Source organism: Lathamus discolor, chromosome 4 (assembly GCF_037157495.1).
Source record: "Lathamus discolor isolate bLatDis1 chromosome 4, bLatDis1.hap1, whole genome shotgun sequence".
In the NCBI taxonomy this organism is placed as follows: domain Eukaryota; kingdom Metazoa; phylum Chordata; class Aves; order Psittaciformes; family Psittacidae; genus Lathamus; species Lathamus discolor.
In genome coordinates, this window is record NC_088887.1 from 92416628 (window position 1) to 92560806 (window position 144179).

At 36.6% G+C, this 144179-nt stretch overlaps 1 protein-coding gene across 1 annotated transcript; it reads right to left on the reverse strand.

The window, feature by feature from the left end:
• Positions 1-21206: 21206 nt before the first annotated feature.
• Positions 21207-111779, reverse strand: PCDH17 (protocadherin 17). Its single transcript, XM_065678162.1, has 6 exons — positions 111206-111779; positions 106439-109498; positions 82183-82241; positions 81815-81987; positions 31969-32043; positions 21207-23480 (listed from the first exon to the last, which is right to left on the reverse strand). Exons 2-6 carry the CDS (start codon positions 109061-109063, stop codon positions 22798-22800), a joined length of 3615 nt encoding a protein of 1204 aa, XP_065534234.1. The 5' UTR covers positions 109064-109498; positions 111206-111779; the 3' UTR covers positions 21207-22797.
• Between the last annotated feature and the right edge of the window lie 32400 nt (positions 111780-144179).

Here is a 144179-nt window from a genome sequence, read left to right on the forward strand (position 1 = left end):
AACAGAAATAATGGTTGAATAATCCTGTTATCATTATTATTTTGCATTATAATTTTAACACTGTATGCTTAATGCTCACTGAATGCTTCCACTGAATGCACATTATGAGTACAAATTTTCAAAAGTGACTGATTGTTTTGTAATCCTAGATGTTATTTATTTAGGGAAATCTGTACCATTTAAATTTTTACACAAAAAATTTTGAGAAGCTAATCCATCTCCCCAAAATTATTTTTAAAATTACATATTTCTGCAGTCTGCAATACCATCTGTCAGAATTGAAGATACCTTCATGAAAGAAGGTGAAAACATCCCATATGTATCTAAGACTTCGGTCAGAAATCTGAAAGAAAGGACCAAAAGGTAGTCTGTGTCTGATAAAGCCTATGCTGAAAGATTGCTCTTCATCTGCTGACAGGATATACTCCAGAAGTATTAGACAAAATGAGTGCACATGTGCTCAATGCACATTGAATTTTTGGAAATAAAATTTATTTTGTTCACAGTCCATTTCTATATGTAGTAAGGTGTTAAATGATTCTGTTCATCCACACTGCATATCAGGCCCTGTATAGTTTCATACAAAGGCATTAATATGTTCTTTTTCTGGATATTTGCATCAGGACCAAATATTACCCTGTAGGAACCTACGAAGTTTATAAATATCCCCATTCTAGATCTAGTACTAGCCTGGAAGTGATTTAATACACAAGAGAGAGACTACAGAAAGGGGGAAACGAACACTGTATTTCATAGCAGCTGCTTCCCTTTATGGACAAAGAGCAAAACACAGACAGAGGATGGAAGAATATAGCTAAAAATTCTAAAAAGTTAATAAAAAGTTGCTGAAGGTTTTCTAGCGTTTGCATACAGAAAAAAATTAATGATAATGAGTAAGTAGTTGTCGAATTTGTAAGCACTTGAACCCCTGAATGTAGTTGTACAACTGAAGAAGACCTTCTACATAATTAATACAAATAACACATTTTCAAAATATGACACTTTCTCCTTCTCTCTTTTTTTTTTTTTTTTTTTTTTTTTATTTTAAGAAATAACTTATTCCCTGCAAAAAAAATAGTCTGTCAATCTGGAACATCTTTTTTACCATAATGTTAGAACATCTTTTTTTTGACAGTTTATTAAAGTTTTGAGAAGCAGTCATGTAGATTAGCCTAAATATCTTATTTTGCCTTACCACCAGATTTCTGCTGAAACAGAACAAATCATTACATTCATTCATCATCATTTGGCTGTGAGGTTTCAGGATGCCGAAAATAGTAAACACTTGTGGAATCTATAATAATTGAGAGCAACAGAAAATTACATTTTAAGTGCTCATCAAGGTGAGAACGAAGCACTTCATGACTCTTCGTACATCCTTGTTAGGAATTTTGCCAAACAAGAATACAGAGGTTCATATAGAAGTTGCTAGCTCTGACCTTCCTATGAAGGTGTTTGTGCTATACAAACCCAGAATTTTTTTAGAGATACCTAACCTAGTTAAAAAAAAAAAAAAGAAATAAAAAGCAAATCGCCTTGGATGCAGAATTGTGCTAAAACCTCTAATATATGCTGCTTTTGTACTCCAGTTTGATAATTTAAAATGCAGTGTGGATACCTGCTTCATTTCCTTTAGGGTTCAGGCAGGATGAGATGTTGTATTTAACTGTAGTTTGCTACAAGAAAAGTTCCCTCTGTAAGGCGCAGCATCAATGTCTTAACATTGAATATTGCCAATAAAGCAGCTGTTGCTTAGTTTGTCAACATATGCATATGTTACATGGCTAGTAAAAAAACATCATGGGACAACTGTCTGCGTTAGAAGTTTCACTTTCTTCCCAGTTCTGCCCTTATGCAATGCGGTTCAAGGAGCTGCAAAAGTTTCCCTTTGGCATTAACAAGACACATTAGCAAGGTACAGGTTTTGGATTCTCCTTTAGCTGGAACACCATCCCTTGGTCTTGTAAAATTCAGTTATGATTCTAGCTGTAAAATCTACTTATCTCCCTTTCTCATAATAAAGATATGAACTTATTCACGGTAAATGACCTGTGTATTGCTCCTTTGCATATCCACTGCAAGTTTTACAAGCATGTCACTATTCCTGAAGCCAGATAATTTTGGCCAGTGAAGTCCCATGGGGTCAAAGGTGCATCTTCTCTGTCCGTTAGTATAGTAAACAAGATGGGAAGGGCTTGATCACTCATGACTACCCTCCAGTTCCTTCTTTATTGTTCTTGGAACATAAAGAATGAGAGGTAGAGACCCTGTTTATAAAAACTCTTGTTCTTACAGAAAGAAGTACCTCTTTAGGGTTTTTTGTCTCCTGATTGTTCATCTATGTATTCTGCTATAGGTGGCTCCAAATCAGTACAGCTGAGTGGGGCTAAGAAACAGATGGTAATAATTACAGAAAGACTTTATATAGGAGGCATCCAGAGAAATCACATACGTTAGAATGCAATGATTTGTAAAAATATGTATGGAACTCTGTTTTACACTGAATAGAAATTGCATTTCTAAGTTGCACAGATCCTTGTTGAATGTGGTCATATATTACTAGTGGCTTAGATAATTCTTGGAAAAGCATAATAGACAGAGATCTACTTTGAGATACTCTGAGTGGAAATTGCTTCCCCTTTCATTCTCTCAGCGAAGGAGATAAATGGCTTTAGAAAAAAATTTGAAAGGTTTTGTCCCGTATAGATAAAAATTCAAGGTCTCCCACATATCTTGTTTCTTCTCTTTGCTGTTGGCATGGTTGGGTAAATTATTAAGTTGACTGAGTTCTGAAATTATTGAAACTAGAATTATCAGGCAGAAATTTTACCACAATATATTCTGGGGAAAGAAAATTTGGTATTGTGTCTCCCTGGAACCTCCAATCATTCTTATTATTGTCTTAAAAAAACTGATGGACACTACATTGGGAGAAAAAAAAGACAGGAAAATGTAACCATGAGACAATGCTACAGGATATCTGAAGCAGTGCTGGATAATCATTCATATTTAATTAAATCCATAGGTTTCTAAACATCAAGTGCATTCACTGAGACCTATTAGTGGAAACCAGAGTGTATGCTCAGAGTTCTGTCTTAGCAAAGGTAACATTCATGTCCTGGAAAACACAGCTAAGCATCAAAAAAATTAAATTCAGACATGCTAACCATCTAGCTGATCTAATGAAAAAAAATGTTGAGAAAGATGACAATGTAAAACAGAAATAAGTATGTTTATTCATTTCAGGTTTAGAATAAATTTTTATGTCTAATTTTTGTCTGAGTTTTGTTTTGGAGCAGAATTGGAAAGATCAGGAATTTTCTGCTAGCAGCTATTCTCTCTTTTTTGATGGTAAGACTCTAATACTGTTGTCCCCAGTTTACATGCATTGGCTTTTGAAAATTGTATCTGTGACCAAGAAAAAAGGTTGTTATAAAGAAGTACAACAGCAGAAATAAACCCAGTAGCTGTTTATTTGTTATGATTGAGATAAATTGCTATGAATTTGTACAAACATTTCCCACAGAGACACAGGAGAGGGAAGACAGATCCAAAGGCTGTCAACAGTCTTGTCAAACATAATGTTACAAGACAGTGATTTTTATGAGAAGTAGGTAGGAGGTATACTACTCTTTTGAGCTTTTTCATGTGTCTGAGATAGATCCTAAGAGCACTGTGTCCCACTGAGGCATCAGGATGCCCAGGGGCTGACAGGGCAGCCCATCACCAAACATCACCCTGCCCCCACCAGATGCAAAACTTAGGGTGATCCCCAGGCCAATACCTGCCCATACACCTCTAGTCCCAGTTCTAGCTCACAAGTTTTTCTGGACTCACTTTAACAACACTCACATTTCAGCCAGCTCCTCTGTAATGTACAGGGAGTTTCATAGAAATATAGAAATGTTGGTTGGAGAAGACCTCAAGTGGCCATGTAGTTCAACCCATTCCTTGGTGCAGAACTATCACCAATATTAGGCCAATTGGCCTTCATACTTTCAACGTAAGTCTTGAGCACCTCCATGGGCACAAATTTTACAACTTCCTTGAGCAACCTCGCTGAGCGCGGTGCTACCCTGCTCCGGAATTTTTTCTTCATGTACAATTTTATCTTCCTAAGCTACAACTTGTGGCCATTATCCCCTCTTATGTCGTCTGGCACTACCCCAGGAGATTTTGACTGTATACCCCATGCATCAATCTTCAAATAAATATAAGCAGAAACCATTAGTTTTGTCTTCACCAAGCTGTATAACTTCAGTTTCCCCAAGTGCCATTCATGGTGAATATTCTGTGGCCCTGATCATCTCTGTAGCCTTCCATTGGATCCTCACCAATTTCTTTTTATCACTCTTAAACTGTGAAGTCCCAAACTGAGTGTGGTATTTTACATACAGCATTACCAGTGCTAAGTAGAGAAGAATAACTTCCCTTGGTCTTGTGGCCAAAGTCTCTTAACACAGTTCAATACGTAGTTTGCCTTATTCTAAAAGACAGAGCACTGGTGGCTTATCTCCATCCTTGTGCACACCATCATCCTCAAGCTCTTTTCATCGGGGCTTTAACTCAGTCCCTCCCTAGCCTGTGTTAATGCACGGAATCATGTCTCCCTAGGTCCAGAACTTTTCGCTTTTTCTTATGGAATCTCATAAGCTTTCTCCTGGTCTAGTTCTAAAGCTTATCACAGTCTCTTTGGGTATAGCTGTATCATTTGTCATAGCCACAATTACACCTTCCAGTTCTGCAAATGTTCTAAGTGCAGTTTGTGCTATTATCCAGGTCATTGAACATGTTGAACATTATAAGAGAGTAAATTCAGTCTAGATATAAGGAAGATTTTTTTTATGATGAGGATGGTGAAACACTGGAACAGGTTACCCATTCCTGGGTAATCATCAGGTTGGATAGGGCTCTGAGCAACCTGATATAGTTGAAGATGTCCCTACTCATTGCAGGGAGGTTGGACTAGATGACTTTTAAAGGTCCCTTCCAACACAAACCATTCTATGATTCTATGATTTAATCCTGAGCTGTCTTTCAAAACTGCCTCTTCAAAAATCCAGAACAGTTAGCTATCGCTGACTTCTCCATGGGAGCTTTCCAAAGTGTCCCAGTGCAACATCCTGAGTAAAATTAAATATTCAATTGTAAAATCCTGAATCAAAAATCTGCTGCTTACCTTCGCATTTCACCTCTAAATCCTTAACTTAGTCATCTCAGATACACTGTAACCAAGTCGCCCTAGAAGACACCCATGAGGTCTTCCCTGTTTGTGAATAGGGCACTAACCCTCATCATCCCCTCCAGCACTCGCATTAGGAGATTGCTACCAGACTTCTTTTTTTTTTTTTTTTTTTTTTTTTTTTTTATCAATAGTAGAAGTACAATTATGCCATTATTGGAGAGCTTCAACTTTTCCCTGGGGATATGAAATCTTTCCTTGGCTAACATAATAATTGCATTGCACATAATAAGAATGCATGGTTAATGGGAGACAAAATTTTACATGGTTATAAACTACTCTTATTCTCTATTACCAGAGTTCCTAGGAGTACATTTCATGCCCAAATACAAGAAAATTTTTTACCTACCAATTACGCCTGAGACATGCAAGTGTGTGCATCACAGCAATTTTAGGAAATTCTGTGCCTGCTTTGTAATATTCTGTAAATAACTTTTATTCATATAATAACTGCACAAGTATTAGTTATAATGAAGCTATCTGCATGGACAGAATCAGTAATTTTTGCTATTATCATTTAATTCTGCATTCAACTATCTGACTTTTTTCTTTTTCTTTTTTTTTAACAACGGTGAAAGTACAATTCTATTCCCGGGGAGCTACAATTTTCCCCAAGGATAATATAATAAAGCAAACTAAAATCTGGTCCAAAAATCCCCATAAGTAGATGTAGTTTATCTGCAAAAAAAAAATGCTACTGAGCCATTGATAATCAATGTCATGTTTTTCAATTACAATTCAAAAAGAAGAAGCTCAAGGCAAGATAAGTTCTGCATTCTTCCCAAAACCAGGATGGCAGTAGAAATGTGGCTTCAGACAACCCTCTTGGACCACCAGTTTCAGCTTCTGCTACCTTTAACACCCATGTAATAGATGTTCAGGGCCATGGAATACCACAGGTAACAGAACATTTGGAAATGGTTTGTATAAACTTTTAACAAAATTTTCAGTTTATCATAGGATAAGAAAGAGAAGAATGAGAGCAGAGTTCCTGACATAACCTCTAAAAGGTAGGGAATTTATCAAGCAAAATAAGCCAAATTAGTACTAATTAATGTTGTCTTAGAAGAAAAGGACAATTTCACCTGGTGAACAGTCCAGTTTATTTAGTAAATCTCACTAAGTTTTCCTTGGGAATGTCCCAAGATTTGGCTAGGAAGATCTCCACTTAGCTGGTTGTATCCGGCAGAGATATAATTTGTACAAAAACAGGTTTTGTGTGCACTGAATATTCAGGTTTTATCTAAACTGTGAAGCTCTTGTGGTCACGTATAATTTATGAATTTTCGGTCTATCATTAAAGAAATTATAGACCCTTAAAGAAAGTAATCTTGCATTTTATCTGCCTGCGAATGTCAGGAAAGCTCTAAGAATGTAATGTGTAAAAATAATTTACAAATTAAATTGATTTAATAACATGGAAAAAGTCACGGAGTTTTCTGTTATGCAGAAGTGCTGATTATAATCCAGTCTTTATATCTGGTTAAGAAAGGGGCATTCTAAATACTTATGTAGATTTTGAAAGTAGCTCTTTACCAACCTGCACCACAAGAAGATTATCATCATCCCCACACTACCACTGGCGAGTCAGAGCTTAAGTCAGTTCAGCTATCTGGGAAGCATTATTTCCTAGGATGCCACTATCAACAAAGAAATAGATAACAGAATAGCAAAGGCATGTAGAGCCTTCGGAAAACTCCATAAAAGAGTCGGGGCAATAAACACCTGAAGAAAAGTACAAAGATTAGTGTCTACAGAGTCATTGTACTGTCTACTCTTTTATATGGGTCTGAATCACGGGTTATCTACCGCCATCACGTGTGACTCCTCGAACACTTTCATCAGCGCTGCCCCCGTACAATTCTAAACATCCATTGGACTGACTATGTGTCAAATGTTACTGTCCTTGAACAGGCAGGGGTCACCAGTATCGAGGCCATATTGTTGCAATCACAGCTGTACTGGGCAGGGTACATCTCCAGGATGGAGGATTACTGCCTCCCTATGATTGCGTTTTACTTTTTTACATTTGTGGTGCCACTGGCTGCCACAAGAGAAGTGCCCCAAAGAGGGCATATAAGGACTCCCTGGAACAATACCTTAGCCTTGGCCATATTTACTACCATCAGCGGTCCGCCTTGGCCTCCAATCAGGAGACTTGGAGACACACCATACATAATGCTGTTGTCTCTTTGAGAACACATGCAGAATTAGTCTCAAGGAGAAAAGACAACGTAGAAAGAATCATGCCCCGCCTATACCACCCAAGAAGACCTTTCACTGTGCTTTTTGCAACCGAATTTGCCTATCCCACATTGGCCTTTTCAGTCATCAGCGTGATTGTAGTAAGTGTGGGTAAAGCCCTTCCCAAATCTTCGTTCGTGAAGTCATCAATCAATCATTTATAATTTAATGTACTGTCCAAAATGAGATTACAGATTCGCATAAGAATAGGAAACTTTTAATTATCTAACTGTGAAGTAAGATAGAATTACTCTTTTGTTTTAAATAAATATGTCAAAGTAAAAGGTTTGTCTTTAAATGTATTTTAGCTGAATCTGTGTAGCTCAGTTTTAAATCTTTTACTTTTCCGCGATTCTTATCCTTGTGTGTGTGATTGCTAGACTCTAAATTTTAATTTTGTATTCCATTGAAAGATAGGCACTTTTTTCATGATGCCAATTTCCTTACTTGCTTAGAAACCCAGAAGGGATAATATTCCCCATTATTATTTGAAACAACTTAAAAAACATGGTTCCTTTGGGGACTTCACAGTGACACTCATTCACCTTCTACCATGAGTGTCAGGTGTTAGTTTTGGTATGCAGCATGAAATAAAAATGAAGCATAATCAAATGGCTTTTGTACAGCTTTTTCATGCAACACAATTATAAATGATCTTGAACATTACACATGGAAAGGACAATTCATTATCCTAAATCAAGACTGGTAGTTAGTGTGATATACTACCTATTTATCTAAAATTCTATTTTAAAAAAAATCTCTTTCTGCCAGAAAATTTAACTTTGAAAACTCCATAGTTTAAGCAACTATCTGAATCATATAACAAGATTCAATTACACCAGGTGGTATAGACTGATATATTTGGTAACGTAACAAAGATGCCAAACTTGACAAAATTTGTTAGTTTGACAATAGGGCAAAATGCCATTTTATTTCAAAGCTAATGAAAAATATTGCTTACACAATGATGAGACCCATCAAGCAGATTTATAGCATATGACATTTGTGAGATCACAAATATTTAAAAAAAATTGGAAGGCTTATGCAATGGGTGATTTGACTATGGTTTCTGCAGTATAATAAGCACAAGAAAAAGAAGAAGGGAGAGCACTGACACTCAGACTTGCACAGCAGAGGGCTAGAAGCTTTCTGAGTTGTAAAACTACTCAAACAGAGAATGCTGCTTCTTCAGCTTATGCAGGCACTGTCATGGCTGGAATACCACCTGGATGTTTAGTTCCACAATTCAAAGAGATACTGCTTGGGGGAATTAAAAACTATGAGTCAGATTCAGTGAATCCAAATCCCAGCAGAAGTTTGGCAGAGGACTGAGTCTGTTCCTGGAATGCCAGCATTAATGGCTGAGGGCCAGGCACTAATCTCAGATGCACGGCACGTGTCGCCTCCTATCTCGATTAAGCCACGTCTGTGGTTTGCACACACAACACATAGCAGATTTTCTAAGGCATATGCTGCTTCCAGTGCCACACATCTTAGTTTAAAATCTGGTCCATAAGCTATGACTATTCCTTTTCATCTTTTTTTTTTTTTTTTTTTTTTTAAGTCGTTTGATGAAGAAATAAAAACAAAGAAAAGGAAAGTAAAAATCTGTTAACAGCACTCATCCTGTTTTACCCCTCTGACTCCTTCTTCATCTCCTACCCCCTTCTTCCAAAGGATCCAATCTCTATCACACCAAAGATGCAAAGAAATTAAAGAAATAATAGAAGCAGCACAGGAAGATCATTTTCCTTCATTCATTCTTCAGCATATGTGAAACATGACAGGATTCTATAAATTCACAAGTATTTACTCTTTAAGCTAATTCTGCAGTTGTAAAACAACGTGCAAACTGCAGGCTAGAGAGAAATAAGAGTCAGCATAGCAAAACTTGATTAGAAAGTTTAGTTTGATTATCTGTTCCTTATTTGCATCACACTGCTGTTTCACTCAGAGCTACCTGACTGGAATATTTTCACTGCAATCTGAGCATGGAAACTGAAGCTATCGGCAGAATACCAGGCTGCAGGAAGCACAGTATTTTTATGCTGGAACATTCCAGTACGTTAATTGCTGCTTTGAAAACCATACTCCAAACATTTTCTTCCTTCATTTTATCTCTTGTTTTTGATGGAAGATGTCCAGAAAAGATGTGGTTGAGCTTGGAGATGAGAAATGAGAGACCAAGGGGCTGAAAGGTACCTTATGAGTGGATTAATGCAGTGTCTTAAAGCGCTGGCCTTCAACTACATGAACTTGATGGTGAATTCAACCAGATGAAGGAGAGTGAGAAACAGTCAAGATCTGATGGCTGAAAAAGTCACAGTAAAAGGGAAGACAGTTGTATATTTATTGTCTAAGAACTACACTGAAGACTCTCATGTGCAACAATAATTAAAAATGTTCAACTAGAGAAGTTAGCTTGAAAAACAAGGAGAAAAACCACCTGACCTTTCTGTTCTTAAAAGAAAGCCCATTAGCTGAATGATTGATCTTTTGCTTAACTTTTTTATTTTTTTCTTTGTTCCTTAGCATGTAATTTTCCTCTTGGTTTCATTCTCTACATTATATGAAACACCCCAAAGTATTTTTATCCTTTGGATATTTATTCCAAATTAGGGAGGGGTGAGTGGGAGGCTAATTAAAAAGTCCAGTCAGAACAAATTCCACTTTCAGTCAGCTTTTAGCCTTTAACATTCTATCAGGACAATCACCAGAAAACAAACTGCGTTGACTATTTTTTAAATAAAAGAAATATCTGCATAGATTGCGTATTAATTTTTAAACCCATATCCGTATTTCACTGGTTTATAACAACCAAAAAAGTCATAAAAAATTGCAAGAAAAATGACATCCTTTTCTTCTGAAGTGTTGTAACAAAGAATTTTTTTACTGTCACTAGCCCTGGCTGTGCATAAGCCTCTTTCTTGAACACTGGAGTCATATATAATGTAGATTAGATTGGTAGGGCTAGAAATCTTAATTTCTTTATTGTATAAGTGTAATGCTAGAAACCTCCTGTTTTCATTACAGCAATCTAATGCCAGCCATTTCCTGTTTTCATTAGACCATTGTAATACTAGACTCCTACTGTTCTCATTAGTGCAGGACTGTGTAATGGCAACCACCTCATGTTTTCATTATAACAGAGCTGTATGGTGCCAGCTGCCACTTATTTTACTTTACAGAATAGCATTTGAATGTTGTCCATATTCATTCCAAGAGAATATATACAGAGATGTCAAGGACCTTAGAAGTCTAAGGCCCCTAAGAAGATATTGGGGAACACCTTTCCTATTTTGTTTCTGGAAGAATGGTAAGGAAATTACACAGAATACACAGAGAAGAGGTTAAACCCTGGGATTAAACTGTTGTGGAACACAGTTAAATTCTAGCAACTGCTTTTCTGATCTATAACCTACCTGGGCTTCCAGAAGAAGATAAAAAGGTAGTTGTAGTAGTTAAAGGTCTGGATTAGACTTGTAGGGAAACCCAAGTTAACTTCCTGGCTCTGGCATATATTGCTTGTGCAGACTGCAAGCTATAAATTCTCAGTCTTATTACTGCAGCTGTGACTGGTCTGGAGTTAATAAAATTTTCTCTGTCCAAAGCACTGGATTGTTTTGTTTCATTCTGCATCTATAATACTTTTGCAATACAAAATATTTCACTACTTATAAGTACTGCTTAAAAGGAAGCTGTGACTCCTTCTCTAGGGTCTTCAAATTCTATTGTGATGATATTAAATGGTAGTAAGATCTGTCTGATGGCACAAAAATCTTCAATTAAGAGATGTTAAAAATGTAACTTCTTTGAAAGCTGTAAGGGTTCTGTTGATAAGATGCAGTTAAATTGTGGTTACACTGCAAAGGGTTATGGCTATTTTAGTTGTTGTAGAAGATACTAGAATAAAAAAAAAAAAAGAACAACAAAGACACAAAAACCAACAACCCAAACAAACAAAAAACTCAGAAAACCCCAAACATCTAATTCTAAAAGAAACAAATGTGTAAGACGTGAAAATATTTTTAGTACAAAGTTTTCTAGTTTTTCTAAAAAGTTTTCATTCACTTAGGTTTCTACTGATTTCGAACTGATATAGATCTCAAAAAAAACCCAACCAATGGCATTGCTTTGTAAAGGGCTGGTACCCGGTATGTGGATGTCCTGCAATACCATTGCAAAAAAAAAAAAATCCCTGTTTTACGTAAAGGGACTGTATCTTCAATCTGTAATGAATAAATGAGCTGTGTTTTAGTCACGAGGCAAAGCCACCACATCAGCTGGCACACATACATCTGCTGTCTCTATTCTGGAGTCTTGGGAGCTTGAAACGCTCACTATCGTGACCAGAAGCACTACAGTGAAGGCCTTTATTGTCTACTTGACCAAAATTACCAGTTCTGCACTGTGACTTTGGTTTTAATTATTTGTGTGATTCCAGCTTGTCATGTTTTATGCGTTGTATGTTTTAATGATTTGTAGCTTTACTGTAGCTCAGGAGGAAAGGAAAGAAGTTCCGTGGACAGATACCATAAAAAATGTTACAGTTACTGGTTGTGGTGGGTTAACTATGACTGGACACCAGGCACCCATCAAGCTGGTTTACCACTCCCCTCCTCAGGAGGACAGGAGGGGAGAAAATAAGACAGAATCACCTCCTTGCGGGTCAATATAAAGGCAGTTTAATAAAGCAAAAGCAAAGCCCACATGTGGAAACAAAGGAAAACAAAAGATTTATACCCTGCTTCACATCAGCTGGTGTTGTCCCACCATTTCCAGGGGAAAAAACTTTCAGTACACATAGAGGTTGCTCAGGAAGACAAACAGAGTAACAAATGACCCAACAACAATCATCCTTCTCCTTTCTTTTAACTTTTATTGCTGAGCAGATGTCATATGAACATCCCTTTGGTCAGCCCTCCTGTTTATGTACCCTCCCAAGATCTTGCTCAACCCCAGGGTACTGCTGGTAGTGGGGGAATGCTGCAGGGACAGTGTTGATGCTGTGTGAGTGCTGCTCAGCAGTAGCCAAAACACTGGTGTACTATCAGCACCTTCTTAGGTACCGATACAAAGCACAGCACTATGAGGGCTACTACGGGGAAAATTAACTCCATCTAAGCCAGATCAAATACACTGGTACTTATATTCATTTATTTGGAAGAAAACCGCTCTTCAGAAGTATTTTTGTTCCATGTTTCCCCTCTTGATGGAAAAGTTGTGGTATCAAGTAAAAGAAAGTGTTCTTTGTCATTCTCAGATTACTGTATTATTAACATCAGTGAATAGGGCGACTGGCAGGTGTGTATAAGTTTTGTTAAAATGATTAAAAGCTCTGCAAATCATAACCTGTCAGTGTTCCCTGGGAAACAAAGACCTTTCCATCTGTTAGGGGACTCTCTGAATGTAATGTAATGTAATGTAATGAGTCACCTTTAAAATGACAGCTGTCACCCTTAGAATTTGAGCCTTGAAGAGAGTGCAAAAATATAATGAAATATATATAAACCTTAAAGATATCCTCAATTTGTTATTATTTTGATCACCTCACTGTAGGCAGGGTGTATAATACTGTAATTCTTAATCTTGTAATCTGGATTAGGTTCAAATCAGTAGGAAGATAGTTATGTTTTGTAATGTTAGAGTTTGATGAGGCACTATGTGCCTGCATATATCCTTGCACATTCTCTGTCACAGTCTTCACAATGAATAAAATTTTACGAGTATAGTGGCATGTGATAGCAGCACATTTGAAAATTGCTTCTCGGAGCTGTAGAAACCCTATAAAAAGGAAACTGTGGGGTGGAATTGAGGAATATGGGGGGATTGGTGCACTTTTGGTTCACCTGCAAAGATGGTACACCTGTACTCCCTTCCCCTTCAATATTTAAGCTGTTTTAGTAATGGTAAATTATTTGTCACTCCTTTGTTCATACCACTGTTTTGCCTTGCTGATGCATTATCTGAACTAAAGCAGGTGGAGTCATAACATTTTCTGTGAAATAAAATGCAAATTCTGCTATGCAAATGGACCATTAAGAACTGAATTAGATTAAGCAGTGGTGGTAAATCAGCAATTATGTTGCACTGTTTTGCTTTTTTTTTTTCTCTTTAAATAGCAAGATTCCAGCACAAATAAAATCCAACAAGTCTGCAACACATGTTGTATATAGTCATGCTATTCACCTCTAGAAGAGAAATCCTAAGGCTTCTGATGTGCTTTACTGAATCTAGTAAACATTTTACCACTGCTCTGATGCAGTCTTTAAAGCTAAGGATGCTGAGTAAAGTGCTTTGAGTCAGCTGGCAACAGAGTGTATTAATTACAGCTCATAATAGCTTTCATTTTTACATAATTGTTGCATGGTTGTGCACATTATGCCAATTCCTCAGTCTGGACAGGTGATTGTGATTAATATTTATGCTGCTGGTAAAAATGAGCATGCTTTTAGCTTCATTGATGTTGAAGATTTTCTGGGTTATTTCAAAAATGAAACAAAAATAATAATTAAATACACAAACTGAGAAACAGGTAGTTCTTCAAATACAGTTCTAACTGATTCTTCTCTGACTCCTAAAATGCATTCTGTGCTAACCAACACATGCATCGAACAAGGACTGGCTTTTCTGCAGACCATTCTTCAAGGCTTGGAAATATGGAATAGCAGATGACAGTATGCCTTACAAATATTCAGGATGAAGGAAATAAATAAAGTGACAGAGGAGAGCTGGCATTCACTTACAGGAAGCTATAGGACTCAAGATTTGGCAGCAGCACCTAGTGGCTCCTTACACTTGAGTGTTGTCATTGCCCATAGAAGCTTGAATTTCTTCCAGGCAGGAGGTGATGTGAACAGCACCTTAGACTACAGGAATTACCAGTTATCAGCAGAGCTGTCTCAGGTTTACATTCTTGATCCCACAGTAAGCTTGGCAAATCTCCATGAAAGCTTTTTCTACAAGAGTGCTTGATTCAGACATTCTCCAATTGCTACTACTTCTGCTACGGCCACAGTAATATGGTGGTTCCCTGACATTTCACCTATTTTAAAGGAACAAGAAATAATAAGAACTGAAAGTCTGCCTAAAGTGTCATATTTCTTTTGCTCCTCTATCTTTATTCTTGCCTCCAGCCACAATAACATTTGCAGCTGCAGTGGTTTTAAGATTTAGCAGTCTAGAAAAAATTATTAATAAGTGTTAATGGATCTTTTAAAAAAAAGGTTATCTCTATGAAAATCAAAACACTGAATGTACTTCTTAGCATGATGCAGGCTTTGCCCAGGTTTCTAGATCATCCATTTCTCCCTCCTATTTTAGTCCACTAGAGCAGATGTGCTTAGAAAACAATGGTGTTGGATTTCTAGTCATCAACTATAAATTATAATCAACTATAAATGTGTTATTCAAATGAGTTGTGGAAGAAAAAAGTGTCCACGAACAAGGTTATATTTATGATTTGTCCTGTGTTGTTTTGTTGAGCTTTTTGTGTGGTTCAGCTTTTGGGTTTTTTTTGTTTTGGTTTTTTTTTTCCCTTTGGGATTCTGAAGGCTACTTCTTAAAGACTGCTACTTTCTCAAAAGGTAAGTGTTCTTTTACCTTTTAAAGGATTTTTGTGTCTTGCTTTGACATGTACAAGAAGATTAAGTCAAGTAAACAAATTCACTTTTTTATCCATATTGAATCCATAAGCAAGTCAACTAAACAGACTCCTCCAAGGTCGAATTGAAGCACTGAGTGGCAAATACCAAGGAGCTTGGTTTACTTACTCACACTGGTGCATGGAGGTGCAAAAATTATTATGGAAACATAATTACTAACCTCTGGAGTCTCTTCCAGAAGAAGATATCATATAAGAAGTCCAGATTCTGGACAATGCCCATATTCTGAAGCTTTTCACTACTACAGACTTTGAATGGAAGCAAAGCCTCAATGTTTTTAAGAAGCTTACCTTATAGTCAAAGATAAAGGCTTATTGATGGTTGCTAATCTCTATTCCAAATCTCTTATAACACAATTGAACCATAATATTATTAAAAATAGTTTCACATTTATTCTTTTCTGCTGTATTTACTATATTCACTTGGTGTTATATAAATCCTCATGAAATGTAACAGCAGTGGCTTATATTCTTTTCTTTCTCAGTTTAGAATGAGACACAAGGGAATAAAAAATCATTCCTATAGCAAATACAGCACAAGGGTATTCCCAGTAAATACAATTTCACTTCCACTCTAAGACAGACCCTTAACATGTACTTATAATGAAATATATTGTTATGAATCCTATTCTGGTTAGAAGATATTTAATACATTCATTAGTTATCCAGAATATACGTACCAGATTGTTTCTCATAATGTCAGTAAAAAAAAAAAAAATCACAAAGAAAAAGGCTATTTGTTTAGTTATCAAGAAAACATCCTGATTTATAGCTAGTTTACCAAGTGTGATACGCCTTTCAACAGGATCTCCCACTGAACTCACAAGAATTAATAAATAATTTGTTCATAAGAAGATAAGTGTTTTAATTGGAAAATAGTACTTTAATATGATCAAATTTTAAAACAAGTAATTTTAAGAAAGAAATAGAGGGCTTATCTACATTTTTTTTTAAATTACATTGTATTAAGATTGAAACATCTTTGAAGACAGATGAAGAGTCTGCTCTAAATCCTCTACATAGATAAATTTGCAATGTGAAGTATTTTAAAATGGACATATGAAAAGGAAGGAGTGGTGACTAATAAAAGGGGTACTTGCAGAAATCACTATAGTCTCTAGCATCATAAAAGATGCATGTTGTAAAAGGTTTAAAAAAATAGATGCATGGAACATTTTCCTAAAGACAGTAATAACAGAAATAAATGTAATTTTTTTGATGGTCAGGCAGCTGTGATGTTCCTATTTTAATGCTGATGCCAGCACAATGATCCATTTTTCATCACTCTTAAATCAAGCTACTGAGAAGTGTTCTGTGACTGTCCCAAGAATGACAGAAAATTTGCAGCTATTATAAAATGCAAATCTGTTAAGGAATAGTTCTTCTTGCAAACATATTACAAGTGCATTTTCTCTACTGCACTAGCAATCAACTGATTTCCAGATGCAACTTCAGTGTTGGTTTTAACTAGAAAAATTTTGAAGATAATCTAGCTTTCTGTCAGTAGTTTAGTAAGTTTACTTTCATAATATTTCCAGAGAGCATTCAACTCTCTGGAACAACTGGAAGAATTGTTTCTGAAAAAAATATCTTTTCAGAAATGGAATTTTAATTATCTTTAATTATTTTAATTATTCCATTTTCTCAGTACATAAAAATCTAAATCTGTTGTTCAACACCTTATGCTTCAAGCCTTGTTTCTTTGCAAATTAAGTTGCAGAATGTTTATGAACGTTTTAGAGTTCTGTCCAAATAGAAGTTATTATCTGTAGATAAAGAACCTAAAGGAAGGTACCACATCAGAAGATTATTTTGATTTTTAAATATATATGTGTACATATTTAAAAAAATTGGTCTTCCAATCAGAGAAAAAAAATGTTTTCCCAAAACTTAGAATAAATGTTTTTGTGAGCTAGGCACTATCAGGAGCTATCAGCAATAAATAAACCAAGATACTGTACTCTCTTCCCTGAGTCATAACATATGCATTAAGGAATATATATCTCTGAAAATTCTTAGATGGCTCATTAATTCCCTGATCTATTTCTGCAGGCACTACTGATACTAAGGTGACCTTTCACAAATCAAGCTATACATACAGCAGAGAGGTGTCCCTTTTTTCTACTGAGAAAATTTCTTTTTTAGGGAAAGCATTACTAACTGAAGAAATAATCTTTCAGCTTCTTTCAAGTCTTAGACTCAACAAAGGATAAGGATAGAGTATTTATCCTGCGAGTGAACACCCTGAAGCAGTTATATGTGGTTGGCTTAAAGGAGATCTAAAAATCTCTGTTTGACACTGGCCACTTTCCAAATGAGAAATCAATGACTCTGTATTCTGAGTAAAGAAAAGTCAGCTTGGTTTATGACTTATTCTATATATACTGTGGATCCAGCCAAGCTCTGAATTACACACAGTTGAAGACAGCAAGAGCAACATCCTGTGTCCAGCGAGGCCTGCAGCAGCTTCACATTCTGGCAAGACTCTTTGCATACAGTGGCTTGCTAGATTTTGGAATTCAGTCTGTAGGAAAACAAATATATGTAGGAAGGGAACAAAACCACGGAGGGGCTCTGTGCTGAGGATAGCCAGCTAATTAGATGCAGGCTGATTCTGTTTCTGGCAAAGAGACTTACCAAAACATGCAATGGGTAAAAGGTAATTCTGCCTGCATAACCAGCATATATTTTTATTATTTCTGTCGTATTCTGAACAAGATAAAATTCTATTTAACCATGACAAGAAATGCCTACTTACTTAAATATTGTTAAAAAATGCCACAAATAAACAAAAAAACAAACAAAAAAAATCCCAAATCTCAAAAAAACCCTGCCCCAAATAATCCGGTGTGGAGACTTTACACTATTTTGTATGTTATTAATACAGTCATATGGGAACAGACAGAAGGGGCCACATATTCTGATGGCTTGATCATGATGTCCAAAAAAACAAACCAAAACAAACAAGCAAACAAACAAACAAAAATAAGAGGTTAACAAAAATGTTAAATTATAAAAGCAAAAGAGACAAAGCAACCAGACATAGAAATTAGTCATATTTTTCTTAGCATTTAGTCACATTGCTTACAGCAGTATGAAAAAAAAATATTTACCTTTATTACTCAGGCTCTTAAGAAAGACATGTTTAAGCAAACACACATATACACAAACAAAAAACCTAACCCTTTACATTCTTCACATTTTTTTTCTCCACCTCTATATTCAAGCAGTGTTCTGATTTTTCATATTGGGCTGATAGTTTTAGAGAACATACACCCTCATTTGTAATGTTTTTGGTGAACTCACACCAGTGTACTAAACCAGACTATCCTTTATTCATCTCCATGTTTCTACGAACAAATAACAGGCTGTAGGGATTCAGCACATCAGCTGCTTAAAAGATAAACCTACCCAGCTTGATGAAAACTCTTTGCCACCTTCCTGTTGAGAGAAAACGGTTACACATTTCTAATAAATGAAGCAGGAACTGTCATTTTTTTGGCAAACTGATAACTAGCTGTAACAGCCGCATTGCCACAAGTTGCTTTTCCAAAGTAATTACCATCAGGCTCCCTGTGGCATGCAGTGTTTAACACATTTCTTCTGTGTTAATGAATGCAAAAGCAGGCAACACCACTATTAGTAATTGCTTTTTATTCGTAGTCCTCATTTTCCAGATAGGTCACATTAAACACAGCCATTAAACAATAGCGGTTGAGATAATCCATACAATGTATGCTGCTTTTGTTTGGGGTTTTTTGTGTCGTTCACTGGTCATTGGTGCAACTTTGAGCCATGTGGGGAGACAGGGGCTGATAAATGAGAATGCCAACCTGTATCGCAATTGGGCCAGAGAAGGCAAAACCTGAATCAGGTTTCATTCAATTACACTTCAACAAATCCTGATAGCCAAAACTCCCATTTAAATGAATACAATAATAATAACTGTCTGACGTCAAAAGAAAGCAATTAGACAATAATGAGTGGGCTTCAGACTCCTTCTTGACCTCAGCAATTTCCTTTCCATTGGACAGCAAGCAGATTGAAAGTTTGTTTGAATGATGTATCTTGCTCCACTATGAGCAGTGTTTGACTCCTAGGTGTAATTTGAACTGGGAAACCTATATTCTGAAACAGCAAATCACATTTCAGGAGAATCTCTTTCTTCATAAATATGCTGAGGAAAAAAAACCACAACAGCAACAAAAAACAGAACAAAATAACAAACCAACCAACCAAAAAAAAAAAAAAACACACAGAAAAAATAGCCTGATTTGGAGTCCTGATTTGATTGGCCAGTTGCTACAGGAGCTCCCAGTTTCCCAGTTGCTGACTTTCATTGATAATAGAAAAACAGAATACCTTATTTACTATTCACAGTGTACAGCACAATTTTATTAGTTACTTGCCTCCTATAACTCTGCCACTGTCTTTGTAATCAAATGGCAGATATTTTCTTTTAGTCTTATAAAACATGTATGTAAGGAATGAGAACAACAGCTCATAAACTTTATCTTTCATTGCTGCCTCTTTCTTTCATTGCTGCCTCTTTCTCCAGTGGTGATAGTAGAGACACCACAGAGAAAACATACTTTCTTAATTCTTTTGTGTGCATTCCTTCCTGCACACACACAATCATGTTAATTTAGACTGAACCAACAAAACCCGCATTGCATAAGCTCTGCTGTTTGTTGGTTCGTTACATATCCCTTCTAAATCATGAAAAAGATTTCTTAATCTGGGATATCCTTATTGAAAGAAGTATGCCAGAGATCTACAGCACAAGGCAGTTGTCAGCCAAATTAAATAAAAACAAGATTTCCTAAACTCTTCTATAAAGCTGTGAGTCATGAGTTCTGAATTACCTTAGAGTGGTAAATAAATAATCACTACTAAATACAGATAATGTGTTAAACTGCTAAAGCTAGTAAATCACTAGTGACAGAGAGCCTTAAGGTAAATTCCTCTTACATTGGCACAGCCCTTTCTCAGAATATTGTGGGTTTATGTCTTCAGAAACATACAATGAATTGTACAATTGGTTACTCATTGTTAAAATAATTTATAAAATACACAAATCTCCATCACTTGACTGCATTTACATACTGGCTTAGATTTTGCTGAATAATGGATTTCACTGGCAGAGCTAAAGACTTGGTGCACAGACACAAAAGTGATAGGCACCACAGAAATATGTATAAGAGACAAATAAACAATAAGAAATCCTCTCCACTATGAAATTTCAAGCTATCAAGCTATCAAGCAAAACCAATCTCTTGTCTCCTGGCCAAGAAAAGAAAAAAATATATAACACAGACAACACTACATTTTAGATACATAAATTGTCCAAAATATGGAGAGTAGCTTGATAAAACATGTACAATATCTTTTTTTTTTTTTTAAACATGTAGCTGTAGCCTTTTTTTTAACAGCAGGAGCTAATAGCTAAGTGTCAGAATGGTTGTCTCCCAAAGACAATTCATTGTAAGATTGACTAGCTAAAATCACCATTTAACAGCAATCCCAACAGGAAAACAGACTGTTGGGTCAACTTTCTTTCTTGAACTGATAAAAGCTATGGCTTTGTGGAATTTGAGATTGCCAACATCTTATATATGTTTGTAAAGTAATATTACATTTAATAAACCAAATACACCATTTTAAAACCATGAACTAGAGTGGTATTTCCAACAGTGTATCTGAAGTATGTAAGGGACAAATCCTGAGATAAACGTTATATTATTCTGTTGCTTCTTGTTCTGTGCAAGTTCACTTTAAATGTGGGTTATTTTCAACTTTCATCTGAAAACAATTTTGAATTTTTTAAATACACTAAAAACACCCTTAAAAAACAATAATAAAAAATAGAAACTGTATCCCAAGTTATTCTGCAAATACTTTTCAGGATGAATGAAAACCATTCAATGGAAACAAAAAACCCACCCCTTCCTCCCTTCTCCCCCCCAGAAAATATAAGCAGTGTATATCTAGAACTGCAGTAAGAAATTGCACATTCCAAAGAAACAGGTAAAATCCTGCTCATGGCATATTGGCATTAATGCTTTTCATCTCTCTGACTTTAACATCAAAACTTTGGAAACAGTGGCATCTCTTAGGAAGTCAATCAAATATACTTCATTAAAGACGCTGACTGCTTGTGTTTGTTTGGAAACAAAACAAAACAGAACAAAACAAGGAAGTTCCAGATGTTGGTTCAAGTGTAATTTTTGTTATTAAACATGGGTTTGCAATAGAAGCTTCTACAAGGACTTGCACGTAACAATGACTGATGGATGTATTTGTAGGCCGTTCAGTTAGCTCCATCAGCTCACTCAAACACATTTTGAACAGATTATGTACTGCAGTACTTCGTAGACCATACATTAAACGAGAGACTTTGCTCTGAGGCGCTGCTTCCCACGATCCATGGGGAAAAGGAAGCAGGAAAAAACAAAACTCATAGAGTTCGACAGCTACTGAGGCAACACTTGCCATTTACAATATAAGCCCAAATATTTTTGCAACACAACTATATATTAATTTAATAAAATACACAATATAGCTCTTATACACTCAACAATTTGGCTCATATGCACTGAATCTGCAATAAATCAATAAAAATATGTAATTTGATGTAAACACACTGAATCTTCTTACATTTGCACATTTAAATGATCATGTGATTTTTGTGGTTGTCTAAGACATTTTCACTTTCCTGAGCTATTTTAGTGTCCACAAATGAATAAAAAAGTGTTAATAATGTTAATTTATTTTGTGTATTACCCTTAAACACAAGTTGGGTTTTTTTCAGACTTTATTTTACTCTAGTTTTTTTAAAACTTACTGCTAGCTATTTATAGTTTTGTTGGACACTAAAATGCTAAATAGATATTAAAATCTTTTTTTTTCTTTTTTATCAAGTGAATTAGATTATGTGGGTGCTGGACAAGATGGACTATATCATTTTACATTTTACCTTAATATGATATGAGGTGTTTTACTAATGATCAGGATATGTTTTGTTGAAGAATGATCTGGAATGGGTTTTTTGTTTTCTTGTTCTTTTTTTTTCTTTTTTTTTTCTTTTTTTTTTTATATATATTTGTGGCAGGTAGCTTTGTACATAAATGTTTACCACAAATGAATGTTAATGTTTGGTGTCACTTGGACTACTACAAGAACTCATTTTAGGACTTTCAGTAGAAGTCTGTGGTGACTGCTGGAAATCCACCACAGATCAGAATTGTTCAACCCTGTTTTTCTTGGGGTTTATACGTAAACAGTAAAATCAGCATCAGCTATTGAGGACAGTCTTATAATATTAGATGTATTTCCATTCCATCTTTCTCATACCTTCCTATCAGATTGTCAAAATGGCACCGTCTTTCCTTCTTTCATTTTATTCTTAGTGTACTTGACTCTGTCCTAATGAAAGTTTGGACAAAATGAAACCAGCGTCATCTGTCAAAAAGAAAGAGCAGTGAAAAGAACATACTTGTGGGCACTTCAGATGTTCACTAAAAGCCTTAAAGCAGCATTGGTCTTCCTTCATTCCTGTAAATCTGTTACAACCAGGGGATTTACTTAATAATTTACTTTTAATCAGCAGAAGTGGAACAGAACTGCCAGCCTGTCCTTATTTTTCCCCTCACTTTCTGACGGCTACAGGGTCGCTTCCCCGACAGTCCTGCAAGAGCTTGTCTATTTCTCTCACAACTTCCTCGGCATCCACCGACTCTCTGCCTAGATCCCGGGCTGAACGATCTAACTGCTCCAGAACAGAGTCCATCTCACTTGAGTCTCGGCTCACTCGGGAATGCACATCTGCAAAGGCCCTAGCCATCTGATCTGATGCAATGAAGGGAGTGTCTTTTGACTGTTTACTAGGAGAAAGATACTGACTGTCAGTTGACAAGTACTGGCCGCTTGGTTCAGCCAAGGCTCCTGATTTCACTTCACTACCATCCAGTGGTCCTTTTGTTGAGGTGCAAGGCTCAATGCATGTCTTGTTTGGGCTGCTCGATGCTGAGGGAACCTCCTGAAGCAGAGGACTCAGGGCACGTTTGGCTTTTAAGTAAGGTTTAACATTGGCAATGAGAATAGTGTGCTCTCTCTTGTCTTTCCCAAAGGTACAAAAAGTCTTCTTCCCGGTGGGATTCACAGTTTCGTATGTTTCAGTCTCAACATTAGCTTCAACTGTGGGTACAAAGAGATTTGTGCGATAATCTGCATTCTCAGCCTGACTAGCTGTGGGGAACTGTGGCATCCAACACCTGTCAGAATGACCAAGCACTCTGCATTCATCTGTGCAATTAACACATTCTTCTTGCTCTGTAAAATAAAGAAGAAAGAGAAAAAAAATCAAATTACAAGTGGATATTTTTAAACTAATGGATAGGCTATGATCAACATGTTCTGGGCTTGCTTGACATCTGGTTTCTTAATTATGGTGAAAAAAGAAGAAGCTATAATTAAAATATTTCAGAAAGATTGTATAAACCTGCTAGTTAAGACAACAGATTTATTTAACTCTGTTCTCTATGTATTAAAGCATTCACCCAGCCCAGTGGAAGTATAAAAGGGTCATTAGAGAACCATTTTCAGTGGAACTGAGTTTCATCTGTAAACTAATCTGCTGTAGAAATCTGTTAGACTTTGTTCTGTGAAACTCATCCTAGAAACAAGTGAACAGTACTTAAGGAACTCAAAAGTCATTATCAGGATTATTTTTCCAAATCAAATAACAGAGCAATGACTGCTTTTCTGGAAATACAGCACTTCATAAAATCGGCAAGCTGGCTTTTCATTTTTGTCACCTCCATTTAGTTTATAATTGTTTATAATAAAAAGGTTTTCTTGAAAAGCATACTTTTCCTGCTGAGAACAGACAACTAGAGTTTTCCATCAGTATGCATTAAGTATAAGCTTGTCAAAAATTGCATATTGCAATTTTATTAGACATGCGAATGGATCATGTAATCAGTTTTCCCCTTTTTTTGTTTTGTTGCAAGTAAGTGAAAATGGATTTGCTCAATACATACAATTTGGAAGAATGACAAACTATGACACACTATTTGAACTGATAATGTTTTCAAGTAGGTTTTCTATATTCTTATTTCCTTCAAAGAAACCATGGCAAGGGGTTTGGAACTAGATGATCTTGAGGTCCTTTCCAACCCTAACTATTCTATGATTCTATGATTCTATAATATAGATAAGTAACATTTTATTTTTATTCAGTACATTTTTAGACATAAATTTTGATACTTCCTGTTTTACAATTCAAAGAAGACCTTTTTCTTGAAAAAACTTTATCTTGCCTGTCATTTTGTAGTAATAAAATATATTTGGGCCACCATTTGCCATTTTATAATTGTACACGACTCCATCTGAATGTCAGGGATAAAGAAAATTACAGAAATACCCCTTCAATCTGGTTGTTTTGTTTTTGGGTTTTTTTAGAAAAACACAACTCTGATCCAAGTTGCTTTCTTTTTCTTCTTCTCAGTACTCTCTATTCAATACTGATAGAATAAATGCTTTTATCATCTCTATGTTTTAATTTGTTATACACTGGCCTTTAGCTGTTAAGTATTTTCTTCCACAAAATGTGGGTTCAAATATTCATTTTATTTGAAGAATTTAGAATTTATAAAATACCTGGAATTCCACTTAGACAAAAAACTGTGAGCATACCTTTAAACGTAAACATGAAACACACACAGAGACATGCCCCACAGGTCTTCAGAAAAGCAGAAGAAACTTGTTGACTCAGAGATACAAAAAGCTGAAGTGATCATCGTTTTTCTAAATTAGAAAATAAATTTCTAGTAACCTGATAATATCACCACCAGATTCTTAACAGTTGCACTGCAGAATTCTAGCACAGAAGAAACACCAAAGGGGATTTATGAAAATCCAATAGGGTGAACAGCTTTAACTGTTCTAAGAAGACATGAATAAATGTGATTTAAATTTAAACAAGAGTGTGTTATGTCATGGTAAACAGTTAAGTAGACAGGCTGAGAAAGTCGGTGCTGTTCAGCCTGGACAAGAGAAGTCCTCGTGGAGACTTCATAGCAGCCTTCCAGTATCTGAAGGAGGCTTATAAAGATGCTGCGGAGGGACTCTTCATTAGGAACTGTAGTGGTAGGACAGGGGGTAATGGGTTCAAACCAGGAGAAGTTCAGGTTAGATATAAGGAAGAAGTCTTTTACTGTGAGAGTGGTGAGTCACTGGAACAGGTTTCCTAAAAAAGTGGTAAATGGTCCATCCCTGGTGGTGTTTAAGGCCAGGCTGGACAGAGCTTTGGGTGGCATGGCTTAGTGGGAGGTGTCCCTGCCCATGGCAGGGAGACTGGAACTAGATGATCTTAAGGTCCTTTCCAGCCTTAACTATTCTATGATTCTAAGTCAGGGTGAAATAATTTAATTAGCGACAGTTCAGTGAAAAAGTATCATTCTGTATGCGTGCTCCGTACTTTGAGTTTAAAATATAAGATTGGTGTAAACCCTAAAAAAATTATCAAAAGCAAGACAGAATGAAGTACAGTGAGGAGAATACAGAGTGATTTTTGAGGAAAAGAATGTAGCAAAAAGGCTTTAAATAGAAAATTCATACAGCTGAGTCAGCCTCACCTCTGAGCCTGATCATGGAACAAATCTTCCTGGAGATATATCAAAACATATGCAAGAGAAGGAGGTAACTAGAGACAGCCAACACAGCTCTACCAAAGGCAGTTTGTGTCTGACTAATCTAGTGACCTTTTATGACAGAATGACTACCTCAGTGGAAAAGTGAAGAGCTATGGATGTCATCTACCTGGAGTTTTGTAAGGCTTTTGATAAGGTCCTGTACTATATTGTTGGTGCTAAATTGGAGAGATACAGGCTTCACGAATGGACTATTAGATAGATAAGGAACAGTCTGGATGGCCACATACGAAGATATGATTCTGATGGCACTAATCTGTGTGGTGCACTCGACATGGTGGAGAGAAGGGATGCCATTGAAGGGACCTTGACAGACTTGAGAGGTGGGCTAGTGCAAACCTCATGGAGTTCAACAAGACCAAGTGTAAGGTCCTGCATGTGAGTTGGGGAAATCACCAGTATCAATACAGACTGTGGGATGAATGGATTGAGAGCAGCTTGTGAAGAAGGACGTCGTGATACTGGTGGATGAAAAATTTGCCATGACCTGGCAATGTGCACTCATAGCCCAGAAAGTCAACTGTATCCTGGACTGCACAAATTTTAAGAGGGTAACCTTAGATTGTACATGAAGAAGAAACTCTTTAATATGAGGGTGATGAGACACTGGAACAGCTTTCCTAGGAAAGTTGTGGATGTCCCATGGCTAGAAGATTTCAAAGCCACGTTGGATGGGGCCGCAAAAAACCTGGTATAGTGAAAGTTACTCCTGCACATAGCAGAGGTGCTGGACTAGGTCTTTCAAGGTCACTTCCAACCCAAGCCATTTTATGATTCTACAACCTCCAAGGAAAAGTAGGCTGCATATTGTTTTTAGCGTACAATAGAAAATAAGAATTATTGTAGTGAAAAACGAGTAAAAAACCAACCTCATCCCAGGGACTGTAACGCAGTGACACAACGTGACACAACAGAGAAGAGTTTAAGGAAGAGATTTAAGTTTGTGGTGTTTGATTTTACTTCATTTGAATAAGATAGCATTGGTATGCATAGCTATAGTTACAACATCTGTGGTGACAATTGCTTAATGAAAAGGGAGACACACAAACAAAGGACATTGCTATACATCTCTTTCCACCCATTAGTTCACCTCCACTAAAGTTCTCTGTACCTAGTTTTCCACAGCTTCTACAGCATCAAACAGCTGCTGCTTAAAAAAGCCAAGTGAAACTGCTACTTTCGCTCTCTCTCTCTCTTGAAAAAGGAAAACATAAAACTCAAAAAACCCCAAACAAATCAACATATTTTAAAAGGCAAATGAGGCAAAAGCATAGGAAGTTTCCAAGCTTTAACACTGGATGGGCAATAGCTATACTAGCCAGGTTTGATTACATTTTTATCACAGAAATCCAACAGAAATAAACTAACAAATGCCTCAAGCCCAACTCTTTCAATGTTAATACTAAACTTTAAATTTTGCAAATGCTTGCTATTAATTAATTTTTTTTTCTCTTCCTCTTAATTGTGCAAGTAGATTTGTGACAAGGTCAGTGTTTAGCTTTAAAAGTGGACCTATACAGTAATGAGAAATAATAGCTGTTATGTTTAGGATTTTTCTCTAATCATATCTAAAATAATTTCTCTTATATAGAATTTATGACAATGCTGAGTAAAAGTTTTCTATTTCTTTTAAAGATTTCCCTAAACAATTATCAGTATCCCAGATAACATTTGTTTTGTAAACCTAACTATCCTTTCTATAAATTTTAATAACTTTGGTCCCCTTTTAACAAAAGATGGAAATAAAAACCTGCTGTATGTTAGCTACCATAAAATGCTCAGAACTACACAATTGATGGACCAGCACTTCTCTCTGCTGCTCTCTCTCTTTCCAATTATTCTATCAAGGTAGGACTTCTCTTTGCTCTTTTCTTTCCCAGACAAATAAAAAAAAAATTACTTCTTTTGAACCTTTCTAACCATATTTAATGTTTCAAGAACACAAAGATCAACAATGGACACAAATGGGAAGATTTCAATACATTACAGTCTATTTCATTAAACCATAAAAAAACTGTCTGTAGAAGGGAAACACTTCATCCCTCTCAGGCAGTAGTTCTGCGTAACTTAAAATACATTAAATAAATATTCGTATATGTGCATAATGTTTATCTACTATTTACATTTATAACATATATATATATGCAGATGAAAAGTGCAACTGGGAAATTCTATTTCAACACTGTTTCTTATTTTAAAATGTGACTGTATTTTAAACGAATCTGAACTGATATTGAAATTAACAAATTTAAGATGAAGAGTAAAGATCAAAGAAGTTCTTAGCCATTGCAAATAACTTAACTACACTAGGTATTCAGTGCTGTGCCAAAAACCTATCATTTAAGACTTTCAAGACTGATTAGATTAATTTTGTTATAATCAAGTTATGTTCTAAGATTTTAAATTGTTAGCTCTTATGCATGCTACATACACATACACTGGGCATGAGGATAACTCTTACCCAGTGTTTACATTATTAATTACTGCCAATAAAAGTACAAAGTTTTCTGGCAATATCTAAGTAAAAGAGATATACATCATATAGTATATATATGTTATATATCTTGCATGCTGTACCTTCCTTCCCTTTCTTATTTCCTGTATCTGCTAAAGTAGTTTTTATACTTGCATTCATACTCACGCTATCGACTAACTTTCTGTTTCTGCTTCCTGGGCATCCTAGCAGTGACTGAATTAAGTATGAATTGAAAAAAAGAAAAAGAAACAAATACTGAATGACCTTGGAAAAAAAAAACCACCTGCGTTGCATGAGCTTTGGTGCTCTAGTCTTGAAAATCTGTATTTCTTCACTCTTTTATGTCACATCATAGGAAACAGATTTTGAGTATTGATTATCATACATTATAAGCTGCCCATCTCACCATTAGCCCATAATTTTGACGGCTGCAGACAGTGAAGAAAATCGAACAGGCACTTTTGTACTAGCAGCAGAAACTATAACCATGAAGTGAACTATCACCACCAAGGGCTAAATTAGTATATATGAGAAAATAGAATCAATGTAAAGGGAAATATATAAATGTATATATATGTAAAATAGGTCATACACTGTGTTGTACAGCAAGATGTGCTGGTAGAGTGATATGCACCATTGGTCATTATCTCTACACTTGTCTCCCTCCTGTTGAAAATAAACCTTCAACAGTGCAAGTGTGTACAATAAACAGAAGCAGCCTAGAGGTTTTCCTAACTCTCTGGAGCTTTAAGGCTCAACAGTCCAAAGTGCTTTATGCACTTAGGGGAGAACATACACTAAAATAGAATTGTTAAATTACCAGCTGGAGAAAGAAAAAGAAACAAGCTATCTGGAAACAACAGTCACCTAGATAGGAAATGTATGGATTTTAATTTGTATTAAAATTTTAATTTTAATTAATTTCAGTCCAGTATGGATTGAAATTTAAGGTGGTATAGGATGACAGCTATGCTGGCAACATAAAATGCAGAGCAAGGTATGTATTTTGGTGCATCAAAAAGACATTTCTTACATATTTTTTCTATATTACCAGAGCATCTATATTTAACTTCTGCCTTCTGTAGCAAGCTTAATGCAAAATATACTTTTATTGTCCTATTAATTCATAAATATTGTGAACGGAATTAATTATGGGTAATGATTTCACTCTAAATATATTGTACTAGAAAGTTAATTAATTAATGCTTTAGATAGCTGGCTCCTTTCAGTGGCTAAAACTGAGATATCTTAGTTGAACTCACTAATTATATGAAATTTGCATAATGATAACAAAGAAGAAACTCAAGATATTTTTTTCTTAATAGTGATTCAAAGCAGCCAAACAGAATAAATAAACACTTCTTTTTTTTTATTTAGCTGGACTCTAATTATCTAAATCACACATACACACACAAAGCAGATAAGCAAATGAGAAGTAAACATTCCATGTACAGAGAACATCATCATACATTTTCATTAAATATTTCATATAGTGTGTTTATAAGATGAAGAAATTCATACTCTGTATCAAAGCATTCTATATAACATAATAGTAAATGTCCAGTGTTGTGTATATGGAAAATCAGACATTAAGTATATGTAAGTGTGCATATTTGTCTTTTTCTATATGTATATATGTATACACATATATATTTAAAATCTGATTTCCCTTATATGCAAGACTGAACACATACCTTGATATAGACCTAGACATTTACAATCATATTCCTCCCCAAACCTGTAAATGATGTTATCAAACTGTATCTGAAGTTACACAAGACAGAGTTCAGATCATTATAATTTATAAGATTTGACCTGGTAAATGGTCATTCAAGTGCATTCTTTTCCACAAACTTTGTACTCACAAAATATTAAAAAATGTAGCTTTGTATTGCCATATGTCCACCGATGAAGGCTAAATAAGAATACGGCTAGGTAAGTATATTAATAACTTTCACTTTTAAGCTGTCAGTAGCTTTTGTTATTTTCTTTCTTTTTTTTTTTTTTTTTTTTTTTTTTTTTGTTCTAGGAAATGCTAGCCTGTGTTTCAGGTATCTTGCTTATTTAACTCTTTTTTTTTTTTTTTCTCTTTCAATGCCTAGGCTCTACTATAATATAAACACCCCTTCAATCTGCCCTTTTCCCTCCTTCTTTCTATAAATACGGAAGCTAAAAAATAAACATAAATTGTCAGGAGTAGCTTGTTGGCTGACACGTTTGACTGGAATGGCTATCAACTAACAGCCACAAATTAAAAACACACTGGAGGACCCGTTCCAAAATGTATGCCTTGTTTTTTTTGAAGCACGCTATTCACATTGCTGATATGATCTACAGTAACTCTTGAAATGCTCTGCTATTCATTGCATTACAGAGTGAACAGTAATGCATATGTTTGCTGACTCTAGTTTCACATTACAAAGAAAACGATTTGTCTTTAAATGCATGCATGGAGTTCACACTGCTTCCCTAGGAGATTTATTCATTTCAATCTTGATGTTGTGCATTTGTCTTCATTATTGAAAACTTCCATTTAGGATATACTTAGCAATGAAACAACGTGTAAAATCCTCTGTAGCTTATATTTCTCTACTTCAACCACAAACGCTATTTAAAAATAAATAAATTAATCAGTACTTGCTTTAGACTAATAAAATAAAGCATGCTTTGCATATATTAATTCCTTGAATAGACAAAAAAGAGCTGTATTTTCTGTACATATGTGTAAACAGATGTACAATAAATGGTATCTAATGTCTAATAGAGAATATAAATCTGGCTTTCAGAACTTCAGTAACTTCTGTGATAGACCAGAAAACCGCCCAGAATTGATACGAAATGTGTCTTACTTTTTCACTTGAGACAGGCGATTGCCTTTGTTAAAGAACTGAAAAGACTATGAGGAGGTACTTATTACAGGAGAAAAATAATGGGCTGCTTTGCAATGTCCTAAACACTGGGGTTATATGACACTTCTGATGAGAACAGTCAGCTAAAGTACTACTGCTGTGGCTGGATTCCTGTTTAATTACAATTGATTTTGACATAAATGAGCAGAGGTAAACAAATACTTCTATACACATGCTTGCTGTTATTAAACAGAGCTGTCTCCAATCTGAGTATTTATATTGGCTTGTCTGTTTAAAGGCTCCTTTCAGCTAGGCAAAACAATTATGTAGCTCAGATTAGCAAAATGACTGGCAGTAAAATGAGAATGGACTGCCACTTTTTTAAATCTCTTGAATCTTGTGGGTTTTTCCTGATATTGTAACTACAAGATTCTGAGGTCTATAATACTTACATAGTTTCCCCATTGTTGGTTGTTTTTTGCTTGTTTAGTTGTTTTCTGGACACAGGATAAAGAGAGTATATTTTTATATTGATAAGGCATAAATACTTAAAAAGCAATAAAAAAAAGATGGTGGGCTTATGGATTTAATTTGTTCACATTTGTCCCAAACCATAAATATTGGACTAATATTTCAGAATTACACGGAGCACTACAGAATATTTAATATTTTTCTTCCACAAGTATGTTTTAAATTCATACCTGAAATTTAATGGCAATCACACAATTTTTTTTTTTTTTTAATTTAAACACAGAATAAGAGCAAGAAAACATTAATTTTACCTGAAAATTTTCCATCCTCACAGCGGGCTGGTCCACAGATCCCAACAATGGGTCTTTGGCCTCTGCCTTGCTGTTCTGGAGGCAAATCAGACCTGTGAGTCACAGACAGGAATAGGCTCTGCTTCCAAATTTTGCAACAATTTCAGAACTTCCACAGCAGAAAAACAATTTCTATCTATCTGTGGCCCAGGCACAGCTCACAGTCCTTAAAAATTTTCACTGTGCTTCTCAAAGGTACAAACATAGAATTTTATAGTTGGCAGTGAACTGAAGATGTCTGACTAGTAAAAATGGTGTCTCATTTCTTCCTATCAGAGGAGAAAGACGAGAGGCACATCCGGTTTTGGTTTCCAACATTTGCTTGTAAGTCAGACTGTCACCTACTCTAATTTGCAGTAAAAAGACCATATGACAGTCGTGAAAAGATATTTTGGGCTCTCCCGCATCCCACCATGAAAAATTCTCTGTAGCCTGAGGCTGCAGAGAGGAAACGTACAAGGGCTAGCTGTGCCACTCCTGCACTTAGCTGGGAAGCTACAGGGAAACTTTACTAATATGACAAATTCAAAGTTTTAATCAGTAAATCTTTTTTTGTAGAGCCCAAAAGCTGTTTCCTGGAAAAGAAGAGAAATAAAACTGCAGTAATTAACAGAAGAGAACAAGCTTGTGGATATGTTAGAAAGAACATTTTTAATATAACATATTTTCCCACTCTTGATCGAGGCAGCTCCACAGATTTAACAGCGGGATTTTTTTCAGCACTGCCGCCTAAAGTTGCAATGATTCTTAAATCTGAAACCTAACTTAATTTGTGCAATCATCTGCAACATCTGCATGATGTTCACATTATTTTTGCTAACTTTATTGGGAGATATTCATTATTATTATTATTATATCAAATTTATTAATTTCCATACCTAAATTGAAACATTTGGTAAATACTAATACTGTGTATTGTGTTTAGGAATCTAGCTGTTAACTACGTCCACCATGAAGCATCCTACGCAAATAACAATAGATTGTACTGTTAGAGACAAGAGGTAACAATGATTATGACTAGCAAAAGCAATGAATGGGAAGGAAAGACAGCATTAATGAATCTATAATCATGCTGCTGACATTTCTTGAAGATACCCCTATAAAAGCTCCATAATTTAAAGAAGCTATCCCCATCTGTCACACCGTCAAGCCACCAACAATTAGCTGCATATTACACCACTAAGTCTTCCTCACCAGTTGCCAATTATCTCAGTAGACAAATCTTCAATTAGAAAGCACCAAGCTTTTTGCTTTGTAAGCTTGTCTCATATTTGGATATGACAACTTGTTTACAGACATTGACTGATGAGGGTGCCACTGAGAAGAGAGACATGAGAGGCTTCTGAAGAAATCTGTTTCTACACCCTTTCGATGGTTCTGTTTACGTCATGACTATAGGTAGACTGTCTCCAGTGAAGTCTGTCAGGTTCTGTGTAGGAGCATGATTTTGCCTGAAACAGAATTAATGCAGTGAAGCTTTTTAAATGATATCTGTTTTCCTTTACAAAGTCTCACAAAAAATAACTAAAGGCTGTATGGGTGCTGGACCATTCAAAATCTGACCACTTCAGTGAAAGACAGTAGTTTTCTCCACATTCCTGTCAGTATGCCTGAATTTACATTCAAAATCTCCTTTACCAGACATAATGAGACAATGTCCATTTTATACTGATAGATGGAAAAGCCCACTGGGTATCAATCTCTGCTTCAAAAAGTTGATGTCATATATGGGTTATATACTTTGGACTTCATGGGAGGTACAATGCATACAATACAAGGAAGAACACTTTTGTAATGCTGCTCTCAGAAAAAAACCCTTAAGTTTTCCAGGCAAATATAACAGATTCTTGGTATTTTTCCACTGAGCTATTTTCTTGCAAAAGTAAACCAATTTTACTTATCCCTTAATATTGTACTACTTTGTTTATATCAAGCTACTGCTTTTTTACAGAACTGAAATTTTTGTCAAAGTGCTCCATTTTGAATGCCTGAAGGAACACACTGCTTCCTAAGGAATTCTCACTTGGACATACAGATGCAGAAAAGAAGCAAGTTATTTATCCTAGGAAGAAAGAAGTTATCTCAGAGCTTCAAAGATTCTCCCTTATGCTAAGTAACATATTCATTATTGTTTGATTAGATTGTGCCCTAGACTATTATTTAGTAGGTTGCTGATGTTGTGTTTTATTACCACCTTCAAAAGAGATCTGCAGGATGGGATTACCATTATTCCAATTTATGAAGCACCCACGTTCCCTTAGGAATTTGATCTTCATAATGCCATTCTACTTAGCTTTCTGCCTAGATAGCACTCCAATTAGATCAATCAGAAAGAATAATTAAGGATGCTTTCTTCGAATCTCTCTAAATATTACTGATTTTGCAGAAGGAATTGTACATGCGAACAGATTTAGTACCATATTTTCAGGTTTTCATGAACTGTAAGCGAATTTCTGCGAGACATTGAAGATGACTTGGAGTATTCACGTCTTCCTTTCCCCAAATTCTTCATCAAGAGCCTTAAGCTCCAGATCACTTTCTTACATTTCAAGGAGCGAGGAGATTATAGATAGTAACAACATTAATACAGAAAATCTAATAGTTACTTTTATCTGTAGCAGCTGAGCTCCTGAACTGAGAGTCACCTTTTTACTTGTCATCTTTGCATTTGTTATAGTTTCGACTTTTGTGTTGATGTCAGAGTACCATGATGTGACAAAACATATCCTGAAGAATTTGGGAACTATTTACAAAGATGTTGTCATTGTGTTTTCATTAGTTTCACTAATATCTTCACTTTCTAAGCCTGCTATCTTAGAGACTGTTTTCCTGTCATGAGCAACTCCTATCTAGGCCATGTTCTTATAAAAAGCCTATTTCAGTCCTGGAGGTAGACTTGAAGACTAGTTCCAAATTTCACCACCAAGTAAGGTGCAGACAGGGTAATTTCTGTTAGCTGTGACATTAGTTTATTTATCCAAACATTAGATAAATTAAGCACTGTTCAGGTAAAGCGAGTAAAACATGCAGCTGCTATCTTTAAAACTGCTGAAGGATTCAGAAATACGTCAGTGTCAATATGTTAGCTTTAAGAAAATCTTTAAAGTACTACAGCCCTAGAAATGGGGCAGTCATGCTATAAAATGCAGTAAAACTTATTCTAGACATGGATCATGCTCAGTTTTTTGGGGATATTTAAAGACCTTTTAACTACTGGAACTTATTACTATATTTACTTGATTTAGAATTTCATTACTTGATTTTAATATGTCCCCCTTCTCCTAGCTGTTTTGTTCAATTGGAAAAAAAGGCAAGAGACTTGTCCAGTTATTACTGGCCTGAATTCTTAGTATCACAGATAATGAGAAGCAGAGAAAACTGACCCTTCCTCCCCAAAATATCTTCCACATGGCTTTTGTAAAACAGCTTCTAGGTTTCCTAATAAAAATGCAGCTTTGACTTGTTTTTCTTTAGGAAAAAGAGTTGTGTAATTCCCAAGGAGACAAAAGTCATGTGTGAAGCACCATATCCAAAAGCAAAGCTCAGTGTGGCCTTGAACAAATTCTGTAAGGAGTAAAAGGTAAGAAAAAATCATCTTATGGGGGGAAAAAAAAAAAATCAAACTTTTTTTTTTTTTTAAGTCCATCTGTTACAGCACACACGTGGTATGTATCCCACTTCCCAGGTATCTAAGAAACAGTCTAGCAGAGCTCTAAACTTATTTGTAAACTCTCAAGTGACTCTGCATTTCCAGCTAAAGATGGATACAAGGCAGCTAATTTGCTACCACCAAGGGAAAATGTTATAACATAAAAACATTCCCTCCCTTAGCTTCAAAACTGTTGAGTGCCTAGGGAGCCCGACTATTTGAGGAGTTGATACTACGCATATGCTTCCTCTCTAACTGCTACATGCATACATCTGGCATCTGTCTCTGTGTTAAACAGACTTAATTGTCCCTAGTATTACTATGTAAAATACCCTCTAACCTAGATTGTTAATGCAATTGAAATAAATGAAAGGATATATGTGATTTTTGTAATCTATTTTTGCGTTATTGGCAAAATATGTAAGCTCTGTACTACAGCTACCAGCAAAATATTTTAACTCTGCCTTCTGAATAACTTTAAATAGAGATTGCATTTTTTTTCTTAGCATGACATTAGGCAGCCTTGTGCAGCCTTTTAATCAAAGTGGTCATTTAAGATAGAATTTCTTTTTCCATTTATTCTCCTTTTTTCACTTTCTTAATTGTTGATCCTCCTTCTTTATCCACATCAGACTTTAGAGCATTGAATCATTTGCTAGACATAGCTGGAATGATTCTGAAGATATATAATTTATTTTATTTTTTTTAGGTGATACTAAGGGGACTTTACCTGTTAGTACATTATTCAGGTCAGTGTTGCCAGGAAAGTCAAGACTCAGGCAAAGCACTTGATTTCAGATTTCAGTATGTTTTTAAAAGATCAAAGAGCATGGCAAATCTTATTCTTTGGTTGAGCAGACCATGCAGTACAGCAATACCCTAAAAGACTGAGGTAGCTGCATAGAACTAATATTAGAATGAAGGCTTTTTGATGTTGTTTTAACCTTTATGTCAATGTTCATCTCAAAACCACCAGCAAAGTAAATAAATAAATAAATAAATAATAATAAAAAAAGCTTCTAATTGAGATAACGCACAGAAATGAGTTCTTCCTGTAAAGTAAGGTAAAAGAAAGAGCTGGTGATTTGATGTCTGACATCATTCATGATAGCAAAAAATGAAATATGCTCAAGGTGCTTCTCTTACTAAGATTTACTTCTTTGAGCAAGATTATGAAGCGTAGTCTTTCGTAAGTCAACTGTACCTGCCTAAGTCTATTTAAGATTCAGGGAAAAGGTATTGTTACAGCTGAAGACTTCTGAAAAGACTGATTTCTTCTTACCATGTGCACTAAGTCCTAGCAAGCAGGAAGACAGGCCACAGTTTTTACACCCCTCCTGTTTAAGCTTTATTATCAAGCAACAGGTAAGCAAACCAGAGAGAGCTTTCATCTAATCTGCTATTTAAGGGAAAGTTAGGGTCATTCAATGGACTGAAAAAAAATCCAACCAACAAACAAACAAACAAACAAAAACAAAACAAAAAACACATGAAGTATACTCAGCTGTAGAATATTAGCTTCCTCAGATGCCTAAAAGCAGCTATAAGAAAGAGTAATTTCATTCAAGAAACAGAGGTACCCACATAATCTAATTTTGACAATTAAAATTAAACTAGAATTCTTATGCTGTCTCTAGAGACAATGAAGGATGGATTCAAACAATCATTCAGAATGTCAGTGACAGGCCCCCAGATCTAAAACCCTCCACAGATAGGCCCACCTATTCTCACTGAATATGCATCAAGTTGATGTCCTGAAGTTATCTACTTCTGTGTTAGGGATATATTCCCTTTCTGGGGTATATATATTTCTGGCTGTTCCCTATTAGCTAATTTCCCTATTATTTCCTATAAAGATATTAGCTTTAGTTTTTCACCACTCAGAAAATAGTCTGGTTTGATTCTAAGGGCCCAGTATTCCCTAATTTAATGTGGATAGGCCTTAGGTGTGTAACTCAGCATCATGAGACCCCTTTTCCAAGAAGTGCTCATAATGCACATTGTCTTCCCATTGGTCAGATAATTGCCCCTTTACAGACTAATAACTTACTGGTTACATGCACATATAGATTCTGGGATTTCCACAGAATATTCATTCAGTATTTAGTCAGATAAAGATTCGTGGTATTTTCCCACTGAGTGTCCTGGGTTCAGCAGTAGCAGTCATTTTTCTCCTTCTTAGTAGCTGGTGCAGCCCTGTGTTTTGAATTTTCAGCCTGGGAACAGAGCTGATAAAACAAATGTTTTAGTCTGACCAAGGACTTTCTGATCCCCATGCTCTGCCAGGGAGGAGGGAAAGCTGGGAGGAAGCAGAGACAGGACACCTGACCCAAACTGACCAAAGAGGTATTTCATACAACAGCACGTTATGCCCAGGATGTAACAGAGAGTTATCTGGAAGGGCTAGGACACTGTGGGGTTGGAGGAGGTATCGATCGGTGCTTGGTCAGGTGGGGTTGGGCGAGTTATTGGTCGGCTGGTGTTGAGGTGTTGTATTCTTTCCCCTTGTTATTTCCTTTATCATTATTATTACTGGTGGTAGCAGTAGTGATTTGTGTTATACCTTAGTTACTAAACTGTTCTTATCTCAACCCGCGGGAGTGCATTCTTTTTGATTCTCCTCTCTGTCCCTCCAGGAGTAGAAGGAGGGAAAGAAGGGGGGGAGTGAGTGGACAAGCTGTGTGACTTTGTTTAAACCACGACACTGAGCTATTTTCTTGCAAAAGTAAATCAATTTTACTTATCCCTTAATACTGTACTACCGTGTTTATACCAAGCTACCACTTTTTTACAGAATTAAAATCTGTGTCAAAAAGTACTCTATTTTGAATGTCTGAAGGAACACATTGGTATTTGCTACTCTTCATTGAGGCAAACTGTACCTTCCTTTTTGCAGCTGTAGCTCTGGCTCTAATTAAATGCTTGTCATAACTATAACAAGGTGTTGTTTGCTGATGTATACATGCTGCCACCTTAACAGAAGCAGTAAGTTTGACTTGGTGTGAAGTGGCTTTAATTTAATTTAATTTAATTTAATTTTATTTTATTTTATTTTTTCCAGAAATTTAGCAAAAGAAATTCAGATCAGCTAATCAACTATACTTTGTCTACAGAGCAAGTTGGCACCTTAGGTATGACCAGAATATCATCCTAGCTCCTGCTGGAATTCAGAAGCGGAGGCAAATGAGAGCCAAACTCCTACTTGCCAACTATTCTGTCTGGCCATACCTTGCTTTTGCAGCCCAGGCTCTGCTGGCTCACAGATCTGAATCCTAAATACAGCAGAGTAATGGATAATTTGCAAAGAAGCTACATTCTAATTTTCATTTTTAGCTGCAGTTTAAACCTACATACCTTCTGCAAATATTACCAAAGCATACCTTTAGCTTTTGCTTAGCTAGGAAAATAAAAAGAGGGGAGCTTCATGAATCGTAGCTCATATTTCTGTACCAGATTTTTCAGACCTACCTGTCTGTCCTGAGAGTACATAATTGCTAACCTTGGATTCTGGAGTCAGCCTCTAGGTTTTCTGAGATGCCCAAAACTGAATCATAATATGTCCCTTTCCAAGGACAAAATAGAATTTATTGACACAGAGCAGTACAACTGGAATTTCCACTAGTCACTAATTATCAGAAACAATTCTGATCTGAAACATTTTATTTGAAAGCTTTGAGTAGGACTGAGCTCTTCCATTCATTAAGTCTGTGGCTTTCAACGTCAACACAAATGCTCCTTCTTTAAATAAACAGTTTAAATTTGGCATGCACTTTTTGATTTGTTGAATAAGTATTTCTCAGAGAGTCAGAATGGGATGATAAACTACTGTCAACAACTTTATCGATAAAACATCAGTCACAGTCCTCTGAAAAGCTGACACACTTATCTAACAGTTAATTTTTCTTTAAACATAATCAAGTGTAAAACCAATGATGTCAATCCTATAGAATATATCTGGATTATCAAATGTTCCTGTGATATATTACCACAGCTACATTTAGCCACCACAGCCTACTGGTCTACATGATATTCAAATAAATTCAACTGCAGCTTGATGTTACAAACTGCCTTCAACATTTTTATCTGCAGTTCATTGAACCTACATCATTTCAAGAAGTATTTCAGAGGCATTACTGCACAGGCTAGTATTCACAACATACGCTGAGATAAAACATAAGGTAGATATTTTCAGTTTTAGAGCATTCTTTTTCAGTAGGAAAAAAAAACTAAGGGGTTTTAAGGGCTATTAAAAAGAAAATATTCATTAAAATTATATGAAAATAGATAAAAACAGCATGGGAAAATAAAGGGCAATTCTTTCATAGGTTAACCACTGAATAAAAAGGAGTTATTATGTAAGTCTGATTTTCAAGTCAAAGAATGAAAGGGAAGAAGTCATATGTTAAATCTAGATGTTTATGTAGAATACCTTACCTAAAATTTCCTCAGACTAATTAATTATAAATTAAACTGTTGGCAAGCCTTCTCTGAAAAAATTGTATCTGAAGTAATATATTTATTTTGCTTACTGTGAGGATCTGTTTTATAAAACAATCATTAAAAACTATTCTTGAATATAATTGCCTACTTAATTTCAAACAGGAAATCAAAGTGGAGTGAAAATACAGAATAAAGCATTTCACACAGACAGGCGTATGTATATTTCTGACACTTTTTAATTTCTACCTTTGGAAAGGAAAACACAGATGCTCCTATAAGCTTTCAGTGTCCCAGTTAGCCTGTTCTAACTATGATGACAACACGTCTCTTTGATGACATGGATGCATATATCTAAACTTCAAGTCTTCCTTCTAGCAAAACTGCAGTTCAGTACAGAAGGTCAATGATAATCTGCTTATTAAAGCCAAGTGTTTGTAAGTAGCAAGCAGCTTTTTCTTGTTAGGATTTGTCTGTCTGGTTTCCTATCTGATTTATGCAGGGACATGCATCTATTTACCATACTAAAACCTGTTGTTAATCTTTTGCATGTGGCATATTCTTTATTCGTTTCCTAGTGGCAGACAAACGGAACTGGCATTACTTTTAGCACTCTCAAAGACATGGTCAGTGCAGATCCCCTCCTGCTTATTATTTAACAGTGTCTGCCAGTAGGATTTGGGAATCCCAAACAAGTGTTGCAAGGGAAGGGTTAAATTCAGCTTGTTTAATGGCACTCTCTGTTCCTTGGATCATTCATCATATTCATGGAATCTGTTCCATGGAGGGACCTAAGGCTGCCAATTAAAATAAATTAAACGAGGTGGACAGCCATCAGAGTGCATCAGATCACTGTCATGATCTGAAGTAACTTTATTAATGGTGAGAAGATATGTTGGTACAGACAGTTCTTTTAATCTACTCCAAAGGCCCACATATTCCTTGCAAAAAGTTGTGCTTGGGAGGTATAATCTCTAGAGCTAAGCTCCCTGAGAAGTGATAATATTAAGAGAAACCTGCTGGGGTACTTGATTTAACATTAAAGTGAATTTATCAGCTACTCCCAACTTTTTGAGAGACTAATTGAATTATCAAAGGCTGCAATGGGGAATGTAAAGTCTTCTGAGAATGAATCTGTAATATATATAAAATCCTTAATTTATGCTTAAAATCTAGTAACAGCCTGGATGCTAAAACACACCTGAATTTAAGATACCTTTTGTATGTCTAAAGCCAATCTCTACCCATCAAATTTACGGGAAATGTCAAGTGTTTGGGACAGGAAAAAGACAAATTTATGTAAGACATCTTATTTATTCTGTGTCCTTTTTTCAGTGTCTTCAGGTGTGCTGAGTACTCAGTAGGGTAAGTTGTATCAAGTTTGTTATTCAGCTGTTTACAGTATTTATTTTAATATTTCACTTTTTTTTTGGCTTTCAGAAAGAACATACAATTTCCCTCATTTTTTGGTGGGATCACACATGATTAAAATAAAACATGAATGCATCATCTTCTTGAATTAAGGCATCTAATAGTGACAAAAAAGCTGCTATTAATGCAGAAATTAATTTCGTTTGTGAAAATCTAGCCTTGCCCAAAATTTTGCAAGATAAGTATCTGATAATTTTTTTTTTTTTTTTTTACTGTGTGTCTTTGACGTACATATAGGTGGCAATTTGTTATATCCCCCTGATATGTAGTTAGAGATCACCTTCATATACATACATTGTGAAAATAAATGTTCACAATGATACTGGTGAATCTGTATTATAGAGACAAAGTTGTGTCTATAATGCATACACTTTAAATTGAAAGTATGAGAGTAAAGCTTGCAAGACTTGCATGACAGAACAAAATACACAAGACCAGCTTTGACCCTGTAAGCCTCCTGTGCTGAAGTCAAGTGCAGTGACAAGCTGGAGGTGTTCATTGCATCGAGAGGTGAAAAGAGGTGATTGTGAGAAGTGTGAAGGCAATTCTATATCCATAATGTATTCATCCTAGAGTGCAAGGACACGTGTTACAATGCCTTCTCTTAACAAGCAGTTTTAGAGATACCCAGGTAAAAGCCTGTAAAGAATCACAAATAAAGGATAATTCAACATGATGTTATAAAGCATTAGAAAGGACATGCTGTAATCTTACTCTGTCATAGAAGTGTATTCTGTCACTAGAACACAAATGGTGATAATTGCAAGTAATCAATAATTATACCAAGAACCATCTGCTTCTCTCTCATGCACAGAGCAAAATCAATAGCATTCCCAAAACATGCTAGTGGTGTTTTATATTTCCCCATTCCCTTATGTAGACCTCTCAGAGGCATGCAGAAACCATTGCTCAGTGAAGTGGACCTGGAAGCAGATCAGGAGAATCTGAGGAGCTATTAGTTGCCTCTAATTTATTCTTCAAAATAGAAATTATCTGTTTAAAGAACACGAGAAGGGAAAGAAAATGTCAACTGTCCCCCCTGCATTAAATGCATGTATAGGCTTCTAGTATTTGCAAATCAAATGCCTTGCCAGCCTCTCAAGAGCCTCAGAAATCAGATTGCCTGTCCCTGATTTTCTGAGTGTTGTTTCACTGATAAATCCATCTTCTGACTTTCCATCTGCCACCAAAGGAAATGTAAACTTTTTCAAAACTCTGACCAGTTTTGCATATTCACTGGCCTTCCATCATCTTTTTTCCACTACTTTTAGGTTGTGATAGATTTGTCCTCCTGAGCTTCTCCACAGGGCTGTTAGTCTCCTTGTGCTTAATTCTGATCATTAGACCTGTTTCTGTTGCACTGTCTACAAAGTTGTTAATAACACATAGTTCCATGAGCAGTGGAAGTAATTAAAGCTTATTTTCTGCAATTTTTTTTGTATTATTGTTGACTAACACGTCTTGGAAGACACAGTCCGCTTGAAGCTTTCTCAGTAACTAAGGCACTGTTAATGACTTTCTCCAGTAAAGAGTCTTCAGTGTCTAAGAATGTATGACATTAGTTTTTCACTTATATTGGGCACTTCTATACTCCATTACAGTTGTCTACATCCACAAAATTTGTGGAAATTTATTTTTGAGGCCTGTGGCTTTGGATAGATACTGTTTCAAAAATTACAGGTAACGGGGGAAACACGCAGACACAGATTGCAATTTCATGTAGTTATTTCTAAAAAATCACTGAAAATTTATCTTTCCCATAACTATTGTTAAAAATTATCTCCCTACATAGAAGTTGCTTTTTTTTTCTCAAATATATGGAAGACAGGTAGGAGATCATGTATGCTGCCAGAAGATACTTATTGACTAGTTTTTTCAAATGTTACTTGCTAGCCAAATATATGCAAAATATATTTAAATGACTTCTTGTTGAGAACCAGATTAGCCTGAATAAAGACATTCACTAATGTTTCCACACTGATTCTGACACTGGACTAACTCAGACACACTCAGCACGCCATACTGCTTTGTGCTGTTCACACAGATAGGGACATACATTTACTCCTAAGGAATGTGTTGGAACATAGCCCAAAATTCTGACACTTGTATGCCTCCAAGGAAGGTGTCCATATGCCAGATAGGTGCCTAACTTCCCATTATAGTACACGGAGTCCTACTTAAAAGACTCAATACCATGCACACACTACTGTAGATATTTGCAGTTGATCTGAATCCAGTTGCTAATTGGGTGTATGAACATGGACTAAAATTGCACTCCAAATGTCTAAATATAGATGTAGGTTACCATCTTAAGCAGAAGTACTGGAAAACACTTGGTTCCTTACCCCAAACACAGTCTTCTATAATAAGACACTTGCACAGAATTTTGGCAGTGATTACAATCAGGGATGCAGAACTGACATCTAATTGGATTATTTTTGTTACTGTGTTAGGAAATTCCTATTCTGATTAATCAGTCTTGCTAGAAAAATGTGCTATTTATTTCACAGCAGTTTTTGAGAAAGTGTTCTGAAAATTCTTGGAAGATATGCTCCAGCTTGTTGTGCCCAGCTGTGTTACATCACACAACACCACACTTACACATGATTAATGGAAATCTTATCATCTGACACTAGCCAAGAAAGAACTAATTTAACTTGCTTATATTCCCACCCCTTCCATAAGGAAAAAGATTGCCTGGTGCTACTTTAAAAAAATTGAGCAGATTAGCTTCTGTACTCTCATACTTGGAGCCATGGACAAGAAAGTAAAAGTTGCAGGAGGTCACAGGTCAAAATCCACCACAAGAGGCCAATATATTTCTAACAGATAAAAATGTGAAGATTGGGGTGAAGGGAAGGAAAAGCCAAAACTGTGGAAATAATTTTGCTGAGAACTGTTTCTCTAAATCAGAATCGCAAGTTTAGACTTACCACTCTCCAGCATGAACTAAGTTATAAACCTTCAACCAACAATAATTATCACTTATTTGGATACAGTTTAAAGCAGCTTTGAGAAAGCGTTCTGAAATTTCTTGGAAGGTATTTAAGTAGCATCCAAGATCAGCTCAAACAGTGAAGAAAAATTTATGAATATAAACTTTCAGGTCAACAAACTTTTAACTTACCAAACTTAAGCATGCCTGGAAGTGTTCAAGGCCAGGTTGGATAAGGTTTTGAGCAACCTGGTTTAGTGGAAGTTGTCCCTGACCATGGCAGGGGGGTTGGAACTAGATGAGATCTTTAAGGTCCCTTCCAAACCCAACCATGCTACAATTCTATGATTCTGTGATTTTCTACCTGAGTAGAAAAAAATAGCTTTTAAAATAGAACATTTATCAATAGGTTATTCTGAAGAATTCAAAGCACACAAAATTTTATAAGTACGTACATAATACATGTTGGCAGATATGCAGAAAGAGAGAATGTCTGTTATACACCTGCTTTTCTAAAATGCAGAATCATATTAAAACCAAAAATATCAGTGATTATAAAAAAATCCCAGTCCACCTTCTAAAACAGTTTCTTTTCCTCACTAATTCAGAAATCTCTTCAAGCTTTACTTAATTTATAACTTAGTTGTGGTTGTGCTCAGCTGTACTAGGTGTGGCTATGTTTGCTTGCCTTTTTTCCCATTTAACTGGTACTAAGCAAAACTGGAAGAAAAATAAAGTTATGTAACACAAAAGAAGTAGGCTCTAAACCAGAATGCATTTTTACATGAACATTGTTTTATGAATATCAGTTCCTTCATAAATGTATAGCAAAATTACATCACTTACTTCCATAACCTAAAAGTAAGAATTAATTTTGTTGGGGGGGGGGGGGGGGGGGTGGGCGGGGAGGAATTCGAAGAATTTTTAAAGATGTCCAAACTGGACTCTAGCTAACTGTAACCTAACTGAAGCTGTTCCACACCTCCAGGGTTTTATTCAAAAGGAGTGGGAATTTTTAAGCCTACACACAGCTAGAGTATCTCCTTTTAAAAATACATGTGTGTATCTATCTGTAGCAATGAGCAGGAGAAATACCTTCTGAAAAGTACTCTTGCTTTCATGAAATATAAACTATTACAAAATATATGAAAAGCAACATATTACTTAATAATTGTTTTAATTTTCTTTTTTATTCTTCAATCTTTTGTTTCTCATCTCATTTTTCTTTCTGTCCATGTTTCTCTTCCTCCATTCCTCCTTCAAAACATGTAATACAGTGCTCTTTTGCTAGCTCACTTACAGTTTTCTGAAGTGCTTTTTTCCACTTTTTCATTGAATAAAAATATCCAGAACTAAAAATAAGCCATAGAATTATCTCCAAAGCTAAACAAAACCTGAATTGTTACTACCTTTGGTGATTTTAATTTGCATAATGCAATTAGTTCTGTTTTTTTTCCTCATGAAGTACAGATCTAATAAGCTTATTATTGTATACTGGCTGCAGTTACATGACACCAAGTGAGACATGGAGTAAGTCACATGCACTCACACAGGCCGAAAACTGAAATAATGTTTCAAGATTTATATTTTTGGTCAGGTATAGAATTTCTCACAATATGGACAGGCAGATTATAAATGATTTTTTTTTCATTCTCAGCTGAAATCTGTGTCTTGCAGTAAAGCAGGTAATAATGAGACAAAGTATTTCATGTTTTAAGAAAAACTACCTTTTCAATAAATTTACACTAGATACTAATGAGGTATATTGTGCAATGTTTAACCTGCTTTTAAAAAAAAAGTGAGAAGTAATTCTTCTGTCTGGCTCTCGGGTATTAAGTCTGTACATCTTTTATTCTGACAGTTCCGCTTCAGGCTATAAAATAAAAGAACCTGTTCTACATCTACTATTTAAAACAAGGGCAGAAAAACTAAACCTCCATCAATCTGCTGTCTTTGTTTTATGGCTTATCTATGGCAAAAAATTAATCATAAGAAAGATTTGTTCTGATTCCAAAGACAGATCCCTCAACTTGCAGGTATCTGTGAACCATGATTTTCTATAGAGATTGGTGGCAATGGTGCAGTTGCAGTATTAAACATACTATAACACTGAGATACTGCTATTCACTTGCAATTACAGTAAGGATCTGTAATAGGAATGTATCTAGAAAATGTGCATGCATACACCATGCACTGAAGTAATATGGGCTCATATTATTTAAAAAAACATTTCATGGTTTTTTCACATCTCTACCTCATCTAAATGGCATACTTACTTTTAGAAGCTCTGTCAGGACTAAAGCAAATAACACAGTGATACAATTTTGAATTGTTTTTTCAGAGGAAATTTCAGTCCAAATCCCTTGAATACAAAATACATACAAGTATGCAGTTTCTTCATGAAGTCACTTGTAAGCTCTTCAAGAAATAACAGAGTCTATTGAGTTGTGAAGTGTGACTATTTAAGCTGTGACTTTTCAAAAAGGATGTCTTACACAGCTTTATAATCTCACATGTAAATTTTGGATCACAAGTGAAGACAGACAGCAGGTGAAGTATTTGTTCACCTGTAAGAAGCAGTTCAACAGACTGAAGTCTACTTGTGATGGTATATAGGGTGAGGATAACAGATGAAAGCAAATTCAAGAATGCTTGAAAAATAAAATATTTTGAGGTAACAAGAAGAAAATTAAAACTTTGGGGAAAATATTTATTTCCTTCCCCAAAATGGTCTCTGATTTTATCTTAACCTGGGGAATAGCCATCTCTGAAAAAGCGTGGTTGCAGTTGCATTAAAGCACGTTTCTTTTAGTCAAGGGTGACTGTATTCAGGAATAACTCACATTGAGGTAAATAATCTACTCAGGGTAAAAGGGAATACACAGTGTTGTGGTGATGCAAATGATTTACTCTAGTACCTCTGTAAGTAGCTTCAGCTCCCTTTTTTAGATAGATCTGTCCTGACAGCAATTTCATAATGTGTTCAAACCCAGTGACAGAAAATATCAAGTGGAAAAAAATTTTGAGATACTTAAAAAATGATAGTTCACTTTAAAGCATGACACAACTGTGAGAAAAGGGAACAGAAAACCACACATGTATAGTTTAGTTGCATATATTACATAAAGATTGTGAAAAATGTATCTTGTATGGATTGTATGGATTATTTGGATATTTGCAAAGCATGAAATAAACAGCTAATTACATAAGCTACCAACAACTTTGCATAGAAAGAGCTTATAGGGTTTCTGACCTGATATGGTATTCATTTAATCTAATTTATGAAACTGCTTGAGGAAATATTCAGCTGCTTTCTGAAAGACTGACTTGGGGATTCTTGGAGCTGTAAAAATGTTCAACTGATTAGACTTAAAATAAAAACATTTAGTTTTACATTAATCTTCCAGAAATGGGCAATGATTTTGAGAAACAGATTACTGTCTAAAAGTCTTGCCAAAAAATACCTAGCTGAGAGCAACCACAACTACTTTTTTTTTAAGTCTAATTTTCTTATTTTCAATCTTTATTCAACATCTGTTCTTTCTACCCTCCTTTGTAACATAATTATGCAGAAATCCAGCAGAAAACAGGTTGAGCAGTTAATAACAGGAAGCTTAAATATTTTTTCACACTGGTGCCCTGCAGATGTTTCTTCTTTTACTTTTTCTTTTTTTTTTTTTTTTTTTTTACTTTGGCTTTTAATTTAATTGGTGTGTGTTTCTTTCCTGATCTTAAAGTATGCTATCACAACATATGGAAGCACCTGAAGATAAGTCTTGGAAATGCACATGTTAATAAGGTCCTTATTATGATAGGTAGCAAATTTAAGAGGAGAGAGAGAAATTAACAATTTTTTCAGTTAAAGCAGAAGGAATTTGATTGAGATATATAGTCTCCCAAAACGCTCACTCCAGGAAGACTTATAGACATTTTAGAGATATTCTGTATAAAGGCTGACAATCTCTCAGTACACATCTATAGAATAGAATCATAGAATAGTTAGGGTTGGAAAGGACCTCAAGATCATCTAGTTCCAACCCCCCTGCCATGGACAGGGACACCTCACACTAAACCATCCCACACAAGGCTTCATCCAACCTGGCCTTGAACACTGCCAGGGATGGAGCATTCACAACCTCCCTGGGCAACCAATTCCAGTGCCTCACCACCCTAACAGGAAAGAATTTCCTCCTTATATCCAGTCTATATATATGTTTTCTCTAAAATAGGTTCACTTTTCTATATTTGACATAAACTCATTACACATCTCAAAAGTAATCGTGGTTCCGTGATAAATACTCCTCATTTTCCAATACTTCATTTTAGTAATTAGCACTTGACATTTAGCCTAAAAGAGATGGAAAAATGTTATAACTGCAGATGTTCAAAAGGTCTACTTAAATATGAGTTCCTCCATGTAGAAACTGGTACAAGATGCTGTTTTCCCTGGAATTTCTAGAATCTGCTGATTAAGATAAATAAAGGGTCTTAATTCATCTGGAAAAAAAATATTTAAAGAATTCAGTCTTAACTGAGACAAAAGTACTAAAGGTTGCCAAAAAAAAGTAAAAAAAAAAAGGAAAGATAAAAATTACAGAAGACAATAATATGAAGAAATAGAATGGATTTCATTTTATGTGATACACGTAAACAGACAAAGCAAAGTAAGTGTAATTGAATGTATGACCTATTGTAATTAGAGGATTCCATTTTCAGGTTCACATAAATACCTTAACTAGAATTATTCACAGAATCACAGAATCCCAAGGGTTGGAAGGGACCTCAAAAGATCATCTAGTCCAACCCCCCTGCAAGAGCAGGGCAACCTAGAGTACATCACACAGGAACTTGTCCAGGCGGGCCTTGAATATCTCCAACGTAGGAGACTCCACAACCCCCCTGGGCAACCTGTTCCAGTGCTGTCACTCACACAGTAAAAAAGTTTTTCCTGATGTTCACATGGAACCTCCTATGCTCCAGTTTACACCCACTGCCCCTTGTCCTGTCACTGGACATCACTGAAAAAAACCTAGCTCCATCATCCTGACACCCACCCTTTACATATTTGTAGACACTGATGAGGTCACCCTTCAGTCTCCTCTTCTCCAAGCTAAAGAGACCCAGCTCCCTCAGCCTCTCCTCATAAGGCAGATGTTCCACTCCCTTAATCATCTTTGTGGCTCTGCGCTGGACTCCTTCAAGCAATTCCCTGTCCTTGAATGTTGAATTGTTTTATAAAAGATGAATCGAAACCAGACTTATAAGAGCACACATTTTCCCTTTATATACATTTAGTAATGTATAATTCCTCATGTTTGCATTCTGAGGACTAAAAATCTTGAGTAAGCAAATTTTTTTTTTTTTATATTCTCAATGGTTAATTTTTGTAATCTCTGTATTTGAGGTCACTACTGTGTATTTTCCATATTTTCTGACAGACTTGTGTAAAAAACTTTTGATTTTAATAATGTTTCAGACTGCTAGCTGCATGACATTTTTACATTTATGTGGAATTTCACTCATATATTTGTTATATTATAGATGGACAAGATACTACCCTTTATTAGACACCACGTAATCTGATAGCTCCTGCTAGCCAAAAAATGCTGTATGCTTTCACTTGTCTCGCAAGATGAATAGTTAAAAATTAGCACACAAGACATGTCAATTCCTAATTTACATATAAAATATTTGCTCTTTAAAATGGTCACATGACTGCAGCTTCTAACCTGCAGATTTTAAAGTAAAAGAGAAATTAAGCCATTGCAGTAGTGAAGTTTGACACACATTAATAAAATAATTTTTGTGAAATAAATGTGAATTTCAAGAAAAATCTGAAAGATTAATATCTTTGGGCAAAATTACTTGTAGGATAATTACATATTATAAGTTTATTTCATTTTCCTTTGTTCTTCTGAAAGATGTCATTTCCCTTGCAGGCAAAGACTTAAAAGTGATTTTGAAATAAAAAAAAAAATAAAAACCACCAACAAACCAACAACAAAAAAACCCCCAACAAAACCCAACCAGACACAAACTCCAATTTCAAATCCCCCTTTGTGATAAAGTAAGAAAAAGCATTTGTTTTATTTTAAACAGTATCTAATGCTAGAAACTTTAATAATGAAATATTACACAGATAGCTTTTGCAATGTGCCCAGTCAAGTTAGCCATAAATATGTGCATACATAACAGAAAATTTGTTTTGTAATGCAAAATTTTATGTTGTGGAAGGTATTTCCAAAGGAGTTCTTCAGCATATGCTTGAAAGGGTTTCACTTTTAAATTATCAAAGTTGCAGAAAACTCTTTTTGTTCCACGGTCCTCACCTGCTTCCAGCAAAGGAATCAAAGCAGAAGAGGTAGTTTGGAGCAGGCTGGAAATGCTAAAGAATGTGAAAAGAAACTGAAAAACACCCTGCATCTGGTATGTCCTGAAATTACCTTCGAACTCTCCTTAGAACTATCTGCCATGTAGTGTGTTGCTCCTTATTGTGCACACGTGTGCCTAGAAAATTGGTATTCTTGGAAATGATCCAGCCAGAAAGAAGTTTAGAGCGGCACTTATTAGATTATGAAGGGGAACGGAGGGAGAGAAAGGAGGGGGGGAGTGAGATATAGAAAGAGAGGGGAGAAAGGGGGAGGTAAGGGGAAAAGTGAAAAAGAAAGGAAAAGAAAAAAAAAAGAAAAAGGAAAAATAGAGAAAAGTACCACAGCATCTTCAATATAAACACAAAAAGATCTTTTATACGAGATTGATAGAACTGTGTTATGGCTTACAGTAGCGTTTTCCTGCAAACCATCATACATTGTAAGAACAATAAGGTAATGCAAAATTGCATTGTTGCACTCAGATCCTCCTTGGTTAACATAACCTATTCCAAGCACCACACAACCTTCTTCAGTTTCAGCATTTACTGACAGGATGTCGCTTAAGTAGATTACTACAATTAGTTACTACGATGATTTAATTTGAAGTTTTGTGATATTGGGCCCACTGTTCACTGACTAATATCACCAGAATCATGACTTCAAGACATCAGAAGCACATGACTTCATGACATCAGGGGAGCAATACCTGATACTACTACTGGCAGTGGATGTCCACTTGTTAAACTCTTTGCACATATGTTAGGGTAATTCTGGTGAACTAATTTTATGCAAAACCAATTTTTCTTAGATTTAAAGTACAAGAGCACAGAACAATTATTTCTTGTTAGAAGAAGAAATCTTTTCTGCGCATGAAATTTAAGACTGTTTTCCCTACTTTTCACCAAAACAAGGGATTTAGTAATTGCTGTTTAATAATGTTTCAGGTACAGCAGTAAAGATATGATTACTATATATACAAAACATCACTTTGACTTCCTACCAGGACATAATAGCTGTCAGAAGAAAGTAACATCTTCATATCTTTGCAGAGGGAAATTTTCCTGGCTTTAAAATATGCTATTTATAAAGTTGACAAGCCTCAATTAAACACAAATATTTTTTAGTTTCTTCTTCCATTTGCTAGTCTGTTCTATACTGATCTTGCAGTAGCCTTTCACAAAAAAGAAAGACTTCCATCTTCTCTTCTTGGATACCAACATGGTATGCATTGACAGATCAATATTTCACCCAGTGAGAGTCCTCCTGAATTATCTTCAATGCCTTTTTTTTTTCTTTATTTTCTGATTTCAATTTCTTTTCTATTTTCAATATTTGCGCTGTTCTACATATTGTGATAATTTTCTTCTTCCTCATGAGATCTGATTTGTATTGTTATATCTGGATTTTATCACCTCAGAATTTTCTGACATTGTTATCAGGAAAAGTTTTTATCTAGTATCTGCTGCTTAAATCTATAGACTTGTAAATACACAATTCCGTGAAACTCTGTATCCATGATGTGAATGTTATAAAACATGGATTTATTAAGAACAAATTATTCAGTTATGACAATCTAGAATAGTAGTGCCTGTTTACAGATCTTTTATTAAAGAAATGAAAAAGGAGTTGACTAATATTTTGTTTATACTGGAATGGAAAAATCCTGGGGTCTGTACATTTTGAAATAAATGTAGTCAGAGTCTAGGATTATCCTTGCCTTCTTGTGTGAGCCATTTCATTACAAGATGTCTTGCCCTGACCTCTGGTCTTCTTTGTTGAGAGAGAGAATACTAACCGACAAATGACCATACAAAGAATTTCTGTTAAAAACATTTAGTGTTCAGAAGGCTTACTAGACTGTTGTATATCTTTCAGCAGTAAGTGCAAGCTGCGTGCCTACCAAAAGTCCTAAAATTCAGAACAGCTATTCACCATAAAAGAAAATCATACCTTAAGAAAATGGTGATCAAAAAAATCTGAATTATGCCCTTTGCATCTTAGGAAGACAAACAATGACAAATGGAAGGTGGCTGGTACTGATCCTAACTAGTCAAATATGTAACCTTGCCTTTATTTGCAAAACCAGTATTGTAATAAATGCTATGAGATTCACCAACTATAACAAACTGACAATCACTATGCAATCAGCTACATCCTGAGCAAGCTCAGGAAGATGTTAATTAACAAAAAACTCTAAGCAAGTTAAATATTCTTAAAAATTCAGTCTGGACTTGGGTCACAGCATAGACCCGACAGTACAATAACGGTTGATCTAAAAAGAAAAAATAAGACATCACTATTCTTATACTCACATATCTTTGTATTATTTAATACTGTCAACTCAGAGTTCTGTCTAGCTTGTAGGGACAGTGTGCTATATTTTTTGTCAGAAATGAGCTGAAAACCTATCCTCTATAAATTAAACCAGCAATTGTGGTGAATATTCAGTAGTTCAGCAGTGTAAATGATCCTAAAAACTCACAGAAGTACTGCAGAATTCTCACAACTGTATTATGGTCTCCTGGGCCTGAAATTGTACTACTATAAAGAATAAAATAAATGGAGTTCTGGGAAGGCTACATTGCTAAAATACGTAAATTAAGAATTTAGACTTCTTATGTTCCCTACCTACTCAAATGGAAAAAAAGAGGTTCTTTCAGAAGGAAATTCAGTTTATGTTCTTAATACACAGACTAGAATATTTTTGGTCTAAGCTCTCTCTTGTTTGGCTACCAAAAATGAGAGTCATTAACTTCATGAAGTTCAACAAGGGCAAGTGCAAGGTCCTGCACCTGGGATGAGCAATTCCTTGTATCAGTACAGGTTGGGAGATGAATGTATTGAGAGTAGCTCTGCAGAGAAGGATTTGGCGATACTTGTGAATGAAAAATTGGTTGTGAGCTCTCAATGTGTGCTTGCAGCCCAGAAAGCCAACCTTATCTTTGGCTGTATAGAAAGAAACAAGGGAAGTGATTCTGCCCCTCTACTACACTCTTGTGAAACCCCACCTGGGGTACTGTGCTCAGCTCTGGGGCCCCCAGCACAAGACATGAACCTGTTAGAGAGGGTCTAGAGGAGGGCAAAATAAAATGGTCAGAGGGCTGGGACACCTCTCCTATGAATAAAGAATGAGAGAGTTGGGATTGTTCAGCCTGGAGGAGAGAAGGCTCCAGGGAGACCTTATTACAGCTTATCAATATATATATAGACAGGGCTATAAGAAAGACAGAGACATGCTTTTTACCTGGGCTGTAGTGACAGACCAAGGGCCAATGCTTTTAAACTAAATGAGGGTAGGTTTATATTAGATATAACGGAGAAATATTTTTGGATGAGGGTAGTGAGTCCCTGCCTATGGTAGGGGGCTTGGCCTAGATGATCTTTAAAGGTCCTTTCCAGCACTCCATGATTCTATGATTATGTAAATCATGTATATCTTGTGTTCTTTGTTCATGTGAGACAATCTATGAATAATATTTTCCCTTTTTGCTATTTGGCTGCAAAACTGTCTCAGCCAAGCACAAAGTGATCTGCCCTTGCTCAGGTCTTCACTTCTCAGATGAAACGTCATATATCTCCACACTTCATAGTTCAACCAAAATTCTAAATTTTAACTAGAATTGGAGTCCTCTGGGACAGAAGCTACCAAAAATGCAGTAATTAGAAGTTGAGGCATTTAGCTGGTTTTAACTTCTGGAGAGAAAATGAGAAACCCTAAGTCAAGAGCTTAGTATACCACTGGGAGGTACTCAGATACTGCTGTGATGAGTATCAACACAATGAATGGGAACATCTAATACAAAATAAAAGGAATACGAAAAGTGTTTATTTTCAGAGAACTACCTGCTCTTTTCATACAACTTGGCAGCATATGTGCAAGAAGTGCACATGTATTTATAATCCTATTTTTTTTTCTACTACACACTGATGATTGAGATCTCCTTTTTGTGCTATGCTAATTTGATGAGCCTGATTTTTTTCAGAGATACATGTTTTTCGTATCCAAATTGAAAATATGGCTGAGAGGCCTGGATGCTTTTAAGTTACTACATTTTGTTGGAACAACACAAGAATACTAATCATAAGCATGAAATAACTAACATGAACAAAACTAGCAACAACCCATCCTGCTTGTTGGTAGCAGACTGGAATGAGTGCATCTTAAGGATTAATGTATATAATATAAACAATGAGGTAGATCAGAGAGTGCAGTTATTATTACACTTTTTTTTTTCCTGCTGGACTTTTTTTTTTTAAGAGTAAATTAAAAATAATCTGAAAAAAAAAAATAAAAAATGCTAGGACAGGAAGGATTTGGGGCCATTAACCTTGACAGAGCTCTATTTGCCCTAAGCAATCTTTGTGCTTTCATAATATGAGCCACCAATGTTCATTTAGAGTCTGAGAGGAAAATATAATTGTATTTTGCTCATGGACTAGTACTCATGTTTTGTTAAATGTACCCATTTAGTCACTGACATTGACTTGCTTTCCTGATGCACCTTTAAGAGAAAGTGCAATCATTCAAATTCAAAACTCCATATATTTTTCTTTTTCGTTCATGTATTGAAGTAATTTAGGCTGTGTCCAGGAAGATCATGTAATCACCTTCAAATGTATTGCCCTAATCTTACAGAGAACAGACAATAACCAAGAAGTTGCCAACTTAGATTTCTAAAAAAATAAAATCACATAGCTGTGAACAAGGACAAAACTATTAAAAATCTTATTAGAAATAAAAAATAAGATTAGAAACAATGTTTATGTTCAGGCAGAGTGTCATGGTTTAACCCCAGCCAGCAACTAAGCACCACACAGCCTTCGCTCTCATCCTCTTTCAGCAGGAGGAGGGAGAGAGCAAAAGTGTGAAAACTGTGGGTTGAGATCAAGACAGCTTAATGGGACAGAAAAAAAAAAAAAGTAATAGTTAATAATAGAATTGGAACATATAAAGCAAGTGATGCACAGAGTGGTTGCTGACCAATTGCCAGTTCTCAAGCAGTAGCCACTTTTCCCTCCCAGTTTCAGTTTACGTACTAGCATCATATGATGTGGAATATCTCTTTGGACAGTCCTGACTGTGTCCCTTCTTCCCAGCTTTTTGTGCCACTCCAGCATTCTCACTGGCAGAGCATGAGAACCAGGGCATGAGTATAAACACTACTTAACAACAACTGGAACGCTGGTGTGTTATCAACATTATTCTCATACTAAATCCAGAACGCAGCACTGTACCAGCTACTGGGAAGAAAATTCACTGTAACCCAGACGAAACTGACAGGGAGTCAAAATAGTAGAATGAGGTTAGCCAGAAGAAAAGAACAGGGAAAACAGTGTGGGAGAAAGTGGTGAAAAGATTAAAAAGACAAGACTTATACAAAACAGGAAAAAAGTTAATTATAAGATCAGAGATAGAAGCAATATACCATAACTAAGAGATTATAAAAGGAAAAAAATCAAATACCAAGGTGAAAAACAGTGTGTGACTAACAAGAATTGTCTAAATTACTAAATAAGAAAGATAAAAAAGGTGATAGTCCAAGAAAATACACGCAAGAATACAAAAATACATGAAACAGATGGAATGTTAAAAGTAATATGCTGAAGGAGAAATGTAATGTAATGATTGGATCAAAGGTGTGTGGTAGAAGTCACAAGAGTGTTAGTAAGAATTATTAAGAGTAGTAATAATAATGATGAAGATGATTGAACTGATTTGTTTTAAAAAGAAATGTCAGGAACTAAGTACTGTTACAATTGAGATGAAATTAAATTCACAAAAAGAACAATCTAAGCCACTTGAAAATACCACTAATATCTGTGCAATCTGGCTAAATGTATACTTCCTAATGCATATTTTAGTGCCCATCATCAGTACATAAAGTATTACACAGAAATGCATGCATAATAATAAAAGCCTAAGCCATTCAGCTGTATCACAAATAATAATTATCTGGGACACTAAAAGATCATGGCAAAAGCTAATCTAATAAGTCTTCCATTATCCTTTAATACTTTAAAACTGTGATGTGAGCTAAACAGTTGTCAAAATTGAGTTCTGTTTACACTGAGCTGAGTATCAGTGAAATAAACAAAGATATCTGCTGAGCTCTAATTACAGAAACAAATTGTTTTCTCTGTAATCAAGCTGAAAACATTTGTTCATTTTGATCCTGCCCCACCATCAGACTTTATGCTTATCGGAGGCACAAAGGCAAATGAAAGATCATATGCCATTTGTTGAGCAGATAGGAATTGTAAGAGAGTGGGCATAATAGAAAGACCCCACCAGATAACTCTGATTAGCTGCTGCCTTGCAGGGATGAGGTCACAGAGAGCACAGTGACTACTTTATACCAGATATTGTATTTCATTTTAACTCAGCTAATGGTATACTCCCTTCTCTCCAAAGTGCAGTGGATAAAGTGTGGTCTACCAGATAAGTGCAATCCATGGATATTCTCCTTCTGAGGGGAGGTACAGACTGCAGAGGTCATGCAGAGAGGTGCAAGGGGATCTGTGGTCTGCTCAAGATCATATAGAGAGCAATTCTCACATAGGAAGTAACATATCCTATATGTAAAATCAGCAGTTGTACACACTCCGCCTTATGCAAATATGATCTAGCATAAAATAAATATTTGTGGAAAGTTGACTGCATACAAATTCAGGTACTAGATTATTAATAAGCCTGAATCAGGTTTATTAATCTGAACTGAGTTCAGATATTATGTTGTGAAGTACTGCTCATATGAATGTCCAGCGTGAAAAGAAGTAGAATAGCTCACTGCTTATCGTGTCTTCTGAGTTTTTATTCATTCCTAGTGCGGAAAGTTTGCATGTTATTTGTTTTGCAGTGATAAAGTCTTACACTGATAGGCACTTTTATGTCCACCTCCCCACTTCCCAGTCCTCTTGCCAATACTTTTCTTCTATCACAGTCAAAGACTAGCTAGTGTCTGGCACCAATATAGATGTTCATGGCTGAATATAAAACGCCGACTGCATACTACAGCCATGGTTGCCGGTACCATCACTTCTCTATAGATATGTAATTTGTTTCTTGAAAGAAGTGTGATTACAATGCAACTGAATATAACACAGCTTCTCAGCAGGTATCACTGGGGTGAGAATAGCCCATCACAGTCAGACTGTAAAAATTTGTTTTACACAAGCCAGTCTCTGCTTGTTCACTGTCAGAGACAATACATTTTGCATCATCACTTACGTTGTTTTCCTTATCTGGCATGATAGTTACAATCTGTATTTCTCAGCTCTGTGCCCCAGGGACTAAAACTGTCGAAGTACAAGAAAAGCAAATACACTAATAAAAATGCAGTACCAACCCATCTCATGAACATAACCAGACTCACCTTTGATTTCCAACTTGCTCACAGCCCTATCTAAGGCAGCTGCTAATTTACTACTTCAAAACACTGAAAGCCAGCATGAGAAAGATCTTTTTTTTTAATAACTGGTACCTTACACACACAGCCTAACTCGGGTAAGAACACTGATTCATTATAACTAGTACACAGTTTTGCACCTAGAACTCTAATTAAAAAAAAAAAAAAAAAATTACTGAGAAACTTTATTATGGTGGCAAAGCATACTGTTCTTTTGACTAATGAATTACAAAAACAAAAATAAAAAAAAAGGCAATTAAATTTACTTGATTCCAACTTCCTACAAAACTACACCAGATCTAAAAATTTAAGGCTCATTTAAAGCAAATGGAGTGGGTCATTAACAGATTATTGAAGATGTCAGTCAACTGGAGATGTGAGAAGAATTTTAACATGTAAGCACTGGCAGTCCTCATGCCTGATTTTTTTTTTTTCCCGTTTTACTAAGGAGAAGATTTCAGTCTGGTACCCCTATTGAAACTAAAAATTCCTCCCAGTGTAGATTTCCATGTAACATTCTTTCACAACATATATTCTCTGATACTAGAGATGCTAAGAAACCTTGTGCTTTGGAAGTGGAATGTCTACCTTCTTTATCTAGACTAATTAAATAAAAATGCTATTAGAACCTTGGGATTTTAACACATTTGACTAGGTACATTGTATCTGCACTTATACTTCGCTTGCAAAATCTGATTGCTATAGATGTTGGAACCTTTAAGATTCTTTTAAATGTGTCTGCAGTATTAGTCTGAACTTTCTGTTGAGAAATGAATTATTTTACAGTAGGCATTCATGGTTTGCAAGAAAAAAAACATTATTGTTTGATCTCCTTATATTTATCCCATCTAAGATGGGACAGCATAAAGTCATTACTCTAAACAGAAGTAAAAACTGAACAGAAATCTACACTATTTGCTCAGTGAAGAGTGATGAAAGTACATATTTGCTTGGGTAGTTAACAGCAAATTGGGACTTGTAAACTGATTAGGCCTGCAATACGAACATAAAACAATAAATACTGAATAATAGTGTATTTTTAAGCTCCTATTTGTAAATAATGTTTATAATTAAAATGTCTCATTTAAAATATTATGTAGCGTTAATTTGTTCAGTTCAGGAGTCTGACGTCTCATATCTTGCAGAATGATAGTTTCCACCTTGCTGTAATTCTGGTTTGACAACTTTAAAATCTGAACTACTGCTTAAACTTTAAGATCTACATATTTTGCATTCTCAGAAAGGATATTCAAATACAGATAAAAAATTCTTTGCCATGATGTGTGTAATTCCAATAACCTATGTAAATTGCAACAGGTGAAAGTGACTGTCCACTTCTTCAGTAGGTCAAAAATAAGACTTTTACCCAGAGGTATAAAAAAACCCCACAAAACCTCCATCTTTTTTGTTTTTCTTTAAGCAACTTTGCAGTGTTCCTGACATTTCAGGCTAGCAAAAATCATTAGAAAAGACCTACTTCTGGCAGAAGCAACCTTTCCCTTTCTTCAAGCTGTGGTTGCGCAATATGTAAAGCTAAGACAGATTAGTATTGCCTTGCATCCACTCTGAGTGCATTTGTATCCTGTTTTAATATTATTATTGTGAGTAGGTTCAAGTGGCTGCAGGACGACATGAGCCCTGTCTTCTTCAAAATCCCCAGCTGGAGAAAGGGAAACATACTATGTGGATGGAGCCATAACTGTCTGACTGATAGAAGTCAGTTAAAATTGCTAAAATAACCTTTTAACACTGAAGAGACTGTGATGGATCATGTGCTCATCAGGAGCTAACACCTACCATGGACAGTCATTCACATTTTTACCTCTCAATTTCATAAGTTTCCTCCTTGTTTTAAAAAATTAATGCCTTCCTAGGATTTGTCCTTCTTACGCAATACTGGCTTCCCTTGCGAAAGAAAGCTGGTCACAGAAGATATTTCTACAGTATGAATTCTTGACAACAGGGACATGAGTCTCCTCACACAAGTTCTTTACAAAGGTGTCACAAATTCTAAAGGGTAAAAAAATATATGAGTCACAGCCATCCAGCTGAAGAAGGATATGATGATGCAAGAAAAATAACATTCTGAATGTCTGCATGTTAGGAATGTCTCAGGTTTTCCATTTTTTTTTACCATTATGTAGAAATCGGAGTCAGAAACAGAAGCATAATATGGACACAGCAAGAAATTTAGCTGTTTACAAGGACAAGCTACCATAACATATCATACCAACAATTAGTATTTTCCACTGGTTCTCAATTTACTTTCAATACCAGTTCAAGAACCTGGCCATAATATTTAAGGCTTGGCTGAGCAAGATGAACCCAAGACTAATTCTCTGTTCACTGCACAATGAGACAGCTGTGACCCTCTAGGGTCCACCTGTGAGTGTGAAGCTCTCAAGACTAAAAGCAAAAAATGTTCTCAGTTGATGGCTGCCATTTGCTGGAAACGACATGTCACAGGAAATAAACAGGGGTTCCAGTAAGATTCTCCTACACTCAGGAAGTAATCAAAGCCAAGAATAATAACTAAAGTAAACAAAACCAGAAGCTAAACAGCAGTAACTAAAACCTGCCACATCTTTAATCTAAGGGTTGGAAAGCTGAGCTTATCAGTAACACCTCCATACGGGTACATCAAACTTGCATGGTGTGGACCTAGGAGGGTGCACATATGGCTTCCCCATCCACATACATGATTCCTATTCTTCTAATGATAATCAGGATGCAATAAGATAAAAATTAATTTAACAGAAGTTAAAATCAGGATCCCAGATTGGATTTAGTCCCAGTAAGCCATTGAGCACAAGCAACTCTCACAGTTTGTTCTCGTCAATGTCTAAACGGTTGAGGTTGTTGGTTCTCTCAGGCTCTTATAAGAGGCACATGGAAATGTGATTAAGGAGTATGTAAGGTCTGAATACGATGGGCATTACCGTGCTGTACTTAACAAAATGACTGTGCTGTATCTTTGTGGTTTTGTTACAGATATGCCTAACATTTTTTACATCCTCACGCATTTTACAAGGAAACAGGCATAATTTTATTTACTTTTGTACAACTCTACTGTCAATTTTTATTTTTTATTTGCCCAAACTCACTCTCCTTATACACTATTCCTACAAAATAGCTGGAAGAGCTACTTTGGAATCAAAAACATTTTTGCTGGATAGAACAAATGGCAGGATATGCTTGAAGAGTTACACGGCTGGCAGTTGCCACCAAGAATAAAACATATAATGCTAATTCTCAGCATGCATCGGGGTGGAATTCAAGCTTAGCTAAACAGAGTTGCAAGTACCGTTGTCTAGCTTTGAGCTGTTCAAACTGACAGTGCAGCGTACCATAGCTTTACATTCAGTCTTGTTTTCCACTTTTCAGTAAGGAAAACCTGAAAGCAACATGGATGGCATTGCTCATTTGAATCAGCAAGCAAACTATTAATAGGACATGACTAGGTCATATATTCCACAAGTTTCCGGTTTTATTGTAAACTCTTTTTAAAACATAAATGGAAAGATGTTTGCTTTTCATAAGGTTCCAGAAGAAGGAATTTAAAATAAATATAAGAAAAAAGTTGAAAAACCTCAGGTAAACTGAGAGACTCCTACCCTTGTCTAAGATGTGAGCTACACTCTGCAAAGCTCAAAATGTTGGTTCTTTCTCTATTGGATTCTTTGGCATTAGTAAATGTGAAAATGCCACGTCAGGAAACTAGATACCATGTTAACTACCCTACCTATAATGTCCATGCAGATGAAATTACACTGGGTGCACCTTTGGACTGGACTACCTATCATTCTGCTAGGCTGTTTCAAACATGTTTCGGAAGTCAGCATTGTTAAGAATCACAGGGATTTGTCAGGAATAAGAGGGGATGTGATTCCTCTTATTAAGATAATGTTCTTATTGATTTTTACTTTGGACCTTCATAAAATTCCTGTGTGAAAAAGAGCTTTCGGAAAAAGAGACTATAAGAATGTCTATGGCCAGATCATGGGGCTCAGTTCTGGGATCAAAGAACATTTGCAGTCAGATTGCCTGTGGTTTATTTGCACAAAGTAAGGTTTTGAGGGTGTTACCTGGCAGAATCTGAGCAGTGGTGAATAAAGATGGATTACCAATATGCTTCTTTCATGTTTTCTGACTCTCCCTTTACTGGACCTAGCTATGAAGCTGCAGCAAACTCCACGAAGCTATGGCAGCCTAGTTAGGGGCTATAGCAGTGCAAAAAAGATCCCACCACAGTCCATAAAGCAGGAGTGGTACTGCTTTGAAGGAAAACCTCCACAGTGCACAGGTGAACAGCATAGCACAGAAGATCCCATACACTTCTGTCTGAGGCTACAGGGAAACACTCTGGATAAATTAATCCTTATCAATTAAAGAGGCATATTTTAGAAGAAATTGTTCAATCTCATTAAACTGCCATGTGGGTATTCTTATATTCTTACTGCTATACTCTTATTTTATTTCCTCATTTTTATTCTAATTCCTATCGGAACTAACAAGCTTCTGATTCACTTTACTCTCATTCACTTTGGGACTGATTTAAGCTCAGTCAAAGCAAATGTATTTTAAGTCCAAGTAAAGATATCTTTACAGTGATTTAAAGTGATTTGACTAATCTGCCTGTAATGTTAATTTGGACAAATTTTCATAGCTGCTCCAGTGTAAAAAAAAATTAAAAACATTAAGATGTGTGCTAAAATGAGAAAAATAGTAATAACAATGGGTGTTCACTTTCCTGAATGGAATTCTGCAACAATAACTTGTGAAAGATCTCTACAAGAAAGATCTTTAAAAGAGTGAGGAAAATCAAAATGGCAACAGAGTAAGTAAAGGCCTAAACCAGATGTGTGGCAAATTTTGTAACAGAAGAATAATAAAAATATTAATAAAATTTCAAAAATAGTTTAAAAACATTTTAAAAATATTTAAAAATATTATTAAATATTAATCAATAATGAATATGAATCTTTCATATTCATTATTACTTACATACCAAACAAAAATAAACATTGCCACTGCATGAACTTAAAAAAAAATTATTTCTATTTGTCACAATTACCAGGAAGCGTGAGAATAAAAATCAGAAGGAGCTGATAATAGGAAATTGGTGGCAGTTGTTGGAGACTACCAATATAATTTGGTTTGTTTTTTTTTTTTTTTTTTCCTGAAAAAATAAGCAAAACACTGCATTTTTCTTGAACATTAGTAACAGGTATAACTCTAAAATCTCTCTTTCATAAAAATTTATTATGTTGAAGATAAAATTCAAGATGAAAATAAGACAGTTATGGCTCTCTTCATAATTGATTTAGAATGAGTATGTCTTTGGTTGGATTTCTTCTGTCTTTCCATTACAGCCTAAGAAAGACTTGAAATGAAATAACATTCCTGCAACATTTCCACATTTCTGCAGAGACTCTGTTTCTACTTTTTGGTTTTAGATGCTAAAGCTCTTTTACTTTTGGGGGTTGAAAATTGACTTAGATATGAGGAAGGTATATTTTAATTAGTAATCGAGGAAATGTTTGTAATTAATGGCACACATCCAAGAAGGCTAGGCATCGTGCAAGCCAGCACAGAAAAATAGTTAGTGAAATTTGAATTGGTTATAATTGTGCTTTTAAATTAAAGACGAGTGACAGGTATAGAAAAGCACATTGTCTCAGATAACTTGTCAACTAGACTGAAGTCACAAACTGTACATAACAAAGGAAAAAAAAAAAAGCTAGAGTAAAAGTTAACTATATTTGGAGAGGGAATAGCAAAGAGAAACTTCAGCAAATAAAATTCCAATTGAGCAGGGCATATAAAAGTTGGTATCCAGACCAAACCCAGATATTTACTTGATCATATATGTTTCTTAAGTCTAATAAATAAGAACTGCAGCATCTGGTTCTAGGTGAAGAATGTGATGTAACGAATACCTCACAGAAGCAGTAGAAAGAAAACACCCTGTGGAAACCAATGTAATTATGATGCAAAGGTACAAATTATACAGGAATGAAGTACTTAAAACACTAGTCGAAGAGTTCGCAAGAGGATAAACATTGCTTACTGGATTTACTTTTTAGCATTCAACAGGCCACATTGAAAATGCAATTATCTACATGCTACACTCTGATGCTGGCCATAAAGCACCCAAATTCAGTGTCTCTGTAGAAAAGAAGAAGGAAAAACAAGTTACTACAGTAACACTTAACTTAAAAAAAATGGAAACTACCTGAATATGACAAAGCTTTTTACAAGGAAATTGAAAAGGGCAACTAAAAGACTAAATGCTTGCAGATAACATGACAGACTGCTAAAAGATACTATATCAGGATTTCAGAGTAACTGTATACCACCCTTCAAAAATACTTTTAAAGGATGGAAAAATAGCCAGCATGGTGAAACAGCAGAGTCAAGGAGGCCATTAGAAGTAAAAGGATACTCTTAAAAGAGTGAGAATTGTGCGCAAATGGGAAAAGAAAAATGCATAAAGTTACAATATTGTAGGGAAGGATGGAAAAGGTTTTGAAGAAAATTTGCTCATGACATAGCAACTAATGAGGAGAATTTTACAAAAAATTAGAAAAAAAAAAAAGCCTTCCAGAGGATCAGTGGGTCCGTGGAGCTGACAGAAAATCAGCATATAATCCAACACTGAAACAAGATAAGGTCACAAGTACCTATGCCTCACTACAAAAAATAATAAAAAGGAAAAAAAGCCTTGAAAAGCAGGAGCCTAGGAAGATCCTTACAATGTATTTTGAGGCTACAAATGAGTCATAAATACTGCCTGCAACTAAAAGATTAATAGACTAAATTTTAGAGAAAATGGATAAAATGACTTCTAACAAATCAGCAGACCGTATGGAACCCAAATATCAAAGTGGAGTGTTTTAGCACTATCACTTAAATAGCTTTGGTACCCAACAAATATGAGTAGTAAAATCTGAGAGTAATTGTGAAGAGCTTAAGCTAGATGTCACACTATTGAATGACTACAATAAAATGGCACGAGATTCCATGTCAACAAATGCAGGTAATGTACGTGATAAAAAACAGTAACGACCCTCAGTACACAAACTGTGGACTCTAAATCAGATCTTTTTTATTATTCTGGACAGTTAAATAAAAATGTGAGCTCACAGCTCACCAATAGATCAGATAGAATAAGAAGAAATCTTGGAAAAGGAATAGAGATTAAAACACAAAACATTACTCTGTTTAAATCCACAGCTGCTGTCTCTAGACTTCTGAATGCAGTTCTGCTCATGACGTATTCAAAAGAATAGAATAGAACTGAAAAGATAAAAAAGGGTAGCAAAGATGATAAAATTTACAAAAAGGCTTCCAGAAGAGAAGAGATTAAATAGAGTAAGTTTTTGTAGTTTAGAGAAAACACATCAAAGGAAAAATATGAAAATAGTTTTGAATTGTGATTGTCAATGAGCAGACTAATAGGAAATACTTATTTACTGTTTCTCCTAGAGAAAGAACTAGGCACCACAATGAAATTATCAGGTGGCTGGTTTCATTAACAGTATGTTTGTACACATACACATACATATGTTTGTTCAAAGAAACAGTATGTTTGTACAAATGCCTAAGTAAGTTGTAAAGATCATCCTGCCCCTTTACTCTACTCTTGTGAGACCTCACCTGGAGTATTGTGTGCAGTTCTGGTGTCCTCAACTTAAAAAGGACATGGAACTGTTGGAACAAGTCCAGAGGAGAGCCACAAGGATGATCAGGGGACTGGAGCACCTCCTGTATGAAGACAGGCTGAGGAAGTTGGGGCTGTTCAGCCTGGAGAAGAGAAGGCTGCGTGGGGACCTAATAGCAGCCTTCCAGCATCTGAAGGGGGCCTATAGGGATGCTGGGGAGGGACTCTTCGTCAGGGGCTGTAGTGACAGGACAAGGGGTAACGGGTTAAAACTTAAACAGGGGAAGTTTAAATCGGATATAAGGAGGAAATTCTTTCCTGTTAGGGTGGTGAGACACTGGAATTGGTTGCCCAGGGAGGTTGTGAGTGCTCCATCCCTGGCGGTGTTCAAGGCCAGGTTGGATGAAGCCTTGTGTGGGATGGTTTAGTGTGAGGTGTCCCTGTCCATGGCAGGGGGGGGTTGGAACTAGATGATCTTGAGGTCCTTTCCAACCCTAACTATTCTATGATTCTATGATTATAGATGCCAGTGGTCTTTAGCACAATTAGACAAATTCATGGAACAAACATCCAAACAGGTTTGATAGAAAAATGTCTTTTTTATTTACTTGCATTCTTTTTTTAGACCCTTAATTGCACAGGGGTGTAATTGTCCTAAGGTCTTTGTGCTGGAGTGACAGGAAATTCCACAAGGTGACTCAGATGTTGCATCTAGGTGGCTGATTGAATTACCTTCAACTTGTATAAGCGAAGGGCATACATACAGTACAGTTGCCCTGGAGTGCATGAGGCATTTATTTTGTTACCTCACAGTAACTTCCACTTCTCAATCACTACTAGACAGGGTTGTTTTCATATTATTTTAAATTCCTACAGATTAATATCTTACACACTAAAGAAAATGTTTAAATCAGTGTGGTAGCTGCTGAATCAGTGCTTGCACTGCACACTGCCAGCAATTTTTATTACTCTTGCTTTTATACCCATTATTCTGAAAGTCAGGGAGCTATTTTTAAGTACTAGCTTAGTTCAGTTTAATAAAAGACATAAAAATATCTGCACCAGGATAATTAAAAGAATTCCTTATTAAGAACTTAGTTTCATAAAATCAAATGCACATGTAGCTAACTGCATGACTGCTCCACACAAGATACATTTTACAGGAGAAACATTTTACAGTCTATGTTAGAACAGTAATATAGAAAAAGACAGATGGAGCCAGGATTATGAAAAATCACAGAAAGAACACCATTAGAAAATTCAAATGTCTAGTGGAAAATTTGGCTACCCTTTCAATAGTTTTTTAATATGAGCACTATTACTAAACTATTGTTTTATGACAAACTTCCTTCCTTTTCAAAATCTGATGTTAGCAATAGAATAACCATAATAGTTAATTCTTAAATTTATTAGAACAAAATTTTCTGATGATTTTCTATGAAAAGAAATAATATCTTAGTTTATCTTCAAAAAATTGAAGTCTCTAAACCCCTCTAAAGACCTCCTTTCTTAACAAATAACATTAAGAAACTAAATTGGCCATTACTGCCTCTATTGATTCATAATGGTACAAGACAACTTGTATGTTGTGAGATATGAAAAGCTGTATAAAGCTAGAAATTAAAGAAATTTTGATAGTCCTTCCAATAAGGCACACTTTCACCTTCCCATTCTGTAAGCTAGGGAACTTGGAATACTTTCTTGAACTGTAAATTTAACTGTGAATAGGAAAGCATAAATTAGCACAATAGAATCTTAATCCAAATTACATTTCTAATAATTTCTGAAATAGAAATTTACAGGCATTAAAAACTGTCTACTTAAGGATTTCACAAAAATATTGGTGCTTTCAATTATGAAACAGATGGGGCTTGGATGGGGCTGGTTTGTGGGTTTTTGGGGGGGGATTATAAACGTATTATCTATTTTCTCTGAAAAAGTAACTGTTTTGTTTTTTAAAAGTAATGTTGTGGATAATTAAAAATGAAACTAAACCATCAGAATAAAGTAATCAAATTTCCCAAAATAAACTGACGATCTTGGGGGGGAGGTGGGGAAATCCAGATGAGATGTTTGCTTCCTTACTTGTCTGTCATTTAACAAAGTTGAAAAAGCAAACACAAACGCAAAAGACAGTAAAAAATATGTGACTGCTGTACAACACATAAGATTTACTCTCTGAGAGAGTTCCAAAGAGTATTTTCAGAGTTAAATGGTTGCTATTATAGTTACTCTGAACATGAGAAGGTAACTAATGCATTCTTGACAATCCCATTCAATTTGCCAAAAATGCAGTTCAATCTTTATCTCTGTGATCCTTGCAAGAAAGCAGACTATGTTCAGTACTAATAACACTGATGCTGAATAGCATCAAGACCAGGTCTATATCATGAAGTATGGCTGTCAAACCTATGTTATCTAAAAGTGTGAAAATACAAATCATTTACAGATGTAGTTCACACACCTATTTGGCAGAAAACTCTGACATTCACATAGTTACATGAATATATATTTTATTTAGTTTATCTCATTTTGGAACACAGTGCAGAAAGGTTAGAAGGAGACGTCTTTGTGCCAGCATATACTTCTCCAGCAGCTGGCTCTGGTGATGGAGTTAAAATGAGAGTGGAAGGTATATTCCTGCAGATAAACCTAATCTTACCACTAATAATGGCACATACCACAGTGGGTCTGATACAACAGGATAGACCTGAAGTATCTTAAATAAATATTTACTTAGTTTAATAGGATTGTTACTGTATGTTTATGAAATGCCAGTTGATTTTTCAATGTATTTGCCAGGGATTAACAGCTATTCCAGAATCCATTGCTGTTTAATGAACATACAAAAACTGTCTTAAATGTAATACAAAGTTAAGTTTAATAAGGTCACGGATTACTTCAGCTCACAAAATCATAAAAAATTACTGAAAATTAACACTACGTAAGGTACAGGTAACTTACATGGAGGTTAATCTATATGCTTTTATTCATCCCTCAATATTTCATTTACTTAAATTATAATAGTTCAAGTAGTCAGATAAATATATTGAATTATTTTTATTTTAAGTAGAAGTCCATGTAATCTAAGACCATCCATTTTCTTTAGTCATTTCAGCGAAGTGTTTCAGCACATAAGGCTTCTTAGAAGTCAAAGAGGAGGCTGATCTCACATTCTAGATTTAAACCTCCAACACACTCTTTATTGCTTCTGGCACCAGCAATTTGGCAATAAAAATCAAAAGAATAGCCAAATAGATGAATATTTAAGCAAGCATTAGAAACTATGAGCCTTTTACAGACACCCACTTCTGTGACAGAAGAAACAGTTCCCAAATGCAAATACATGGAAGAGGAAACAATAGTTGTGCAAACAGAAATCATATTTCTCACATGGAAGAGACAGTCACCACCTCCACATTATAACTGATGAGATGGGAAAGATTTGGTGAATAAATTAACGATAATGCCTCCTGAAAAAACTTGGGCTTGAATCATTAGCACCTATAACATCAGTAAGCATGGAAGCCAAAAAGTTGCAATAAACAGTGACCAGCATGTAAAATGCGGGTTCCTGCAAAACCGCTGAACTGCAATTTGTCTTTCATAACTTTAAATATGTACAATTATTGAACGGCATATGAGTTAGTCATCTTTACTGACAGTAGAGAGGAATGAGCGTTTGAGGGCATGATTCATCTAAAATAGGTCAAATGAATCGTGCTTCAGAAGTACCTACTGCTCTCGTCATTAATTCTAAAGTGCTTGTCAACTAAGTAACTGTAAAGAATCAGAGTAACTAGCTCAGAGGCAGGTAGAATGGTAGGTGAAATGGCAGGGAAAAGATTCCTGGGAACTTGCGTCTGTTCTTCAACAGGGTTGAAAATGTTGAGGTTTGGGATGTTAAGCTTTCTTTTCCGTTTCTTGAAGTTTAGGTCTTGGTTTTCCAGCTTCCTTGTGCTTACAAAGCTTTAGCTTTAATCTATTTTGGAAAGGTAAAATTCATTTTAAATGAAGATGCCATAAACTTGAATTTTCTGGATTTCATTAAGATTATGGCAAATATTTTTAGCTGTCTTGAACTTGTCAGTTATTGGGGGGGGGGGGAGTGCTATTGTTTTTGTTATATTTTGCAGAATACTGTGTTCACGTATCTTGCCAGTAAACTGAACAAAGGGCATCAAATCCCTAAGTAAAAATGTAATTATATTTTGAGGAAATACCTTATTTTTGTTTAGCTACAAAATCTTATGCAAGAGCATGATGTTACCTGACACAGGATTAAAAACGAAAAGTTATGTTTTGATAATTAGTAACAATAAATAAATATCATACTGTGTTGATTCTAAACAGGCAAAGTGGTACAACTCTGTTGACTCTGATAAAACTTCATTGCAAAACTGCAAGCACCTATCCGGCATGGAATGCATTCCAGTTTAACATTATTTAATTGCAGCTAGTCTCTAGGGAAAATACAAATTTTCATCACTTTTGGGCAGTGAATTAAATTCAACAAAAGCGTACTACCTGTAATGGAAGGGAAGTTTCTCATTTTTAAAGAAATCTGAGCGTTTGATTATTTGGTTTTTATCTCCTCTATGCTATATGTTATCTTCCCACACCTTAAACTTCTAAGCCATTTTTTTATATCTTTCTTCTTCCTGTAACTCTTTCTTTCTGTCTTTACATAATTCTGCATATCAAAAAAATAATCAAGTTTGCAATAAAGAAAGCAGCTGTATGGCGTTTATCTTTCAAATGTGCTTGTAAAAAGTCTTCTTTTTAATAAACAATTAACAAGTTACTGTTGTCATGTATACCTGTGGTAAGCTGCAAATAGTAATAAATGTAGAATAATCTGTAATTCTACTGATATTTAAATCCATGTCTTTAAAGAATTTAAAGAAATCTGTAGGTTTTAAAAAGCAAAGAAATTTTCAGGCTCTAAATAGTAGCTTATTTTGTCTTGTTTAAAGGGGTTGCACATCTCCTGAGATCACAGAAGATAATAGTGAATTAGTGGTGGAGTGAGATTTTTTAAAAACAAGAGGAAAGTGGGTTCTTAATTTTCACTGATTGTCTAACTGTTGAGACTCTTTTCATGTGCCAAAATGCTAACAACCTAAATATTTCTGCTATTCTCCACGTACTAAAGAAAAAAAGTGAATGTACACAAAATAAACCACCTAAAAAAAAATAAAGGAATACAATCAAACTTTTATAATAAAGAATTAATAAATAGGCTAATGTAACAAAAAAATGGATGTTATCAATAATTGCATGTAAAGTAAAGGTATCCATAGGCAAAATTCACAACTTTTATAACTATATACCAAAAATATACTCATATATACTATATATGTACTATATAAAATATATACTCAAACAATAAATATCATGAAGCCAGGACATTTGAGATAATATTTATTTTGGAAGTCCAAACTAGTTAAATTCTGTTCTGTTATCTTGAAATAACTATGCAATGATAACTAAAATAATTTTTACTACATGTTTCAAAGTTTTTTGATGCTTCTGTTCAAATTTTACATTTTTATTATTGTGGGGTTTATTGTTTGAAAATTGTAATAAATGTTAAACGGAAGTGTCCTGAGTTAATTTAATAGTGCTTTCTTTAGGGACAATTAATAAGCTGTCATGTATTTTACCATGTGAACATTTTACTATGTGCAATTCCAACCAAATAAACCTTTTGAGAATGTCCTTTGCTTCTTATATGACTGAATACCAAAAAAAAAGATACTTTATGCTATTACATGATATTTTCAGTTATTTAAGGCTATACAGTAACAACTTTACATGATATTTTTAAATTTTTATGGCCTAATTCAGTAGCTTACTTTGCCATCTCAGCGGTACACTTGAGAAGCAAAAAGCAGCCACAGCACACTGGTAAGTTACACTGGGTTTAAAGTTTTACTCATAGCAGTGGCTGTAGTGTTCAATGTAATTTTCTTCCTCCATTGCTCTCTTCTCCATGCACTTCCCCTCAAAAACACCTGCCTTTCCTATCCAGCCAAGTATCATTGGGTCATACAGCTTTGAACTGAGAAAAGAGAGAAAACCACGATATAACTCAGGGTCACATTTAACTTTCTGTGTTTTATAACATCAGCACAAATCTTCTTATACTGTGTTTTAGTCAAACTGTTTAGCCAATCATTTTAATCAAACTGTTTAATTTGCCTTTTTTTTTTTTTTTAATAGCCTATGGGTAAATACTTAGTCAATAAAAGAAATCAGAGTGAGAATTTGACAGAAATTGATTTCTTAGAATATCTTGCATTTTTTTCATAGAGAAAAATATTGGTCCTTTTTAGGACACATTGTCAGGGCCACATAATACGATTTCCAAAATTAAATGTGTAATACTTCTGCTGTAAGTAAAATATTCTCATAAGAGAGATGTGAAGTCGGTGCTTTCTGAAATTATTTTAATGGTGCAGTATGAATTTTTTATGCTTAAGGAAAAAAGTTATCTCTTCTTTGAATTTAAATTTTGGCTAAATGTAAAGGCCTACAACGACTTTATGTGAACTTTCATTAAAACTGTGAAATACCATAGGCACAAGGGACAGAATCCTCACTTGAAATCAAACTAGTAAAGTAGAAAAGAAATACTAAATATAATCACATACTAAACCCATACTAAACCTAATCGCAGACATGAAGTGCAGGCCTGCATATTCAACAGTGCAGAAAGATATGCTTCCCTAAGCCATACAATTACAGATGCATTGCAAAAGTCTGTTCACAGGGTCAGAACAGACACACCTCCACTATTGTGTTCCTGGTGGTTTTGGTCTGTATGTTTGCCTCAGAGCTTGGAAGATTGTCCAGGACATGTAACTGACTAAAGATCTGGTTAATGTTCAGCCTAAATTGCACTTTTTATGTAGGAGCTGCATTCATCTGTTCAAACAAAAATTAGGCCAGACATAGTAAAATATTCTATGAAGAATTTAACTCAGACTCTGAAAAAGAGTTAAGTTGATAGGCTACCCTCTAAAAATCCAAGGTACACATCCCTGTAGTATTTAGACACTGCAATTACATTGTTATGTATAAAATATTATAGATAAATGTACATTTTATGTAGAGTACTATATATTATTAACTATATGTTAAATATTTTTAAAACTTTAAATTTTCAATACTGTTAAGGTGCATATTTATGCAGATTACGAAATCAAATTTTCAGGGACATCAGTGATATCTTATTTCTGTATCTATGTATATGCATGTGTACCTATATAAGCACACATACACTACACACACATATACAGCGTTAATAATATTAAAGGAAATAATAAAAGACAAAAGATTTTTGATATTAGCCACAGGAACATCCCCACTGAATTTATATGGGACAGTGTATGTATAAAAAGCTGAAAGAATATGTCCCTAAATTTAGAAAATACATCTATTATTCTTAAATAAAGGACTTTTTTTCTGTGTCACAGTACGACTTGGTTATACTGGACATATGCTCCTCTCCATTTCATGCTGCAGAGAGGAGCAGATGGAATTAAATATAGCTTGGCACGCAGCACAGGGGTAGCCATGGAGCACTATTTTTCAGTATCATGCAGGCACTACAAGCTCCATATACATTAGAGATGTAACACAAAAAAGGGCATGTCACCTTCAGGAAAGGGTAGTAGTCAGGGAACATCTGTTATACATGCAGTGTTCCCTGTAGAAAGAACTGAAACATGATGAAATATGCATCAAAAGTTCCCTATGCACTGAGGTACATTAAGTCCCTTTCAAAACATATGAAGCCCACTTGGGGAAGGGAGGTTATTTGAGTGCAGCAGCTGGAATAGGAGAAAGCGGCAGCAGTGAATGGAAAACAGCTGTTCTGCCATTCTGAAAATCAGGATGGGAGGTAGATGCACAGAGGCTGGTACATGGCATGCATGTATCACTGATGTACAGAAACTAGACAAAGTTTCATGAAGCAGTAGTTAATCATCCTGCCAGCAATGTCTGAACAAAGTCCATGTTAAATGCTACATACTAGTATACTATTTCAGGGATTCTTGCTGTGAAGCACTGTACAATCCAAGTTCCCTGCAAGTTCACCTTATATGGTGAACTATTCCCATAGAAGATGTTCACAGAGAAACGGCTGCAGAACAGGTCAATGCAAATATTCCCTTTCAGCATGCTTTACTCAGGACTGGACAGTATATTGCATCCTCACATTTAATGATATCATAAAAAGCAGGGCTAGAAAAGATTTTTCTGGCCCTGGGTAGGTTAAAATAAATCTAGGTTATCACTGAAAATATGTTTTTAACCTGTTTTAAAAAACTCTAGGCAAGGATATTCTTTAACTTACGTGAGTAGTCCGCTTCCATGCCTGGCTATCTTTATAGCAAAGTTCTCCCTCATACGTAACTTAAATAGCTCTCTCAGAAATTAAACAAAAAAAAAAAAAAAAAAAAAAAAGAAAAAGCAATCACCATCCTATTTATAGCAACTTCATATGCACAAAGATTTTTAGAATGTTTCACCTCAGTCTTTGTTCATTTAAACAAACACAAATGCTAAACAAACACTTCTGTTAAACTTCACCTACAGGCCATGTTTCATAAACCCTTATTCTTTGCTGTTACTCTACCTCATTGTTGATTTTTAATTTGTCCAGATATTCCTTAAAAATATGCCTATAAACTGAGTATGGTGGCTGTGTCTCTAATTAAAGTGTTCTGCAATCCTGGCCCAAATTGAATTATACCACTTTCCACCCTCCGGAAAACTAGGCATAGGAGAAAAGTAGTATGCACACAGAAGAGCCAGGAAAAGGACAGACTGGATTACTATAATACAGAAATCACAAGATACTCTTTGTTCCAGAAGAACACAATACTATTATTATTATTCGAACAGAGGAATTGCTGAATGGAATAATTAGCTCCTGTCTCTTATTTAAGACTTCTGTATTCTCTTCCACAACTGTATATAAAACTATTTATAAATACAGTCCCAAGTTCAGGTTTCCAACTATTACTTTACAGTAACTCCATCTACAGAATATTCCTTCATTTTTGTAACAAGAATGTGACTGGAATATGCAATGAGATTGTTTTAAAACTTGACTACTCTCACTGTTTATCATACCTCTGTCTTCTGCTGACTCAATAAGAGGAAACAGTAATACAAAGATGATTTAAATAAGAAAGAGAGGTGCATTTATTTTAATTGCCTCCTTTATATAATTAAATAAACATATACACTCTCACATATGTATGGGGTTTAAACTATAATTCTGTGCAAGCTTAATCAAAAGAAAACTGTGAGTGCACCATATAAGAATATTTTCAGATTAAGAGGCAGGAATAGCCTCTCCACTCATTATGTTTTGATGATATTAAGTGTTTACCCAATATATGAATATATGTCTGAAAATTTTCATTAACAAAAGTAAGCACAGGCAGAGAACATCCATTTACCACCCAGGGAAATTCGTAAAGCCTGCAAGAATGAAAACTACCTGGTTTATGATTTTCTTGTTTCAAAAGTTGATCTTTCTATGCCCCCACTTTTCTTTCAATTTGTAAAAAAGAATCTGAAAAGGAGAAATGTTAGCTGAAGATAATGATTTTGACATAGAAGGACCTCATCTTACTGAGAACTGCAAATGCTTCTCATGATCTTCCAGTGGGAATAAAGCAAAAAGATAACTTATGGATTCTAGGCCTTCCAAGAACAAAATGCAGTACAATAGCCATGCTCAGCCCCAGGAAAGGCAGCGTCAAAACAGAGTACAGAAAGGAAGCAATGAGATCTAATGACAGGGGAGGGATATTCTGCTTTCTTGCCTTTAAAGTCAAGCACGAAGAAATGAGCACCAAAAACTACAGTACCCAAATATTAGAATTTGAAGTCATATCTAAGATACGAGACTTATGGTAACAGACTTGTGATCTGGAAGTGCATGTTATGCATTAACTTGAAAATAAGATCATCAAAGAAAACTCTTCTGAAATTTATTAATACTTTCATTGGTACTGTCTTGGACTTTTAAGGTGTTAGTAATCATATATCTAAATTGATTTGATGGTGAGACTTCCAAATAAAGCAAAATACAGGGCAAAAATATATACCGTTTTCAGCCACTGAATAATTTACAATTAGAAAATAAGTAGAAAAAGTGGGGGAAGAAATGAAATTACTTGAAAAATGTAGCATAACACACCAAATGCTGCATAGATGAAGCTCTGCTGAACGGCTATAATCCCTTCTTTGTGTCACAGTTACATGTTTTGTGTGTGTACAGACGCAGACAGTTCTTTATGCATGTTTTGAAAGTCAGTTATAGAAATTTCTGCTCTAATTTGTGGCTCAACATGTTAATTAAATGTTGGATATGCTAGTCACAAAACTTCACTGCTACCAGTTACATGATGGTAATCATCTGCCAGATGCTGAAACATGCACCTGATTAAAAACCTGGTTTGGCAGAACTCGACTCCAGTTGAAAAGCAAGATAATAGGCAATAACAGGTGGCAATAATAGGCTAAGATACTCTGATGCAAAGTGTATTCACTGTCACTTCAGCTGCCAGAATGTTTGCACTGCTTTTCTGTTTTATAACAATGAAGGCAGATAAGTGAGTATATGAGGCATTAAGCTAATCTACCCTTTCTCTGTTAGGATTCCACTTCACTTCCTTTTCTGACTTCTTCTAGGACAAACACCTGCTTCTTTAACTTCTTTCTTCACCTGGATAGCCTTACTTGAAATTCAAAGCTGCTCATATACATATAAGAGCACACTACAAACGGCAGCTATGCATGGGAACACTCTCATCTCTAGTGAGGAAGCATCAAACTAACTGGACTCTGCTTCTAAATACACCTGATTATCATTCAACCTGAGGTCACACAGTGTCAGTCACGAATCTAGACTCAGTATTTAGATAACTGAAACGTGAAAAGTGAACCTAAATTACCTGGTAAACTAGTAGACAGTCTAAAAACTTAAACCCAGAAATAAAGTCAACATAACTACAACACAGGGAAAAAGAAATCTTTAATACTCTGAGCACACAGAAACTGGCAGATACAAGAGTTGTCTGAATTTTCTCATACTAAGGAAAGGAAGGAGAATCTCAATACAATTATGTTGCTTGTATAGCTTGCCTGGATAAAAATTAGTCAGATGAAAGTAAAGAATGGGTATCGAATGTTAGCATCCTACCTGACCATGTTAAGGGTAAGCAAGTTGGAAGGGACGATATTGCTGGACATAAAGACTTTTAGGTGGCGTCAGAACAAGTACTGCAGTCTGACAGCTATTCACATTCTGGGCACAGAAAGAATGTGATAATATATGTTCTGTTCAGGGGAAAAAAGCTACAGGAGGAAGTAATGTTGAACAAAATATTTCACAGGTTGTGTCAGCTCTGAAGGGGACTCCCAGACTCTGTCAATTTCTCAGTGGAGGCTTTCACCAGCTTTGAGAACTTTAAAAATAAATATTTCTCCACAATTTTCTTCTTCCATTATCTCATTAAGCTTATGTACTCATAAAAGAATCTATCACCCCCAATGGCATGAAAAGCACTGGGGATTATGTTGGACACTAGAAATTTGTTTGATGAACTTTCTGCACTTATCAGTCTAGACTGATTCTCACTCAGAACGGATTTTAATTATGCTACAGACCCAAGAAAGATTATGGCAAGAAAATCATTGTATGGGTCAGAAAAAATCTTGATAAAAAACTCTGATAATTTTGCTCTGCTTCAGATAGATAATGCAGGATACTCGATTTCAGGGATCATTCTTCATTAGAAATTGGAAATATAAATGCACAAGTTACCACAGACCCATTCTGTCATTGTCATTTTCAATAGAAAAAAATAGGGGTTGATAATATCCATAAAGATTCAATAACACTGATACAGCTTTTACGACTAAGACTGTTTCATACAGGACTGTGTCACAACTAATGCAAACATATTTTTGTTGTGATGATAAAGAAAGAAGTATTATATTTTTAAGTTATATTTTTACGTTACATTTTTATCTCTGGAGGAGTCTCTGACACCAATGCTGAAGGCTTTCTCTTTACCCTTCCTCCAAGAAAGTGTCTCCAGTTTTCATTTATTCTTGGCATCTATGCTACCATTAACAAGGCAGCAGCAGCACCTGTAGAAATCCCCCTTCTATGAGACTCAGGTGTGAACAGCAAGCAAATGTGTGAAAAAAGAGATGTAAAGCACAATGATAAAGCTAAAACTCAACAATAAAGCTACTGAATTTGAAGATGCTTAATCCCTTAAATATTTTTTTTGCAATGACATAAAAAGGAAAAAGTCCTGGGAAATTCTAACAAAGACAATGATTTGTGAGTAACTACAAAAAAAAAAAAAAAAAAACCCAAAAAAAACCCAAAAAAACCCCAAACCAACCAAACAAAAAAACCCTCAAAAACAAACAAAGCATAACTTTATATTGTTTTAATGATTATAAGGTAAACATACCTAGGATTCACCAAGAAAAGTATAAAATATACTTATTCCTATTGTACTCCTTCCTTGTAGATATAATTTATGACATCATTTTCAGCTTTGGACAACTTTTAAAGAAATGCAGATTATTGTTATGCCTAAACTATAGCAAAAAAAAATTATTATTTTGTTATTTAAATATAAAATATGAATAATACATGACACTTCAGGTGAAACAAATGGGTAACTGGACAGATAGATGTATTCAAAACTATTAATTCTTGTAAGATGTCTAATTAGGGTGATTTCAAACTGTCTTAAGTAGTGATAGGGTGTAAGGTCTCAGCAGCAGATGTGAAAAAAGAGAGGTAAACAGAATAAAGTATCTAAAACCATTCTGTTGAAAGAGTAGCAGGCGTATGGAACAAGCTGCTTAGTAAGACAGCTGATTCAGATAGCATAAGTAAGCTTAAGAGACAGCTAGATGTTTTTATGCAGAAAGTGACTGGGAATTCACACCAAGAGGATATATGGTTGAGATGATAACTAAAATGGAACATACTTATTTTAACTCAAAAATTACTATACTGATAAATTTTATAAGAGTGTTTTTTTTTCCCCCTTTCTGTCCATTAAGGTCAAGTAATGAGCTTTCGCAAGCATTTCATAATATGTCATTTGCATTTTCTTTCCCATTTGTGTAAATGTTTACAATCACTACTGACAGAACTTGTTACCTGGAGATATTTTCCTTGAAATCAAATGTTTTAATAGTGAAATTGCTGAGGTTTTATCATATCCTGTTTTCACGAGTTTAATGCAAATTGGATCCTTAACAACAGTGTTTGGAATTACACACAGAGGATGTCAAACTCAAAATTAACTGATTTTTAAATTAGGAATCTCAAGATCCTGAATTCACAGTTCATTTTCAAAAAAATGTCAGAAGATTTAATAATTAACGCTGTTCTAATAGCAGAAATTAAACTACTTTATATATCTTTAAACAGCAGTAATCAAGCCTGAAACTTTGCCACAAAATTGTGAATTCCCATTCCTCCGTACAACCCAGAATGATGACAAAACCACAGCTTCTGATACTGCTTCAGGCACTGCCAGAGACAACTGTTTCTAGCAAGGTGTCCATCTTCTTTTCCTAGAAAACACTTCTTCTCTGCAGAAAATGCAATTCCTTTTTTTAATCCTAATCACATATACTGTATTTCTCACCCACCTTCAACTTGGCTTATGAATAGAGAAAGCAGGGTTTTTTATAATCTTTCAGAAAAGAAAAGTTACTTTGGGCTAAGAACCTTAATCATACTAAGCTCAATGACAGGTGATCATTGATTTCATTGGGAACACCACATTGCACCACATTTGTTACTGCAATGTTCTGTAACCCCAATGTTCTGTAACCCCATAAGGTGCCCGCTGCAGGTTCAGTTTTCTTAGTAGCCAATGATTTCATTACAGCCCACTTGAGATAGAAGATTTCATACAAGTAAACAAATTTTAAATTTGTAATTACAAATTACAATTTGTAATTATATTTTGGGGAAAAAAATAAAGAAAAAGAAGTAGTTCATCTCTCAAGCCTCATTGTCCCGACCCTTTTTTTTTTCCTCATCAGGGAAATTCACATAAACACCCCGCTGCAGCAGTTCAGTGGCTGATGAAACTTAACATTCACGCTGCAGCAGTTCAGTGGCTGATGAAACTTAACATTCACAGTTCAAGACATGTTTAATAAGAATATGAGTGATTCATATTAGACAATGGAATAAGTTGTTTTGTGATGAATAAGGCCTCTCATCTAGATATAGATAAATGCAAACCTCCATATAACTTTTTGCATTATAAGAAAATAAGCAATATGGTTGGCTTAATCTGCTTACTAGATTTCTTATGTTTTTGACAAGAACTGGACTTGATGTTGTTGGACAAAGTGAAATATTATGAACTCAGCCACGCAATCCTCTTTAAAAAAACAACAAAAAACTACACACACAAAAAACCCAAAACCAAATAAAGAGAAAACCCAGAGACTTTGTCTTTTTCTTACACAAAACTGAAAAAAAAATAGACGCTCAAACAGCTTCTTAAAAGAAAATGAAAACAAAAACAAAACCGTACAGAGCTTCATCTTTACACAGATCAATGTCCAATTATAAGCAGAGAGTTGCTGTGGCAAAAGGTCACTGAAAAATAATCTTTCTGGCATTTATTACTTAGAAAATAAGGTCATATATGAGGTCAACCTTCAAAAACATACACAATAAATTATACTGCAGCATTCTAAATATTCTACACAGCAAAAATTATATTGCAATCTCAATATGATCAGAAAAATTAAACATATATTTATGACTGTACTACAGATCAGACTAGCTAAGAGGCAAAAACCCCAATGTTCAATCAATCAACAATTCTTAAAAATCCTATATTTCTGCTAAATTATAAATATAACTTCTAATTAATTTAATATTAATTAAATTATTAGTCTTTTAACTGCTTTAATGCTGAATCATCTTCCCCACAAATAACTAAAATAGCAGTAGACATACAATACATGTAAAACTAATTCAGTGGTGTACTTCTTTATTACTTACAGCCTAGAAGCAAAACACAGACAAACACAGAGCTGGAGTACTCGGCTTGTCTGGTGCTTTCAGAAAAACAAGTGTCTCTTTTGAAATAAAAGACCTCATAATTAGATAAAAAAAGTCTGGAAAAAAAATTACTTGGACACAGAGTTTGAGGAAATAAACATGCTTGTTTGTCAGAATGAATGATTTAAGAGAGTGCTGTCATTATCTTGATATAAGTCATTAGAGCTGTTTCACAGACACTCATCTTTGTTACTTTCACAAGATGTGAATGAAATTGTACAGAAAATCAGACTATATTATTTTACATTTGTCTCGCTACTATTAATTGTGAAATCAATATTACAAATAGTAAAATACATCCATGAAATGAAAACTTCTGAACCATTTTTACTAATCTGATATTCAGAGCCTCTTTTCTTCTTCTCCAAACTATGTGAGGAACGTAAATGACTGGTGTCTTTTTATCTGTTGCAGTCATGTCTAGTTTGAATTTCCAAATCACACTTTAGCAGAAGGACTGTGTATAATATATCATAGGCAATGCCAGTAGAGATAAAGTATATTCTAATCATTTTAGAAAAGTACTATTTTTTTTTCCTCTTTATTTTCTAATGTATTTTGGATACTTGCAGTTTCGTTTCATGTTCATTCTGAAAGATACTGAGAGTTCTTTGCTCTGAGCTACCTACAAGATTTACTTTTTTTTCTGATAGTATTATCAGTAGGCAATTCCTTGATAAACTATGACTGCAGTACTAACAGGTTTATAATGACAGCTTAAACTTTATGCTTCTGTAAGCATTGGAGGCTTCACTCACCTTGTTCAAGTGGCTGGCTTTTAGTTGAAGTAGTTTTCATCTTGAGTGCCTCCCTAACAGACATGTCACAGCAGGAGCCTTTGTTAGTGTCTTGGTCACTGTCAGCCTGATCACTGTCCCCATGCCCGCTGTCCCTCAAGCTGGCTCTTTCTGGATCCTTGAACGTGGAGCTACTGAAATATACATTAAAAAAAAAAAAAAAAAAAAAAAAAAAGGAAAGTAAAAAAAAAAAAGGAAAAAATAAAAGAAAAAAAGAGAGAGAGAGATAGTTGTATTTACTTGTTCTAAGTTGAATTGTACTCTCTGGCAAAGCAATTTTGACAAGAATGCAAATGGGGAAGCCGAGAAAGTTATTTAATAGGCCTTACCTTTGAACAAACTGCTGCCTGCTGCCCATGTAATTGGGCTCTGCGGGAAAATTGTCTGTCTGTGAAAGAGAAGGAAAAAAATACGTATAGTTGTACACTGGACAAATCTCCTGCAGAGCAACAAGATTTCCTAGAGGAGAAATGATTAATAATTCAAAAATTCCCTTAATCTTCAGATTTGTACATTTTAATTAGATTGGAAAAGGCTGGCATGTAATTATGTGCTCAGAACAATTAAATGATTCCGGTCCACAAATTACCTGCTAAAGTAAACAATGAGGCTCCAACAAGTGGCATTCTCTGTTAGTAACTTGACAGACGACACTGTTTGTGTTTTTTCATTAGTTAGATATTAAGACTGATGGTTATTGAAAATGAGAGAAAAAATTACTCTGCATATTACAAAAGTGAATTATTTAATAATTATAATTTTTAATCATAATTACATCATCTAATGGGATTCTGAAGCCCTTACTGCTGTTAGACAATTTCATATATTGGTATATTACTCTTGAATTAAAAAAAAAAACAACAAAACAAAACACAAGAAAATTTACGGCTGGTTAGCTGTGGGTTTTCTTAAATGCTACTGGAAAGTGCATGTATGAAAACATTTGCATTTTCTCTCTTTAATTTTCATCAGTATTAATAGCTTTATCAGAATAATGAGAACTGCACATGCAGACAAAAATATTAAATGATAGTTGTAGATAAGTAGTTTTTAAAAGAAGATACTTTCATTGTCTGTCATGAGTATATTTTTAGCAACATGAGCTAAGTAGCTGTAGAAGCAGAAGTATTTACAGCATCCAGACCAACATGGAGTCCTGCCAAAGGGATCTGAATTCCCCCTGTATCATCAGCTGAAGTTCTTTGGGAGGAAGAGAGACTGCATCTTTCACAAAACTCCACATACTGTACATTCACACACGTCACTTCTTGCAGCTGACCTAGTGACAGAGCTTCTATTGTTTTCTGCATCACTTCATGTCACACCACCCTTCTTTGCACCAGCTATGGGTTTTGCAATAGCATGTAGCATATCAGTATCAATAACACAGGCAATTAATGAAGCAAAAGGCCCAAGGTAAGGTCTAATGTTACACAAATGTTTCTACTGGTCTCTCAGATATTTGGTTTTCTGTGACACTCTACACTCCCTTTTATAATTTTTTAGCTTTGTTTTCGTTTTATAGGTTAGGTGGTAACCAGAAATATTTGCTATTTCTTGTATGGTTGTATTCCTGGAGCTTGGAAAAGAAGCATGAGGTTACATCTGGAATTTAACAGTCATTGCTGTTTGCAACAAAAAATACATAGCCACTTGCCAGTCTCAACACACATGTGAAACAAATGTTCTCATATGCATGGATATCTTGTTTGATTCAAGAAAGGGACAGAAGATAAATAATTATCTTCTCTTCAGCATGTATGAAGTCAATTGATAGTGTACTTTCTTGCTCCCAATTAAACTTTTTGGTTCAAGAATTAATATTGTAACACACACTGTTGTCATATATTTAAATTGTATATAAGGAGGAAGTTCTTTCCTGTTAGGGTGGTGAGGCAATGGAATAGGTTGCCCAGGGAGGTTGTGAATGCTCCGTCCCTGGCAGTGTTCAAGGCCAGGTTGGATGAAGCCTTGGTTGAGAGGGTTTAGTGTGAGGTGTCCCTGCTCGTGGCAGGGGAGTTGGAACTAGATGATCTTAAGGTCCTTTCCAACCTTAACTCTTCTATGATTCTATATTTTAAAAGTTATTTCTAATTTAAAATATGGAGTACAGTATTTTATCATTGAATTATCTTTTATAATAAACAGTACACCAGAATCAGGTTTTGCTCATCTGTTTACAGTATATAACATAAAGTACCTATATCTATAATTTTAAATTATTTTTTATCATATCAAAATTGCACATAACTTGGAAATCCTAATTTGGGTGTCTTAGTTCAACTAGAGACTTGTTCTTTAGCAGCATTATTGAAAGATGGTCATATGAAAGTTCTTAAATACTGCCTAAGGAATCAAACAATATGCCATATTACAGAAAGAGAATTCTGACAATCTGGGATATCAAGCTCAGTGTTGTGTCACTGCTTTTCCAAGACAGTGTTTCAGAAGCTGATGATTTCAGCTACAGGTGTCCAAATTTTTTAAAATCTGGCCACTTCAATTAACAGTGCAGTTTTCTGCTTTGGGCTCAAGACCAGACAAGACCCTGGTCTTAGTGTAGGCAATTAGAATAAAAGCTTGTCTTAACTTTTAACACAGGTTTCTAGTTATAAAAACAAGTATTTAAAACAACAACAAAAAAAAAAAAAAAACCCAAATAAAAAAAAACAGAAAAAAGGAAGAAATGAAGGCATAAAAGTATTTGAGCATTCTGATATGTAATCTTTTAAATGTAGCACATGATATTTCAGAAGCAGCCTGAATTCTTCTGTTTATTCTTTTCTTGTGACAAAATGTAAGATAACATCTCTCTTGTGTGCAGCAGATCTACCTCATGTATATACACATATAATCATCATGACACTCACAGACCCCAGTACTTCTCAACCCAAATAAACCTTTATAATTGCAGAACTCACGTCTGCTTTCTAGGTTTAATATCTCAAATAGATGCCCAAGAAAACTGACCTTACGCTTTTACTTATGTAAGACATTTGCCTCCTCCTAAACACAGCTGCTACTAGAATCAACATTTCCATTTTTCATGTCATTGTAAGGCAAAATGCCTGCTATAAACTTTCTCTTCATAAATTCTCTTCTATTGGAAAAGTCAGACTTTTGCCCTGGAATTAATTATAGCATCTCCTTAAAGATAGTGCTAAAAGAACTTATCTAAAAGCTGGACCACAGTAAGAACTGGTCATACTTTTTGTTTCTGTATTTTCATAGTAAAAAAAAAAAAAAAAAAAAAAAAGCATTTTGCACACCCTGGACTAGCCAAGTCATAAATTTTAAAATAGAAATTATGACCACATCTTAGCTGCCGTCTTATAAATGGGAGCTGCTTCTGAGAAATACAGTATTTATGGTAATCATTAATGACCTTTAACTTAATAATTTGACCAATTTCCTTCATATTGTATTTTGCAACAATACAGAAAGTTGGGTTCCATGTTACAGTGGGCTCACTGCTGCAAAAGAACAAATATAAATACTTGATAACTATACACAGTAGCTATATGCAACCACAGAGCTCAACTGAATGATTCTCCTTTTGCTCTCAAAGCATTAGACCTCCTAGGAGCCATGGAAGTATGAAGCCGCAACACTATACTCCAAAATACAGGCAGCATGTTATTATCTATACAAAATTGGGATAATAAGAAACATTTAATTTTAAGGCTAGGCAGTTTAGAAGAATCTTAGAAAGGCAAGCCTTACAATGGCTTACAGAGGGATGAATGTCTAACTCCCTTAAACACTTTTAATCCCAGTTGAAGTGAGCGGTCGTATACTTAAAGTTTTTTCACCTTAACATCTATGGAAGTGACATTACATGTTCCAGCTCATGCATTAATCATACCTCTTTACACTGCATAGCTGTAACTCTAAGAAATGAGTGCTACTTTAAGAATCTATCAACAGCAAATAAACTCTCTTCTTCTCTGGGTATACAGCCCCTTCTAGGAAATCAAAACCACTGTACTCTCTATTTGCCTCCAGTTTTAAAGCAGGTTTCAGTTCATCTGCTGGCAACAATCTAAAATCTAGTCACATATCTCAAGACAATCAGCTAAGATAACTCTATAATTCAACCCATTTTAGGCATTGAGTTTTAGGTACATACTGTTCCTGGAAATTACTTTTGCCAAAAACTATTGGAAAATCTAAATGGCCAGAGAGATGTTCAGTGTAACAGCTAAAGCTTAGTAAGATGCATCATATCAGAAGTGATTTAAATAGAATTAAAATACACTAATAAATAACCAAATATTACTGAAACGCCAGCACTGGCAACCTGCTGAAGAACAAAATAAAAGCAAGAACCACCTTCACCCTCCTTCAAGAAATGCTCCAGAAACAATCTAGCTCTAAGAATAATGGATTTAAACATCAAAGACGTCTTCTGTCTGCAATTCAAGGCTGAAGGCTGGAGTATCAATTAGGTCACCAGCTACTAAAACAGAAGCTTTTCAGTAGGAAGAAAACATACTAGGACAAAAGGTCTCTAAAGCTAAGGCAAAAGCAAAACCATCCACTGCCCTGGTTAGATAACAGAGAATTAAAGTCTGTGATGTCATTCACATATATCCATAGCTCCAACAGAGAAGAGGTCCTGGTATTATGGTTCATTTTCACAGATTAATGGAACCAGTCTCTCCAGTGAGAGTATCTTGTTAAACCATTCAACTACTTTTTAGCAGTTGCTAAAGTGGCTGCTTAAAAATACTTTCTTCCATCTATCTGTACTTATACACGACCCTAGCATAAATCTGAACTTTTAGGCACTGCCATTACTGTGGTGTTGCAGAAAAAAAGTTCTGAGGAATTCTGTACATACTTTTAGTACAGCTTTCTCAGAAAGATGAATCTCTTAAAAAATGACATATTGAAAGAGATCAGAATGCACATATACCTTTTAAAAGCTGCCAGAATTTAAAAAGAAAGTACCTTACAGTTTGATCATGTTACCTTTTTCCTCAGGAACTTGAACAGAAAAAATGTTAAAGCACAGGCAAATTAAATCTGTGCAAATTACATTTTTACTGATATGGAGTTTCAGATGTGACAATATGATCGATTTAGTCTAATAATATAACTTGAAAAATTATTTACTGGCTAGTGTTTGCATAAGCAACATGTAGAACATCCTTCAAGTGCTATCATCAACTGTCTATAAAACTATTCATTCTATTACATGTGTTAGAGCTTGCACAGGGGCCCAGATAATCTACAATTTTTGCTAAGTGTTCCCCTCACGTGGTGAGTATGAAATACTGAATTTTATAAATTCAAAATAAAGCCATTCAGAAGTTTGAAAGTCAACTGTTAAGGCTGTACTAATTAATTCTAGAATGGATATGATTTCCAAAAGTTTTATTTAGAAAAAAGGAAAATTAAAAACTAAGGCAAAAAAAAACAGAGTATCAGAAACAAATTCCTCACAGGAGCTATTAACCTTAAATATTCTCTTAGGAGACAAAAAAATAAAATAAAATATGTGAAAACAACAGTTTGAACCAGCTTCAGAAAAGCATTACGCATTTAATTATGGGGAGTATTTTTAGCAATGGGTTACATTAATCTCCTTTTCTTTTTCCATAAATTCATGTTCACAAGGTGTTTGTGTTTACTTCTGCTGAAATGTTTTGGTATTTTTATAAATGAAGAGGAATTGCACTGTGTATTTTCACACATACTTTTTAAAAAAAAAAGAAAAAAATTATTAAAATTATTAAAAAAGGATTAAAATTACAGCCCCATATTAATCAGATTTCAGGCATTCTACCACTGCTCAGTAACAACAGTAGAGGACTTAGCAGGGTTTCTGCTTTGGAGAATTCATATAAAAAGCAGGCTTAGAGTTTTTTAACTACTTCCTTTTTCTCTTTTTAATCAAAAACTTTGTTACACCACAATTCTGGAGATTTCTACTACTTTTTGATGTGTTTTATACTGTTTGAATAGAATTAGAGAAAATGAAAGAAAAAGTTTTCAATCTGATGTCAGTCTCCTAAAAAAAAAAAAAATCATTAAAAAATCTTAAAATCAACATGACTGAAAAGATGGGAAAAGTAAGATAGAATAAGAAGTGGAGAGAGAGAGAGAGAGAGAAATGCAACACTTAAGTGTTCTTGACAAATTATGCCCAGAAATAATTGTCATATTAGAGAAAGATGTATTTTAAATTATAAAAAAAGTCAGACATTAATCAGATTTATGAGCACTAGATTACTAGAATATTCATAATTTTTTCTCAGAATTGCAAGAACAAGTATTACATTTTGAGAAATGATTCAACGCAACTCCATTTTAGGAGGTGTTCATACGTGGAACTATAATAAAGCAAAATGTCTCTGCTGACTTTAATTCTTTTTAATTAAAAATTAAACACAATAATCAAATGAAACATCTCTTCCCTTTATCAGACTGCCATTTACTATCTAGCTCAAGCATCTTCTGTGTCTTTTCCTGAAAAACTTAATTCCAAGTAGTCTGCCTTCCCCCATGAAACAAAGATCTTGTATAACGGGAATCACTTCTGAAGACAAAAGAATTGTATTTTGCCAAATCTAGTTTTGAAAGAAAAGACAATTGCCTTTATTTTGTTAAGAACAGTTTGTCAACATAGTACAGTTTTTCACAAAGATTCCTCAGTATAAGACTGCCAGTGAGTCTATATACTTAGCCTGAAGCAGCAGTTTTTCACTACTTTGTTAAGAAATTTCATTAGCCCAATAGGAAACTCACAAAAAACAAACAAACAAACAAACAACACAACCCCCCCCCCCCCATGGGCATAAACTTATAATAAGTTATTTTACCTTTTTGAAAGACAAAATTAAATAAGCTGTATTAACAAATCCTATCCTAATATGTGTTCTCCACTCTTATTGATAATAAGTGACATGTACATATTTGGGAAGTTTCACAGTCGCTGCAAAATGTGTATTTTGATGTTAAAAGACCTACAGTGTGTTTATGAGAATTTCTGACATATGTAACATTCTTCAAAAGCACATTAAGCACAAAAACACAGAGCAACAAAAGCAGTCAGGTACACAGGGCTGCTGTACTCTTTACTGGACGGTGTTGGTGGCTCATGTTTTCTTTCTCTTGACTGAGAAAAACAAAACTGTGAGCAAAACTGGAAGAGGTCTTGAGCTATTCAGTCAAATGATCTGAGTGACTTCTGAAAAGTGAAGCTCTGGGAACAGAGACGGCCATCCTTTCCTGTAAGTGAAGGAGTACAGATTCTCATGATAATAAATACCTAGTCCATGTACTATTTTCTCTTAGCAAGTACCATGGTTGTTACCAAAACAAATTGTCATTCATTTATTGCTTAAGCTTTCATGCTGAGGTATTCTAGGTATTTCAGTTGTTTGTACTACTGGCTTAATGAAAACAATTATTTCTTAAATTTTTAGAAGAGTTTACTCTTCAATGCAAAAGACATAAAAGCAGCTTAGACTGAAGGGATTTAATACAGTACAAGTATTAGAATGCACAGGGCCCAGTGGAGCCTCCTCTCACCTGCTGGCTGCACCAAGCCTGAAGACTGAAGCAACTAAAAAGGTCACTATAGATGGATATATTTTTAAGTGACCCTGGTAAAAATGTAGAATTAAAAGACACTCAGAAGAAAGGATGGGACCAGGCCCTGATCAGATTTTCTGATACAAAATGTTGAAGTATTTCAGTAACTAGCTTGCCTCTCTTGGTGGGGAACTCATCTTAACAAAAACCCTCAACTCCTCTGCCAGAGCAGATGCATTTATGGACAAACTTGTTTCTGGGGACTAGGAAAATGTGTGGAAGCTGAACCCAAAAACTTTTTCCACTGAGAGGGTAATCAAGAAGGTTTTCTGGACCAAACTCAAATTGCTGTTTGCTTCACAATTGTTTCAGTTTTCTGAGTCTCATTTTATTTTGCACTCAAGAAACAAGAAATTTAAGTATCTAATGAAATTAAGATGATATGGGAGGAAAATGTGAAAAGTTGTCAAATGGGACTGGGAAAAAGTAATTGCAATATGAGTTCTTCAGGTGAACTACTTTTTGGAGAAGGTGAAAGATTAGAACTTAGGAAGTGGTGCCAAACACTACACCACAGAAAGAGCTAGAGCTGAAAGTACAACAGTTCTGCTTCTGCTATCGTAGCATCAATAAATAAACATAATGAAATTCATGGCACATTACTGCATTGCTCTGTATTTCCTCTATTCATTTAAAAATGATAAACACTTTAAAAATAATTCACAACTTGTCAAATGCCAGTGAGCATTATGAACAGTTAGACTGGTGCTTTGAGAGGCATTTGTGAAGATCTTACAAGAAAGCTTGATACAACTTATATCAAAGTAAAGATGAAAGCACGAGAAAACAGAATAACTACTTCACCTGAATCTGCTAGTACAGTTGCATCCAATGTATTTACACTGTTCACCAATGATATGTGCTTACTGAAGCTACTCAGTCAATAAAAAACACATTAAGAACCTTCTGAAAGAGCTTCCCTGTCAATTAGGCTGCAGATACATTCTATTGCTCCAGTTTTCCTGTCAATTTAATATACTGGATCATATTAACAGTACTGGCTTGTCAATAAGGCAAATCCAAATCCTATTAATGGAGTTATACTGCCAATATAATCGGCTTCCTATTTATCGAGCTCCCCAGTATATGGGAAAGCTGTGAAATGGGATTATAAGGTTAGGTTACATACATCTGTCTCTATATTACATAAACATTTCAGGAATTGTATCCTATTCTGTAAAGAAACACCTGTAATCACTTTTTTCCCATTACATAGACTTCAAATGACAGAATAGTATAATTGCTTACCATTGCTGAGAAAACATTAAATCACCCTAATTTTATCATGTTAGGTTTCCTGCTTGCTCTAAGTAATGCTGTAATTTTATAGAACAGTCTACTTGTGTGCCACACATATAGAACTAGGTAAGAGATGTATGCACTGCACCCCACCTGCACAAGATAATACCTGTTCCAGAAAATAAAAGGAAAGAGATAAAACACATTTTAGGAACAAAATATTATGGATTCCACAGTTTTGTAATGTGCTGCATAATCTTGGTGGAATTGAAGCTTGTAAGTATACTACTGGTGTAACAGAAACCCCTAGAAATAACTAATAAGAGGTAGTAGCTCATGCATAAAAAATAGTAGAAGTTCAGCAAGTCTTCTATTTAATAGAAGCCTTAATGAAGTTGAACATTAGTTGTTTTTAACCATATTCAATATTAAATAACTACTTTGACTGGATTAGCAGAATATACAACAGATCATTAAACCTGATTATATTACCAAAAAAAAAAAAAAATTGCATTAAAATGTACTGGACGTTCCCTTATCGAATTAACTATCTAGGCTTAACATGAAAATATGGATTAAGAAAAAAAACACACCATGGTCCAAAATAATAGTTAAAGGTCAATGAATCATGTTGCCAGTTATATTTTCTGGTAACAGATGGGTGCAATGAAACCTAATGATTGAATTTGAAATGCTTTAATGCACCTTTTATCTATGGCTCCCACCATGTTGAGTCTACCTTAGTATTCCTAGCAAATATTATATTTACTGCATAACAGGCTCAACTAAAATTAGTTAACTAGAATGAAATCTCCACATATCACAGAATCTAGGTTATTCTAAGAATAACATACCATAAATGCAAAATAACAATACTTTTGGAAGTGTATTCTTTGATAGTATTTGTGGGGCTTTATTTTTCATTGCAATCTTCATGTTAAATATGAAGTCTAGAAATAAAGACATTAAAATTAGAGGGAAACTTAAAAAAAAAGTGCCTTGAAATTTAAGAAGATGACCAAAGTATTTGTTATAGTTTCAATAATGTTTTTCTCCACTTATGTTTAGAACCCTTTTTTCTATACAAAAACAACCTTTTCTTTCTTTCTTTTATGCACACAGATTCTACAGTGCAATTGTGAGCTCCTGGCATTTTATTTTTAATTTTGAGACATATCTGAAAGCTCTTACTCATCAGGAATTCCCAGTGAAGCCAGTAAGTTTTGTAGAATTTGTCCTATTCTTACCACTGCTTTTTTCCTGTTTCTAAGAGCAACACATCACAAATGTTTTCTGAACAGGAAAGCTTATAAACAAGGCAGTACTATATGATGGAGAAGGAGATTAAATTGTGGCCTTTTAACATTGACAAACTGTTTTGTACTCATAATATTTAGCAAGGGGAAACAGAGACACTGGGTATTTTAAAAACGTTAAGTTTGTGTTAACATCTATCTAACTATATTTACCTTCTTCTGTCTAACCCGTACTCTCACTAAAGGCAACAATAAAACTCCCACAAGCCATGACCTGAGGTCTGCTGAAATCAATGGATGTTTTCAAATTGGTTTCAATTGCTTTTGGATCGGTCTGCTTACTTCAATTAAGGGATAAGCAAGTCTTTACATAGTGTGCTACATTCCCACAGATACATATGTTGTATGCTGAAGAAAGATGCATGTAAACAGATTTGTAATGTTAGTGACAGGGAAAGGTGATTAGCCAAGCAGCAAACATTTTATGTGGCACAAGACTCCAGGTCTATGTTTCTTTAATACAGAGTGAAAAAAATTAGCAGCAAAGATAGAGCAGGACTTGGTTCTGAAGACACACAGCCTGCACAGAAAACACATAAAGAGGAACACTGAAGCTTTCTTCCTAGGTGACAGTCAGAAGAACAGGGGTAAATCTAGATCACCTCCTTTCTTTTAAATCTGTAACTGTAACCTTATTCCCTTTCTCTTCCTTAAATCGTCCCTCTGAAAAGCAATGATTGCCTTAAAGTCCTTAGGAACTAGGAAGAAAATTACAGATGGTAAAACTTACATTATTACCTTTTGTCTAATTTCTCACTTAGGTCATGCAATTCTTTATTTCAATATTTTGTTAAAAATCCCCAACAAGGTACAACAGGATACAAAGCCCTGTTTTCACATATATACCTTGGCATAATTATTTAGCACTAGAAAAAGACATAACAGAAAATATGCTGCCAAAATAATGGCTGAATTTATGACAGAATAGTAGACCATCAAACTTTACAAACTCACATGCCTGTGCAAGGAGATTTTCAACTCCAAAATGGTGATGAGTTGATTTATTGTTTGTGACATAACATAAATAATTTAGGCTTGCACAAATATAGCAAGAGGTTCTGTCCCTAAACATATTTTAAAGCCATAAGAGTCATGCATCTATGATGAGGCACCTCATAAAAAGGAAACTTTGATCAAATACACCATGGATATAGTAGCAGTGGCCAAGTAGGTTTGGACAGAAAAAAAAAAGGTCTTTCTGCTATAGGGCTTTGTATACCCTTTCACAAATCTGTCACTTCAGTGTTAACTGACTGCAATGTCTTCATACAAGACTCTGTAAGTTGATTCAGAACAAGCAAAAAAAAAACATTACCTTTCTTGATGGGATCACCTCATCTACAGCATAACTCCCACTTATCTAAGGATCACCACAGGTAATCTATAAACTCATAGATATTTAAAGGCTGACTTAGACCTGTAAATTCTTAAAAGCCTGGGGAAAAAAGTTCTGGATTACCCTTTTCATTACAGCTTGCCATATCGAGATTCTGAAATCAGATTTTGCTGTTAAAATGAAGGAGATGCACATAAGACATGTTCTCTGCAAAGATTCCAGGATTACAAAAGATCTCCATTCTGTTCCCAATCAGTAATGGTTTGTCGACATCTAGGACACTGCTGCAAGTTTCACCAGGGACAGACAAACTGAACATGAATGCTAATGTTTGACTGAGGGGTTAGTTACAATACGGTGATTAAATTATGGATTTCCTCTGTATCTAATTAGCAGGATGCTCACCCAGCGCGGGGGCACCTTTTTCAAAGTGGAGTACATGCAACGGCAACTGAAGGATGTGTATATATATATATGTATATCAATCATATTTTTTTTAGTGTTTGTTTTTTAGTCATGACCTTTCAAAGAAAATACAGCCTCCTTTAAATAATGTCCATATCACAGAATTCCTCAAGCCAGCATTTGGAAACAGTGTGGGGAAATCTCTTTCAAAATTGGACAGGAAATGAAAATACGACAGGTACAGTGCAAGAAATTCCAAACAAAAACTCATGCAAAGGAGGGAAAAATAACTTGTAAAGACTGTTCACACTGCTTTTCCTGAATATTCAAACTAGATAATGTGTAACACAGACTAATGCTGCTCCCTGCAGGTGGATCACGTGCCCTCACGAAGCCACACCAACTTCCAAGTTCACTGGAATTCAACATGGAGTTAGGGGCTTAGCTGCTGAAAGTGATCTCTGGGAGTGGAGCATTTACATGCAATTATTCTACACATATGCCCTCAAAAATCGTTTTCATGTAGAAAAGCCCATTAAGAAATTAATTAAATTATTTCTATGGAATTTAATTTACATAATTTTAGGACCATCTTAACTTACTGGTGTTTGTTTCTAAATAAACACACCATTTTGTCACTGGGAATAAAAAAAAGCCATAAAATACTAAGGCACTGTGTATGGTCTTCAGTTCACATGCAACTATATTAACTTCACCATAAATTCCTAGGGTGAGTAAACTTGAGTTTTTGTTTAAATCTCAGACATAGAGTAATAAAACACAAAATACTCTTCTAAAATATGCTAAGATTAAGATCCAACTTATTCATTTTCTATTAAAATGGGATTAGGATCTTACTCCTAGGACTTTGTACTATGAAACTTCAATGCAGAGACTTTTCCAAAGAAATGGTATAGAGTGCTATTCCTAAAGGTTTATAATAAGGTTGCTGCTTTAACCTGAACCACAGCATAACAAACAGCACCAATATCATGAAAATCCAAGCTACCAGCAACCTTGAGAATGTTCAAGGAAAAGACAAATACTGGCAGGAACTAATCTGCCATTTTCACACATCTGCCCAAGGGGGGTATTGTAATTGCAAAAATTTAGACTGCTGAGACTCATAGTAATTATGTTTCTTTTTTAATAGAAATAGCCACAGGTAGTAATAAATTGGGTTTTGAGATGGGGAACTGGGCATGCATTCTAACCCAAATTACAATGTAATTGTCTTTATTATAAAATACTATAGAAAACCTATGGCTCAAAGTTTAAATCAGAAGAAAACCTTTCCTTTATTTAAAGTCTTCTGCAACAGCTGTTCTATATGTATGCCTATTTCTTCATTTGCTGGTATCAGCAAGACCAGTTTGACTGCAAGTATTTTATCTTTATCTAAAGACCTTTGTCGGTGCTGACCAAAATCCCTGAATGTTACATTTGCTTAATAGAAAAAGTTTTCTCTTGCTTTATTTTCATTCAAGTAAAGTAGACTAACAAGCAGGTCAAAATCCTGGAATCCAGCTACTTTTTTTCTGAGGCTCCTTTGCCAGGGGATGAAGAAAAGAGCATGTGTGGTCTATATATATTTTAAATTAGCTGACATGAAAGTGTTCTCCAAAATTCTGGAATCTCGTTTGAAACAAATGAGCACAGGAAAGCACTAAATATTAGTTATTTCATGCTCAAAGGAATTATTATTTCATTACTGTCACGTTGCCACAATAATGAGACATACTGTTGGGAAATACCAAATACAATCATGGCCAATAAATAAAAAATAATCCAAATGTATCCAGTTAATTCTGCCCTTTGCAATACCTGTTGAACCTGGTAAGAAGCTACAGGTGGTTTGAACAGGAAAAAATACGTTTACAGATTTAGACAAAAAGAAGACTATGAATTAAAAGAAATAACATAAACATTTTGGTTTCCCCTCTTTTTCACCCAGTGGCTACAAGCCCTTGCCCTTGAGCTACGAAATGCAAATTACTGTATGTTTTTTAATACCTAAAACACTGATGGAAGCAATCCTCTCAATCCTGAAATCTGATAACAGGATACATAATTTTAAGCAAGAGATTTAACTTTCACCATGAAGTGGAAAATAAGATCCTTCTTTACCTATACTATTGCCTAGGGAAAAAAAAATGGCAACTTTTGTCTCTAAACTATGCTTTTTAGATTGAAGCAGTAGGTGTGGATTGACAGTATCTTCCAAAAAACTGTTATACAGCTACCTACAGATCATACACAATATGGGGGGGGGGGGGGGGGGGGAGAAAAAGAAAAAAAAAAGCGGTGCAGATTGGTTGTTAATAATGCTTTATCCATCTAGATACTTCTTTTGGTTGTACACTGCTCTCTTACCTATTTATCTCAACATAGGCATTCATACACACACTTACATTATCTGACTTATAGTCTAGAAATCTAGTTTCTACAGCTTCATGGCTTCCATTTTTAAAAGGCACTTAAATTCATTATTTCCCAAGCACTCTAAATTCCACTGTTTTCTTATTGTTATTTGATCCACTGACATGATGAAGAGACCAGAAAAGAACAAACTTGGAATTTTATAGCAGTAGCTGGATAATCTTGCTCATGATTATCAAAGCAGGATTGTTTTCATGATCTTAAAATCTGCATATCAAATTACACATCCATGTTAAAAAGCAAAAATTCAAAATATTCAGACATTAAGACTATCTCAATAGATTACTAGAGAATGCAGTTGGAGGCTAAGTGAAATGAACAGCTCTTGCAGCTTTGCTGTGTTTGTAAAGCAAAGGAGAGAAGAAACAGGGAGCAATTCAGCTACCAAGACTAATAGATTCTGGGCTGAATTTTGCACATGCTTACGCTCATCAGCAACTCCACTCCTGTAAGTGATCCATTTAATTCAGTGGTTCTATTGACCTAAATTAAAATATTCAGTGAATGAGCATGTTAAGGATCATGCCTGAAAAGACATAATACTAATGCAATTATACATATATAAGTTTTCACAGGCCTCAAAATTACTTACACATGGATTAAGAACATGACCCTGCTCTTTCTAGGTTTGTGAAAAAACAGTCTTTTTCTCAATACTGGTAGGAGCAAAGCCTAAGCGCTTCATCTGAGGTGCATTACCAAAACAATGCTTTTTTCTTTGTCACCTGTAAAATTTTACAGACTTCAAATATTTTCATTAAGACTTAATGAAAATTTGTTTAACCCACTTCAGCTCACTTTTTTTTTTTTTTAACGGAGTTGTAGCTAAACAATCTTAACCATAAGTGGTTGCTTAGCAATCAGCAAAGAATGAGACAGAAATGTAGTAAGTAAAGAAACTGACTGACATGTTCTGGGTTTGAATCATGGCATTCATTAAAAACAACAGAATAACACCAACAGAAGTTTAAAACAAAATTCTATTAATAAAAGAATACATATAACTGTCTTTAGGAGCAAATTATGCATTTAAAAGCTACCAATTGTGATTCACATTGCTCTCCACAAAAAATCCTTTAGTTATTATAAAAATTACATTAAAATCCTTCAAATTCTTATTAAGCCATTATTTACCTTTTGGTTTAAATGCAATTGTCAAGTGTGCTTCCAATGAGTTTAAAAACAGTATATATCTACAAAGCAAGCAACAGTTTATACCTTTGAAGACTGAAATTGATTTTTAATGCACCAGCTTTCAAACACTACAAAGGCTGCTCTCTGCTGATAAAGACAGTAAACAAGAAATTGTCCTTTAAATTTCCCTTTAATGTTTTTCTTTAATTAAAAACCAATCAAAACACATTGCAATACTAAAAAAATTAAAAATAAGACATTAAAAATGTTTAAGGTTTTTGACACTCAAAGCATTCAAACTAGAATGAAAACTTAAGATGTTACTTTTGTTTACTTGTGTTAGTTTAGACTTTCTTTGCAGTGCAAACGTTAATCAAAAAAAAATGAAAACACTTAAAAGTAGTTTACCACTGAACATAGCTATTTTTATTGAATGGAAATGTTTAAAATATGATGAAATGGAACTAGACATTATAGAAGTACTGAAGTAAAATGCTTTTTTAATACATTTAGATTATTTTAATATATTCCTTTCCTCTAATCAGACCAAAGCCTATTTATGTAGATTAGTTACATCTACAGTCTCATTTATCCAACCTGTATTTATCCTTTGATCACAAATCTTGTTAACTTAAATGGTCTTTTATTGTTATGATTCGTTTTACCATAATTATGCAGTTTAACTGCTTGATTTTTTTTTTTAATAAATATATGCAAAAGCACCAATCATATTCAGCAGTGTTGTGCTGGATGCTCAATGAACTGTAAGAGCCATTTTGATGCAATAAAACTGCCTGGAAGTGTTCCAGGGCAAGGACTGCAAATACTAGTAATCATAGTGTCACTAGAACTAGTACAGGCAAATACAAGCGTGTTGCACATATATCAATAGACGGTCTGAAACACTGCCTGAAACTAATTTCACATGCCTGTCACTGCAAGAATTTACAATGCATCAATCAGAGGTCACACCCACACAGCTGAAATTATGCATTTCTATCTTGTAATAAGGCTTTTCCTTTCCCCTTCACAAAGTCCTCCTTTGGCGTGCCATGGAGACTGCAGCATGCAGCCACCCAGCAGGGAACAGGATGCAATTAGAAACTTTTCTATTTCGTGTAAAAGTATTTTATGAACTGACAGAACTCGTATCTGATACAAACATCACAAACCCATTAGAAAGGTCCATGGCTAAAAGAAAATGCTGTTCATTTGAAGGATTTTACTTGTCTAGATCACTTATAGCGTATTAAATTAAAAACAGATCAGCATGAGACTGATTGTCTTGAGGGGTGAATAAAGGAAATATCCCCTGATTGCACAAAAGTGAGACACAAATTGATCTTTGTGCTGTCCGTCTGTACAAGTGACACTAACAATTGGCTGAAACCATGCAGTTACCTCTTTACATGTAGAGAGACTCCTCAATTTTGAGGACATATCAACAGATGAAAAAATGAGATATCTTCTCAACTCAAGCAAGTGAGTTTATACTCTTCTGCTACCCTTTTTGCACAGGTAACACCACTAAATAGTGGAAACAATTCAGTAGAAGAAAGAGATGGTTCTTGTGTGACCTTAATAAACAGGAATAGTATCAGCAGCTTTTGGGATTTAGCTAGAAAATATGTGACTGCTCAAAGAGGTTATTTAAAGCACTGCCTAACACCCTAATTACAGAGATATTCGCATGAATTTTCTAGTTCTCAAATGTAGTACTTCACATTGTGTATTTTATCTAAAATGCTTAATAGTTTATCTATATTTGTTTCTTTCTCATAGGATTTACAGTAATTAATCCAGAATCTTCTTCTGTTAGAAAAATAAATAAGTAAATAAAATAAAATTCCTACAGCTGTCTAAAAACAGAGGTTGCATTAAAAAGACCATGACAAATATATTACTAGGGCTTAAAACGAACCCTGGCTAAGATTTATGGCAGGCTCTACACTACTCAATTTCATGTCATCATATCAGTAAAAGCAGCAACTAGTTAATCTCCTTCTTGCCCCCTTAAAACCATAACAAATGAAACACTTAAACTCCAGGAACTTTTCCCCAGAATCATTTTGTCACTCTCTTCCTAGTATCTTTATTTTTTTTTCTCTTTTTAGGCAAAAGCCTGCAGTCCCTTGAGAGTTTCCCTTGTTTCCTGTAGTTTGAATCCTTTAGCATTAATTTCACCACTTCTTCTTTTACAGCTGAAGTAGAAATACAATCAAAAGTTTAAAGCTCTCAGGCTATCTGCTGCAAAAATTTGTCCCAACTGCCCTACTCTGACCTTTTGAAATCAAAAGATTGCTTCTATACTTATAAAGACAAAAACAGAGCTGAGTTTCTGCTCTGGTCAACAAAACATGGTTTAAGTTATTTTTACAGAAAATTCTTACCTGTTGGAAAATATGAGTACTAGTGTCAAAATGTCTTTCCTTTATACGTGCAGGCACTTATCAGTCTTGAAGAAATTAGTGAAAAAGAGTAAAAAAATGCCAAAGAAAAAATGAAAACAAAAAACCCCCAACATTTGAAAACAATCCCCTACTGTTTCACAGCCAAATGTTGTGACTTGGGAATAAATAGAATATTTAATGACATTTTTGCCTCATTAGAGAAACCAGGTGGAATCTATGCTTTCTTAATACCAAGTGATACCTGCTACAATTTTACACATACCTAATTATAATTTTCCTTGTAACAATATTTGCTGAATTTTAAGAATAATGTTATATTATGCACATTCTCAAAAATATAGGAAAATATGTGAAAATGTGTATCAGTATGTTCAATAGACTCTTTAATTTCTTCTTTTAGCTGTACACCGATTATACTAGGTTAACAGTTGGTCTTGAAGATCTTAAAAGTCTTTTCCATCCTAGGATCCTATGATTCTACATTACAGTTCACATGATAGTTACAAAATCTTCTAAATTCCACTCTCTTTAAATGTTTATGAAGAAGCTGTAAGAAAATATCACAAAAAAAGTTGAAATCTGAAAATAAAGGACGCAATCATATCATTCTTGGCTGCACTCTGCAAGGCTCTTAGTCACAACTTACTCTTGAAGCACTGAAAACATTGATGAAGTCAAAATTATGCTCTTGACCGAGTATGAGTAAGAGCAGGCCTTCATCAATGCGGGTAAGGAACAGAAAGCTGGCTAAATCTATTGTTAAAAGATAATGCTTCAAAAGATCAATCATCAAAATTGCTCTGGTAATCACGAATTTCTGCTGATTTTCCCATTTAAAATTAGATAGCAGCAGCAAGCACCAAGGTGAGGAAATCTCAGTCAACATTAAGAGCCATTGAGAGCTGTGATCCAGCAAATCCTGAATGACTTACTTCACGTCTTTCATTGTAACTGCACTAAATTTCTTCCACTCTTACATTTTATAAACCAGCAAGTTTTATGGAGACATTATTATTCTTAATTTATTGGTTAATGAGAATTTCTGTTCTGGCAATATAATTTTCTTCCTCATAATATCGATGTTCTACTTCAGACTCTTAAGTTGCCTTTTTCTCTGTTTATTGTTCTGTATTACAGCAATTTATCTTGGAAAGTTCTTTAGATCTCATTTGGACCTATATATCGGGAAGGACCATTTTGAAATAGTAGTGTTATAAGCAGTATTGGCAAGAAGCTCAAGATCAAGATCAGAGCAAATGTAACACAAACCAGGAGCCCAATTATGCTTCCTCAGCCTTTATCAGCAGCCAGGGTGTATGCCATAGTAAACAGTATGTTGCCAGACCTGGACCTAAAATATATGTACTTTGTGCCACTGTACTATGCAGCTTATCTTCATGAAAATATAGAAAAGGTCCTGTCCTGAAATTCTTAGTCAGCCAACCCTAGTATTGACTGCACTGAAGAAGCAAAACTAAAGCAACAGAACAACGTTAACACAAAATCAGACTAGCTGCAGACCGTGTTTTCACAATGCAGACATTCACAGGAGTTATTTTGCAAGACATCTCACCTTGTAAAACACTGTAAAAACTATTTTAATGCACCTTAGTTGGGTAGTTCCAAAGTTTCATCTGATGACAACTTAAGTGTCCTTAAATAAGCCATTGTGAAATTTGAGGAATTAGAAAGTACAAACCTGCAAACTTGAAAATGTGTAGAACTGCCCCAGTATTGTTTTGGTGTAAAATGTTAACTTCTACTAGCTCTAGTGAGGGAGAATAATATTCCTCATTTGCAGCATAAGATATAAAACAAAATAATGAATACCTCTTTTTTCAGATAGGAATTTACATCACTGAGAATGAATGCATCTTCTGTGAGGAAAGCTGCTTCTCCTTATACTTCAGCTGCTGCAGACTTCTTTTTGCAATCTTGACATTTCTGAGCTGAAGTTTCTCAAAGTAAAGCATGGAACAGTATATCTAAAGTCAGAACAGCACTAATATAGCTTATGTTTTTGATTTCCTCCGAAGTCTCTATCTTCTTAGGCACTACTAGACACCTAGCAATGAAGCTGGATTAGAACTTGACCATAATCTGTTTACGTATCATAAACATCAGGTGCCTGAAGTATTAAGAATGATATGTACTTTATTTTAAAATGCTGCAGGACTGTGTAGTACAGCAGCTACAGCGGTTCCCAGCTTGAGAGATTCTTGCAACACAGTCTGTTTTTTCCAGATGTGTTTTAGCAAAATCTGTGACCTCCATTTTCTTTATTCATGCCTGTCTCATTCCTGATATATTTGCAAACTTCTCCAAGTTGCACCACAAGTATGATAATAAATAATCTGTAGGACAACCAACACTACATTGCAGTTGTTTCACTTTGAGGAACCAGTTTCCAGACCCTATCTGTTTAAAGAAACTATTTCCCTTTGTCCATCCATTCTTTTATCTACTGGAAACCTGCAAGAAGAAATTTCAACTTGTTCACCCAAGTAAATGTGAACTTTTTGGTAGGAGAGATGTGAGCATATATGTGTATTTTAGTACATGATATTTCTTTTTCTAGTATCTGCTCCTCAAAATAAAGCAAAATTCTGTTTCTATTAGTCAGGTGAGTAGGTCAGCTTGATTTTCTCACCAGAATGAGATGAACAGAGTTTACCATTAGTTTTTGTGGTCTACAGTAAACAGAAATCTTCTTTCGGCCGTGTAGACATGCCATCTGCTCAAACTTTCCTCTTTTTCCACCCCAGTAAAAATCAATGGTTTGCACCATAAGCGATTTAAAAGTCACATAGAATTTTGAATCTGGCAATGACGATTGTATAGCACTGGCCTATATTTAAATATTTTTAACAAACTTGTGTTTGAAAGCACTGTTCCTAAAGTATGCTTAGAATACGATTGCTGAAGTTAAAAGCAATGAAACACGCCAAAAGTGTAGCTGTCCTAACTTCACAGTATGTTACTAAGCACTGTTCTTCATACACATCCACCTCATGTGTTCATCAAATCACAAATGGTCTCTTTTCAGAGACCTTAAGCTCTTGTTTAAGTCTCTTATGCCAGAAAAAGCTGAAAGTACACAGCAACCTTGGCGGTCCATTCAAAATTTTAAACATACCTGTCTGCATGCATGTATAAATTACTTCGATTTTGTAGTACTGAAAAAGTTCATTGATTCATATGGTAACACATAACCATAGCATATAGCTGGATGCTACGAAGTAGTGAGTAAACACACAAGCTGGTAAACTGTGTGACTAATGTGTAACATAAGTCATTTAAAAAGAGGGAAGATTACACCCCTCTTACACATATCTGGCAGTATTTTATTCAGATGCTGGTCATTCTGGGTCAGTCTGAAACCCACAGTCACTAAATAACACTTTACTCCACAGGTATTGATTGATACAAATTGGGCTATCTGTAGAATAAAATACTATTCGTGAGAAATAAGGGAATCATATAGCCTATTGACTTTACTAGCTCTTAATAGTAAGCAAAGCAAAAAACATGTTTATACACTCCTAATAGGAGTGAGAAAATTTAGATCTTACTGAGAAAGAAATTATTATTTGATTTTAAATACTTATAGACCTAACAGGATATACTAAGTAATAATAATATAATATTTAGCATGTGTATAGATATACACACACATAGATATGTATGTGTATATATATATAAAGTTTTAATAACAGGCTCCTGCTAGAAAATTCTGCCATTAAAGACTTGCTGAACAAATGAGAGTGAAGAAAAGCAGTTCCATCATATGAATTATATAGTGTGAGATTGTTGTGGTTCAGTAATATATCTGGAAACACTAAAGTGAATATTCACTAGAGAACACTTACACAATCCCTTTCCTTTACTGAGGTAAGGAAGAAAACTGCTTTTCTGAACTGACTAATGAAGCCAATGATAAAGCAGCTGTTTAGATTCCATATCTTTTTTCCACTAGCTATACTTTGATTCCTAACTGTGCAATTTACTTTTCCAGAGACAGGTTTCCTGGAGTGATTAAGCATATAGTAGATCCAGAGAGAGGACTGATCCTTTACTATTTCTCCCTAAGTCTGCAGTTTAAAATTTACATGAGGCAGAAGTAGAGGACCAGACACAAAGCAATGTCTACATTCTAAATGCAAATTGTATATGAAATTTACTCTAGGGATGTGGAGATGGAGCGCACAGAAGGTATTTTAGTAATGAAAAATTATAGTGAAGAGGATCAAATTTTCCCATTGAATCACTGTAAGTCTGGGCCTTTCCTAAATAGAAAGCAACTACTCTGTTTCATACTGTGTATTTGTTTTGCCAATACAACTACAAAATATAGTATCAATAACTATGCTTGAATAGGTTGTTGGCTAGAGAAAAATTACTCCTAATCTACTGGCTGGACCACCTGAACATCCAAAACACTCTGTAGATATTCAGAGAAAGCGAAAACAGGATTAGATATACCAGTGTGAGATATTAGGAGCTACTGTTAACATTTTCTACAGCTGTCAAAACGAAAACTCTTATAGAAACCACAACACACCTTTTTAATGGAGGAAATTCCTCTTTTAGCTTTATATAGATCTCAGGAAAAAAAAATCATAATTGATATTATACAGTGAGCACTGTAAAATAAGGAATCATATTTTCCATAGGGATTTTACACTACAGTTGAATCTTTACTACTCAGTAGCATCAATACATGAATTAATTGCTTTATATAGACATTACATGGTTGTAGGAAAGTATAGTTTTCTGGTTTTTACTAACTATTACATTTGTCAGTAGGGAAAAAATGTGGGTTTGTTTGGGGGGTTTTTTAGCATTCTGACAACTCCATTTTACAGTAAAAATGTTGACATAACTTTAACAAGTGTCATTGAAAGTTATTTGTTTTTCAAAGCATGAATTATAAATCAAATTATCTCCGGTTGTGCCCTAACTTAAACTCTTTCCTGAAGTGTCACTTTTTATTAAAATCAATTTCAGATTCTAAGTATTGCTCCACTCACTTAATTGATAGCAACACAAATTCATGATAGGCATAAAATGAAATTGTTTCTGTGACACAACTCAATAGTAGATTGAGGATTAGTTCACAGTGACCTTGTGCAGACAGCCTTTTTTTCTGGGTTGGTTTTGGGTTGGTTTTTTTTTTCCTTTTTTTCACAATTATAAATATTCAATTTACAGGCTATTAGTTACTGGAATTTTGGTTATTTAACCTGCCAATTACCAATGGCCACTTCTATTTAGTTTAAAAAGGTAGGAGCAGCAGCTGGCAGCTAGAACATTCAGTGCTCACAGACCACAGGGTATGATAACTCCAAGGAATTATGGATTTTCTTTTGGTACATCAAGTGTCTACAGTGCAACTTCTTTCCCACTAGCCGCATACACGAAATGAGTCTGTGTCACTTCTGATACACTCAGCTCAGTCCCTTATGACTCAGAACAGCATATTAGGAGAACCACAGGATAAAGCAGATCTGACATTCCAAATATATTTAATAGTCATTATCCAGAGCCTGCTTTCAATCCAAATGTTAAAAATCACTCTGGAACATATCTGTAGTATTTGAACATTAAGCTGCATTAATCATGAAGCAATACTTTAAATTTAATCAACTGAAGCCAAATTCTGCCCTCACCTTCACTCTGCATGTTCACTGCTCTGGAATACATCTTCTGAGTTTGAACTTTAAATTACCTACTAAAAATTAAGTCAGTCTTTGATTAGTACCCTATGTCAAATGGTCCAAATTCTGCCATTTCTCACATTCACAGAAGTCGGTAGAGGACAGTGTGCATATAATTGGCAGCAGAATGCAGCCCAGCTGTAATTTCTAAATGAGCTTTGGTAGGAGACAGAGCATATAAGTCTCACTATAAACCAATCTTCAATATTGACTCAGGCTACTGGAAATCTGATTAGTTGTTTTGCTGGTTTATGACAAGATGTGAGTTCTACTAACATTTGGGGGTAGGAGGGACTCACCACATACATTTTCTTTCTGTTTGACTAAGCAGAATTTTCAGTGCTTAAGGTTTGGTTGTTTATGGGGAGAGGAGGAGGCAATGGAGCCCAAACAATACCGTTCTGTGTCAAATAAAATATATTTACGGATCTATATTAAAAAGAAAGATTTTTTTTTTTAAATTAAGAACATACATCATGGAAAGATAGCTCATATTTACATAGAGGATTACAGGGCTATAATACATAGTTGCAATAGATGTCCTCAGTGTGTAGAGTTTCTCCCAGGTCCTGTTAGTTACTGCAGATAATATGACTGCTTCAGAAATGCTGTCCCCCTTCTCCACCCCAAACCAAAGTGAAGTGAAACCTGTGGAAGCACCCACCTCTGTCTGACAGTCTTCTGGGAAAACACCCCAGCATGCCCCAAGTGTACTAAACACCTGCCTACACTTTCACTTGCCCCTCTTTTACACAGTGTGGCTGATTCAGTGGGCATTTACTTGTGAATCCCATAGGAAAGAACAGTGTGACAACAGAACCAGACCCACCAGACGTGGTCTGTTTCCACTTTCATTAAGTCCACCTCTCTTTAGTGACTTGTGTTGGTCCCTTCAGTGATGTCTTAAAGCAGATTTCACTGCAGACAAAAGGCAAAGTTAAATCAGTGTCTAAAGAGAGGTCCAGGGTATTCTAAAAGTCTCCTACCTGAATTATGGACATCCGGCTCGGGGGAGCCTCGCTGGCGTTAGTCCCTTGCCCTGTGAAGCTGGTGTGGCAGCCCACATGTCCCTGGGGTACAGTCAGGTTGTTGGAGGCGGGCTTCAGGTACATCACCTCAGACCTGGGAGAGCTGAGGGGCAGGCGGGTCTGGTAGTCAAAGTACATGGGTGAGGTGGCCAGGGACGGGCTGCTCACCACGTTCATGACATTGAGGGGGCCCCGGCTGTCCTCGCCCTCACTGGGCACCAGCATAATGTCATTCTTGCTGATCTTCTTCTTCTTGCCCTTGCCCCCTCCACTGCCACTGCCTCCTCCTCCCCCGCCACTGCCTCCCCCTCCTCCCAGCTGAGGGTGGCTATACTCAGCAATGCGACAATTATAGGTGCGGATCTCCTTGTTCTCTCTCTTGCACTTCACAGCAATAGTGATCATGGCAGCCAGCAAGATGATGGACACAGTGCTCAGCGTCACAATCAGGGGCAGCGACAAGTCCCAGTGTGGTCGCCGATGCTGCTCACCATTCACCTGCGGCTCACCAGCCTCTGGCAGGGGCCCTGCCAAGGCCCTGACAATGAGCTTAGCCACTGCAGAGAGGCTGGGCTTGCCATGGTCACTGACTTTTACCACCAGTTCAGCAACAGGGCTGAGTTCTTCCCAGTAGGGGTGCAAGGTGCGTATCTCACCACTAGTGGGGTCCATCTCAAAGAGGTGCTCCTCATTGCCTTCCACAATCTCGTATGTGAGGCGCCCACTCTCCCCGAAGTCACTGTCCAGGGCACGGACGGTGCCCACGGGGTAGCCTACCCCAGCATTGCGAGGCACCTGCAGTTCAGCAGTGTCATTGATGAGGGCAGGCAAGACGATAAGGGGTGCGTTGTCATTGACATCAAGCACAGTGACGCGCACTGTGGCATTGCTTTCGCGGTGGGGTGAACCCGAGTCTTTGGCCAGCACACGAAATTCAAAGTGCTTTGTCTGCTCATAGTTGAAGCTTCTCAGGGCATAGATAGCACCATTGGTGGGGTTGACAGAGACATAAGTGTAGATAGAGACATCTCCCACATGCCCGGGCAGAATGGAGTAAGAAACTGTCCCATTTTGGCCCAGGTCAGGGTCCTGAGCCAAGACAGAGCCTAGGTACTCTCCAGGAATGTTGTTCTCAGGGACCTGTAACACATAGAGGTTCTTACTGAAGCGGGGTGGATTGTCGTTCTCATCAAGGATTCGGACAGTAAACGACTTGGTGGAGTTGAGAGGGGGGTTGCCCCCATCACGTGCCACGATGGTCACATTGTACTCATCCTGTGCCTCACGGTCTAGGGGCCGGTCAGTGACAACAGTGTAGAAGTTGTCATAGTTCTCCTCCAGGGTAAAAGGGACAGCTCCTGGCCCACCACCACCACCCAATACTCGGCACTGGAGCTGTCCATTCTTGCCTGAGTCTCGGTCAGTGACCCTCACCAGGGCAATGACAGTGCCTGGTGGGGCAGCCTCACTCAGTGCTCCCTGGCGAACAGAGACAAAGCCTATAGTGGGTGCATTGTCATTGCGGTCAATGAGGCGGACGGTGACCTTGCAGTGAGCAGGGATGGGATTGGGCCCCAGGTCCCGAGCCTGGACATCGATCTCAATGAGGCCACTCTCCTCATAGTCCAGGTTACCCTTGACACGGATGAGGCCACTCTGTGGATCGATGCTAAACAGGTCGCGGACACGCTCAGGTGCATAGCCACTGAAGGAGTAGAGCACCTCTCCATTGGTACCCTCGTCAGCATCGGTGGCATTAAGGTCAATGACAGCAGTACCCAGTGGTGCATTCTCAGGCATCTCTACCACATAGGAAGCTGCCTCAAAGATGGGGCTGTTGTCATTGGAGTCAATGAGGCGCACGTTGATCTGCACTGTGCCTGAGCGTGGTGGGTCACCGCCATCCAATGCCGTCAGCACCAGGGTGTGGTGGCTCTGCTCCTCACGATCTAATGGCTTCTGGATGACCAGTTCTGGAAACTTTGTGCCATCACCTCGGGACTTCACATCAAGGGAGAAGAGGCCGTAGTCATCACGGGTGAGCAGGTAGGTGCGTAGCCCATTGTCTCCAGCATCTGGGTCGTGGGCACTGGTGAGGGGGAAGCGGGTGCCTGGCGCAGCATTTTCTGAGATGTCCATGTCCACTTGGTCAGAGGGGAACGCTGGTGCGTTGTCGTTCAGGTCCTGGATCTCCACCTTGATCATGCAGATCTCCTGGTCGTTGGCGAACACCTCGAGGGAGAGCTGGCACTTGGTGCTGCGCCGGCACAGCGCCTCGCGGTCGATGCGCTGCTTGGTGTAGAGCAGCCCGCTCTCCCCGTCCACGTCCAGGAGGTGCGGGGCTGAGTTTTCCAACACCCGGAAGGTGGACTTAGGGCCGCGGCCTCCAGGGCCGCCGCCGAGAGCGCCGCGCTCCGAGGGCAGCATCCCGCCCCCCGCCGCTCCCGCCGCCAGTCGCGCATCGCGGCCGATGTTCCCGATGACCGTGCCTGCTCCCTGCTCCTCCGGCACCGAGTAGTTCAGGTTCTTCAGCGACAGGGCGGGAGCCCAGCAGAGGAAGAAGCAACAAATGGAAAGGTACATCCCCGAGAAGGGGTGGGGGTGGCAGCAGCTGAAGCGGCGACCAGGGCTGTCCCCGTCTTCTCTGCCTCCTGCTCTGGGTTTGTTCTTCCTCCTCCTCCGTCGTCTCCTTTTTTTTTTTTTTTCTCTTCTCCTCTCTCCCCACCCCTATATTTTAAGTTCCTGAACCTGTTGCTCTAAAGCATCTGCAGAAACACAGGATTAGAGGCAGCAAATAGACCATGTAGCTCAGAGGGAGGGAGCAATCGGGAGGGGAGGAAGGCGGAAGGGGGGAGCGGAGGGCAGCAATTTTCGCAGCGTTTCAGCTAGCGCTTGCCGTGCTCTGGGTTCCCCTAGCAGTCACTTCGGCTGTCCGACTTCGGCAGTGGGAGGATTGCAAAAAAATCAGAAAATTTGCAAAAGATCTTCTCCTCCAGGCAGGTGAAGCGTTTCCAGATCCTTGAATCCCCGCAGATGTACAAAGGGTAATAAAAATAATAACAATAATAAAAAATCGGCGGCAGTGGCTGTTTTTCTAAAAAAACGATCAAAAAGATTGTTTGGGGTTTTTTAAATATGTGTATTTACATATATATAGGAAAGGGGGGTGGCCACAGGTCTGTGAGCAGGAGTAGAAAAGCTTATTTGCTACTCATCGCCTGTGATGCTGTTGGTGGAGTGGAGGGGTGGGAGAGAGAGAGAAAGGGGGGGAAAAAAAAATCTCAGCTTGTTGTTGAAGCCCTCTTCGTGTGCAGTGAGAGGCAGTGAAATGTCTGATTGCACCGCGGGGTTGTTGGTTTTCAGGGAGTGTTTTGCTGCATTTAGAGATCTAATCTTGCATTGCTTGCGGCGGAGAGCTGCATCTCGCTGCCACTGGTATTTCCCCCTCCCTCTCTGTCTCGTACACCCTCACTGTTTCTCTCCTGAATCAGAAGACGAGGGAAGGAGGACTGCAGGGCAAGAGGGGAAAACAAAACGGGGGGGGGGGGGGGGGGGAAGGCAGAAACTAGTGTCCTGATTTGTAGTTTCCTTTCTCACCCTCTACTACCAGCCTCCCACTCATCCTTTTGCGGGGAAAAAAAATAACAAACTCATCATCTGACCATCATCACTAGCAGGGTAAATATATGTTTTGATAGAAATCAGAGGCCGTGCTCAGTCAGAAGCACACTTGGGTTTCTTTAAGACAGGCCAGTAGCCGCCGCCACCGCCACATCTTTCTCTCCGGGTGTCTATGCGTGTGTGCGGATGCGTGTCTGAGGAGCTGCACTTTTCTCTATGCAGTTTAATTCCAGTTTGCTTTTCTCTCCAGCCGAGAGGAAAGCAACAGGCAACCCATGGCTGGACGCATAGATTTTACAAAAAAAAAAAAAAAAAAAAAAAAAAAAACCAACAAAAAAATAAACACCAAAAAACCCACTCCAAACCCGGAGAGAGAGAGAAAGGAAGGGGGGAGGGGGAGAGACAAGCCAACACACACAGACACACACTCTCCTAGTCTCTCGCTAAAAGGGGAACAGTCTCTGTATTCACAAGGCTGCGCTATCAAGTGCCTCTTTTCTTTCTATTCAGTATCTCCTTCCAATGACACTGCCGCCTATTCCTCTTCATTTAGGGGAGGGGAGAAGAGGGGGGAAAACAATCCTGGCCCTGAATAAAGTGGGAAACCTTTTAATCAACTAATTCGCTTATATTAAAAGCTATGCAGTTCCGCGATTGGTGTGAAGCATATTTTGCAGTCTTTTCAAGCTTTTATAGTCTCCCTGAGCATCTTGATAGAAGTGGGGAAAAGCGGCGGCAGCGCCAGATGCATCCCCCTCTTCCCTCGATAGGATGTATGGGCAAATACTGGACAAGGGCAACTGAATTATATCTCAGGTTCTTTTAACAACCAGAAATAAATGAATGGCATATCCAGAAACGCAGGTGTTTGTATCTGCTGGATGAGTCAGATCCAGCGAAACAAATCACATTCACTATCGCCTCATGTTCCTCCCTTCACAGATATTAGTTGCAGCTTCTTCCTAATGCTTCTCTGACTCACTCCACAGACAGGAGAAAAAAAAAATAAAAAAAAAATCAGATTTATCTTTTGGAGGGGGGGAGGGAGGAAAAGAAAAATAGAGGGTGAAGGGGGTGTCGGATCCAGCTACACTTTTACTATACCTCTTTCTCCGGGAGATTGAGGATCAGGAAAACAAGGCTGTTATCCACTCACTGGCACAGAGGCGCGTCTGTCTCCTGCTTTGCTGAGTGTTTTTAACCACCTTTCCTCAGTGTTATGTGTGAAATAAATCAGAAATCTTTCATATTAAAAGAAAAAAAAAGGAAAAACAACAAAAAACCCCACATAGGTTCCCAATACATAGCTCACAGATCTAGTTCCGAGCCTCAGTTCTGCACTGTTTGGGGTTTTTTTTCTCCTTTATTTGAGTCCGGACCCAAAGTACACAGTTAATTCTGCAACCTGTGGTAGAGAGGCTTTCAAAAGAAAAAGAAGGAAAAGGAGATACTCTTCTTTGCCTCATTGGTGGGTGGCTCCCTCCGAACAACCAGTCGCCAGTCTTAGCCAGGCAGCACACGGAGCCAACGCCGATCCCCGGCAAACCAGATCCATTGCACCAGCCGCCCGCAGGAAAGCGGAGGATTCGGCGAAAATTCAACAGTTGGAGCCGCTCTGCCCCCTCCTCGCCTCCCTCACTGCAGCACCGCCGGGGCCGCCGCACCGCGCTCACCCAGCGCCGCTCGCCGACTGCCTCTATTCACCTCACGCCGCGGCTTAAACATTGATACGGATTCCCCGCCAACCAATAGGCGGTGGCGGCGGCGACCAGCCCGCCAATGGCAGGAGGCGGGAGGGCGGCGGGGCGGGGCCGCGGCGGGCGCTGGGTGTCATTGATTAGCTCGGTTCGGTGGAGACGCGCAGTGTGTGCAGGGCTCGGGTGGACGAGTTGCGGTGCCGTCTGGTAGCCGCTCATCTCATCGCCGCGCCGCGCCCCCGGCACCCTCCACCCCACGCGGTCTGTTTATTTATTTATATGTTCCCACCCCGTTTATTTATTTTTAAGACATATCAATAAGTCGTCCGCGATGGCGGGTGGGAAAGGAGGGGGGACGCGGCACCTCCGCACTGCTCCAAAGCACTGCGCTGCGCCGACCCAGCGCGCCTCCTCGCCGCCCCAGAGATGCAGAGGCGAAGGGAACAGAGGGGGACAGGGGACTTGTGGATGGGGAACCCCCTCGCCGGCACCCACCCGGCGCACCCGCTCACCGCCCCAGAGATGTGTAGGCGAAGGGAGTAGCAGGGGACGGGGGACATGAGGATGGGGAACCCCCCCCGCCACCCCCGCCTCGGCCCTGCGGGAGCCGCCCCGAGGGGGTCTCGCGCTCCCCGAAGGGCAGGTCCTGGCACGGGAGTATCCCAGGGGCCGCGGTGCAGGAGCGCGGGCGGCGGGCAGGGCGGTAGCCCCGGGGTGTTGGGCTCGGGGCCACAGCAGTGCCCTCTTCCCTTCCCTTACTCTTCTCCCCTTTCCTCGCCCCTTTCCTGGCTTTCCGTCACTAGCGGCTGATAGAGGGGGAGTTGGGAGGGAACGACTGAGGCTGGCAAGGTGGGTGCTCGGATTGCTGGAGAGCCGGTCTCGACCCGTGCGTACAGAAAAGAAGCTGCCGTTTGTGAGCTGTGAGTGACGAGCGTGTAAGTAGCATGAATCATTCGGGGGAAAAAAAAAAAAAACCCACAAAAAAACCCCACCAAAACAAAAAAACAACAAAAAAAAAAACCAAAAAAACAAAAAAAAAAACCCAACAACCACACGCAAAAACACACACACACACACACACAAACCAACCAAAAACGACGGACAGGGAAAACAAAAATCAACTGTGGAGCAATTATAAGATGCTCTATTATTTTAGGAGCTGCTCTTAAAAGATTCACTTAAGGAAGCCTTGCTCCATAGGATAACCTGCAGCCCTGTACGAGTTACTATGTCTGTAAATATCATGTGACTTGGAGAAAGTCTTCCAAATGTATAAATTCAAATAAGTATTCTTTCTAGACCCATCTTCCCATCCTGGAGACCTGTTTGTAGCTTTGAAATGGATAGTTTGCCGTACGGAACGTGTCTGCTGGAAACCATTATAAAACTAATGCTGTGTTAAAATGTGGTATATAAATAAAGCATACATACATTAGTGGCAGCGTAAAATCACTACTCTCAGACTTGCCAACTTTCTGTGTGAGAGCGACAGACAGACGAAATAAAGGGTATGTTTACAAAATGGGCTTTGCTTCCTGAATGAGGATTGGCTGATGGAAATCGGCTTGTTCGGCTAAGTCACTTATCTGGAGAAGTCCCCTGTAGAAGCAGCACAATTTTAAAAATATAACACAACCCAGAGTAAGACCCGGAGCTCTCAGGAGATCTGGTTTCATTGTAACTGGAGTCCTGTGCTTTCCTTCCCTTATTCCGCAGCCTATGCCAAACCTCCAGGATGTCCCGAGATTTTTCGGTGCAATTTCTGCTAATTGGGTAAAAAAAAATAATGGTCACTGCAATTATGTCCTGGCTCCCTCTAGCGTGCTAGAGGTACTGCTGCACTTGGGGTATATCCTCTGTGTGTGTGTGGTGTGTTCGGGTGTGTGCACATACAGAAACCCCAGTTTCTGAGGCAGCAGGTGAGCACCAGCAGGATAAAACGATAATTTCATTATTACAGTGGCAAATACTATGTAATGTATTTCCGACAATGTTGCTCCTGTTTTACTTATGTTTAAAAAAAAAAGTCACTTAAAACCAAGATGAATTTGACTTCATTTTTTTTTTTAAAAGTCTGATATCTCCACCACTTTTTTCTCCAGCCTAGTGAATGTCTTTCTTTTTTTATATGACTCAGCATTACACAATAAATACTCTGACTCCACAATGAAGTCAATACATTTGAGGGCACTGCAGTTTGTAAAACAAGTACTCCGGACTCTGAATTAAGGGGAAAACTATATAACCCTTTATCCAAGTAACTAGAGGTTTTCTTATAAAATCTTCAATTCTTTTTTTTTTTTTTTTTTTTTTGTCAAACATCTTGCTTCTTAGAGCATCGCATTGCTACCAACGACATGCATGGAATACTTGGAAGAAAAATAAAATCTGCATCACTAGCAGTAGATCCTCAAACTTCTGACTGACTACCAGGGATGACAAATGAAACACCCCCAGCCACACAGGTCACTGTGGGGTTTAGTGCTCACTTTAACATACTTACTTTTTAATACTCATTTTCAGGTATGGCTGATTATTAGCAATTTCTAATGATTTATTGGAAATTATATCATCTTGACATCTTTAAAAATTGTGGCTTTTAAACTCAATAGAGACTTAGGTGTCTAATTAGAAAAAGCCATATAAAAAATATGCCTCTGCCAAGCTGATGTTTGTTACATCAGACAGTTTATAACAACAAAATGGCATTTATTGATTTTAATCCACCTGTGCAAGTAATGAATATTTTATTTGTTCGATAATTTTACCATGTATCTAAAATACTTTCAGCGTCAAATTTGTAGCACACACTATATATTTGATAGCTTAGACTGGCATCATAATTTTCTATACATTCATCAGGAAATAACTGTATTTTTCACATAGAGAAGTCAGAAATAAAATGTGTGAAGGTAATGCCAAGGAGTTGCAATAATACCTATGTGCTGTGTCAGGTCATTGTGTATTGAATATAGAGTGTATATTTATTTGGTGTCAGAAAAAAAAAAAAAAAGAAGAAACAAACTTAAAATTTAAAAATGCTTATTAACAGCTTGGTGAGAAAGCTATACTGTGGAGAGGTTAATACATAGGCAAAATGCAAATCCTTAGTGACTGGAATGCACATATAGAAGGCTTATAGATCAAGAAAATACACTGCGTAAGAGAAGCTCAAAAAGGATCAAAGTCCAGTATAGCAGCCTTTACAATAACTTATATATGGAAGGGATAAATTATGCTTTGTAAAACTACTTTTCAATACTTGAAATGTTTGTTTATTGGAAGCTGTAGTTTGACATCAACCAGGATAACAGTAACAGGACACATCTCAGCTTCTTAAAAATGTTGATTAGTCATGAACATAATAAAGAAGTATTCAGAGTTTTCTGGGAAAGTGTGCATAACAAAATCTAGTAGTATATTATTCTCTCCTCAGCAAAGACAAGTAAACGTTTCTACTTTCAAAAAAAAGGAAATAAATCAAAAATATCCTCAATCAGAACTGCTGAAATGAAAATCACAGTCTCAGCATGGAGGGTACTTAAGCATAGTACAAAAGTCTCAGAACAAATATCCCTAAACAAATAAAAGAAAATAAGAAGGCAAGGAAAAGATCAATATAGTTAAATGTCAAGGTTCAATATTTAAGTTATTTGAGCCTAAAACGTATCATTGGGAAAGCCCAAATCCAATCATCTTGAAAACAATAGAAAGAAGTAAAATTAAAAAGGCCAAGGAGGGAATTTGAGGAACAAAGAGTCCACATATAAGAGAATGAATTATCTGCTATAAAACAAACATGCTTTGCCAATATGAGGGAGCTATGGCAGAACTGGTGGGCCTATTAGTTGGCCAGCTATAAAAGAAAAAGTATTGCAGAGAAATTAAATTTCAGTACCCTAGCACTCTTAGCAAATGAAGACATTTCCTCAGGTCAACATTTTTTTAGTAACAAAGATGAGATGTGGGTGTGTACTCGTGTCAATAGTGAGATTCTTAAAAAGCAAAAAGCATCTAACTAAATGGTAGTCATCAAGAGCTCTTACAGAATCTGAAAATGAGCTAAATGAACTGTTAAAATATGCAGCCATTAAGATTGGTTACTATGTGTGAAGATTAAAAGGTACAAAATATGTTTATCTTTTAGAAAGACTAAAAGGGTGATCAAGAAATAATGGTACGGCAAGCTTTACTTTTTTTCCAGTAGTATAAAAATCAGTTAAAATGACAATTAAAAATAGAAATTATATAGCATCTAGAGAAAGGTAAGATAAGTACTGTCCAGAAACTCAATGAAATCAATAGAAACCTTTCCACTGTTTTGATTCATCCCATAATAGCAAAGTAGCACGACTCGCGCAGATTAAAAGGACATTTCTTCTGTTTAGTAGTATTGTTTCAAAGTAGCAACAGAACAATAGATAAAATTACTTTTATTGCTTTGTGTGTAAGAAGTTTTATGTCAATGTCCACACTAGCAAGACATGTAGAAGAGAGGATTGTTGCTGAGAAAGGGAATATGCGATAATAGTGCAGTAGGTATAGCCAGGAAAGGGTAGGTGTCTGCCAGTGGTGTTAGTGGACTGATTGAGAGGTGCGGCCAAGAAGAGAGAGGAATAGGAAAAGGGTGCTGGAGTGGGACATAGAGCTATTTAAAAAAACTTCAGGGAGAGGGAATTAGCAAGTAGGAGCTAAGCCTGAGATTGTCACTGAAAGAATTGATGCCTACAGCTTCTAACTGGGAAGTATTTCATTTGCAGTTTTACCTGTGTCGTTTTGGAAACAAACAAATGAACACACACATTAGGCTTACAGAAGGAGAGACTTGTTAGGTCACAGATAAGTGGCATAGGACTTGGATTCTCATGCCTCTTTTCAGGCATGTTATCTAATGACTGTTTAGCACAGAATACAGAAACATGACTTTTTTTAAAGTCATTTTAATGAAAACAGGATACACTGAGATCAAACCCAGCATGCTTCAAACAGACTAAGTGGAATTTTCAGTAATTATTAAAAAAAAAAACAAAAACACAACTAAAAAAAAAAAAAAAGAAGGCAATTTATTTAAGAGCAATCAATCTAATGAAAACCAGTTTCCTACAGGTGTGCCTTTAATTTCCCCACAGCCACTACTACCAGCTTCCTCCAGTGATGTTCACCCTGCAGATGTGAGAGGCTGTCTGAGAGGGCCAGACAGCAGCTGCCTGGAAAGGTACAAGGTCTACTTTTCCTTCCCTCATTTATGGTATCAATTTTATCTCCTACGCATACCCACCACTGTAATAAAATTCAAACTGTAATCACCTTTGAAATGTCTATCCCACTTGGAAATTTGATTGAAATTGTCCATTAGGTCACAAAGGTACTGGACAGAATGATGGAAGGACAGTGAGTCTCTTGGGTAATGGTCAAGGGGGCTGCATTTTCACTTGCATAGCCTCCTTTAAGAAACCTACAACATTAAACATTTTAGCTTTTTAATTATACCATGACCCTAAATCTGGAGGTAAGATGTGGCACAGTAATATGATCATATGATAGGCTTGGCATGTTGTCGTAGTCCGCCGATATTACTAGTGGTATGGAAATATACTATGTGAATATAAACATTAGATTTTGCAACATAGAATTGAAACTATTTTAATTTTTAAATAAAGGATATTCTCTGAAACATTAAGAAACTTTTCTGAAGCAAATATTATATGGATTTTTCTTAAATCTGGCAATTTTGGTTTTCATGCTTAAACCCTATAAAGATCAGTAATGTTTTGCTTCGTTGAATGATGATGTACTTTACTGATTAAAATCTGTTTTCTGGATTATTTGTGACAAGTTTGTTAAAGATTAGAGCACATATACCCTATATTATTATAATTAATTATTTATTTAGGAATTTATAAACAACATTGAAATTTATTAAATACTTGGTTTAGTAGATGGCGTTTAGTTTGTCTGCAGTTATTGTTAAGTTAATGTTTCCTATGCCCTTTAAAGATTATGTGGCAGGAGAGGTGTTTGTCTTCTTCCTCTCTGAGTTAGTTTGCTCTCTGTAAAGGGGGGAGATTGTATCTTCCCTACGAATGCACAAGTGAAGAAACTTACAGAAGCACAGGATTAAAAAGGAGAAGGAGGGAAGAGAAGAAAAAATAAAAAAGGCAAGAGTGAGCAGAAACTCCAGAAAGCTCTGAGAAAAGCAGGGAAAAGAACTGCTGTTAAAGTCTCAAATGGGAAAGAAAGAAAACATTCCCTTGGGCGTGAGAAGGGGCCTGTAATCCTCTGCAAACCTGCAGAGATGCTAGACTGATACCATACAGGGACAAGCAGACCTGCCATCTCACAGCAGAGTGAGCCCAGGACGTTCACCTACACCTATTCTATTCTGTCTTACTTTGGGTGTTTAATGAAGCCTTGTTTTGGAGTATAATCTGTTCTTTGGGGTTTAAAAGTTTTCTGGGGAAGCTGGTAGTGCTCACTTTAAGGAAAAGATAGAAACAGATCCAGCTCAAAGACCTGACCAGTGACATGCATTGTGCAGACAGAAGTACTAGTAGAGTACTGATAGAGGACAAAGTTAGAGAAGCCAAAATTAAAGTCACATTTCAAGAAGAACATAGCTGATGATATGAAAGGTCAAAGAAAATGGGGGGCCTGATGAAAGTCTACAAATGTATTTCATGAGAGCACATTAAAGGCAAAAGCATGTGCTTTCTTACATCTGTAAGAAAGATGCTCTATCAAGTGGATTTTAAGGTTATGGTCAGTAAGGTTAAGTGTGGAATTAATCTTTTTCCTTCATTAAAAAAACAACTAAACAAAAAGGCAGAGTCTGAAGAAGCTGCAGATATATCTCATGTTTCTTTATGTAGGAATGTCCCTAATAACATTAAGAAATAATAATAATAATAATTATTATTAATTCATAGAAATCTCAGGATAGTGTGTCACTGGACTTCCTTTAAGAAGAAAATAACTGCACCTTTTAAGCTACAATATTATTGAGATCATGATAATATTGTACTTGAGTCAAGTTGAATCTCTAGCTAGCACAGCAGACCCAATGTGTTTTTTAACTGGAAAATCACAGGCTTCCCACATTTCACACCCTCAAGCTGCAGAAGGTTTGAGTCACTTATACAAAACATTTTCCCAAATTTTAATTATCAGGGTATTGCTTTTTATGGAATGGTAAGTTTTTATCGTTCACTCTTTTCTAGTATTTCTGTATCACAATTGCTCCAGAGCTAATTATTGGCAGTAGCCAAGGAATTGTGGTAGAGTTCAGTGCATCACTTCTTCTCAAGACACTAATCGAGAGGTAGAAGGTTGTAACATCAGTCAGACAGGTCAGCAATTTGCTTATGAAAGCAACACCAATGTCTCAATGGAAATTTGGAGCTGGTGCTGCACCTTGAAGTAGTGCCAGGAAACAGAGGATTGAGGAAGACTTCAAAAGAATTTAGCTGTAATATACTATGGATTCCTGAGCTGAAGAAATTCACCTCCACCATTGTTCTTACAGTTACTCCCCAAGTGGGATGAAAATATCATGGTCTTTGAAACTTCTGTTTTCCAAGTGCAGTGTTTAGTTTCCTGAAGAGAGTAAGACTGAAGTATAAGTGCATAGTAATCTGTGTGTATAAATTTTCAGGAGATAAAGTTTCTATTGGAAACAAACCCCCAAAAAACAACAACAACAAAACAAAAAAAAAAAAAAAAAAAAAAAGGAATTAAGCCAGCTTTCTGATTGTCAGTTATTTCCATATTTTTGTCACTTTAGTTTCAGTTTTTCTAACTTAGCATTTTGCATCCACTGACAAGATTGCAAACCCTCCCTAGGGTTTATGAAATTTCTTATACGTTGCATACCAAAGATTCTACAAGCTAAATTTGCCTGTTATGCAACCCTTTTGTTTCCAAAGTATTCCCTTATTCACTTATGCAGTTAGTAGCTCTACTTGAAACATGACTCATTGCAACACTGTAAACAATTCTGTTGCTAAATCTCACAGAGAAATGGAATCCCATTTACTCTCTCCTAGCTGCAATTTCTTAGGATTAGAAAGAATGAAAAACCTCCCCACCAAAGCAAAACAGCAGATAATGAAACTGTCTCTACTTTCCACCCTGAAAGTCTAAGGACACTATTAATGATAATTAAAAAAAATCTGTCGAGTCATGTGGCACGTATTTATGGTTGCTTTTTAAAAGGAAGCAGCATCTTTAGACTTTCTGTAGTAGAAAACCTTTTTGCTAGTTTATACGTCTATTTTAATCCAACCATTCAGTTTTGTAGCTGCTAACCCTTTTCATTTGTATATTCCTGTGTGAGCTCCAACATAAACAAGACTCGTAAACAGCAGACTATAGATAAGCTTTCAAAATGTTATGTGGCATTTTACCCACATATCTGTCAAGTAAAAGGTTAGAATCTTCACTTTTAAAGAAAAACATACCAATTAGTAGCAAGGCTGTCTAGAGCACGAGGTTTTCAAAGTTTGACACATCTGTAGATGCAACACAACCCTTTTTTTTTTTTTTTTTTTTTTTTTTGTATGAATTTCCTTTTCATTTTCTGATAGGGAACAAGGATCCAGGGAGGGTCCCAAGTGACAAGTTTTCAAGTGCTCACGGGAACTGCAAAATGTTCTTTGCCAGATGTGTCCAGTATAGCTGCAACTGGATAAGAGTAGTAGGTGATTGCTTCATCTCGTTTGCCTTCCAAACTGAGGCCTCAATACTGTTTTCAGTGGTGTAATCTCAGAGTAGGGTTGTCAAATGTTTTTATCCCCAGTGTGCAGGAGAATAAGGAAGACTTGAGGGCTTCCTTCCTGGCATGGGCTAGTGGGACTGCAGATCACAGCAAAAGATGGAGAGTGATGACAGCAGCCTGCTCAGGGCCACCCGTCCCTGTCCTGGTGGGGCATTGATAGCCAGCGCTCAGGGACATGCAGGGCTTTGGCTTCATCCCCTCATAACAATGATCATCTGAGATAAACTGACCTGACAGTTGGCTGCCAGAATGGAGCAGTCGGAGTTTGTGTTCCCCTTACAGCCAGGGGCAAGCAAGAGAGGAAATTATGTTTCTAGTCATAATTCCCTTCTCTGTTTGCTCCTGGGATGGTGCTGCTATGCATCCCCCTTTCTGCAGGCAAACTGTTGTCTTACAGTCTTGTCATAAGTGATTAGTTAGAACCCAGTGCTATAAAAACCCAGAACCAAATGTAATAACCAAGGTCCAAAATTAACATTTTAAAAATCCTATAACCTGCTGCAAAAACAAAAAACAGATCCTAAAATTAAAATATGAAGTATGGTATCCTCGAGACCACTGAAAATGCTCAGTGAATTTATCTATCTTTATGAAAGACATTTTAAAGAGGTTTGACTTTTTAAAACTGCGAAGTATCTATGTCCTGGAAATTAGGTCATGTAATCTTACTGGTGAGTACATAAAATCACTTGTTACTCTGAAAATCTTTTTTTAAAGAGCAGCTACTGTTGGCTAAGTAAAAAGATGAAGAAAGAAAGAGAAACAGGAAAGAAAAAAAAAATCCATGCAAATTAAATCCTCGTTAGTATTTCTATTTTTAATTTTTATCTCTTAGATACCAAAATATTTTTCAGTTTTATACAGGAAAGTGTATTCATGGCTGCTGCCCTGAGGAACTTATAGTGTCAATAAATTAACATAAATAAATTGCTACAGTTATCTCTTTTATAATAATATCGTGAATTGTTAGCGATAACATCTGAATTGCAAATAAATCACTACAAAATATATGTTGCAGACAGTTTTTATTTAACGTGTACAGTCATTAACATATAAATGGCTAATTTCTGCCATTTGCCTGTTCCACTATATGTGTCCACTGCAGTGTGTAAAGGGGAGTGTAGTGTATTCAGATGGGTAATATTTTAAATTAAGATTTTGTTTACACTACAGGTGTTTAATTTGGATCTAATGAGTCAGTTACATTATTAAAACAGGATAGCTATTTTAAATATATTTATTCAGGTGTAGGGAATATAGAATTGATTTTTGCTTTTTTTTTACTTCTCTGACTCAATAACTAGTTCCTGTTTAATGTGTAGTAACTCCTATTAAACCTCAATTAAATGTTTTTTGAAGGACTGCTATTTAAAGTTTTACAGAGGAAGTAAAATTAATTTTTAAAATAACTACTTAATTTACATTCCAAATTAAGGGCATGTATACATCGCTGGGCACAAGAACATGCCATTTCTTTATGGTGAATGATGACCCAGCACAAGTTATACTCTCATTTCTGTAATGGCGAGGCCATACACCCTTATTGCACAGGAAACTCTAGCTGACAGGGTGCTGCAGTGAAACTCCTCTGTAACACTGGCTGCCACCTGATGTGTGAGAGCAAAAAGCTTATCTCAAGGTGTATCAGTCCAGTTCAATATCTCACCCTTATCTGAAGGTGCTTAATGATTTAGGGTATCAAAAAGGCCAAGTCCTTTGTGAAGACTGTGGTTGACTGTTCTGCTTTTTTATCCCAGTAGAACAGTCTGCCATAAATATAGCTTATCCAGAGAAGGACCTGACACTTTCAGCAGACAGACCTGATATAGTGAAATGAAATTCTATGACAATGACCATTTTACACCTCAGCAAGTTTCTGGTTTGGATGCAAGGCTTTTCTCTTTACTTAGCTTTCTTTAATGGAAGTATATAGCAAAATTTATATCTAGGTAATTTTAATAAGATAAAACAGCTCACACTTTTCTCTCTGAAGCAAGGAAGGCAGAACAAAATTAGAATAGATTAATTTGTACTGCTTGCTACGCTAATATTAGATGTTCTCATACTACAATGACGAATGTCTATCAAAACCCTGTATACTGGAGAAGACCACATATGACCAAAAGAAAGATAAAATCACTGCTAATATGTAGTGTCAGGGACCTAAGCTGTATGAAATACATTAGGTCATCCAAATGACTGAATTCAGACATTACTGAGTTCTTATTACAAGACATAATCATATAGAAAACTGTTGAAGAAGTGCATTTGAAATTGCTTTGCTATTTTCTTCTCTAAGAAAACATGGAGTTCCTGATCATTGTCTGTGATCTTTAAACGCTGTAGTAATGTTAGTATAGTGTTCACATCTTCAGCAGGCATAAATTGTCTCTAAGGTATTATGGCTGTAATCCTGATTCTGCTGTCATGTAGAAATTTACCAAGTAGCTACTTGTTGATTTTAACTAGTAAAGGCTCATCAAAGCACAGCCAGATCTAAGCCTTCACCTACATGATCATCTTGTTATCATTTGGCCTGTGTCATGCAAAAATCAAAGTCCCCTTTGCAACTGGAGTTATAGAGAAACACATTTAGTTGATTAATGAGCTTTGAATGACAACTTTCTTCATGATTTTTTTGTTTGGTTGTTTTTTTAACCAATGAGTGAGGAGAATTCTAAGTTTTAGCTTATGATTATTCTTCAATGTTTCATATAGCAAGCTCTTTTGTATAACAACTTTATGGGAAAGAGGTCACGAACAGGGGCCACTGTTTATTGTGTAAACAGCAATTGTCCCAAACAACTGGTTACAGTACCCTGGGAACTGGGCCCACAACTCTGCAAAGCCAGTTATCATACAATGAGTGAATAAAAGAAAAATTGTAAAAAATCACAGGAGGATTTTGAAAGACCTCAAAGTGACCTATGCTGTCTATCTCAAAAAGTTTAAAATAAGACTTATTACAAAGTTACAGCTGGCAGACCCATCAATACATCCCTAAATGTCCACCCACGCAAGGTGTATCACTTTTACTGAGGAACTAAAGCTCATTTGCAGATTAATATTTAATCTCTTCATTCTGTTTGGTGAAAATCTTTCAGCATGCTCATTTAGAGTTGAAGCTGTGGATGTTCTCTGGCATGTTCTAATACACATGTTTTTCTTCCAGTCAGTGAACCGAAAATAAAATCTACAATAGTATTCACACCTGATGCAGAAAGGAAACAAAAATGGTTCAAAAATCATAGTTAGACAAATATTAATACTTTGGAGGACTTTCTGTTGTGTATGACTACCATGAATTTAAAATTATTAAATCACTTCATAATCAGCTATATTATAACCAAGGCGTAACTCTTACTGAATAGAAGAACAAATTTTCATTGGGTTTAACAGGCCTTTTCTGGTATTAAGCATATTTATGCAATTAATTAGGAAGCAAAAGCTGATAAAAACATGTGCTTTTTCCCTTCTGTAGGGTAAATATCAGGTGTCAAGACTAACAGTGATGCAGCTAACATTTGTAATGTATCTGGACAATTATTTGGAATATTGGTCAAGGGTGAGGCGTCCTTGCGCATGGCTAGGGGATTGGAACTATATGATCTTAAGGTCCTTTCCAACCCTAACCATTCTATAATTCTGAAATCAGATAGAATTTTGCCACTGATTGCCAGGGCAGCAAAAACACCATCACACTGAATATATTTAATTTTAATATAGGTAAGCCCAACAATTATTTAGTTTGCAACCAATAATTTATAAGATTTCTACCATACCAGCCAAAGTAAAACCACCCCAGCAAAAGTTAATGTAAATTATTTAAAATTAAATATGTAAATATACTTGCTACCACACTAAAATGTTGCTATAATTTGGTTCAGAAACACACTGAAAAAGAAAAAGTAATCTGTTCTAGTGGATTGTTGGTTTTTTTATATTTTTTTTTAATAAGACACTTCAAAATACTTAGACTTATTATTAGCATTGACTCACTAACACCACAAAGCGGAGACCAGAGTCTCTGGTATATTTTTACTAGGACCAGTGCAACCATGCCTTACATTAAAGAAACATGATTGAATTTAACAAGATGTGTTTTAATTGTTGATGTCAATGTTTCTAGCACTGTTGCCATATTTCAAAGAAGAATAATAAGCAAACTGCTATCAACATTGTTAGAGCAGATAGATGAAGAGTTGGCATGCATTATAGTCTACATCTCCAGATGTGTGGAGTGTATGTCATAGATTATGTGAAAGCATGTTTGAATGTAGGCAGGTAGTGATCGTCATAACATGTTGAGCTCTCAAGCAGATTAATTTCTATATCACTTTACAATGGCATATTTTTATCTCTTTTGCTGTTTTGATTAAACAGGGGAAGTTTAGATTGGATATAAGGAGGAAATTCTTTCCTGTTAGGGTGGTGAGACACTGGAATGGGTTGCCCAGGGAGGTTGTGAGTGCTCCATCCCTGGCGGTGTTCAAGGCCAGGTTGGATGAAGCCTTGTGTTGGATGGTTTAGTGAGAGGTGTCCCTGTCCATGGCAGGGGGGTTGGAACTAGATGATCTTGAGGTCCTTTCCAACCCTAACCATTCTATGATTCTATGATTACTTTGATAAATTGGAGAAAGGGATTGTTTTCCCGCAGTAAAATCAGATACAGAAATTTTTAGTGGATTTTTTTCCTCACTTAACTCATCTACATGTTACAGTTTAAGAAGCATACTGCTAATTAATCAAGTTAATTACACATCAAGATGCAAATCCTGTGTGGCCAGGCTTTTTTTTTTTTTTTCTTTTTTTTTTTTTAGTGTTATTTCTTCTGTTAATCCATTTCATAGCTAAACTAAAAGAAATGATCACACAACACATTTTCTTAGAAAGAGTTACTGATTTGCTGCTACAAGTTTTTGCTTGCATTTCCCACTTCTTCTGTTGATAAAACTGAAAGCAGTTGCCCTTAGATACTTCTGATACCATAATATCTTGAGTGGTAAAGATTTACAGACATTAATTTATTTGTCAATAAATTACAGAATCTCATTGCCTAATGGCTGAATTATGGGAAAGATTTGTATGATAAACAAGTTTAAATTCCCCTTGCCTGAAGAAACTCCTCCTAAGAATAAAAGGTTCTCTTGTGCCTGTGGATATTTTACTTTCCCAACATTTTATTTTACTTGGGGGGTGGGGCGCGGCAGGGGAGAGAAGAGGAAAGAGATCAAACTTCTGCCATAAACTTTTCCCCAGTATTTTTTGTCGATATAAGCCTTGCCTATGATTTCTTCCCATGATTCACTTTCCTATTTATTTTATTTTTTTTTTTTTTCACAGATTTATGTGTACCTGCCTTTTTGCCACAGGAGATGTTTGGTTGAAAGGCAGCATATTTATTTCAGAATTAACTATGGTTTAAGCCTCTTTTGAGAAAGCCACAGAACTTAGAGCATGCTGGCAGGGGTCTTGTCTTAATGAGAATCAAAAGCATGCTTTAGTCAATGATAAAGTCCAAGCTGTAGTTTAAATATGTATCAGCTGGTTGTGGTCAGCCTTCAAAGGAAAGGCAATAATCTGGTGAGGGGTTAAAATTTCTCAAGTACATCTGACTGACACATAGTAACCACTATTCTTTATCCTTTACTTGGGTAAAAATCTGGAGGAAAAGAGAATTGGAGACATTTCTATTGTTTATGTAGTCCAAGTGTATTTAAATGCTACTTTGTACGCTTATTTACAGTGTGGGACAAGATAATAAAGTAAATTTCAGAATTATTATTTCTTTAACATCATTGTTATACCTGAAACGTCACAAATGTCTTGTGTTTTCAAAAACAAAACCCTTGCCCCAAATCATACATAACCAAATTTACACAGAATGCATAAAGAGACCTGAAAGAGGAAAATGGGGTTGTTGCGGAGGATAGAGCAGAGACGATATTTTAGGCACTGAAATCAGTTTTGGGAATAGAAATAGGAAGTCATGCATGAGGTATGGATACACACAGTAGGCAGGACTGTATCTGAGCCAGGAAAGAGCAAGGACTCGGTCCGGTGGTAGGCTAAAGCAGATTCTTGCAAACCCTTGAAATTGCGGAGGAGAAATTTGACCTTGTAGTGTAATGAGATGGAAAACCACTTGGGGGCCTGAGACATGGCTTGACATGATCAGTGGTGAACAAGAAAGATAACCTTGTCCACAGTGTTTGGAGTGGGCTGGAGAAGGGAGATTAGGGGGAGGAAGGTCACAGTGCCTGAGAGGTCACAGCTGATGAAAAATAATGAAGGTGTGAAAATAAGGAAATAAAGATGAACACTTGAAGATACTATGTATGGAGAGAATATTATTTGGCCAAGTAACAGAAATTTGGACATTTGGAAGTTGATAATGATAAATTAAAAAAAAAAAAAGTATTCAGTGCTTCTGTTGTGTTAATTTACTATTCTATGGGTATGCTGCATGCAACTTGCTGTAGTAAAAGCACAAATCTGTCTAGATCATCTATATCTTTATCCGTCTCTACCCATTCACATGTATTGGTAGATACACTTTGAATATAGAGCAGCAATATGGAAATCAGGTGACAGGGGTTTATTGTGCTGACTGCTGCTGATTGACTCTGTGATCTTGGACAGGTTATTTCTGTTTGTTGTGCTACAGTTTCTCCATCTGTTAAACTGTGAAAGCAGTTTGCATTCTTTCTTTGTACATTTATAGATGAAAAAGGATAGATACAGTTCAGTAGACTTAGAATTCTCTGTAGAGCTTGGTTAAATGACATCCTGGGCAACTGGACCATCAGACATAAACACCTTTACAACCACCACGGGGTTGTGACTGTTCCTTTTTAGTGGCAGCATACCAGTTCAGCACACCGGGGTGGGTCCAGATGTGCTTGGGGTTGCAAGAAAGTTTAAGATAACTGTGCTGTCCAAGCAGGTAGTTTTGATTGGAGGAGTCAGCTGTGTCTGAAGCCATCATTACAAAAAAGTATTTGCAGATGCACTTCACCTACCAGTTGGCTTGGAGGATTATATATGGATTTGAAATGTGCTATCAAAACCAGTGGTTGTATTCGTGCCTGAGAATACTTCATTTGACATGCCAAAGAACTTTTTTAAATATTGGTAAAATAAGACATAAAGAGACAAGATACTTGTTCGGAATTTCAGCTGGGAGTACCAGTATGTTTGGAATGTCACAATTCTAGTTCAGAAAAACTGCAAACAAGTGATCATGCCATAGAAGAGAAAAAAAAAAAAAAAAAAAATATATGTAGCTGGTAGATTAGCCATAAGCCTAGCAAGCAAGAGCACCTGAGCAGTAAACAGAATATTTCCTCTGTGGTATTCTTGCCTTAACAGTCTTCTTTATACTGCTAGTGCTAAAGCTAAGATCCTAAAAGGATGAGGAAGAAGGGGGAGGTCCTTCACTATATCAGTGAAGGTGGTTATAGCCAGAAGATTTTCCTCAGCTGAAATTCTGAATTTGTCAGAATTCCTCTGGAGGTAATTTCTGTGGCTTATTCCTTCTGGTTTTGTTCCTGTAAGCTATGGGTATAGAAACCTGCTTGCAATGGATGCTGTGTAGATTAATCAATATTTAGGAAAAAAAATATTAATAGCGTTTAAAAAATTAACTGCACATTAAAAGACTGACCATGGAAAGACATGACCAATAAATCACGTGTTTTGTATTTACTATAGTAAAGCATGTTTTTGAAAAATAATAGAAAAAAATTCTTAAAAAGCAGAAAATTCTTAGAGGGATAAAGTCAAGGAAAGATCTTCCCAGAGCAGTAAAGGAATACATAATAATAATAAAAAAAATAATCTGTTGAATATTTAAGATACATTTTTAAACTTTCTAAATTAAATTGTTGCCATTTGTTGCTGAGACAATTAGCAGGTGTCAGTTAAAAGAAACAATAGATTATGCACCCAATTACTTTCTCTTTTCAGACAACAGTTTGCAGTCACAAGAATGTGTGAGGAGGTTTAATCAAAGATTAAAACTTTTTAATTAAATAGAGCCGTATGTGACTAGTCATTTGTCATTAATTACTGTTTTAGTTGGATTCCTTTTGATTTGTAAAAGGCCTTGAGCATTACAAAAATTATGTCACATCATAGAAACTGCTGATTATTAAACCAAAAAGTTTTCTTCATCAGGCCATCACTCTTGCAAAACAAACATAATTTCAAAACTGAAACGGCTGCCTTAGAGAAGGAGACTAGTGAGTTTTAAAAACAAAATAGCAGATGGTACTTCAACTGACTCCACTTAGAAGGGACAGTCTGAAAGCACTTAATTGTAATGATTGATAAGGTCTTCTGTCAATGCTCAGCAAAACTTTCAAGGGGCTAAACAGCTGACATGAGGTTCATTTAGAGTTTTAACTAGTTGACTACCCTTTGGGGTGTTTTAAAGCTAACTAGCATCACTGATATTAATAGACGACATCAATCAAAATGAAATGCTGTAGCAGAAACTGATCTGAGACTTCAAGTAATATTTTGTCAGCTTACAAAGAGGAGGATAAATGTTAACAGTGTCCTTGTGTGATAGCTTTAAATTCAAGTCCGATAGTGGCATCAGCGTTTGTGAGTAATTCTTTTGTGATTTTTTCTTTTTTTGTGCACTCCACTTTTTCAGGGTAAAGTGGGAATAGCGACAATGAAAATCATTATCTGAATAGCCTGCAGAAAGAAAAGGTAACAAACAAACAAACAAACAAAAAGATATAAAGGGAGCAGGAATAATTCTTAGCTCATGTAAAGATTAGGGGTGAACTTCACACTAACACACACTCATAGTCATTGTGCTTTTTGTGGTAAATTTTTAGAGAGAGTTGAGCACGGGACAGACATCTGTCTGAAGGTGAATTAAGAAAACAAAATCTGTCCCTAACCAGTGCTAAAGTGCATGTACCTGCAGCTCCTCTCTCAGCCTGCCTAAATGGTGCTCTATGCCAAGCTACTAGGTCTCTCTGCCACAGAGCTTGCTCCAGAGGATCACAGGATACCTGGCACTCATGGTGGGCAAAGAATATTTCATGGGGAAAGTTTGGGAATGTTTGAGCTAGTGATAGTCAGATTACCAGCAATGCTAAGTACAAGTCTGGACCCTGTTTTACCACAGTCTAATCATACTAGTAAATTTAAAATCATCAAGGCAGTTAAAAGCCTGTTTCGCACCCCAAATTAACAAAGTGCATTGTACTGAGAGTGCTCCATGGGCAGAAGTGTTGACATAGTAGAAAGAAATAATATAACCTGGAATTGGCTAATGCCCACAGATTGATACCTGATTTGCATTCAAGTCAGCTGCTATGGGCTATCAGCACAGGCGGTTAATCTGCAGTTTGAATAATAGTTAAACAGAGTAAAGTTACTTGATGGAAAACTGAAGTCCAGTTTCCATCTTGGATTGAAACTCAACAGACTTGAGTTCATTTCTGTGACAGTCTTCCTATATAACTGAAAGAAAAAAAGTCATTCAATTTCTCTGTAATTCAATTTCCTAACTATAGAAAGATGTCATTTACTTTCTACTTAATTTAGTGACAGCAGGACTTTGAAAAAAAAAAAAGTTATCTGTTACCAGCATTGGTGCAGTGCCTGGGACAAACAGGTTCTCCTAAGTACTGCTTTTATTTCTAGCATAAATTGTATTTATGCCTATTTTTCTAGTTTAGCCTCCAGCCTGCTAGAGTCTGAAAATCACTATGGAAACTGTGGCCGTAAATGTGGTATTTAGCAACCAGCCTTCATACCATGTCTAGGTTAAATCTTTTCCTAAAAAGATCTAAGTCACAGTGTATTTCCTATAGGATTGCAGCCTCTCCTGAAATGGAAGAAGAGTTCACACCATTCATATTGAAAGTTTCTATTTAAAGTGAAAAAATCTACCAACTTGCATGTGAAGGCAAGCATTGTAGGAATCTTTAGTTCTAGGATGAATGGAAATAGGTATTTATTATATATTTCAAGGAAAAAATATAACACTGAGGAGAAATACAAAATTATCATAGCATTTTGTATTCACTGCATCAGTTTTTTTTCCCAAAGAAAGCTTATCAGTTAAAATGATGAATTTTAACCTTTACAGATTCTTCTAGAGAACATTCAATTTATATTCTTCAGGCGCTTTGCTACTTGTTCACCATACTGATGCAAAATTATTGTTTTTGTAATATTTATAAAGATCTAGTTGCAAGTTTTCAAGGACATATTTCACATTTTTTTCAATTCTAAACCTTTTAATATAAGTTAAGATAGAATGGAACAACAAATGTAACATATGGTGCAGTTATATGCTTCAATACATTAATATTTAAATACAGTATTATATTGGATACAAGTCTGGTGGTCAATAGGAAATACAAGGTCATGTTATCACAGAGTACAGAAAGCTTTAAGAGATGAATACCAGTGGATAAATATTTCTGCATAGAATCTTTTCTTTTTTTTCTTTAGTTTGTTCCTATGAGATCCAGTAACTTCCATAAGAAATCAATGGGTTCAAACTCCCTTTCTGAAACCAATCCCACAAATATTGCTGGCAGTACTGAATCTGAATAAAAACCCCCAAACTAGCTGTTCTGGGTTCAGCAGTAGCAGTCATTTTTTCTCCTTCTTAGTAGCTGGTGCAGTGCCGTGTTTTTCACTTTCAGCCTGGGAACAACACTGATAACACCAATGTTTTTAGTTGTTGCTCAGTAATGTTTACTCTGACCAAGGACTTTGTGAGTGTCATGCTCTGCCAGGGAGGAGGGGAAGCTGGGAGGAAGCAGAGACAGGACACCTGACCCAAACTAACCAAAGAGGTATTCCATAACACATCACATCATGCCCACTATATAAACTGGGGGCAGTTACCCGGAAGGCTCAGATCACTGCTCGGGTCAGGCCGGGTATCAGTCAGTGGGTGGTGAGCGGTTGCATTCTCTTCCCTTGTTATTTCCCTTATCATTATTATTATTGGTGGTAGCAGTAGTGATTTGTGTTATACCTTAGTTACTGGACTGTTCTTATCTGAACCCACGGGAGTTGCATTCTTTCTATTCTCCTCCCCATCCCTCCGGGAGCAGGGGGGAGGAAAGCAGGGGAGTAAGCGAGCGGCTACCTGGTTCTGAGTTACTGGCTGGGCTTAAACCATGACACTAACAAACAAAACAGTTTGAATATAGGTTCAAATTTGAGCTTTATCAATTTGTCTCAAAATATTTCTGTATCCATGATGTCAGTTTTTCTTTAGGCACAGTAGACTTCTGGGCATAATTCTTCAGAAAGCAGCAGTGCTACAAATGAATATTGCAGCTTTTAACTACTGCCCCAGTATGGCGGAGTTCAGTGCTATGCTCACCTTCCAGTTTAAGGGTGTGTCAGGCTGATAGGCCTGGAATACAAAACTGCCAGCACACTGAACAAGGAGATGGTGAATAAGAGTGCCATGAGAAATGGGATTACCCAGATGTTTACCTGCCAGCTGTAAAGATCACTTGCTTAAGGTAAGGTTCACAACTGTAAATCATTCCAAGACTTTTCTTTTTTTTTTTTTTTGTCTTTTTAAATTTAAAATCTTTTAACTCACTGTTCAAAATAATACTTATGTTCCTTCAAAATGAGTTTGCCATGTAGATACCTACTAGAGTTTGGACCTTTCCTGGAAAGCATTTGAACAAACACAGAAATAGGAAGTTCTGGGGATTGCCAAGGGTGAAAGGAGTAGGAGGCAGTGACAGGTACAGCAATAAATTGGGATCCTGCAGGTCCTGGGGAGACTGAAAGCCTTGTTAGAGGCTTCAGAGATGACAAAAGTAAGGTCCCTACTAACTACAGAGGTCTGTGCCATTTGCTCCAGCTGGGAAGCTGCCAGGTTGAGTGGAATAAAGTGTAGAAGCAAGACCCTGCCTTTAAGATAATGAAGGAACTGGAGTAGGGAGAAATGGTTTATAAATTAACTAACTAATTGCTTATTTATTTATCTGTCCTTCTAATGCTGAGGTTGTTTGGTTGTTGGGTTTTTTTTTTTCAAAAAAAAAAAAAAAATCTTTCCTAGTTGAAAGAATGTTAAAGCCTGGGTTTTCTGTGTTTTCAGTCTGCTTCAGAGAGGTCACTCGAGGGAAAAGATCTAGATTGATTCACCTGAAAAATTTGGCTGACTTGGAGTCCTGCCAATGCTCTTGTAGATATTCCAGTATAGCTGAAATAGTTTAAGATTTTGCTGTGGAGTACACTGAGTAACGTCTACTCTACAGATTTTGAATCTAGACACCTACCAATTTAATGCTGTCAGAAGTCTCACGTTAATATGCATGGCTTCTGGCAACAGCTTAGTTATAGTGGGAATATTACCAGTGGAAATGTTAGTCACCTCCTAAGTGATATCAGAGATTTGCAAATGTCACTGGTACAAAGCCTTCATATGTAGATAGATACTTAAAGCAGTAGTTGTAGCCTAAGGACAAGCTCCAAAGGAAAAGCTTGTGTGCTAGTATAGATTATTTGCTGTATCCCAGGAACTGAATTTTGCTTAATTATGCACCTAAGAACAGAATATTCAATGCTAGAGTACCAAGTACTGGAGTACAGGGAGATTTCAGGATCAATCAACTAGAAATTATGAAAATAGGTGTCTAAGCACCTTTTCCCTTCCAATTTGAGAACCTAACTCTGAGAAAATGTTAGCTGCCCTGATGAGGCTAGACCTTTTTTAGGAGGAGTGCCTTTCACACAGTAGCTGGGTGGTTAGAGCAACTGCCAAAGAAGCTGAACATTTGGAATAAAATGTATTTATTTCTCTCTTTTCATAAGGTACTTCATTGAGAAGAGACAGATTTTCATTCTGGTCTGTCCCCTTGCTGTCACAGTAAGTTTTTTATCTAATGGCAGTTTAGTGTAAACTGGGTAGGAAAGCCAGTGCCCTGTTTCACCTGCCATGATTACTACATTGTTCCACAGCTGCTGTATGTGAATATGGAATTCCTGTTCAGCACCCACCTTTTGAATTCACTCCAAGCTCTTCTAAAGAAAAAGTCTGATTTAAGTATGTCCTCAGTTCTTTCATAAAGTTAGTCTATATTGCATTTGAGAATCTGACTTAGAATGAACAGCAGTTGATTTGACTATCAATCGTTTAAATATTTTTTTTTTAAAGTTAATGTGTATTTTGTCTATATTTCATTATTGTGCAGTGGAAAAAAAAAAAAAAAGCTTACCTGTGACAATGACAAAAGTGCACAGATCCATTTTAAACCTGGCTAACACAGGAAATATTCTGTATCTGTAAGTAGGTAGCCAGCAGCTTATTCATCCACATTAGCAATGAACAAATGAACAAATAAACAAACAAACAAAAATTTCCCCAGCAGAATTAAAAAAAGTTCTTAATTTAACAGAGGGTATGTAACTGTAAGACAGTAACATTGAACATAGTGATTTTCTACTGCATTTATCTCAGGCAAAAGCACAGTGATATTTAAACAAGATAGTAATTATATGAAAGGTGTCAAATAAAAACCATTCAAACATCAAATTTATATAAGATTCTGTTAAAAGAAAGAGATATGTTAGTTCTCCTGACTTATATAAGTAGCTAACACAAATCCAAAGACAATTCTTTTTAAAGATGTCGTAAGAGTTGTGGGTGTAGCTGGTTTATCTTTGGTAAAAATGGAGAATTCTTAGACGTAGATTTTCTTTGATGTCTCTCATTACATGTCAAAGTCAGTACACAGTAAGTCATTTTATCTCTAGGGAGATTTTTCACCCTGTTTTTTTGACAGTCTTTAATTATTGACTTGATGGCTGAAGAATGCCTTTTAATGCCTTATATGGTCTACATGGAAGATAGACTGCTTGAATTAATGGTTTTACTACACACATTCACCACTATTGCACTGTACTGCTTCTTAATGTAGAGATACATTCTAATCCCTAAGTCTTCCATCAAACTATTTCAAGTATTCTTCATGAGCTGCTATGGGTTTTGGATCTTTTCTTAAAAAAAAAAAAAAAAAAGGTTACTTTTTTCCTTTCTTAAAGCTGCTAAATTGATGTCAGCTACAACTGAATAAACAGGATATCTCAGCGACATCCAGGCAGTTATATATCAGAGCTGCCACCTGTTTGCACGTCTGAAGAGTACTTTTTCTTCAAGACAATCCCTACTGTAATTCGAATCATTGTCTGATAACATCTGAAAATACTTCTGTGAAGAAAATCAACAAGGGTTCATTCCTGAGAGAAAAGTTTTGCTTTAGAATGAAAAATATTACAATCCACGAACACTACTAATGGGAATTTGTTGATATTCCACTGATGACCTTGGCATAAATGTCATGAACTACAGAGCACTGGGAGAGATCACCAGTTCAATAGAAGATCATGAATAAATGGATGGCTGTAGTGTAGAAGGAGAATAAAACGTGTCAAGTGCAGTATCATCTTAGAGAGCAACATACTCAAGAGCAATCATATGGGAGTGAAAAAAAAAAAAAAAGTAACAGCTAGCTGTAACAGTCTATCAAGGAACAACGCTCCCTCCTGAAGCAGCTCCCTCAAAAGGCAATTACAACCTTAGCACGTATCAAGTAAATTTACTTCAGTGGAAACAGTAGAAACAGAGAAATACTAATGTCTTCATACAAGGAACTCTTTGAAATTTTAGTTTGTATTGAAATCTTCAAAACTGCTAAAAATATTCTTCTATTCTAAGACGTGCATTTCTTAGGGTACATTTTTCTGAGAAGAAGATGACATGGAGTCTTGGGAGACATGTCAGACAAAGCATTTTGGGTCTGGTCCATTTCTATCCCTTTGAGCCTAAGGGGGTTTTGCCAGAATTAGACAATGTCTTCTCCAAAGCTCCCGCTTGTATGAAAAATACAGGAATTCTTGCTCAGTTAGTGAGACTAGATATGAAGGATGTGATGCCTTACAATGGAGTAATTAATAAACATAAAGGCACACATGTAAACCTTCTACAGTGTTGAAATAGAAATATCAATGTTCAAATTTAGATTAGTTTGAAGACAACACCACAGAATTTATTTTTATGACATTATTCATTTACACCATCTGAAGGAAAAGGTATTTGGAGAGATTGTGGGGGAGAAGGTGCTAACAAGTTTTAAGATCTTACATCCTGTCTCTGGGATAGTAAAAAGTTTTGCCTTCTATGCCTTTTGAAGTCGAATTTCACATGGAAGTACCAGTGGAATTCCTCCATCAGTCTAAGAGAGCTAGGAGGATAAACATTTTATCAGTAGATTGTTGAAGACAAGTAAAAACCATAGACCTTGTGCTGGAGTCAAAGTGATAACAAGAGAACCACTGATATAAATTATCAGTATCCTCCACTGCTTTCTAGCTGCTGGCACAAATAATTTTTTTTTTTTTTTATAAGCATATATATGTCAGTTACATGTAGAAGACAGCCACCAAGAAGGAACAGAAATAGTGGTTTAGATCTTATGTCATTGTTTATTTATCTCTTGTCTCCTAGCTCAGAAAAACTTTGTAGGTCATCTAATGAGTAAAGGACTCAGTCAAAAATACCTGGTGTGAAAATTAATTATCAAATTAGAGATCTCATTTTTAATTTGTAAACAAAAGACCTGGAGTCAAAAAGAGCTAGTGTGATAATTTCAGCAATGAAGATGCATATAGTAGGAGTGACATCTTCCACCCACATGCCCTTGTCAGTCTTAGAGTATTTAGAATATGGCATATTTCAGAGCTCTGTAATAATATTTTTCTCCCATCGGTCTCTAGTCTGTCTAGCATCTAGCCAGTATCAAGAGATTTGGAAGTACAGTAATGTATGAGATGAGTCATTTGCCACCAAGATCTTGGAAACAAGATTAGTCATTAACACATGTACTATTGGCAGTCTGAACTGTTCCTGTATCACTACCCAGAACTCTAGGAGATGGGAACTCTCACCTTGCCTAGCAGAAACTTCACTGCTCCCTGCAAACTCACTGCAGCATTCCTCGCATGACAGAATAAATTCTGCTTGCTTGGCAGAGCAAAGCCTTCAGGCCAGCACATTTTCAGTGTCTCAGAGAAATCTTTGGAGTCCTCTTGCCAAAAACATTTTATCTTTTCTTTAGAGACAAGGGACTGTCACTCTTGTGAAGAGGTCTTATTGTTCACCAATTTTGGCTAACAAGTTTCATGAAGGGAATGTGTTGCAAGGAAGCATAGCCTGTAGCCAAGTGGACAAGCAATAAAACTCATCTTATTCCCACCCCAATAGCTGTTAACACTAGTAAATGTTAGGCAGACACCTGCCCTAAGAGATTTTTATAATTTTCTGTTTCATGCAAACAATAGACCATTGCTACAAAAGCTGGAAATTACTTTCACTGCTAACATGTATTGTTCCTATTCAATTTCTAAAAACATGTGCCCTTTAATGTTTTTTCTGTTGGCATTTCTTTCACTTTCATCTCTTTTCACAGAATCACAGAATCCCAAGGGTTGGAAGGGACCTCAAAAGATCATCTAGTCCAATCCCCCTGCAAGAGCAGGGCAACCTAGAGTACATCACACAGGAACTTGTCCAGGCAGGCCTGAATATCTCCAACGCAGGAGACTCCACAACCCCCCTGAGCAACCTGTTCCAGTGCTCTGTCACTCTTACAGTAAAGAAGTTCTTCCTGATGTTAATGTGGAACTTCCTATGCTCCAGTTTACACCCATTGCCCCTTGTCCTATCACTGGACATCACTGAAAAAACCCTAGCTCCATCATCCTGGCACTCACCCTTTACATATTTGTAAACACTGATGAGGTCACCCCTCAGTCTCCTCTTCTCCAAGCTAAAGAGACCCAGCTCCCTCAGCCTCTCCTCATAAGGGAGATGTTCCACTCCCTTATTCATCTTTGTGACTCTGCGCTGGACTTTTTCAAGCAATTCCCTGTCCTTGAACTGAGGGGCCCAGAACTGGACGCAATATTCCAGATGCGGCCTCAACAAAGCAGAATAGAGGGGGAGGAGAACCTCTCTTGACCTTTCTAATACACCCTAGGATGCCATTGGCCTTTTTGGCCACAAGGGCACATTGCTGGCTCATGGTCATCCTCCTATCCACCAGGACCCCCAGGTCCCTTTCCCCTTCACTACTTTCCAGCAGGTCACCCCCCAACCTGTACTGGTACATGGGGTTGTTCTTCCCCAGATGCAAGACTCTACACTTGCCCTTGTTAAATTTCATCAAGTTTCTCCCCGCCCAACTCTCCAGCCTGTCCAGGTCTCGCTGAATGGCAGCACAGTCCTCTGGTGTGTCAGCCACTCCTCCCAGTTTTGTGTCATCAGCAAACTTGCTGAGGGTGCACTCAGTTCCCTCATCCAGGTCGTTGATGAAAATATTAAACAGCACTGGTCACATTATTTTTTTTTTTTTTTTTTTTTTTTGTAGACTTTGTTTCACCCTTCTTCTCAGAATTAGAATGACACAAAGTATTCTAGAGGAGGCCAGGTTAAGTGAGCATTATAAATACTGTAAAGAGATATTTTCAATTAAGAAAGTAAGCATTCTCTAGCTTTGAAATTATCTGAACATATATATACTAACAATGCATTGTCAAATACTGAATGGAGTAAAATAAAATTGAATAAAGGAAACATTTTGTTTGGGCCCAAATGGTGTGATCTTTAAGACATTCTTTAGTTTATTTTTTAGGTTCTAAAGTAGTCTAATATTTTATTTCACAAACATTAACATAAAACTGTTATTGGAAGTTAGATAACCACATGGGGCCTTAATTAAAAATTGTAATCATTGCAAAATATACATGTATATAATGAAAACACAATTCAAATAAGGTGTCAGATAACTGGATTTTATTACTTAAGCTAAAGGAAATACATTTTCTAAAAAAAATGCTCAGAAAGCATTATATTTCTCAATGTTGCAGTTGCTTTCTGCTATCCAGCAGTGAAAACAATAATTATTATCTGTTCTTCATGTTCTTAGGGCTGGCACTGATATTTGTTTGCGTGAAGAATGCAACCATGCAAAAGCACAGTGGCACTTTAGACAAAGAGAGACTGCCAAAGTCTCTGGTGAGAGACTTGCCAAAAAAACACTCACAGTAGGGTGTCTACTATCTTGCTATCAAAGTGCATATAGGTCCTGCTCTTAAGGATAATCACCTGCTACTTAATAGAACTATTCATTGTGAATGAGGAAATAACTAAAACACAGTCTCAAGCCTTTCATAATTGCTAAGTTGCCAATGCTCTCATTTTCTCACAAGTCTCCTGATGCTTGGTTAACCTGTGCTTAGTGCAATGTTAACACGACCACCCAGCCTTGGAATTGGAGTCAGCTTACAGTTAGCCAGCTGAAAATTGGGCTAGGGTGCCATATGAATTGCTACATCTGTCTACGGCACCATGTCCTCAGTTTTCCAATGTATGGAGGAGAGGGGGAAAGTCTTCAGGGAAAACTGGAAAATTCAGTCCTGCTCATGCTATAATCCTTTTTTATTTTATGTGAGAAAAGGTTAATTGAGCTCAAGAATGAAAATGGCATGGTGAACTCAGATATATGTCACTCAGCTGACAGTAAGTAGCTAGTTCCCACGAATAAATTCTTGCTCTGATGTGACAGAATTCAGATTAAAAGAGTGAGATGCTGGTTTTGAGAGTCTACACACCTTGGGGGAATAAGCACCAAAGGGAATGAGTTTGAAAAGTGGTGATAAATTGCACTCCCTGTCTTTTGAAATGTAGGCTGGCAGTTAACCATTTGTTCAGTAAGCAGGTTTACAAATCTTGAAGCAATTGATGTTTCCTGTTTCCCCATACAGCAGTGACCCTAGTCACCAAGCTCTGTGACCTCCTGAGACATGGTGATGAGAGCTATTGATAAATGTTTGCCTTTTCTCTTGCAATTAAGTGATTATATCCAGAAAAGTCAAGTGACCGTAGAAAGGGTTTTCCAACCGTCCTTTGAGTGGGACAGAAATTACGTTCTTAGAATCATAGAATCATAGAATAGTTAGGGTTGGAAAAGACCTCAAGATCATCCAGTTCCAACCCCCCTGCCATAGGCAGGGACACCTCACACTAAACCATCCCACACAAGGCTTCATCCAGCCTGGCCTTGAACACCGCCAGGGATGGAGCAATCACAACCTCCTTGGGCAACCGATTCCAGTGTCTCACCACCCTAACAGGAAAGAATTTCCTCCTTACATCCAATTTAAACTTCCCCTGTTTAAGTTTTAACCTGTTACCCCTTGTCCTGTCACTACAGTCCCTGATGAAGAGTCCCTCCCCAGCATCCCTATAGGCCCCCTTCAGGTACTGGAAGGCTGCTATGAGGTCTCCACGCAGACTTCTCTTCTCCTGGCTGAGCAGCCCCAACTTCCTCAGCCTGTCTTCATACGGGAGGTGCTCCAGTCCCCTGGTCATCCTCGTGGCCCTCCTCTGGACTTGTTCCAGCAGTTCCATGTCCTTTTTCTGTTGAGGACACCAGAACTGCACACAATACTCCAAGTGAGGTCTCAGGAGAGCAGAGTAGAGGGGCAGGATCACCTCCTTCGACTTGCTGGTCACGCTCCTTTTGATGCAGCCCAGGATACGGTTGGCTTTCTGGGCTGTGAGCACACACTGAAGCTGGCTCATGTTAAGTTTCTCATCAGCCAACACCCCCAAGTGCTTCTCTGCAGGGCTGCTCTGAATCTCTCTTCTGCCCAAACTGTTGCTGTGCCTGGGATTGCTCTGACCCAGGTGTAGGACCTTGCACTTGTCACGGTTGAACTTCATAAGGCTGGCATCAGCCCACCTCACAAGCGTGTCAAGGTCCCTCTGGATGGCATCCCTTCCCTCCAGCATATCAACCAAACCACACAGCTTGGTGTCATCGGCAAATTTGCTGAGGACGCACTCAATCCCACTGTCCATGTCACCGACAAAGATGTTGAACAAGACCGGTCCCAACACTGATCCCTGAGGGACACCACTCGTTACCGGTCTCCAGACGGACATCGAGCCATTGACCACAACTCTTTGTGTGCGGCCGTCCAGCCAGTTCTTTATCCACCGAGTGGTCCATCCATCAAATTGATGTCTCTCCAATTTAGAGAGAAGGATGTCGTGTGGGACAGTGTTGAACGCTTTGCACAAGTCCAGGTAGATCTCAAAATAGATATGTATTTCCTATGGCATTTAGTTACAAGGACAATAGTCCTAAGAGTAAAGACCAGAAAAATATATCAGCTTTACCTCTTTCCTACTAAATGCCACAATAGCTAGGACACAGTCAATCTTAAACTTCGTACATCTTCTAATACTATGACTCTTGCTTCATAGAAGTCCCACCTCAGCGGATGGGTGGAACATGTCCTTGGGAGAACTCCAGACTCTGTGAAGAAGAGCTCTGAGCATTAAACAGATGTGAAAAAACACATAGAAATATTTTCAGATTTTTCTGGAGAAGTAAATAGATCACTGACTTATATCCTCTGATTAAACCTGAAATTTATATAAGCAATGGGTCTTTATCTTCAGTAGCCAGGTCTGAACAAATACGACCACCTAAAGCAGTAGCAAACTTTAAGCCACACAGGAAGGCATTTTATAGATTTAGGTATTGTAAGGACTAAGCAGTGCAGAAAAGATAATGGTCTGCGTTGTAGTCAAGTTTGGGCTCCTAAATCCCAATTTAGACTTATCTTAAGTGATCCCTATAGTATTTTACTCTATTATATGGGTCTGAATCATGGGTTATCTACCGCCCTCATCTGCGACTCCTCGAGCACTTTCATCAGCATTGCCTCCGTACAATTCTAAACATCCCTTGGACTGACTATGTATCAAATGTTACTGTCCTTGAACAGGCAGGGGTCACCAGTATCGAGGCCATATTGCTGAAATCGCAGCTGCACTGGGCAGGGCACGTCTCTAGGATGAAGAATCACCGCCTCTCTAAGATCATGTTTTACAGTGAACTTGCCACCAGCTGCCACAAGAGAAGTGCCCCAAAGAAGAGATATAGGGACTCCCTGAAACAATACCTTAGCCTTGGCCATACTGACTACCACCAGTCGGGAGACTTGGAGACACACCATACATAATGCTGTTGACTCCTTTGAGAACTCACACAGAACGAGTTTTAAGGAGAAAAGACAACATAGAAAGAATCACACCATGCCTATACCACCCAAGGAGACCTTTCGCTGTGCTTTTTGCAACCGGATTTGCCTGTCTCACATTGGCCTTTTTAGTCATCAGAGCGTTTGTAGTAAGCGTGGGTAAAGCCCTTCCCACATCTTCATTCGCGAAGTCAAGCCATGATGATGATATTATTTTGGTTTCATAGTAGGCCTAAAGCTTATATTTATCTGGCCCATAAGGTCTTTTCAGATCTAGTTTATGATATTAGGCCCTCAAAAAGACTTTTTTCCTTTGAGTTCTGAACAGATTTCTGCCACCTCCCACTCCAAAAAATGTTTCTGTGTGGAAAACGTGTGATGATTTTGTATATTTTTGTAGTAATCCCCTAATTCATTAGAAGCAGTATCTCCATTCAGAGGACTGTTGACACTGTGCATATGACATCCTTGTCTCTAAATTGGAGAGACATCAATTTGATAGATGGACCACTCGGTGGATAAAGAACTGGCTGGATGGCTGCATGTAAAAAGGGTTGTGGTCAATGGCTCAATGTCCAGTTTGAAAACAGTAATGCGTGGTGTCCCTCAGGGATTGGTGTTGGGACCGGTCTTGTTCAACATCTTTGTTGGTGACGTGGACAGTGGGATTGAGTGTGCCCTCAGCAAGTTTGCCAATGACACCAAGCTGTGTGGTTCGGTTGATACACTGGAGAGAAGGGATGCCATCCAGAGGGACCTTGACACGCTTGTGAGGTGGGCTGATGCCAGCCTTATGAAGTTCAACCGTGACAAGTGCAAGGTCCTACACCTGGGTCAGAGCAATCCCAGGCACAGCAACAGTTTGGGCAGAAGAGAGATTCAGAGCAGCCCTGCAGAGAAGCACTTGGGGGTGTTGGCTGATGAGAAACTTAACATGAGCCAGCTTCAGTGTGTGCTCACAGCCCAGAAAGCCAACCGTATCCTGGGCTGCATCAAAAGAAGCGTGACCAGCAGGTCGAAGGAGGTGATCCTGCCCCTCTACTCTGCTCTCGTGAGACCTCACTTGGAGTATTGTGTGCGGTTCTGGTGTCCTCAACATAAAAAGGACATGGAACTGCTGGAACAAGTCCAGACGAGGGCCACGAGCATGATCAGGGGACTGGAGCACCTCCCGTATGAAGACAGGCTGAGGAAGTTGGGGCTGTTCATCTTGGAGAAGAGAAGGCTGCATGGAGACCTCATAGCAACCTTCCAGTATCTGAAGGGGGTTTATAAGGATGCTGGGGAGGGACTGTTTATTAGGGACTGCAGTGACAGAACAAGGGGTAACAGGTTAAAACTTAAACAGGGGAAGTTTAGATTGGATATAAGGAGGAAGTTCTTTACTGTAATGGTGGTGAGGCACCAAAATGGGTTGCCCAGGGAAGTTATGAATGCTCCATCCCTGGCAGTGTTCAAGGCCAGGCTGGACAGAGCCTTGGGTGACATGGTTTAGTGTGAGGTGTCCCTGCTCATGGCAGGGGGTTGAAACTAGATGATCTTAAGGTCCTTTCCAGCCCTAACTCTTCTATCATTCTATGGTTCTATGACTGTTATGTAAATATATGTGCATAAATATATGTGCATAAATCTAGGAAAGTTAACTTTTAAAAGGGACAGACACTTTGGTTTTTAGAAGCATTTTCATTTGTAATGTTGATTCTGGCTGTGATAAATAAAAGTCTGAAATGCAATGGAAAATGTAGAAATTGATACCCTGATCCTGCACTGAATTCTGAGTGGGCAGGAGATGCAGGATCAGGACCCTCAAATCTGAACTTTAAAGGGCTGACTTTTTTATTCTTCAATGTTAAAATGGACTGCATAAAAACACCTATAAATGCTTCACCTAGACAGCAGGGCACCATTTCAGGAACTGATTGCCCATTATAGTACTGACAATAAAATAGGAAAATACCCCAAGGGAAGAGTAGCAGAGTCTTATGACTTTCCCATTGAACTCAGTGTGAAGCTTTCAATTTCCTGCCCCCACTTTACAGGATGCACCAGTTTTCAGTGGACGTTGCGTCATGCTCCTAAGTCTCTTTTAAGGAAATCTGAAATAAGGAGGCTTGTTACAGTGGAAAACCAGAGAAAATCATGGCAGAAATCTGAGTTCTACTACAATGAAGATTTTTTTTATATATATACAAAAGAATATATATCATTTCTTTATATTTGCTTCCTTCTCTCCCTGAATTTATCACCTAGAAGTAGTATTCCTTTGATTTACATGTTCTGTGCTCAAGTGTGAAAATATGCTTGCCATATATAGAAGTGAGCATATCTGTTTAAGAGATCTTTTAAGATCCTTTTTCTTCAGAGTTCTTTTTAAAGAATCTCTGAAACAATACTCAGGGAGAACAAATCAGGCTCATACACAGACTCACACAGTCTCCTTTCCTGCAGTAGAGCCAAGAAACCAATAAACATCCCCCTCCTCCCA

Bases quoted from the DNA above. Each gene is read 5' to 3' on its own strand.
- PCDH17 (XM_065678162.1), bottom strand. From the start codon at position 109,063: ATGTACCTTTCCATTTGTTGCTTCTTCCTCTGCTGGGCTCCCGCCCTG. The intron at 82,242-106,438 runs GTAGGAGACTTT...TCTCTTTCACAG, and splicing joins GCCGGATGTCCATAATTCAG to ACAGACAATTTTCCCGCAGA. The intron at 23,481-31,968 runs GTAAAATTAATG...TTTATTTTACAG, and splicing joins TGAGGATGGAAAATTTTCAG to AGCAAGAAGAATGTGTTAAT.